We start from the raw sequence: 144,179 nt of genomic DNA, 5'->3' as shown, positions 1-144,179 counted from the left end.
GGAGATGAGTGAGAGGAAATCCAGGGTGCGGCAGCTGGCAAGGGTAGGTGTGACCAGCCAGCACACTGCTGTTTGTTCACACTGGGCCCTGAGGTAAAAAACATCAGGCAATGATACTGTCAGAGTTAGCTTGAGGTGACCAAAAATACCCAGATGCTTTTCCTGCTGAGAGATTTTCACAGGAAGAAGTGCTTTGCTGTGGAAAGTGCTGCTTCCACCTCCTACCCTTTCGTCAAGGTGCTAACGAGGCAGATGTGTTCTCCCCTCTCTGGCCATTGCTTGTCACCTCAGCTGGGGGCATGATGGTAGTTCTGTCTTCTAGTTCACAGAAGTGACAGTGGCTGAATAAATGCCTTATTTTCAGCCCAAAGTGGTCATTCTCCAGGAATTGCTTTCTACCCTGTCACTGGATTCAATCCTTGAAGCCTGGTTCTGGCATGAGAGGCTGAATTGCCCCATTTGATGGAAGCTGTGAGATGGGGAGACACTGTGGAGAGGCATTCTGACCACATTTCTATGGTACAAACTGGTGCAAGCCAGGAAGGATGGAACGAGGTCATAGGGAGAATGTTGACAGATCTAGCTGGTGAATGCTCTGTATGTGGGAAAATGTGTCTTTCCTTAAAAAATAAAAAAAATCAGGTATGAAGAGTATCACAGAGTTACTGCATCTGGAACACACAGAGAAGTTTTTCCCTTTTGAAGGAGCCGGTCACCCCGCACTCTAGTACACTGGAGAGCTGTTTACCTCCTGTGTCCCTTCTGGGCCATAGCCCCTTTTGGCCAGCCAGCCTTTCCACAGCACCTCCAGGAAACCAGTAAAATGAACAAATCCCTGGGAAGCCACAGCTCAGAGACTTCAGATCTTGACTGGCAAATTTGTATGTGGCTGGGGTCCTATCTTGGATTACAGATGAGAACATTTGGCTTAACTTCAGAACTATTGCTTCTGGAGAGGAAGAATCATGGTGAGCTGTGCATTTCCAGGGACCTAGTCAGAGAACTCAAAAAATTCCAGTTGTATCAAACACTCTCTCTTATAATCTTGGATAACCTCCTCACACTTGGTGAATGCTGCTATTCAGGGGAAAGCAGCTGGGTTTCCCAAGGGGGCAGGACAGAATCTTCATCTTTATTTCCTTATGTGGGGCAGAAGGGGGCAGGATATCTTCCTCCTCATTGCTCCTGTGGGATAGAACATACAGCTTGTCTGTCAGCATCATTGAAATTGGATGGAAGGCATCTGGAACTTGCCTGTTGTGCCCAAGGCAGGAAGCTACTTGGTTCCAGGACAGTCAGGATGCCTTGCTTCTCAGTCTGGATCACTTTTCTCACAGAACTCAGATTCATGCAGCCTCTTGAAAGAAGAAAGCTTATTTTGGCCTTTGGATCCGTGTCCTGTGACTTATGACTCTTCCTAAGTGGCTGCCACATTGAGTGGAAACAGCCATAATTGAGAGGTGGCTGGGGACATCCCTGTCTTCCTTAGCCTTGCTCACCAACTTGCAAAATGCAGAAGGGCAACGATTTCACAAATGAAGCTGGAATTGGGAAAGCTTTTTCCTTCCTTCATATAGAAGTCTTTTTATGTCGAAGGTTGGGGCAAGCAGACTGTCCCTGGGGACCAAAGTCTAGGTTCTGCTGGGGAGAGGGGAAAGGAGTCAAACCTACTTGGAATAAGTTCACTGGGATAGAACTGTATTCTACTTTGAGCCAAAACCCTGTGAAATCTCATGGGCCATGAAGTCCAATTAAAACAGAGCTGGGCGCAGTAAGAGGCTAACAGGCATGCATAATTGTGAGAAGCAGGATTTTAGTGGGGAAAGAAAGAAAAAAAAAGCCAAGGAGAAGCCAAGGCCAATTATCAGAACTGCTAATTTTTACCAACCTAATCATTAATGAATACCATGTTTCTGAAAAGAATGTTAAGAGAATAATTGTATTTCAAGGGCTTCAAAACTGCTAAACTCTGAAGTTGTACAATTTGTGCAAATTAATATGATAAAAAGAGACAATTAAGGTTTATAATTAACAGATAAATACAAATGATCTGGTGAAGACAATCTAAGTTTCTGCTCTGTCTTATGAAGCAGTGTAATTGATTTTTATAAATGCTAATTTACAGTACATGCTCTGTTAACCATTAACACAGGGAAGGGAACGTGGAATAAGTGGAAGTCAAGGAGGGGATGTGAGCCAAGGAGCTAACAGACTATATCTAGCCAAGGAGAAGAAATAGGAGCATATGCCAAATGTTGGAATGTGACTTCGAAAGGGGAAAGACACCACCCAACAATCTTCCCCCCAGTGGGGCCAAAAAAAAAAAGTCCTTCAATTGTCTATGTAAACGCAATGAGGTTTTTCCTTTCTTGTTCCTCCATCTTGCAAAACGGGCTAGCTGGATTTTCCTGAAGTTCTGAGGCACAAGTGAAGTGGTCTGACGCAATGTATAGGCTGTGTTGTGTAAATAAAATGCACCTGAGTGGGGGGAAATTTCCCAGGCAAAGGCAGCTGAGCTGTCCTGAGGGAGGCCTGCGTCACTTCTGATCAGGAGCCGACTGCCATTGGCAGTGTGCTGCTGTGGACAGAGAACACTCATAGTGGCTCTTATGGGATCTGCAAACTGGATGTCACCAAGGGGGCACGTTTCAGATGCGGGTAGTCTGGGGTCGAAGGCCTCTGACACAGGCAACTCAGCCTGAGTTTGCTCCAGCGTCATGGCTAATGTAATGTACAATGAAGAGAAAGAGAGAGAAAGGGAATGAAAAAGAGAGAAATCAGCTTAAATATATCTTCCAGGATTGTATTGATTTTTATTCTAACCATAAAACATACAAGGGTTATGGTGGAGATGAACTTGTAGCTAAGTCATTATGTATAATAGAAAGTCTAAATGGTACAAAGATGGTAAGACTGAACAAGTGTATTTCACCAGTAATTATTTCATTGGATCTACTCCTATTAAGTTAAAAAGGAACTTGCTGAGCAGATCCTAAGGAAATAGTATGTTCGTCTTAAGTCATCACCCAAAGGCTAGATTCAGAATATATAACCCTATATTCAGAATATATAGCCCTATTGGTAGAATGGTGGTCATAACTATAGTTTCCTACTTTCATAAAGTCTTTTAGGCCAATTGGCTTAGCTAGATATGGTATGATATAGCTTCAGTCCATGTATATGCCAGATACATAAGGGGCAATCCTATCCTTTCCCTTCTCTCCCCTTTTATCTCTCCTCTCCTCTCCTCTCCTCTCCTCACCTCTCCTCTCTCCTCACCTCTCCTCTCCTCTCCCCTCCTCTCCTCTCCTCTCCTCTCCTCTCCTCTCCTCTCCTCTCCTCTCTTCTCCTCTCCTTTCCTAAGTAGTCTCCATGCCCAATGTGGAGCCCAGCACAGGGCTTGAACTCACAATCCTGAGCTGAGATCAAGAGTCAGATGTGTAACACTGAGCCACCCGGGTGCCCCATGGCAATACTTCTTTTCAAGAAACCTAGGCTTCCTTGGTGGTTTACCCATGGCATATGTCTTATGGAAGCTACCAGGAAGTGACCTGAATGTCTCAGGACCTGGGCATTCCACCCATCATACTTGGAGGAATAATTTAGAGCCACAATGGAAGACTATGCATCTTAAAAAGAAAGAGAATGCTCTTATGGACAGATGTAAAACAACATTTAAGTAAATTAAGTGAAAAGAGCAAGTGCAGAACAGTGTGTATAATATGTGTAAAAAGGAAAAAAAATGAGTTGGTTGTATATGCACAGACTATCTCTAGGACAGAAAACAGGCAATGTTTATTGCCTTCAAGGAAGGGAAGAGAGAGGGGGGGAAGACAAGGGGAAGGGAAGAATTTTCCCCTCTAGTATTGGTCCTTTTAGAATTTTATGCCATGTGATCTATTCTATTTAATATATGTATATTCCTTTCCAAATTTTATACCACGGTGAATATACATAAAAATAATGTAGATATTTTAAAAATAGCAACATTTGAAACAAACCAAACCATAATAAAAGCCACGTGCCAGCGAGGGTTACTATGTCCTGCCTCAGAGTTGAAAGTGGAGTGTGTAACTAAACCATCAACCAGATCCAAGAGCAAGGAGGGAAGCTACTAATTGTGCAGAGAAGTACTCCCTGAATATTCTTCTAAAAAGTAGACCAGCAGGGGCGCCTGGGTGGTTCAGTTAAGTATCTGCCTTCAGCTCAGGTCATGATCCCAGGGTCCTGGGACTGAGCCCCGTGTTGGGCTCCCTGCTCGGCAGGGAGCTTGCATCTCCCTCTCCTTCTGCTGTTCCCCCTGCTTGTGTTCTCTCCTTCTGTCAAATAAATAGACAAATCTTAAAAAAAAAAAAAAGTAGATCAACAATTGTAATTCAGCAATCACTTCCCGAGTGCCTAGTTTGTGCGAGTCACTGTGTCCATACTGTCCCCCCTCGTGGAACTCTGTTGAGTGTGTACAGCTGTAGGGTGAGTGGTGCCACTTTTTATGACAAAGTTAGAGCCAAGCAGATGGACAGGTAGCTTTATAGTTTCTGAGATGGAAGTAGCTTTAATCTTCCAGTTTAGAGAAGACATTTTCAAGAGCACTTTTCTCTGATAGAGATGCAAAGAAGCATCTCCTTGGTCAAATATGTGACAATGAAAAGATGCAAAGTCAACACAGCTGTATCAGTTTGAGACATCAAACCTGATTACAAAATACATGTTTCTGTAGAATAAAATGGGTGTGGATGTTGCCTTGCCCCTCCCTGAGCTGTCGTCTCTTGTAAAGTATACAGTGGAGCTGAGACTCCCAATCTGAGGTCGCGGGCATAAGATCACTTCTCTGGAAATCCAGTAGAATATACTTCCTTTCAGCAAAGATGTGCCTGTAGCTTTCATGTGTTGGACACCGAGAGAAGCCCAGAGGAGACACAGAGATGAGCTTAGTAAGGGCCCTGCCCTCAAGGAGCTGATCCTGTGCTCAGGATGAGAAACATTTTCCAGAAAGCCATGGAAGTCCAGGAGAGAGAGGAAAGGGGAGGCTTCAGGAAGTAGGGAGGAACAGTGTTGAATTCGTAGAGTTTTTCCTGGGAAAGGAGCAAAGAAAAGTTACTTAGGCAGAGTGCTATGTAAAAAAGCACAGAGAAGTGAAGCGGCAGACCTGTTTGAGGAAAGGGGACTTGAGCTTGTCCTAGATGTCCAGGAGGCTGGATAGCAGAGAAAGCTGAGGCTGTGGCAGGTGAGGGGGCTTGTGAGGGGTCACATGACCCTGAAGAGTTTGGACTTCTTCCCTAAGAACTGGGGAGCTATGGAGGATATAAGAGGCAGGAGGGAGGCTGTGCCAAGGCCTGAAGTGGGGCCAGCACGCCAGACAGAGCCCCGAGGAGGGAGGAGGCTGTGCTAGCAGCCAGAGGAACAGGAGGAGGGTGAGGATCCAATGGGTTTTAGAGCAGGGGCTTTGGAGACTGATGACTGACTGAATGAAAGGGTCAATGGAAACAATGAGCTACGATCCTGCAGACTTTTAGATAAAATCCACATATCAAATCACATGTCCTTTTGCTAACCGAGAATGAAATTACACTTTTTTGTTTTTTTGCTAACATAAAATGAATGAATGGTCTTGAAAATCCATATTATAGGGATGCTTGGGTGGCTCAGTCAGTTAAGCATCTGCCTTCGGCTCAGGTCATGATCCCAGGGTCCAGGGATCGAGTTCCACATCGGGCTCCCTGCTCAGCGGGGAGTTTGCTTGTCCCCCCCTCTCTCTGCCCTTCCCTCCCCTGCTTGTGCTCTGTCTCTCTGACAAATAAATAAATAAAAATCTTAAAAAAAAGAAAAGAAAATCTGTATTATAAAAGAGTTGTACTTTACTTAATTCTGAAGTGTCGTTTAGTTTGACACTGTATTGGAAATCGCTTGGTCCATAACTTACTTTGGAAACATAAGATGCCTCGTTTAAATGTCCAACCGAATCCCAGGCTGAGGCTCTCCCAAATGTTCGTTACTTCCCAAAAGTGACCACTAACAGGTACATACAGAGAGGTGATGGGTGGGAATGGTCACAGCGCGAGGCCAGGTGGTTCTATGTTTGCTCGGTGCCAACAATGGGAGGAAGGCACATATTTATGTGAAGCATATACTGTGTTCTCTGAAGTGATTTTATCATGTGACAGACAATGCCAGGTAGCTTTGGATAAGAAAGTTCGAAGGTTGGGCAGGTCAAGCTCTGGATTGAAAGCCCAAGAAATTTTTCTTTGTGAGAAATAGGAGAGATTTAATTTTGTTCCTTGAAATCTCTGTGACTGAGACTAATGCTATGACCTAAAAACCTTATCAGTTTGACCGCTGGATTAACTCACACCTTTTTGGAATACGTGCTGGAGAGAGGGTGAGCAAAGGTTCACATGCCCTCTAACAGCCTCTCAACAACAGGTAGCTCTATAGACCATCGGAAGCCTTTACGTTTTGCAACGAACCATTTGATATTTAAAAAGTTGTTAGATTATTTTAGGCATCATGGACTGCTTTTCACTTAATTGCTGTCCCCCTGGGGATCTGTGCTAAGGTAGCACTCTCTACTAGCCACACAGAGAATGACCCAATTGTGCCTTTAGTTTCCTCTAAATACGATCTATTGATTTCCTTTCTCCCACAGTAAGCAGGGTGATCTTGGTTATTCCAAAGCAATTAGGTGGAGTATTTGGTTGGACTCTTCTTCAACCTTGAAGGATTCTATTTACTCTCCTCCATTATAGCCTTAAATCTTTAGTCCCTTATAGCCAAGAGTTGCTTTTCTGTGCCAATAAGCAAAAGCATTACAATATTAATAACCCTCGGCCACGGGTTTAGCTTCCTCACCTTCCTCCCATGCTTGGATGATTTCCTCTGCATCTGAAGCAATCAATAGTGGCCTGAAATTCATTCAGACTCTTGCACACTCCATGAGGTTTCCAAAATAAACCAGTGGCAAGCATTTAATTAGTTCATTTTGTTTCTGCCAGGGCAGAGATGCAAGCTTGAGACTCAAGCTTGTACAATACAGCTGTTACCGCAACTTTCCTGCCTCGGCAGTAGGCATGGGATTCAGAGGACTAATGATTCTGCCTCTTCCTGCCCTCTCTGTGGCTTTTGACAGGTTTCGTTGACAATCAAAACCCCTGTCTTCCTTTGGGTAAAGACAGTAGGGTGCCAGGAGTTTTCCTGGGTGGCTTCTGCCAGCAGTAGGGTTCAGTCGCCATGCTGGTGCTGAGAATAAAAGGTGCATGGATACAATGAAATGGGGAAAGAGGGAGACGGGCTTGAGACGAGTTTCCCCCTCTGTTGGGGAAAGGCTCGGCTAGCTAGGAGTGGAGGGTGCGGTGGGCGTGTCCCCGGGCCCGCACTAGGCAGAAGACAAGAGGGCTGCGGGGTATTTATTCTACACTGTTTCTTTCCATACCTTGCAAAACCTCTGAAAAATGGAAGGATGTCTTAGAATGTTTATGTCAGACTTCTTGCTGATAGTTAGCGGTGGTTTTGAAGTCATGGCACTTCCGGCAAGAGGAGCCAATCCTGAATCGCGTGCACACATCCGGCGAGGCTGCAGGAAGTTTCAGGCGGATGGGCAAGCTGAGAATAGGTGGCCGGAGAAGGCCTCCAGCTGGGGACAGGCAGGGCCGCCCAATACTCATAGGCTGACGGGTAAAGACTTCTTGGTTCTTTGTGTGGGTTCATAAGGGCTCCAGAGCCTCAATCCTGGGATGCTTCCCCCACCCCACATTTGCATGTCTCCTGCGTGGGACCCTAAGCTGTGTCTCTGCTGGGGAAAAGCCCCACACAGGCATCACGGGGCTCTGTTCCCGCGTCTAGTCTCACCTCCTCACCTTCTTATTGGTTCCTTGAGGCTTCACCTTGGTTCAGAAGAGGAAAGGATCAGAAGAAAAGAATAACGTAAAATAAGGGGTTCTGCTGAAGTGTGGATACGTGCTGACCCTCCAAGAGGGTCTCTGCCTTTTGACTTTGCAATAATATTCCTGGAAATTTATCTCAAGGACAGTAATTGAAGTCTGGCTCAAAGGTTTCTCCTTGTTTTTCGTGTACTTGTAATTTCTTCTCTCTGTCTTTTTTTTTTTTTTTTAAATCATGAAATATCTTAATTAATGGAAGAGTCTAAGAAATTATATGTACTGGGGAAAGAATAATAATAATGAAGCAAACACTTCTAAATAGTGTTTTAGAACTTTGGGCCCTCGACAGCTCCCTTTAGGCCCTCAACAGCAATTTTACCATTTACAAGTATATCCCTAAATAACATATGATTTTTGTTTTGCCTTTTTTGAGTTCTATGATTGAATTCTTATTCTAAATATTATCTCACTAAAGGTGGCTCATCAGTTAAACCTGCGACTCTTGGATACCGGTCAGGTCATGATCTCAGGGTTGTGAGATCCAGCCCAGTTTTGGGGCTCCCAGCTCAGTGAGGAGTCAGCTTCCCCTCTCTCTTACCTTCTGCCCCTCCTCCCGCTCATGGTCTCTTTCTCTCAAATAAAAAATAATTGGTGCAAATAACTGAATTTCATTTACTTTCTCTGTTCTATAGTATTCCGGCATTTGAATATACCAGAGTTCATTTATGCAGGCTACTACTAAAGATATTTGGGTTGTTTCCAGTTTCTGTTCTTATAAGCGACGCAGCTATTAATATTACTGCGCACATACAATATTATGCAGGTATAAGAAACTCCCTAGGGCATGCACTTTTAGCAGTGAGATTACTGGCCCATGGTGTACATGGTCAGCTTTACTAGTTGAGAAGAGACAAGTGCGATTGTCTGATAAATGCTCCTGGGAGTTCCCGTTGCTCAGCACCCAGTGGGCTGGCCTGAGGAGCTCCCATTTAATTCAGAAGGGCCTGTGCCCCCACCCAATTTCCCACAAGGTCATGGGATGCTAGCAGTGGTGTTGCCAGATGACTCTCTGAATGGATCAAATCCCACCCGTACCATGCATACTACCCACTAGCAAGGCCATTCTCATGGGCTCCTGCCTCTGGAGCAGAGAGCTCCCGGCTTCGCCTGGCAGTGCCCTGACCCTTCCCGCTTGGTGGAAGGTCGAACTAATGGTGAACCATCCACGTTTTGCTGACCTTGTGCTTTAATTTTCCCCACCAGTGAAACTACTTCTGTGCCTCCATGTGCTCCCCGTCCTCACCAATGCATGTTATGTGAAATTTTACATTTTTGTCAATCTTGTGGCTAGGAAATTGTAATTCGCTGTGGTTTCATTTGTATTTCCTTGATTCCTAATGAAACTGAGCATCCTTTCCTATGTTGACTGGTCATTCAGGCTTTCTCTTGTGATGGTAACTGCTCAAAGCTCTTTTCTGAGTTGTTTGCCTTTTGAAAAATGGATTCATCGGAGTTATTTAAGTATTCTGGTTATGATCCCTCTGTGGCTTATATGAATTACCCACATTTTCTCTGATCTCCTGATGTCTTTTCTCCTTTATTATGGAATCATTTGTAAATAGAAGTTCTTAATTTTGATGCAGTCAAATTTTTTGAGTTTTGCTTTATGGATTGTGCCTGGTCTTATTTACAAACTCCTTTTCTATCCATGGGTAATTAAGATGTTCTCCTAAATTTTCACCTAAAATTTTTATATTTAACTATTTGCTTTTGGGACTTGATATTGATTTGTGTGTGGTAGAATTGATATTTGTGTGTGGTAGAAGTCCAAATTTTCCATTTTTCCATTTGGATAATTGCCCTAACACCATTTACCAAAAAAGTCTGTTTTTTCTTCTCTCTCTCTCTCTCTTTTTAAAAGAGTTTATTTATTTGACAGACAGAGGTCATAAGTAGGCAGAGAGGCAGGCAAAGAGGCAGGCAGAGAGAGAGGAGGAAGCAGGTTCCCCGCGGAGCAGAGACCCCGATGTGGGGCTGGATCCCAGGACCCTGGGATCATGACCTGAGCGGAAGGCAAAGGCTTTAACTCACTGAGCCACCCAGGTGCCCCAAGTCTGTTTTTTCTTAATTTACAGGATCAACTGTGTCAGATATCAAACATCCTTATGTGTATGGGATCATTTTTGGATTCATTATTTCATTCCATCCACTTGTTTGTCCATTCCCACACAAATATTATACTGTTTCAAAGTCTATAGTTTATAAAAGGTCTTAATATCTGGTAGAACAATTTACTTCACCAGGTCTTTTATCAGTAGGATTTTGTCTCTTTTTGGCTTGAGGGTATATATATATATATATATATGCATGTATAAATTTTAGAGCCCACTTGTGAAGTTCCACAAACAAATAAGCAAAAGGTTGGGATTTTGACTGCTATGACCTCAACTGGGAAAAACTGACGTCTTTAAATTATTGTTTTTCAATCCATGAACTTGATATATTTCTACTTTTATTTAGTTTTTAAAAAATGTCTTTTGCTAGGATTTATAGTTATTTCCATAAAGATCTCTTTAAAATGCTATTGAAAATAGTATCTCTGTTTTTCTTTCTCTTCCCTCTTTTTTTTTTCTTTTTCAAGTTTTTATTTAAATTCCAGTTAGTTAACATACAGTGCAGGAGAATGGTATCTCTTTAAATTTTTATTTGTATTTGTTTTTGTTGATATGTAGAATACGTTTGAGTTTTGCATACTGGTTCTTATTAATTCTGGTAATTTACCTGTTGAGTTCTTATTTTCTGCATATGCAGTCATATCATCACTAAACAATGGTTGTTTTATTCCTTCTTTATCTCTCCTTTCTCTGTTGACTAGGCACGGTGCAGTGTTGAATACAAAGAGAGATAATGGGAACCCTTGTCATGGTCCTGATCTCACAGGGAATATTTTAAATGTTTCATGGATAATATGTTGTTTGCTGTAGGCTTATCTTATAAAATTTTTTATTAATAGACCGGAAGACACTTCTCTTTGATTCCAAGTTTGTTAAAATTTTTTATTACGTATGGAAGCTGTATTTCATTATATACTTTTTTACCTGCATGAATTCAGGTGTTTTTATTGTTTTTCTCATTTAATTTGTTAATATGATGAATTTTATTATTCATGCATTTCTAATGATAAATCATCCTTGCATTGCTGAGGTAAATCCAATCTGATTATGATTTTTTTTATACATGGTTAAGTGAGATTGTTAATGTTTTTAATATTTTTACACTCATGACTAAGACTGGCTGGCAGTGTTCCTTTCCTTACTCTTCTTGACAGGTATTGATATCAGGCACACATGATTTTCATAAGTGGATAAGGATAATGAGACAAAGAAAAAATGTGATAATAAATAAAAGATAAAAGTTATAATTTAGGTTGTGATGCAGAATTTATGCCATAAGATCTCTTGCATGGCTAGGAATTTGGCTGTGAAATTCCTAGCAATGAATTAAAATTAATTTCATGATTCACCAAAATCCATGAGACAAAACCAAACTGGCAGTTCAGGAGCAAAGCAAATTTTCCAAGGGGCGGTAAAAGGTGGTGGTTTGTAGGCTATTCCTTGGAGGTGAATCCAAGTTTCAATCCTGTCTCTCTATCTTACTAGCTATATAATTTGGGCAAGTTACTTAATTGCTTTGTGTTTCAGTTTTCTCACCTTTAAAGCAAAGATAATTATATTATGCACTCACAGAATTGTTTCACAGATTAAATGAGTTAATACACAAAGAGAACTTTGAAAATTAATCATTTCTCAGTAGCACCCACTGAACATTAGTGTTTTATTATCATTTCTGATACTGAGCCCAGAGAGAAAATTTCTCCTTGAATTCCTTTTGAGAGGATACCTTTTCATGAAAAGGACGATGACCCTAATGACCCTAATAAAAATCCTTATAGGATTATTATTACTACTGTTATTATTTAATCATTTTGAGGAGTTTGATATCCTTCAGGCAAACTCTCATAAGTACTGTTTTTCCAGTTCAGTTTCTGATACATTTTGAGAACTGTGAGTGTGAGTTGATACTCTGTGGGTAGTACCTGGAACACAGCCATATAGTTAGGTAATTTTTGAAACTAGAGGAGCATAAATTGAAGACACCTTGCCTTCCCATGGACCAAGAAGTACTTAAGGAGAACATGGCCAAGTCGTTCTCCCTTGAGTAGTTTTGGGTAAGGAGCTGTGCACAGTCAAAAGGGTGGTCAATAGCCCAGTGGCTACACTAATTTTAGTTTGGGGAAAAGTGAAATCGGCTATTGCAAACTCTTACTTTGGCAATAAATTGGTTATTAAGAAACGTCTATGTATAGGTACCTAAATGAGTTAACTTAACATACTGGATGATTGACTATACTGCATTCCAGTCAAATAGCAATAATCATTACTACTGCTTACATAGGGTTTACTCTGTGCTGTATTGTTCAAAGTACTTCACATAAACTAACATTGTTAACCTTCAGTACAATCACCTGAAGCAGATACTGTTATCATCCTCATCTTACAGAGGAGTCATGTAACTAGTAAGTGGCAGAGGTGGGATTCAAATCCAGGTTCATTGGCTCCTGAATCCAAATGTAAGCGAGATGCCTACCCAAAATGATGACTTTATTTTAGAATAACTGACTTGAAGTTAGCCCTTCTTTATAGCGGTAGTTTTACAGCAGGGCCCTATATTCCAAACGGTGAAAGGATAAGATCTCTGTGTGAGAGTGTTGTTCCTTCTCTATTCCATGACAGGGCACGTATGCAGCCCAGCCAATAATGGTATACATGTGGGGCATCCGGTGCTACTGATCACTGACAAACTCTGTATTAACTTAAGTTAATAAGGTTAATACTTTATTAATTTAATAATTAAGTTAATACTTTATTAACTTAAGTTAATACAGAGTTTGTCAGTGATCAGTAGTGGAATAACTATGCCTCAAGGCCACCTTTCCGGAATATAATATTGGCTTGCTGCACCTAAACTTGCAATTCGTCAAAAAGGAAACAGGCATTCTGCTATCTGTAGAGTGCTTTTCTGAGGTCACAACTTGTAGCCTCTTTAGCTGAGTCCATCCAGCACACAAGTTCTCAGTGATGTTGGCTTTTGGACACTGCAGAAGCATCACATTCAGCTGCAGCTAACAGGAGGAGCTAGTGGTGTGATTGGGTGTGGGGGGAAGCTGGAGAGCACCGGAAAGCCTGGGGATATTTCTCACTTCTCAGTTTCTTGGCAGTTAGGGCTAGGTTAGTCCTGCTGCAAAGTGGGCCCCTTCCGGTGGTCATTGCCCATGTGGGTTTTCAGGGTTTCGGCAGTGATGATCAAGAAAATGGTCTCCCTGATCTTGAGACATTATACCTAGGGGACACCCACCACCTTTGGTGGTGGGGGACTTTTGCTTTTGGGGACTACCTTTGCTAACACTCTGATTCTGTATCGTGGGAATAGTAGTTGAGATAGTTTTTTTTTTTTTTTAAGTTGAGATAGTTTTAAAAACTGTGATGCAGTTCATAATGGTTTTAGCTGGGTGATAGAATATTTGTAGAGTTGATAAAGATATACAAACAGGAACCTGAGCGTACTCTTCCAAGTGGTTCTTTAACAGTTCTGGGGGCAGGAAGTCTCTTTGGGTACTTTATCTGGTCAAATTTCTTTATACAAAGCAGTTGTTCAATACAAGGAGCACTACCTAGATCCAGCAAGAAAGCAGCCTGACATCTACAAAGTCACTTGAGTTTTCAGAGCAGGGAAAACAAGCTCAGCAGTTGAGCAAAACCCAGATTTCTAAGACCTCATTCATCAAATTCATTGCTCTGATAAGAATTTTCCAGAATCTGGGGCACCTGGGTGGCTCAGTGGGTTAAAGCCTCTGCCTTCGGCTCAGGTCATGATCCCAGGGTCCTGGGATCAAACCCTGCATCAGGCTCTCTGTTCAGCAGGGAGCCTGCTTCCCCTTCTCTCTGCCTACTTGTGATCTCTCTCTCTCTTTGTTAAATAAATAAATAAAATCTTAAAAAAAAAAAAAGAATGTTCCAGAATCTGCCTTCATTTCTACATCTAATGGTCAATTTCTGATCTTATCACACAGATCAATCATAAAGTATTTTATAATGTGATAAGATGTTTTAATATTTAAAATTTGAAAACTCCCCGATAGTATTTCTGATTAGCATGATGTAAGTTTTACAGTTTTGTTTGTTTCACTTTGTTTTGGTTTTCCTGTCTGGCAGTTCCTAGCTCTTTTTAATTATTTTGTAATGGGTACTGGAAGAGAAAGTTGCATGTGGTTGAGACCTACTGTGGGTAAGGCAAGTTTTAAGTTATTAGCAACCAGTCAGAAGGAAGGGAGCAAAGAAATTTCTTTCTCTAGGCATTGAGGCCAAATTTCGAAAGGTCATAGGATGGCAACAGACCACTAATAGAAGCTGAAAGACACTCAACTTATTCTTCATCCCCAGATTTTCTAACCAACCCAGAAAAGTGTGAATGTAGACTTGACTTCAGGATGGTTATACTTAGACTTAAAACTTAGGAAATTTGACTCCTTCCACCTATTCTAAACTAACTTGAAGGGTAGTAGTAAGTAAACAACACCTGGCTCTAGTATAAACTTTGGAAGATGTGTAGTAAAATTTTTCTTCAATTTTTTCCAATAAGCTATTGCTTAGTATCACTATACTCTATTCATAATGAATTTTAGTGAGTCTCTAAAGGAACATCCTGAAACCACAGGAAAGTAACCCATTCATTACTAAATGATTCCTGGCAGAATCTCATTGCATCTACTACAAATCCTGGTGTCTCAAGTCTTAGAGACAACCAGCTCTTCCATGGAAGATACAGAATAATTTGAGACTTAAACAACATAATAAAAAGATGATATGGAGAGCAAAACAATGAGAAATTTGGGGATAGGTAAGGTGAGTGTGGGCAAGATGTCAAGACAAATGACGTCCAACTTCCAAAGGAATTAATGAGAACTGGAAAGAATAGGTTCCAGCTACATGAGCAGTGGAGCTCAAAAGTAGCCTAGAGGTAAGAAGAAAAAAGATCTCACTCATTTTGGAAATTCCAGAAGTGTTATTGTATTCTTCCCATACATCCGATCAGGAGGCACATGGTTTGAGTTGGTATTTTCCAGATGTTTCTATTGTAAGGTTACTATATTTTCCATTTGTAATTAGTAAATATTAGGTGTAGAGCAATATTTTGAGGCTATGTATTTCTTGTTCCTCTTTTCTTCTCTACAGTCCTCCAACTTTAAAACACTAATGTGGAGAGATTAATGTCTTAAAATGGAGGTTTCTTACAACAAGATATTAGAACCCATTTTAAAAAGCCAACACATTCAATTCTTTACCTTTGCCACACTACTTTCTTTCTAGAGACTCTTACTCATGAAGGGGTAAACACCAGGGAACTTATGAGCCCAAAGGAAAGCAACTGAATACTTAGGGCATATCACTAGTTAAGCTATTTCCTCATGTAACCTTTCCTTTCTCACATCTTGCAAGTCAAGCTCATCCAGTCCAAGGTGGAGCACCCAACCAATTCCTGGAATTAGGGAACGCTTCAGATTTTCTGGGTCAGTTACCAGGGTGAGGCTCAGTGCTGAGTACTTTATGCATGGAGTCAAGAATTTCCCTAGAGTATGGGGTCTCTTGGCAGTGGGTTTGGGTGGCCTGAAGGTCTCATTCTTCAGTCAAAGAGGAAAGAACTGAGAGGAAAACCACTTTCTGAAACTGGTTGTGAGAGATGGTACAATAACCCTCAATGGACTCCTTTAAGAGGATCTAACAAGGGATGTGGAGCAGAAAGTTACATTGTCACTGAAGCCAAATTTCTGAAGTTTGACTGACTTGTCTTTCAGGATTCATCCATTCCATAACATCTTTTTTGCCTTGAAGAGGCCAGATGGTGGATCTGAGACAGCCTGCCTCAGCCACCATCTTCTACACTGGGAAGTTTAGTCCAAGGATTACACTGGCCTGTGATCTGGACTGAAAGAGGCCTTTCTGATTTCCTGTGAGGACCTGTGTTGCAGCTGGCCAAAGGAGGCATGATTGATGATGTTTTTTTAAACAGTTGAGATAGTCCCCATTCTGGCTAGCAATATCTCATAGAGAAAGACAATTCAGGAGCGCCTGGGTGACTCAGTTGGTTAAGTGTCCAACTCTTGATTTTGACACAGGTGATGATCTCAGGGTTGTGAGATCGAGCCCGAATCAGGCTCCATGCTCAGCTTAAGATTCTCTCTCTCTTCCCTCTGTCCCCTTCCTGCAGCTTGTTTTCTCTCTCTCACTCTCTCTCTCTTAAAAAAAAAAAAAGATAAGAAGAAAGAAAAGAAGAAAGGCAATGTACTTTACAAGAGTTTGACTTTTGCTGTGACTTTGCTGAGGAGGGATATGGAACAACCTGGAGAGAAATATATTAGATGATGACTGAGAGTGGAGCCCAGAAAAGAATTCTTCATTGTCTTCCTTCCACAAGAGTAGAGTGAAGTGAAGTGCCACCTTGCTCCTCCCCATCTTCAGCCGACCTTCTTCTCCATCTGAGTACCTGGTACTGGCCCACTGCATTCAAACTTTCCTTGCCTGAGATTCACCAGTTGTTATAATTTTCCCCATTTGCTTTGTCACTTGTGTGTGTACTTTTACTCACATATATTCTTTCTGAGCTATTTGAGGGAATTCTACTGTAAGAAAGAGCTATTCTCTTCCTTTTATGTATTTGTTTATATTTATATGGAGTCATGGATTCCTCTTTCTATTCACTGGATTGTAATTCATTACTATCATTATTTTGATGTCCCAAATATCGCAGCTTTGGTTAGTATAGACTTTTATCCTCAGATACTTCAGTGTGACTTCCTAAGAACAAAGTAATTCTTTTATATAATTATAGAGTCATCAAAATCAAAACATTTAACATTTATACATTTTTTAAAAGATTTTATTTATCTATTTGACAGAGAGAGAGAGAGAGAACAAGAAAGGGGATGGGCAGGCAGAGGGAGAGGAAGAAGTTGACTCTCCGCTGAGCAGAGAGCCTGATCTAGGGCTCGATTCCAATCCCAAGGCCCTGGAACCATGACCCAAGCCCAAGGCAGATGCCCAACTGACTGAGCCACACAGGTGCCCCAACATTCATACACTATTATTATCTCATTGATAGTCTGTGTTGAAATTTGTCAATTGTCCCAGTAGTGTCCTTTATAGCTATACGCACCCCACCTTGCCCAAATCCAAACTGGAATCACACATTGCATTGAGTTACCATGTCTTTTCAGTCTCTTTTAATCTGGAACAGTTCTTTACTCTTTATTTGTCATAAATGACCTTGACGTATTTAGAAGAGTACAGTCACTTATTTTAGAGAAAGACCTTCAATTTGAGTTTAGTTGATATTACCTATGATTAGATTCAGATTATATATTTTCAGTAGGAAAGTTAAAGAAATGATATTGTATTCTTCTTCACAGAGCATCATGGCAGAAGACATATGGTTGAAATTGCTATCTTCCAGATTTCTCCACTGTAAAATTAATATTTTTTCCCTTTGAAATTAGAAAGTGACTTGTAAAGAGATATTTTGAGGCTATATGTATATCCTATTCATCTCAAACTTTTACATATATATATGTAAAAATTATTTTTATATATTATATAAAATATGTATGCATTAATTACATATGTATGTGAATAATTATATATATATAATTGGTTCTTGCCTGAATCAGTTATTATTATGATAGCTTCAAAATGGTGATTTTCTACCTCCATCATTCTGTCTACATTCATTAGTTGGCATTCTGCTGTAAGGAAGAACTTTCCATCATGTATGTATGTATTTATTTGTTCCTATAAGGATTCATGGGTTCTTTTATTCAGTGGCTTATAATTTATTACTATCATTATTCATTTTGATAGTCAAAATATCCCAGATTTGGCCAGGGGGAAATCCTCCCAACTGGGTCCACTGTTCTTTTGATACATCTGCATCATTATTCAAGCTTTCTTTTGGACACAGCAAGATATTTCAGGTTTATCTTGTATTTTCCTTGCCTCAGCCCTAGAAGCAGTCATTTCTCCAAGGAGTCCTGGTTCTTTTTAATGGAGAATGGTGTTTAGAAACCCAGCTCTGGGCCATAGATAGGCTCATCGTTACTGGGGTTTTATTGCTTCGTCAGCAGATAGAGCTATGAAATACATACATTTGTGTGACTATGTATGTATATACATATATGCTATATTTTATATATGTGTGTGTATCTAAGTAAATACATATAGAATACACACATGTACACATTCATGCCATGAGTTTGTACTAATACCTCTGGTTCCACCCCAGGATCATGGGCTTTATTCTAGGCTTCCCTTTCCATATTTCTAACTTCCTTCACAACACCTTCATTTTAAAAGCCATCCTTAAAATTAGGTTAATTTAAGGAAAAGTCAGGAGGTGGTGTAGAAAGCCAAAGGGAAAAGGCATTTGAAATCTTTCATGGTGTGAGTTCTCGCCTCTTGCACTACTTGCTGAATAATGCTAAAGCCAATGAAAACCTTTTACATGGCAGAAGAGTGGAAACTTAGGAAGCCATTAAAATAAAAAGAAAATCGAATGAAAAAGAAAAAAAGAGTAAACAAGCAGTTAAAAATAAGCTCACAAGTCCAATAAAAGTAAGAGGTTAAGCTTTTTAAAATAACAAGACAAAATGGATAAGGTTTAAAATAGGAGATAGGTTAAAAATCAATTAGGTAAAAGGTTAAAAACATAAAAAGCAAAGAAGATAAAGTCCGAGACAAAATACAAATACTCCATGAACTGGAAAGTGAAAATACTGAAAGCGATTCAAGATTGAAAATAGAAAATGAGAAATAAAAAGATAAAAATCAAAATTATAAAAATGACAAGTACAAATATTGGAGAAAATGTATTTAAAAGAAAATAACAGTAAAGAGCTGAAAGACTGGGGCACCTGGGTGACTCAGTCAGTTAAGCATCTGCCTTCGGCTCAGGTCATGATCCCAGAGTCCTGGGATTGAGCCCCATTGGACTCCCTGCTTAGCGGGGAGCCTGCTTCTCCTTCTCCCCCACTTGTGCGCTCCCCCCCCTGTCAAACAAATAAATAAAATCTTAAAAGACAAAACAAAACAAAAACTGAAAGCTCAGAAGGCAACTGAAATGGGAGAGGAGAGGTATTGTGTAAAAGATGAGAAAAAGAGATCCCTGACCAGCTCCCTGAGGTTCTGCTTTTCTTGTGGGGAATGAACCTCCTGTTGATACTCAGTTGCCCTCTACAGAGCTATAGCTAACACTTCCTCTCCTTTGTACAGTGTCCCGCTGTGGGCCCACAGCAAGGAGACAATGGCCAAGGATGGATGGGTGGACATTCTCAGAGCAGTCGGAGCAAGCAAGGGCAGAATAACTTCTGAGGATTAGGAGCCCTGTTCATGTTTCCTTCTGGAAGTGCAGCTGGGATTGTCTCCCTTGAGTGGCATCAAGGTGGATGTGATGGTACTTTGCAAGGGTCCAGTGTAGCACATTGGGAAGAGGAATGTCTTGGAATTTGGGAGACTTGGGTTTAATCCTGGGGCTCAAGCTAATGTAAGCTTGAATAAGCCCTTTACTCTCTGAGCACCCTGTATTTATTTTTATCTATCTATCTTCTATCTATTTATACTGTAAAAGGAGAGTCAGTTAAGCAATATTTGCCTCTATTGTACACGAGACAAGTGTTTTCCGATCAGTATTAGGTCACAGTAAAATACAAGTAAAATAACACACTTTCTATTATAGATTCCTAAATCAAAACCTTCTACTATAGATGTGTATAAGAGAGAGAAGAGAGGAAAGGTGTACAAGGAACTGAGCTGTTGCTGACTGGGAAGATGGGGGAAGAGGTGTACACAATGCAGTCAATGTTTGACTCAACAATTCTCAAACCTGAGGTTGGGAAAGAATGGCTGAGCCACTAGAAAGACTCAGGTTCATCAGATTTTTTTTTCATAGTATCGGTAAAACTGAAATACAGTTGGGAAAGCCCAAGACTCTAGCCAACAAGGAAGAACTTAATGAGCCCTAGTAATTATCCAGATCGTGAATTTAAAACAGGAAGCAGAGCCAATTCTATCTGGTGCGTAATCTGAAGTTGTAGTCACAGCGTTTGTGTGAAGATGCTTCTAACTGGCACTTGTCCAAGGGTATCATCATAGTCATGGGTGTGTTGCTGATCTTCTCTTTCCCACATCACACTGGGCATTGTATCATCACACCAGAGCTCTTTCATCTGCATGCTAGAAGATGTAGGTCCCAGGAATGAGGGTAACAGGGTTGCCAGTCACTGAGACACCAAGGAGGGTCAGGGTAGCAAGCAGGGAGCATCAGAAGGGCAAGGTCACAGCTCAGTGGTGGTCTTCACCTTCTCCTCTGCCTGAGATTACCTCTAGCTGGAATTCCTTCTTTCACCCTCTTGTTTGTGTTTTGGGGTTGGGTTTTCTGTGGTTTTGGTTTTTGTTTCTTTGCTTTCCATGAAAGAATAGTGGGAGGAAAGGATAGGATAGAGAAGAAACACAGGACATTCTATCCTGTCCTTATTGGATCCAGAATTCCCATTTCACTTCTCTGTCTCCCTCACCTTTGGCTAGGTCTCCTGAGGTCACTTCTCAGTATCAGTCAGAGGCCCAGGATGAGAACTTTTCTTCTTTGTTTCCTCCATGTCCACCTTGTCATGGTTTCTCTCTAAGTCACCCCTCAGTCTAATCTCCAATAGACCCAGTCCCCTCTCTGAGATCAGAAAGGAGGAAAAAGTGAACACAGACCATCTAAGAGTCTGCAGTGTGTTTACTTAATGTTATCAGCATATTTTGGTGATGATCACAATAGTAGGTGCTAATGTGGACACTGGCAAATATTCGGGCTGATCTCTGCCTTCTGGAGCTTGCAGTCTACCTGGGGCAATAAAAATCTTTAGTGTGGGGGCGCCTGGATGGCTCAGTGGGCTAAGCCTCTGCCTTCGGCTCAGGTCATGATCTCAGGGTCCTGGGATCGAGCCCCGCATCGGGCTCTCTGCTCGTTGGGGAGCCTGCTTCCCCCTCTCTCTCTGCCTGCCTCTCTGCCTACTTGTGATCTTTCTGTCAAATAAATAAATAAAAAATCTTTAAAAAAAAAATCTTTAGTGTGAAGAGTTGAAAACAAGAGAGTCAATAGAAACACCAGATACCACAAGGTGGGTTGTGGTTAATGGTGCGGTGAATGACATATATCCTGAGTGTTAAGCAGTTCGGGAGGGTGGGGGAAAGCTTCCTGTGGGGTCACCTGAATCCTGATAGGAATGAAATTCACTCGTGGTCACTACCTTTCATTTGCATGACACTGTAAAGGCTACAAAAGACATTGCTCCAATGAATGTTGAAATCATAGATCTTCCGCAGAGGGGACCAAGACTCAGCCAGGTCATGTGACCGCAGTGAGCCAGGTGTCTGGATCAAAGGACCAGACTTCTTTGCGCTGGGGGGCCTCCCTTGGGAGAAGGTGACTTGCAATGAGCAGGGAGGAGAAGCTTCAGAAACAGACCACCTCATCAAACATGGAGGGGAGTTTGCAGGACCTCGAAAGTGGGGCTGGAGTTCTCTGTTAGAGAAATAACTGGCCCAAGCCAGGATGAACTGACTTGCATTACATCTGCCCATCCCCTGAAATTAGCAGTCCAGGGACCAGACTGATCCAAAAGACATGTTTGTTTGGTCCACACAGCCATTTAAAATGTGTGTGTTAATTGCCCACATTAAAAAACAAGGTGATTTCTTTCTCTTACACACACGCAAACACACTCTCAGAGTGCTTGATTCCCTTGAACATTAGAATCCCTGGTAACACCAAATCCCTGGCTCTTATGGCAACTTTGAGCTGGAACTGGTAGCAACTGCCTCCTTAAATGGCGCTGGTGCTCTGTAGTTCTCCAGGCTCCTCAGGATAGGGCCCCTGAAGGCTTTTGAGTTTTCCTTCCTTGATTTAGATGGAAATCCTGCAAGGGAATGGGATCATTATTGCACTTCCACTGTTCCTAGATTGGAGCATTCTGTTACAAATTCGAGAGACAAGCATGACATGATAGAAAGGGTCAGAAGGCTGGGATTCAGCCCAGCTCTGCCCTACCTTGTGTGTGACCTTAGCTAAAACAGTGAACCTCTCCCAGCTTCAGTTCCATGGTGTTTTGATTGGGTATAATGATACCCACTCACAGCTAGAGAGTGAGAATGACGGGACTTAATGAAAGTGTGGGGACCACCCATACTGTTTAAATGCTTATTTTGGGAAATATGCAATCCAAGATGCAAAGACCTAGAACATTGGTTCCACAGCATATTCCTTAGTATGATTTGGGAATCTTGGTATTGAAAGTGTCGGTTTTGGGGAAGAGCTGCAGTGACTTCCATGGAACTTTGAGGATGTTGTGGACACAGAGTAGGGGACAGAAAAGGGGCATTGAGAGAGAGACTGTACCCTTCTTGCCCCACAACTTCTAGGCCATAGTCCTGTTGGCCATCCCAGCCACACTTCCCCATTTTGCCCTTTGAGCAGGACGTTATGACTCCTTCTATATCAGAGAGGCGCTCTGAATCAAAAAGAATTATAACTGGGCCACTTGGTGCCATCCACCTTCAAGGTAGGAGAGTGTTTTAGAAAATCAAAACTTGGTCAATAGGAAAGGACAAGCAAATCACACCCTTCTCATCCCCAGGAGAGCTTCAAGTGCTTGTTGCGGATTGATTTTAGGACTGTGACAATAATGCTGATGTCCTTTGAAGATGGCAGTAGCCTGAGGAAGCTCTTAAAGAAGTAGATTCTCATGTGACCTATTTCAGGTCAAGATTCTCTCTGGACACCACTTTTTGGCTTGTCTTTTGTTCTGGCTCCCTGAGTGGTTATTATGGTGACGTGTTTGGGCGAGCGGTAAAGTGGCCGGGATGACAGTGCTTCCTGACTTGGTGTTCAGATGTGTAATTCTGTTCCTTCTTCCTTCCCACTTTCCGCTCCCACTCCATCTCCCCCAGCCCTGTCAAACAATGCACTTAAAATGCCATTTTGCCATTTCAATGTGATTCCTTTGTGGGAAGAAATTGGAGCGACTGCGTAAACGCTGCCTGGGGACATCTGTCATCTTCCGGCTTGAACAGAAACACCACAGCTACATGATTGTTGAGCGTTGGCCCACGTTTACCGATCTCCCCAGGCACCTGAGAGCTAACCTACCTCAACATTTATAAAATTGCCATGCGTGCAGGCGAGTTCTTTATCCCCCTCCTTGTTTAAAGCTTTGCTTTCTGAAAACTATTACTGAGAGTGTTGGATGCCTGGAATATGTGAACGTAATAGCTTTGGGGGCCGAGTAGGTAAATTTGCATCCTCAGGCCACCAAGCAAGAGTATATTTTCTCCTTTCCTGGGAAATTGAGAGACACTGGAAAAAAAGTAGTTCCAGTTTTCATTATTACATGCTTAAAACAGTCTGGGCTCAGGCAGTTCTTGGACTGAAGCTGAACATGTAAATTTCAGTTTAAATAAGTGCTTCATAGGAAAAGCATAGGAGTAAGTCCTCAAGGCTCCAGTGAAAGCCACTGGTGGCCTTACCTCTGGTTTGCCACCTCCCTATTTGCAGTAACTTCTCTAAAGAGAACTACCTTGACTTGTTGAGCAAGACTCAAGCAATGGCAGTGAGTCCCTTGCCATGGGAACGGGGAAGGAACTTGCCCAGCCATCCATGAGAATGCTAATGAGCTAATGGGCTTTAATTCAGACGTTCTGCAATATTCTGCTTTCCTGATGCTGTTGGAACCTATTTTTACATTACCTGATAGTAAGGAGATGGTGAAATGTGGATCCTACCAACCTGAGTTGCTTCTATTGCTTCTCTTACTACTCTCAGTAACTAGATGCCTTGCATCAGGTGTGATAGAAACAACTTGACTCTATTATGGGGACTGGCTTCAGGCACGAGGAGGAGTTGCTTCTTCGCATTTCTCAATGCAAAACAGGGCTGTGGTGGGGCAGGTCACAGTCCTGTTAGGACACCATGTTCCTTATATTTGAGCAAGTTGTCCTCTCTAATTGCACATAGCATGCTTAGGAAACAGTGCAGGAGGGTGCAAGACATTTTACTTCCAGGGTGCTGTTTCTATCCTCTGGAGTTTCCTGGTGTCTGAGAAAACACAACTTAAAACAGGAATCTAATGTCTGCCAGGAAGTCCAGGCAATGGTCGATCTAAGGTGAATAGAAGTTACCAGTTCATGGTCACTGCCCAGCAATCCTGAGAAAAAACACTCTTCTGGAAGATATTATTGGATTATTGGTTCAGTTTTTAAGATGCACAATCTCTACAGTTTAAGAAAATGAGTACTGTATTCTCAACATGACTCAGTATAGAAGGTGAAAGTGTCTTTAAATAATCGTGTTGGATAAAAGGCAAGATCTTAGGAGGATGACAGCCGGGCCTGGTGTCTTGCAGATGGGGCTCACACTGCCCCCTGAGTAATACTTTGCAGTCTTCAGTACCTTAGATTTGGCTACTTATTTTAATGCCATGAAGTTATCTGGGGGGCATTCAAAATCATGTTCCTTCTCATTATCAAACCAGCCAGAGATGTAGAGAAAGGGTTCCTGGCCTGAGGCAACAGACTTGCTTTGCCTACTCCTGCCCATTGGCTCTTCTTTTTCTTTCTCCTCCTCCTCCCCTCCCCTTCTCCCCCTCTTCCCCCTCCCCCCTCCTTCCCCTCTCCTTCCCCTTCCCCTCCCCCTCCCCACTTCCCCTCCCCCCTTCCCTCCTCCTCTCCTTCCTTCCTTCTCCTCCTCTTCCTCCCCCTCCCCCTCCTCCTCCTCTTTCTTCTTCTTCTTCTTCTTCTTCTTCTTCTTCTTCTTCTTCTTCTTCTTCTTCTTCTTTTCATAGAGAGAAAGGAAGCAAATGTGTGCCAGGGGTGGGGAGGGACTGAGGAAGTGGAAGAGATAGAATCTCAAGCAGGCTCCATGCCTGATGCGGGGCTCAATCTCAGGACCCTGAGCTCATGACCTGAGATGAAATCAAGAGTCGCTCAACTGACTGAGCCATCCAGGCATCCCAGCCCATTGGCTTTTCTTGCCCCGTACCTCCAGGATGCTGTCTGTCTAGTCATCAGAGCTGAGCTCCATGGCCTCCATCTCAGGTTAGCTTCCACATTTGGCTTTGAACTAGGTGACTGGAAGGGACAGAAGAGGAATAATGAAGAATTGGGAGACAAGGGAAGTGCCCACCATGTGGATGATCATGCAGGGAATGCAAATGCTGGTAGGTATATGTGGGAATCAAGGAAGAAAAGGCTGGTGTTTTTATGAAAGCTTTGTGTATCTCCTAGACAAAGGTGATAAAAGACCAATTGAGAATGCCAGCTGAGAAAAGTTTCTAAAAAAGTTACCTCATTCATTTATTCCTTTATTCAGCAGAAATATCCTGGGTGTCATTACAAACAAGGTGCTGTAGGTAAACAAGATATAAAACACCAAGTGCTTGGCTCTCAAAAAGCATCTGGTCATCATAGGTACATAATCTATTATATTACTGCTTGCCATCTCCCATATGAGTCCCCCCTTGAGAAATTGCTTTTTGAATTTAGTACCAAGAAAACCTTGTGTCTTGTGAGAAAATGGTCTATATCCTCTTTTTTGATGTGAGAATTTTGTAACTTATCATGTTTCTATTTCTACCCTGTGAATAAGCTGGGGTTCTAGGTTGCAAATCACAGTAATCAATTCTAGCTGTCTGAGGCAGAAAAGAGGAATTCGTTGAAAGGATATTTAAATCAAAAGATATACATTCAGGACCCTGCTATATCACTGACTTGCTCAGGGGCATTGGACACGTCATTTATCCTTTTCAGACTTCCCTTTGCTTGTCACTTTAGGAATGTCACACAATCAGAGGGGAGTTCCCCAAATAGATGGAATGTTCAGAGACCACGTTTGGAAAATACGTATGAAAGACACTCTGGGAAGTGAGGCCACAGAAACTGGGTCTCATGCTGTTGGACCAAGGTGAGTAAGATGTCCAACTGTCTCTTTGATATTGGGTCACTCACTTAAGATTCAAGTCCTGATAAATCATAAGAGACTCTTCATCTCACAAAACAAACTGAGGGTTGCCGGGGAGAGGGGGATAGGGAAAGGGTGGTTGGTTATGGACACTGGGGAGGGTATGTGCTATGGTGAGTGCTGTGAAGTGTGTAAACCTGGCGATTCACAGACCTGTACCCCTGGGGCTAATATTACATTATATGTTAATTAAAAGAAAAGAATATGATTTAAAACAAAAAAGATTCAAGTCCTGAGAGAACCTTCTGATCGTCCAGGCTTTAGTTTGGGAAGCTAGTTCCTTTAATGGCCATACCGGGAGGGATAGCCGCTCTTAGGATTAATGGCACAGTCTCCAAAGGGGAGAGCAGTGGGCTAATAGAAAGGTTGCTTGGAGGCTGGATAGCAACAAAAATGGATTGCAGGATACAGAATTAAATTGATGTTCTAAAACAGAAGCACTATCAGCTCTTAAAAGGAGCTTTTTGTTCTACTTGCCTTTTCTTGGTTCCAATTTTTTCCTTATTTTCCCTTTTATTATTCATATTGTACAACGTTCTTTGAATGGCAAGTAAAGTGAGATTTGAAAAGGACTTATGACTTGCTCAATGTCCCTGAACTAGTAAGTAGTACAGCCAGGTCCTGAATTTATATCTTTCGATGTCACTTTCAGTCCTCCTGTCTTTCCATGAGTTGATGCCAAGTGGCAACGCCAAGTGGAAACATTAATGTCAAGAAAGAAACTTAATGCTATAGTTGTTTTGGAGAGGAATATTTCTTCAGGTTTCGGGAGGTTTGTATTTCTGTGTGATTAACCACCAACCTGTTCTCCTTTCTGAAGGAAGAGTACTTCTGTCCTTTCTTGTAAACCAACTTACTCACCAGCACAGAATGTTCTACCATCACTAGGAAGGTGGCTACAGTGAACATGAAGGATGGTTTCTTCAATTTTTTTCCAGCCTGAGACCTTTTCAGACTCTCAGGTCTATGTTTAGACTATCACCCACTCCTGAAAAGACCTATCCTATCATCCGAATGCATCAGACCTTAATATTCTCGTCTTTTAAAAAAGCGTTTTATTCTGGGGAGCTTGTCCTGCTCAGTTGGTAGAATATGTGACTCTTGATCTCAGGCTTGTGAGTTTGAACCCTGCATGTGGTGTAGAGTTTACTTAAAATTAAAAATAATGTTTTTTTAAAGATTTTATTTATTTATTTGGTAGAGAAATCACAAGTAGGCAGAGAGGCAGGCAGATAGAGAGGGGGAAGCAAACTCCCTGCTGAGCAGAGAGCCTGATGCAGGGCTTGATCCCAGGATCCTTAGGTCATGACCTGAGCCAAAAGCAGAGGCTTAACTCACTGAGCCATCCAGGTGCCCCCAAAATAAATTTTTTTAAAGTGTTTTCTTCAGGGGTAGCTGGGTGGCTCAGTCAGTTAAGCTCTGACTCTTGATTTTGGCTCAAGTCATGACCTCATGGTCATGAGATCCAGCCCAGCATTAGGTTACCGGCCCAGGGGGGGTCAGCTTGACATTCTTTCCCTCTGCCCCTCCCCTCACTTGTGCTCCTTCTCTCGCTCTCAAGATAAATAATCTTTGAGGAAATAAAGAATTTTTCTCCAAAGAATAAAATGTGGTATCTGAAACCATAAAATTCCTAGAAGAAAACAAAGGCAGTAATATCTTTGATGTTGGCTGTAGACATTTAAAAATTTTTTTTATTTTATTTAATTTTATCTTTTCAGTGTTCCAAGATTCATTGTTTATGCACCACACGCAGGGCTCCATGCAATAAGTGCCCTCCTTAATACCCAGGACTCACCCACCCCTTCACCCCCCTCCTCTCCAAAACCCTCAGTCTGTTTCTCAGAGTCCACAGTCTCTCATGGTTTGTCTCCCTCTCCGATTTCCCCCAACTCCCTTCTCCTCTCCTTCTACCACTGTCCTCCATGTTATTCCTTAGGCTCTACAATTAAGTGAAACTGTATGATAATTGAGTCTCTCTGCTTGTGTAGAGACATTTTTTAGATATGTCTCCTAAAAGGAAAAAAATTAAAAAATTAAAGAGTGTTCTTTTGGGGGGAAACTGTATCTTTATAATAGAGAATTTGGATAATACATAGACCAAAAAACCAAAACAATAACACTAACAAAAACCCCCCATAAAACAAAACTACTCAACTCCATACAACTTGGTTATTTCATTTTTTATATATGTGTGTGTGAATATATAAATCTTTTGTTTCTTTAGAAATTGAGGTTAGATGATACAGTTTGATGTCCTTTTATTATATGACATAATTTTGTGCACATCTTCTCGTGACATGAATTTTTTTGGCACTTAAATTCTTAATTCAATTCAATAGCCATTTGTTGTGCACCTGTTTTGGGCTCACCACTGTGGACCATAAATCTTCCCTGTCCTTAAGGAGCCCCATTATCCCCCACTTTTAGTCCATATCAGGAGGAGGAAAGGGAAGAAGCCAGGAGTCAAAGAATGGAAAGAGCAACCCTGAGCACATGACTTTGAACTGATTATTGTCTTTTATTTGATTATTTATTTGATTATTATTTATAACAGATTATTGTCTGTTATTTATGTGTTAAAGATGTCAGATAGTTCAAAATGCTTCCTTTTATATTTTTTGAGAGCAGAGACATATCACTTAGTTTTTGCAGGAAACCACATCTAAAGCAACACAGTTTTGCAGATAGGTACTAATTTTTTTTTCTTTTCTTTTTTTTTTTTTAAAGAATAATTAGTGGGGTGCATGGGTGGCTCAGTCAGTTATGCATCTGACCTTTGATTTCAGCTCAGGTCATGACCTCAGGGTTGGGCTCTGTGCTGACTGTGGAGCCTGCTTGGGATTCTCTCTCTCTCTCTCTCCCCGTCCCCTCCCCCCCTTAAAAAAAAAGAATCATCATTTACCAGAGTCTCTCTAAGAATACTAAACAGGATCCAATTCATAAACCACATGGATGGAACTGCCAGTCTCCTTCTCTTGCCAGTCCTCAAGCTTCTGGAAACTGCTCTGGAACATCTCACACACCAATCCCACAGTTCCCTCTCCTCTCCTCTCCTCTCCTCTTCTCTCCTCTCCTCTCTTCCCTTCCCTTCCCTTCCCTTCTCTTTTCTTCTTCCTGTTCCCCCTACCCCCCCACCCCCTTCCTCTTATTTTGTGGACCACTTTCTCTCTTTTCTAGGAAGAATTCTTCCTCTTTAAGAAGAGGGAGGGTGGGAAAAGCTGTAGGAATTCAAGATTCTCTTTAAACAGCAGGGGAGGGATACTGTGAACCTGATCTCTTAATCTTGAAAGCCCTTTCCAGTGTCTTACCTCTCTGTCCCTGAAGTGACCAACACTGGCAGGAGCCCCTGGGAGGAGCTGGGGATGCTCTTAGATAGAATTGAACCAGGCAACAAGGAGGAGGCATGGTCAGCAGGCACATTTCACATATAGGCTATAGCTTGGGATTGGGGGGGAGCACACAGAAGGATAAGGGCAGTGGTTGTCCCTGAGCACCCCCCAACCCCAGTGGTGACCGCCAAAGAAGGACTGAGGTAATCTTCCTCTGTCAAAGCATGAAAACTGTCATCTTGGTAACAGTTCCCAAGACTATGGACTGGAGATGAGTATGGGTTAAGATTAGGATTTAAGCTCTTGTTTCTCCTCTTGGGTTGGTAGCTAGATCATAACAAGCTGCTCTCTTTTGGTTCCTTTAGTTCATGGAAGTCAGATTTATGGAAGAATTTCAGAGAAACTTAGATTTCTGCAGTCAGTATGGCAGAAAATTGGCTCATTATTTTGTAAATGGGAGGAGCACTGACTGTCAGGACCTTATTTGTTTCTGTCTTTGGTGATTTTCTTGGCCTCTCTTATTTTTCTGGGGTTATCATGGTCTTGCCTCAATTTATCCCTGTAAGCTATGGCTGGTGTTGGATGTGCTCTACTGAACAAGGAGCCTGGCTGCCTTGGCAGTGTGTCCTGCTGGAGATCATGAAGAGGGTAATGATGCCAGTCCTAAGGCCTAACGGTGAGTTGGTGAGTGAGTCCATGAAGACGCAGTCCTCGCTCTGACATGCTGTGTAAGGAAGGACACCTCATGTCCCCAGCAGCTGTTGGGAGAAAATGGGGTTGATTTCTGGGTTTAGATGTAGAACTCTCTTCAGTGTTCTACTTTCCTTGAAAGTCGGAGATAGGGGGGAAGCAAATGTGAGAAGCAAAATGACCAGAAAGCTGGGGATCTTGAATATTCTTTTGTTCATCCCTAAATTCTGTCAAGAACCGATAGGCACTCAGACTCCAGAGTTCAACAGCTCAACCTTTGAAGCCTGTTTTCCACCATGAGTGGGCTGTATGTTCTTGGGCAAATAACTTTACCTCTCAAAGCTCCAGTTTCCTTATGTGTAAACTTGGGGAAATGACAGCAATTTCCTCCTCAGAAAACTATTGTGAGGATTAAGTGAAAAAAAAAAAAACAACAAAAAAACCAAAAAACCCCAAATCACATAGAACATTAGTCTGCCCCCTACCATGGAGTCTCAACTGTGGGCTGGTGCTATTTTTCTTGAAAACGTCATCCCAGAACACCGTGAGGGTGGTAATAAAGGTAAGGTGACATGGGTCCTGCCCTGAGGTAGCTTATGATGGGCGATCACGGCACAGGACATGACAGGAGCCAAGAGAGAAGAACAGGGCACATAGCAAATGGCATCAAAGGTTCAAAAGAAGGATCGATGGAGCCCGTCGCTCACACATGGTGGGGCTGGAAAGTGAAAGCTGAATGTAACAGAGAAAGTGCTTTCTGACAGAGCCTGAGCACAGTGGGTGAAGGCAGAAAAGAGGAGCAAAGGCATAAATTAAAAACAAAATAGGTGATCTTGCTTGTCACCGGGCTGACAGGAGGTAAGCAAAGAAGAAGAAAGCAGACTGGGGCGGCTAAACAAACAGCCCACGTGTGGACGACCCCCCGGCAGAGACAGGGAGAAGCCGCTCATCCCTGCGGCTGGAACTGGGCTGGAGATTTAAGATCACGCACCAAAAGAAAAAGGTATGCAGACATTCACGGACTTTCGTGATACTTGGAGTGTTTGCCCCCCCAACACTCAGAAATCCACGCTGAATCTGCTCTCAGGAAGGATGCCCCAGCGCTCTCCTCACCCCCAGTCGCTCGCCTCAGAGACTGGGATGGAGTCTCCGGGTGGGGCGAGTGGTTCAGAGAAGGATTGGCCCACGTTGCTGAATCCCAGGGACCCTGGAGCAGATGTCGGCTGGACGAGCTGTGTCTAGACATGGAAATTGTGCTTCTAATCTCTCAGTCTTGCTTTCTTTACATTCTCTGACAATGCGCATCTCTGTAAACATTCTCACCACAGGAACAGAGCTGGGAACACGTGTGCAATCAGCAGCCGCGGCGGCTATAACGGGGGTTATGAAATCTGCTCAAAAATAACCTGCTTGCCCCATAGGCATGCAAAGCAGCCAGCCAGCCGAACGTGTCAGGCAGCAGATTTCTCTCCGGTGACCTGCCACCCTTGGGTACAAAGGAGCTGGCGGCTGGTCAGAACGGGCTGGAGGAGATCTGGGCCTAGAGACGGAGTCCCCCGGGAGCAGCTGTGAGCCACGAGTCCCTGGCATCCGTTCCTGCTCCAGGGGAGGCAGTGCCGAGCCACCCAGGAGATTCCGTGGCTGAGTCCTCCTGTGCCCTACCTGCCCTGAAATTTCTCTGCCCTGGGAACATCTGGGGGCGGGGTGGGGGAGGCAGTTAAAACTCAGAGTTTGCATCATGTTACCTGAGGCGAGAAGACAGAAGGTCTGGCTCCCACCCTTACAGTCTACTTAATGCCTTAGCTGGCTAGTCCTCTGGTGGAGTCTGGAGGGTAGATTTTTATGCAGTGGGGACACGGTTGCACGCTCGGTGGCAGGGGAGACGGGGGACGCGTGGCTGCAGGGCTGCCATGTGCAGAGCGCTGCGGTCAGAGCTGAGACTTGCTGTGTCCTGGCTGGTGCCCACTCGTCCCCTTTCAGCTCCAGCACCAACTGCCCATGTGACCTTTGGCCCAGTTACTGCAGCCCTCTCTTCAGCCTTCTCTGCCAAGTGGGGAGGTTCTCTTTCCTGTGTATTTCACCCGTAAGGGGGGGAGGAGTCCAGTGGCTGTCCTTTACCCTGTGTCCTTGGACTTGGAACTTGGTTAACTCAAAGAAGGATTATAGTCTTTGATTACAACTGCGGAGGTCCCCCAGGGAGCGTTTTGTCACTGTTGTCCTAGTGACTGAAGAGACAGGGTGAGTCATCCATGAGCCATCTATGGGAAGGACAACTGGGCTAGGAGTCATGGGGGGGCTGTGCCCCAGCTGATTGTCAGGTCACTTTGTGTGAGTTACTGAACCTCAGCTGAACGTCTCTCAGTTGAGCAAGACCACGCCTCATAGCCTAGGAATTGGCAAGGCAGGGGCTGGGGTAACAGAAGGTGGGGAGTGGGGACAGGGTGGAGGGTGTGGCCATGGCACAAAAAGGCCCACTTTCTCCTTCATGGGAGCCCCAGATTAACCGTCCTTCCCCTCTCCTGCCTTCTGTCCACATCCACTGCTTCCCTTCCCTCCTAAAGGCAGGGTGGCCCTGGCCCAGACCAAGCTGGTTTTCTCAAACCATTTCCCAGTTTCTGCTGGGAGGAGACACCATGGCGAGAAGCATGAACTTATCTTTGGTTTTGGGGTGGAACTTGAGTTGCTTCTCCAGGTACGTCATGGCTTGGCTTAGACCATTCCCTCGCGGAAGTGCTGTACTCCACACCCTTTTATGGGAAACATCAACCTTCCATTCCATCCCAGTTGTGGACTGGGTCAGCATAGCCCAAGCAAAACATTTGAGGCAGTTGACCCTATTCATAGAGTCAGCTGGGGGCCCCATTGGTCTGTGCCTTATGGTTGAATCCCTACATGTTTCTGAGGAGTCCCTTCGAACTTGATGACTTCTGTTACAATTTTCGGACAAAGGGAACCTAAGGACCTGCAGTGACTTGTGGCTTATCTTAAAATGAGAGCTGTCTCCTCTCATGAGTCCTACTCTGGGAATCACAGGTGTCAGCGAGGCTGGGACCCTGAGCTAGTGCCTGCCAAACACTGCATGTTGATCTCTCCCCTTAGCATCCTGGACGTGCTTTGGGAGCCTGGTCTGGGGACCCGCTAATCCCTGCCCCTCTATCATGTTCGTACTTCAGGAAACCTGGGCAAGACGCAACCCACCATTATGGTTCCTTCCAGTGGGCTTTGACAATAGGGAAAAGTGGCTATTTTTGTGGTGATGTCACTGAAGTGGAGTGTCTGAAACTTATGTTTCCTGAAAGCTTGAGGGACTGACCTCAGATGCATTCCTCATGTTTCACCAGTCCCCTTGGGCACGGAGAGCTGCCTCCACCCACCTGGCGGGGAAGACCTGGCAGCTGCTTAGGCTGAAAATAGTAGTTGCGTTAGTTTTAATCACAGCACGGGAAAGGACTCACGTACACACACAGCGACCTACAAATGTGGGCTCAGAGGCTGTTCTGGGCGTCAGGGCTGGGTTCACAAGTGGCTGTGAGGTGAAGCTGGAAATGAACTCTGGTTGCCGGGAAGACAGATGAGCTGAGGGTTTCCATTATGTGGGGCTGTCACTTCCTTCCTGCAAACGGCAGGTGAAAGGAACCACCTGAGCTTCCGTGGCTAAGTGTCTTTGCACTCACAGCCCGGGCCAAGCCTTAGCAGGAAGAAGAAAAAGCAAATTTATTGTTTCTGTTTTAAGCAAAACCTCTAGTGGGGCACCTGGGTGGCTTAGTCGATTAAGCGGCTGGCTTCGGCTCAGGTAATGATCTCAGGGTCCTGGGATCCAGCCCTTCATCCCTGGGCTCCCTGCTTGGTGGGAAGCCTGCTTCTCCCTCTTCCTCTGCCTGCCTCTCCCCCCTGCTTGTGTGCTCTCTCTCTCTTTTTCTCTGTCAAACAAATAAATAAAATCTTTTTAAAAATTTTTTATAAAAAAGCTCCCAAACCTCTAGAGTTGTCCTGTTAGCTCCAAATGCTCATCTTTGAAGTGTTTAAATCCTTTCACATTTAAAGGCCGGGAGGCCCCCTGTAAGATAGCCTGGTGATGTTGGCATAGAGAGCACACGCTCTTCTCTGTGCCCATGGGGCTTGTGCTACTTCTCTTCCCATTTTCCTCCTGCGTCTCAGTAGCGGTTCCCCAGGGCCCTGTCCCACGCTCAGCCTGGGCACTGACCAGGAGCTCTGAAAACATAGGATGATGTAGTTTCTGTACTTAAACCGTGCATAGAGGTGTTCCAAACAATATCTACAGTGTCTGTCTGTCTCTGTCCTTCCCTCCCTTCCTATTCTCTTTCCTTAAGAAAATAGACTCTATTGGAAAAGTCATTGTATCGTGCTCTAAGAGGATTATTGTGGATCTATTTTCATTTTTCTTATTCTGTCCTTTAGCCAGGATACTTGGTGGACCCATAGAGAGTGCTCAGGCCTTGGAGAGAAATGGGCTTACCTTTGAAGCTCAGCCATGCTGTTTGCAGCTATAGAATCTTTATAATTTGCTTAAATTCTCAGGCCTTCTATATACTAAGAATAATACCTGCTTTGCCGAGCTTCTATGAGGTTTCAATGAGGCTGTGCACATTGGGCTCCAGGAACGTAGCAGCACCCAGCAAATGGTGATTGTATTTACTTCGGGGTCACATAGCAATTTTTTTTTTTTTTTTGAGACTCCTAATGAAAAGCAAACCCCATGGAGATACAGAGAAAGGACTGACCCAGGCCTAACACATACCATTCACTCATCAAGCTCAGCCACTTTGACCTTGGGTCACTAGCAAAAATGTCCCTATAGCAGGATGCATGTGGGAGGGAGCCGGACTGAGGTGCCGTTCATTTCTTATGCCAGTTTAAAGCTGCTCCCAGACAGCATCAGGACTGAAAGTACAAACTTTGTTAGCATCCAAAGTTAGAGTGGAAGTTGCTGAAAGAACTTCTTTAATGTTTATACGAAGTGTTAGAAATGAAAGAAATTTAACACGCTATTCAAAGGACATGGCTAGCTCATTGCCTACTCTGTAAGGAGTATCAGCCATTTTAAATCTTCTGTTAAAGGTATAGAAAGAAGCAGATGCCATCTTGTGGCATTGGGGATGGAGCCTGACAGGCCTGGAGACCCAAATTTAAGTCTTAGCAGATGACCTTGGGCAAGTCATTTGCTTTCTTTGCTCCTTCATTTCCCACTCTACTCCCCTTCCTGACTTCCTGAATGAGGTGCTGTGCAGTCAGTCAGTGCTCACTCAGTATCCGACCTTAAGTTGAGGTCAACACACCGTGAGGAGAAGTGACATGTGTGGCTTCTGCACTGAGGTAAAAATAGGGCCCGTGTCTGTTGTTGGGAATGTGAGTTGGTGCAGCTATAATGGGAAACAGTATAGAGGTTCTTCAAAAAATTTAAGCTAGAACTACCACAAGATAGTTCTAGCTTCTTCCTTCTGGAGACATATCTGAAGGACCCAAAAATGTACTTCTGTGTTCGTTGTAGCCTTATTCACAGTAGTCAAGATATGGAAAGAACCTAAGTGTCCATCGACAAAAAAATGAATAAAGAAGATGTGGTACACACACACACACACACACACACACCCCCCACAGGAATATTATTCAGTCAGGATAAAGAAAGAAATCCTGCCATTTGCAACAGAGTGGGTGTAACTAGAAGACATGATGCTAAATGAAATAAGCCAGACAGAGAAACACAAAGACGATATGGTCTCCCCTTATGGGGAATTTTTTTTTTTTAAATTCAAAGTCGTAGAGAGTAGATTGGTGGTTACCAAGGGTTGGGGGCTGGGGGAGATGGGAAGATGCTGGTCTAAGGGCACAAGGTTTGGTTATAAGACGAGTAAGTTCCAGGGATCTGGGGTACAGCAAGGTGACTGTGGTTAATCTGTACCATATACTTGAAAGTTGCTGAAAGAGTAGATCTTAAGCATTCTCTCCACACCACAAAAAAGGTAACTGGGTGAGGAGGTGATCGATGTGTTAATTAACCTGATTATGGTAATCATGTCACAAAATACATGTATATCAAATCATCACATTTTATGCTTTAAATATATACAATTTTATTTGTCAATTACACCTCAGTAAAACTGGAGGGAAAAAAAGCCAGTGTCTTGTTTCCTTTGCTGTCGATGTCCTCTGTCTTGTGTCCAGGAAGGCTCAGCTCTAAGACAGGTGTTTGACTTGCATCAGTCTTCGTGTGAATAAGAACTAAACCTTTATTATGTCAGACCAGTGAGACCTTTTTTATGTCAGACCAGTGAGATGCTGGAGAGAGGTGGTTTATTCTGGGAACGAGGCAGTTTAGCCTGTCCTGATTAATGGTGGATCTACTCATGGTTTCACTCCGCCCCCACACACATGCTCCTCCTCCTCATTCCTGTCCCCTCTCCCTGCTCAGGGAAATGGCCATTCTCAGCATTGACCAGTAACTTCATCCTTAAGACACTTATGTGTTGCTGAGTTGACTCATGTTCTTTCCCACCTCAGTTTTCACTTCATTATTTTAAGCTTAAAAAAAGGTAATACATTTGTATTTTAAGGAAATCTGCCTTTATCTTCCTACTTACCTATTTGCTTTCTGCTCTGGTTGCTTTTTCTCTTAATGGTTCTAGAGGCAGCTGTTCCTCCCACAGATCAGCCTCTGGCCCTTCTCTCCTCCCCTCCACACTCCGCCCCCCACGTCCCCCCATTCTCCTCGCTCCCTGTTTGCAGGAGACCTCACCCTCACCCTCAACGCCAAACCTCTCAGACCTCTGCCTGGGGCTTCAGCCAACTCCTGGAGATGAAACTGCCCAGAACTGAACTTGTTTTTATCCTTTCTCCTCTTCATCCTGCTGTGCGCCCTCCTTCCACCCAGGCCTGACCCCCCGGGGTTTCCAACCTGACTCATCTCCCTTGGCAACTCCACTGTTCCCTTATCTTATCAGTTATTGCTGCCCTGGGTTCTCTCTCACTTGGTCCCTCCTCTGCATTCTCACGACTATGACACTACTGGTAAGAGTGTAATTGCCTTGAGATTGGACGAGAAAGACACAACTTGACTATGGTTAGTTCTGAGGAAGGAAATCCTTGGAAGTGGGTGGGAATGATGGGGGCTTTCATACTTTGAAATGTATTATTTTCTTTACTTTTCACATGTTTTCTATCACAATGGATTCATGTATGAGCTGTATAATACAAAGAACTTTTTGAAATAGAAATGGGCTCCTTGTAAGGTAGGTAAGCTTTCATAACTCCAAGAGTTTGAATAAATGTTGGGTGACTTAGCATTAGGGATGTTGTGGGAAGGACTCCTGGATAAGAACACAGATTGAGCTCTGAGTGATGGCAACCAAAAATACCACAGGCTTAAGCAACTGGAAGTTCATTTCTCTCTGTAGTAAAGGAGACCTGAAGGTAATCAGTTCAGGGGTCGTGAAAACATTCCGTAATTCTCAGATATTTATTTTGTCACTACACCCTACTCAGCGCTTAGCTTCCACCTCATGATCTAATAAAGCTGTTCAAATGCCAGTCATCGTATTTGCATTCCAGTTAACAGGAAGAAACAAATAGAGCATGCCCTCTCTCTTTAAGGACACTTCATGGAAGTTGATTGTTTCGCTTATACTCTATCGGCCAGAATCAAATCACACAGGAACCCTGGGCTTCAGGGGAGTCTGAGATAGGCCCTATTCCATGTGGCCATGTAAAACTGGGACTTGTATTACCAAAGGAAAAGAGGAGAATGAATACTGGGGGATAGTTGGTATTCTCTGCTGACATTTTAAGTTTATTTATTTATTTGAGAGAGAGCGAGCAAGAGAGAGTACGAGAGGGGTGGAGTGGCAGAGGGAGAGGGAGAAGCAGGCTCCCCACTGAGCAGGGAACCCAAGATAGGGCTTGAACTCAGGATCTTGGGATCATGACCTGAGCCAAAGGCAGACGCTTAACTGACTGAGCCACCCAGGCGCCCCACTCTGCTGACATTTTTAACTCAAAGATTTTAAAATTAATAATAGCTGCTATTAACTGAGCTACTGCCATGAACTAAGCACTGGACTAAATCCTTCATTTGTGTTGTCCTGCTCAGTGCCCATGTGCCTATGTGTTAGGGTCTGTGCTATTGCAATTACATTAAAACTTAGGAAGGTTAGGTCACCTGGCCAAGGTTACTCTGCTAGAAAGTGGCAGATCTAGGACTTACACCAGCTCTGGTTGACTCCAGAGCTCTTAAGCTATATACTCTGTTTGCAGCCACACAGGGTCTGCACTGGTCTTCATTGCAAGCAACAGAAGCTGGCTGTGATGGAGGTAAGCAGGAAAGGAGTTTATAAAAATACCAGGTAGTTTGCGGGATGATGGCGAGTATGGGACACCAAGCTCAATGCAAAGCAGCAGGAAAAATGCCCTAGTTCTCTTGGATCTAGTGGTTTTGATGACAAAAATATGTGTACCTTTGTCCTCGCCCTTAAAGAGAGAAGATTGCCTGTCCCTTGTTTCTGGTGCTACCAGTTCTCAGTTCCCAGCCCATGGGGCGCATTCTGATTGGAGCAGCCAGATGCCATGCCTGTGTCCCAGCTGCAAGGGATGATGGGAAAGCCAGTATCTAACAGATCCATAACTCTGTGATGGGAGCTGTCCTGATTCCCCCCAAAACTGCCAGGGTGGGAGTTCTCCAGACTTGGAAAGGGCTTTAAATGTTGACATAATACCACTTCGCCATGCTGGTTCCTTATTCCCTGCTTTGGTTCAAAAGTTTGAGCAAGTTGAATTTTAACTGAGTTATTTTAAAAAGTTTTGAAATGTTTGGTTTTCCTTTTGGCCCTTTCTTATCTCTTTAGAAATTCTGTAGAAAGCAGTGGCATAATACTTCCTGGCATCTGTAACAGGTATCTGATAGGCAGAATAATGGGCTCCCCAAAGATGTCCACCTCCTTATCCCCCTGGAACCTGGGACTGTGTTATATTACATGGCCAAAGGAAATTGTAGATGTGATTACATTAAATATCTTGGAGAGGGAGAGTGTCCTGCATTATCTGGGTGGGCCCAATGTAATTACAAGGGTCCATACAGGGACAACAGGGAAGCAGGGCCATGAGATAGAGATGTGATGACTAAAAGCAGAGGTTGAAGTAAAAGCAGAAAGGATTGCTGGCTGGGGGTCAGGAGCAGGGACATGGGCAGCAAGGTTGCCCAAAGCTGGAAAAGGCCAGGAACCGAATTCTCCTCTAGAGGCTTCAGAAGCAACATAGACCCTGCAGAACCCTTGCTTTTTGCCCAGTGAATCCCATTTGGACCTCTGACCTTCAAAATGATAAGAACATATTTGTGTTATTCTTAAGCCACTAAGTTGTAGGAATTGGCTATGGTAACGATACAAAACGAATATAAGGTATAAATTAAAATGCCTGCGAGGTCCAAATGTGCAATGAGTGAGTAAAGTGGCTTCAGGTAAAACATTTTATGAAGCATGTGGCCCTTTCAGTCTATCTTTTGTTTTCCCAGTTTTGATAGAGACATGAATGCTAAAACATTTACTTTTCCTCCCGATTTTTAAAAAAATCATCTTTACACCCAGTGTGGGGCTCAAACTCATGCCCTGGGGATCAAGAGTCATGTGCTCTACCAGCTGAGCCAGCCAGCTGCCCAAGTTTTCCTCCTGATTTTATCTGTAAGAAAAACAATAGTAGAAGCAAGGTGATAGATGGCAACTTACATGCAACTTTATGGCCGGAAGAGAGTCTAGGGTGGTAAGACTTGTGGTGAATGGGAAAGAGTCTGACCTGCTGAATATAGATAAGCTGGAGCCAACTGTTACCTCGTAGAATTTGGATCTGATGTTTCCAGTGTTTCTCATTTTATTCCAATACGTTTTTTGTTGTTGTCTTACAAATGAACAATTGAAACAAAATACATCTTCAGACATCCTCCGCTGTAGAACAATCTCATTTCTCACCTGTTCTTGTCATCACCTTCCCTACATTTTCTAGTCTCCAGGTGGGTGTTTTTGTTTTTGTTTTTTTTTTCATTTTTCCCTCTTTGGTTTTGCAATCTTTTGTGCATGGAGTGGCAGCTGCTCGGCTCTTGCTCCACTCCCACCTAGCTACACACGACTGCATCGTGACGATCATTTGAATTTATCTGCTCTCTCTGTCTTTTTAAAGCACTTTACAAAGCTTAGGCAGGAAGCCTTTGAAAAGTCAGGTTTTCAAAAGAGATGCCCTGCCTAAATCATTCTCCACACTTCTAATACATTCTTTCTCTGCCAGAGTGATATTTCAGATCTATAAGCAATCAATCAGTAGACAAATATTTATCGAGCGTCTAGGAGGACTAAGACTCTGCTGGATGCTGGGAGGACTACAAAAGACAGAAGACAGAGAGGCTCCTGGTGAACAAGCTGCTCGGAGTGACGGGGTGGTGCATGTTAGGGAGTGGTTGCCTGATCCGGTACTTCTTGAGGAGCTGAGACGCAACGGGAATCTCCATGCCAGCAAGATATTTACGCAGCTCTTTGAGCAAATCTGGTATTTACATCCCTTCTGCAGTCTCTGGTTTGCGTTTTCCCTGCAGGATTGGTAAACACTGAGTGCAGGACTCTGGGGACCCAGGACATTCTCCAACTGTGGCAAAATCACCTCGTGCACCTGTGCACTGGTCACAAATCGACAGGTTTAAGTCTGATCTCTCTGTGGTTACAGGGAGTGACCAGGTTCGTACAATGTGTTTCTGGTGCCGTAGCTCCTGTGACAGTGACAGGACTCCAAGCTGATCAAAATGTGCTGAGTGGAAGAGCATTGAATGGTGTCTATGTTTTGAGTTGCAATATTCTGCCCAATTCCCATGGTGCCTGGATCTGTGCTATACACACAGTGGAACTGAGGTTAATGTTAGATGACAAGAATTGTTATTAGAGTGAAAATGTATGGAGCGCTTACTTTGTGTCAGGCACTATGCCAAGTTCTTTATATCGATCATCTCATTTTATCCTCACAACTACTGACAATAGTTATTATGATTCCCCTGTTTTATGAACAAGCAAAATGAGGGTCAAGGTCACACTTCTGTTTAGTGACAGAGCCAAAATTTGAACCCAGGAGTTCATTCATCTTCTATCTGCCACTTGATGACATGAGATTTCAAGGACCCCTAGTGTGGCTTTTGAAAACATGCATGCCTTAATTTGTTCACTCAATATGCTCCTGAAAAATTAAATAGAAAAATGAATAAAAACATCCCAAGGACACAGGACATGTCTTTGTAACATCTATAGTACTTAGCATGTGCCTTGCACATGGAAGACCTGAAACAAACACTTGTCAAATGAATGGATGAATGAATGAAACAATTGCAGAAGGTGATTTGAATTTTAAATGTACTAAGACAAGTGTTTGAAGGGGCCCGCAGGTTTCCCAAACAGAGTATCTAGTTTGATCCAGTTTATTTAAAGTTACTTATAAAAAGAGTTGCTAGGTGGCTCAGTCAGTTAAACATTGGACTCTTGATTTTGGTAATGATCTCAGGGTCCTGGGATGGAGCCCTGTAGGGCTCTGCACTCAATGGGGAGTTTGCTGGAGATTGTCTCCCTCTGCCCCCTCCACCTGCTTGCACACAGGCAGGCTCTCTCTCTTTCTCATATAAATAAATCTTTTTTAAAAAGTTACTTAGAGGGGCACCTGGGTGGCTCAGTGGGTTAAAGCCCCTGCTTTCGGCTCAGGTCATGATCTCAGGGTCCTGGGATCGAGCCCCGCATCAGGCTCTCTGCTCAGCAGGGAGCCTGCTTCCCTCTTTCTCTCTCTACCTGCCTCTCCGCCTACCTGTGTTCTCTGTCTGTCAAATAAATAAATAAAATCTTTAAAAAAAATTAAAAAAATAAAAAGGTACTTATAAATCGGCATTAATACATAGAAATATAATTGGAGGGATGTCTCAAAAAATGGACTTTTACTTTCTTTTTATACTTTTGTGTATTGTTGAGTATTTAAAAATCAAGGATGCCTCTCTCTTGGTCTGGGTGCCACTTAAGGTAGAACCTCATGGAGAAGGACTTAGTATAGTTGACTTGGGACATGATCCCAGGAAGAGGAGTGAAGGAGAGAGGAAATAGGGTGGGAGAAGCCCATGTGAGGGTGTATGCAGGCTGCGGGGTAGGGAAGGGGAGCTGCTTGCCATGGAGCTTGACCAAAAGGCAGAGACTAGACGCAGCAGTAATCTTTCGACTCCCAGTCCTTATTGGAACAAATGTCCCCACCTTTGCAGGCTCGACCTCGGAGGGTCCATTAGAAAATCCCCAAGTCTATTGGCAGAAAGAGGAGCCAGGCCCTGTCAACAGCAGGTGCATCTGAACTTCTGGAACAGTCTGCCACAGCTGTGGTTGATCTCAAAGCTTGGGGCAGGAAATGGGAGGCATCTAGCATAGTAAGATTTTTCAAACACCAATAAAACAATTTTAGAAATAGACAACAGAAGCAATTTTCACAAAGCCAAGAATGGTTCTCTGGTTTGACTTCGCAAATCCAGACCACCCTAGATGAGGTTATTTTTAGGGAGATCCTGATGTGCTTGGCGTTGCTGGGCAGATTGCTGGGAAGCCATGTACTCTGGGATCCACGCCTGTAGGGGAAGCAGGACTGAGCCTAGGGAGAGGCCTAGATGTGATATGGCCACAAGAAGGCATTATCTTGTCCCCTGGGGAGCTTTGAAGCTGGGGTGGCTCTGCAGGGTTGTCCTGAGTCCAGGTGAGAGTGCTGGGTTTTGATACGTGCCAGTCATTGGATGCCCGATTCCAGGGGAGAGCTTTGAGCTGAGGCCTGCCAACTAGTGAGAATCTGGGCAGCCCAGCGTAGTGCCTACTTCATGTGGCTTTTAGCAAACTTGCCTTTGAACATTGGAACCAATCAATAAAATTGACAAAAATCAAACCCAGGGAGAAAAAGCAGAATGTAATTCAACAACTCTCTCTCCTTACTGGGGCAGGCCAAACTGAAGATATATGAGGGAGAGGGTAAGGTTGTTTTCTCACATGTCAAGCACAGACTTTGGGCTACATCAGGAATTACAAACTGGTGGCTCATGGGTCAAATCTGTCAGCAAAGTCTGTTTTATTTGCATGAAGAGTTTTTCAAATCCAGATTTCTGGCTTTGCTTGAAAATTTGGAAGAACTGGCGCATTGGGCCTATATTGTTTGGTGGCAAGAACCAGCCAGCCAGAGTAGCACGGGCACCCTTTAACCCCTGTCCTTTCCAGCCTGTGTCACTCATTCTTGCTACTGCCTGAGCCCTCTAATTATCTGTAAGCTTCCACCTAGATCTGTTGAGCTGTGAGTCTGTGTGAATAGTCTTACATACTGCTGAAAAACATATTTGAATTCCTTTTTAAAAAAGATTTTATTTATGGGGCACCTGGGTGGCTCAGTGGGTTAAAGCCTCTGCCTTCGGCTTGTGTCATGATCTCAGGGTCCTGGGATTGAGCCCCGCATGGGGCTATCTGCTCAGCGGGGAGCCTACTGCCCCCTCTCTCTCTGCCTGCCTGTCTGCCTACTTATGATCTCTGTCTGTCAAATAAATAAATAAAATCTTTAAGAAAATATTTTATTTATTTGATAGAGAGGGAGAGAGCATAAGCAAGGGGAGCAGCAGGCAGAGGGAGGAGGCGAAGCAGTCTCTCCACTGAGCAGGGAGCCTGATGTGGGACTCAATCCCAGGACCCCAGGACCATGACCGGAGCTCAAGGCAGGCACTTAACTGACTGAGCCACCCAGGCACTCCTGTATTTGACTTCCTAATAACATAGTGACAACTAGAAACCTTTGGGTTCCTAGTTGAAGTTGCATATCCTCCTGGCTATTCTCTTTGGACAAGTCAGACCACTTCTTTCTAAGCTAGATTTTTGGCTTTGCAGATGAGGATGTCAGTGACCCTGATCTTGACTATGAGCTAAAAGTGAAATGCCTTTGGTGGTTGTGGTAGGGGCTATGTGAGATTTTCTAGCCACTAGAATATTATTTAAGCCTTAGGAATTCCCATTCCTGCTTAAATCTCAGAATTACTTGGACTATTTATAAAAATAGAAATACTCAGTTTCTTCTAGGCCCTTCTGATTCAGTATGTCTCAGCCTAGTAGGTGGGGGTCCAAGAATCTTTATTATTATTATTTTTAATTAAAAATGTTTAAATTTGAGGGGTGCCTGGGTGGCTCAGTGGGTTAAAGTCTCTGCCTTTAGCTCAGGTCATGATCTCAGGGTCTTGGGATCGAGCCCCATGTCGGGCTCTCTGCTCAGGAGAGTGCCTGCTCCCCCTCTCTCTCTGCCTGCCTCTCTGCCTACTTGTGATCTCTGTCTGTCAAATAAATAAATAAAATCTTTTAAAAAATTTAAATTTGAGTATAGTTGACACACAATGTTACATTGGTTTCAGGTGTACAACATAGCAACTTGACTTGTTGCATAGCAACTCTCTATGTTGTGCTATGCTGTGTAGCCCCCATCTCTCCCCGCACAATGTTAACAATGTTGTTGACTCTATTCCCTACATCGTGACTTCTACTCCTGTGACTTCGTCCTTCTATAACTGGAAGCCTATATCTCCCACTCTCCTTCCCCCATTTTGCCCACCCCCACCACCCTTCCCTCTGAACAAACTTTTTGTTTTCTGTATTTGTAGATTCTGATTCTGCTTTCATTTGTCTATTCATCCATTTTGTTTTGAGATTTCCCATATAAAAGAAATCGTACGGTGTTTGTCTTTCTCAGTCTGACTTATTTCACTTAGTGTAATACCTTCTAGGTCCATCCATGCTGTTGGAAATGGCAAGATCTCACCTTTTTTATGGCTGCCTAGCATTCCATTGTGTTTTCATACTACATTTCCATTTCCTACTTGATTTCCAAACTACATTTTCGTATCCACTTGTCTATTGATAGACACTTCAGTCACTTCCATATCTTTGCTATTGTAAATAATGCTGTAAGAAACTTAAGGGTGAATCTATCTTTTCAAATTAGTGTTTTCTTTTTCTTTGGGTAAATATCCAGTAGTAGAATTACTGAATCATGTGGTGTTTCTATTTTTAACTTTCTGAGGAACCTCCATGCTGTTTTCCATTGTGACTGCCCTAATCTACATTCCTACCAAAAGTTCCCGAAAGTTCCTTTTTCTCCACATTGTGGCCAACCTTTGTTTCTTGTCTTTTTTTTTTTTTTAAAGATTTTATTTATTTATTTGACGGAGAGAGATACAGTGAGAGAAGGAACACAAGCAGGGGGAATGGGAGAGGGAGAAGCAGGCTCCCTGCTGAGCAGAGAGCCAGACACGGGGCTCGATCCCAGGACTCTGGGATCATGACCTGGGCCAAAGGCAGATGCTTAACGATTGAGCTACCCAGGTGCCCCTGTTTCTTGTCTTTTTGATTCTAGTCATTCTAACAGGTGTAAGATGATGCCTCATTTTGGTTTTAATTTTCATTTCTGTGGTGATTAGTGATGTTGGGTCTCTTTCCATGTGTCTGTTGCCATCGATATGTCTTCTCTGCTCATTTCAATAGGATTATTTAGGAGGTTTTGATGTTGAGAGGTATAGGTTCTTTTTATATTTTGGATATTAACTCCTTATCAAATATATCACTCAGCAATATCACCAATATCTTTTGTCATTCAGTATGTTGCCTTTTCATTTTATTGATGGTTTTCTTTGCTGTACAAAAGATTTTTATTTTGATATGGTTCTAATAGTTTATTTTTGCTGTTATTTCCCTTTTCTAAGGAGACCCACCTTGAAAAATATTGCTATGGCTGATGTCAGAGAAATTGCTGCCTGTGTTCTATAATTTTAAGACTCTATTTTTAATTGGTTTCTCAAGTGATCTTGGTGTGCAATCAGATGTAGGAACCATACTGTCTCGTATTTGGTCTTTGTACTTAGTGCTTGGTTCATGTATTAAAAATTTCTGAGCTCCCAGTGTGGAGGGATCCTTTCTTACTTATCTCTTTGTATGTTCCCATTCTTTAGTACTACTACCCAGCACAGTGTCCTGCAAGTCCTGTGCACTCAGTGAGTGTCTAGTGAATGAATGATTGAATGAATGAATGCACATTCCCCAATAGCTCTCTTCTTTAGGAGTTGAACAGCACAGACTGCCAAAACCACATGTTCAAGATCATTTGACTCAGAGAATTTATTTTATAAATATGGTGTCAAACAAGCCAGAGAGGGGAAGAGTCCTAGCTTTATCTTGGGAGTTTGTTGCCTTGGGGATGTTAAGAAATAAATGATTCCTTCTAAAAAGAACTTATGCTTTTCATCAAAAGATGGATTATTCACCCACTCAACATGGTGCATGTGAGTTATTTGTACAATATTTCAAAAAGAGCAAATTGACTCAACAGAAAAGGAAACTTTCTAAATTATGCTGAAATTTTGCCTTGAAATATAAACCTTGAAAGAATAAGACCAGGAGCTTCTTTCATACCAGGAGATAGATGCAGTGATACAAATTTAATTTATCGTGTTATGGTTTATTTATCAGGTGCTCTGCTTCCAAAAAGTTCAAAAAAACCTGTGTCTACAGAGAGAAGCCATGGCAAGTCCCCCACTTAGTTTGGATCTTGAAGAGGGAACAATCTAGAAAATTTAGGCTCCAGGAAAATCTTAGAGCTTGTTTGGCTGTTTACATAGTCTGTGCTTCCCAGGGGCCCTTTGCCTTTTTTCTAATTTTTAATTTCTGGGGTTGAATTCCTTCCAGAGGTGGTCTCAGAATTCAGAAAACCTGCAGATGGGTGAGGTGGAGAATCTGATTGGCCTGGACTTAACTGACTGGTCTACAAGCCTCAAGCCAGCAGTCTTGAGCAAGTCTGGCACTCTTATCTAAAAGGTTGGGGATGAGGAACAGTTTGTTTCTCAAGTTCTCAAGAGTCTCTGTTAGGTGAATGTTATTTGAGTTTTTGGGTACCACTAATGATTTCTAGTTTGAACTCAATTTAAATAAGTTTAAGAAATCTGTGCTTTGTATCACTGGCACCTGCACTTTATTTTTCATTCTTTTTCTTCTTAAAAAAAAAAAAAAAACAAACCAAACACGTGATAAGGCTATAGTGTAATAAACTATTCAAATTACCATTTTGTAGACCAAGAAGGCAATGGTGCTGAAAGTCAAACATTGGCGGGCCATGCAATAACTTGAAATGTTTGCTGTCTGCTGAAAGTCCAAAGGCCATGGTATGATAGGTTTGTGGGCATGTCAGTGTTAAACATACACACTTCACAAAAGATACATTCCCTGACAGGAACTCTGGACTGGTTAGAATAGAAATATCGGCATTGGCCTCATTCTTGTCTGGGAGGTTGGGAATTATGGCTACCATGACCTAGCCATCTTCTGCCCTGATTCCTGTGTATATTAAGTAATAACATTATGACTAGTATTGTTACTGCTACGTTTAACATTACTATAATCGCATGCTTGGTCATTGTACCTCTGGCCCAGGCCATTCTATCAAGAGGACTTGAGCAAGCCTGAGATTTTTCTTGGACGTAGACTCCAGAACTATCATGACATTTGGACAAAGCCTTGAGAGATTTAATCAGATATTCATTTAATACCTTTGATGTTGATGGCCCTATTGGACAAAGATATTCAAAGAGGGCAAGATTCCATCCAGTTCAAATGTCTTACAAATAGCAAAGACTTAAAATTTGAAGACAGAGAGGAGCATAAGGTGGTAATACCAGAATAGTACTTGCAGACTTCCTGAGCACTGGGCAATGGGTTACTTTAGTCTCTGGCTCTCAAAAGGGTGGGAACACTCCGTTTTGAGAACAGTGATATCGGAAATCTTAACAGGGTTCAGAGTGTCCCCTGAGGGTTATGGACAAGAATCCAGTTGGTGTCTTGGCCAGGTTGCTCTCTAGTCTTTAAGAAATCTTGCCCTGCTAAGGAGGTATCTTCAAAATTGTTAGGGAAGAGACCCCAAAACAGTCTTGGATGACCAATGGCTGCTCTAGTGGGTATGCATCTTCTGAACATTGAAAAGACTCAGAATTAACGATACAACTGTTTAAGAGAATCAGACTCCTATTTTATAAAGAATCTGTGACATTTTTATATTTTAAGCATTATTAAGGTGATCAAGTAGTGACTTTGCAGCCTGAAAGTAGCAGTATAGGAAAGCTGACACCTTGATGTTCAAGGTTTTCAGCTCCCACTGAAAGCTTATCATTGTCACCACTGTCTTGGTTATCACTGAGAGATACTTATTAGAGATTCACTTGCAGAAGATGCTAATCACCTCTTACCTCTCTCCTCGAAATCTAGCTGTCCACTGAGTTGGTGAATTTTTTTTTTTAATAGGAAGGTTGATGTAATTTATACTAGCTCACTTGAAGCAAGTTAACTGTCCAGGTAACATTTTGAAGAACTCAAGTAGAGATGTTCTATAACATACACTGAAAGTCTTTCCAATTGGTTTTTATTCATCAAAGACATTCTCTGACTGTAGAAGTCAGCCTAGAACTCATACTCTCCTCTCTTCAAATTGACAAATCACATTAAAATGTGTAAATGATGTTTTGATGTGTGTCAAGCAGAAGCTTGCAAAGGAACTCCAAAAAGTACAATAATCTCTTGGGCTTCAGGGGATGTCCACAAGTCTCTATCATTCTACTCTGGAAAGTTCCTGAAAATGGTATAAAATTGAGATGTGATAACAAAATGAGTAAAATGCTTTTTGTTTGGATTTTTGGACATTTTAAAATTCAGAGCAAGAGTTATCAATCTTTTCAGTTTTTGATGGACTAAGCATTGTACATATGTCAGCCAGAGAGAAAATGCTAATCAAGCTGACTGTCATCTTTCATTTAGTTAGCCAACCACATCTACTGATCATAGAAAAGTGCTAATAAGTACCTTGGGAAATTAGGAAAGGAAAATGGTGGTCTTATCCTCAAGTGTAAGTGTGTCTCTGGGCTTTTGTTAAAGACTTTGGCCCACCCTGGGCTCCCAGATTGTAAATTATTGGGAAGGAGGACCTTTACTTTCATCTCCACCAGCATTTATCCTGTGCTCCATAGAATACTGCTTCCCCCCAGGGAAGCCCAGCTATTCATTTTTCCTTCATTGTGGGGTAGGAGTAGATGATTCTCCCCATTTTGCTTATAGCAAAATGTAAAGCTAAGTAAATTGTAGAGGTCTCTTCAGATAAATTTATCTGACTCAGAAATCCTAAGATTTTGCTGCAAGTAACAGAAGGAAAAGGGTTATAAGCGACAACTGCAAGGTTTGTTCAATATCAAGTTCTCTATTGTCATAAGCTGTGCTTCCCAAAAGAGTGTTGACAGTGTGCAGAGTGATGTCTCTGTGCAGTTATGAAAAAGAGAAATGTTACAGAAATCAGTGAGCCTGCACCATCTCTCCTGAGACAAAAGAGAATCCCCTCAATTTTCAAAGTGAGCTTTTGAAAGTCATGTATATACTATCTTGAAAGCTGTAGTAAATGAACAAAACAAAACAAAACAAAACAGTCCCCTCAGACAATAGACATAGTTGGTGGAATTCTTGAGAGGGATGTGGCAATTTTATAACCGAGAAAACAAACATAAATATTTAAGGAATGATAAGCTCTCCCTGTGGAAATCTCCTTCCCTTCCCAACGCGGTATGCAATTGCCTGCAGGCGTTTCTAGTCAAAGATGCCACCTGCATCTCTCACCCTGTGAATATTCAGGAAGACTCTCAGTACTTCTGCTAATTTGTGTCAGTGTGATTAAGATTTATTGGAAAATTGTGCAATATCAGGATCAATAACTGGGGACTTTGGAGCAGTAACAGACACGCAGCAGTTCCTCTGGCGGGATGGATGTGCACCTTGAAGAGAAGACACATCCCTCTGTCAATTAGGTTTTAGGTTCATGGCCTGAGAAAACAATGAAATCAGTCAGGTATTTAGCAAGGGGGAGTATGATACAATAAAATCTCTTCTAATGAATTTAGCTCAATTCGGTTGGAAAGCAAAGGATAGAGGCCAAGAGAGAATGGTTGTAGAGCTCAGATTGCTCTAAGATATTATAATAAATGGGCTTATTGACTGTGTCTCACAACAGCTATCTAGAATGTTTCCTTCTAATTATACCATAACCAGGGTCTTAAATAATAATTGGGAGCAGGATTTGGATGACAAATTTTTTAAAAGCCCGCATATATATTTATATTAATATTTCAGGACATATTTTTGGTTCTTTATTTCTTTTTCTGGCTTGTCTTGTTTTCTGAGAAAACCTGCACATATCTCTAACTGGAAAAAAGGTAAGGGATAACTTGGAAGATGTTTGTTTTCATTCCTTTGCACTTGAATCTTCTCTGCCTTTGAGACACTTATGGGATGGAAGAAAAATCCTTTGTACAGGACTCATAGACTAGACACTGATCTCCCTCTTCCCCAGAGGCTCTCTTTTACCCCCATTCAACCACTTCCCATTACCCTACTTGCCTTGGCAGTTGATGTTGGTCCTGAAGTATATGACCCGACCCACAGAGTCACATCCTTTTCCTAGAGTGCTATTAAAGAAGAATTGGGGTAATGTTGGAAAGGCCCCATGGAGTCCAGCTTCCTATCCAAGCTCTGCCTGGTAGTCCTTTTTTTTTTAAATGCTTCTAGTTGCTCTGTGAAGCACAAAAGAAGCCTTAAGTTCAGAGAGTCTTGACGTATGTTTACCTCTAGAAGTTCTAGAGGCACAGTTTCCAGGCCAGAGCTCAAGATCACCATTTTAGCACAATGAATGGACACAGTAAATAACCCCCTGTGCTTCTGGGTAGATCCAAAGATAATTTGGAGAGGTGCTGTCAGGGGGATCAGCAATGGTGGTAACCATGTAGATTGGGCTAGTGTACATTCCCTTAGCACAAAAGGCTGAACAGAGCCTGGTAAGACTCCCTTTCCTTTTTAAAAGGAATATTAAGACTAGAGGTGGGCCAGAGAGTTGCAAATAGCATTCAGGGAATTACAACACTGAAAACAGGCCAAGTTCCCCATATTCTATATACGGAGGTGGCAGCATATAATGTATTGACGTAGCTGAGTCATTCTCTGTATCAGCCTATCTCAGTCTTGAAGAGTTGTGTCTGGGGGCTAATGAAACTGGGCTAAACTTAAGTAATAGGTCTCCAAGGTCTTGCCCCAGTGGTGTTCTTGAGCCAACTTGCACTTACCTGGGGAGAGCCAATTTTGTACCTATCTTTCCAACTCTGTGTTCAGTGATATCATGTTGGTAGTTGGAAATGGGCCATGAAGGGAGTATTTATACCGTAAAAGCTGTCAAAATCTACAAATCCAAGTTTTCTCTGTATATCATTGTCTTGAGCTCTTCCATTTTGAATGAGTGGTCTAGTTTGGACTGAAGAATTCTTTCTCTCTTGAGCAGATCTGCCCTTTACCTCACAATCCTTGCCATTCTCCTCTACTCTAGCGGCACTCCTGGCCTGCTTGCCTCTGCTTAAAGCGCTCTCTCCCCTGATTCTTCCAGCACTTTCCATCTGCAACACTCTGGACAGTTGGACTCCTTACCTTGCTTGGATTTGTTGTTGTTGCTGTTTTATTTCCTGTACCTCCAACTAGAATGTGAGAGTGTGGAGAGTGGGTACTGTTTAGGAACATCAGCAGTGACAGTAACAATGATAGACACGGGTGGTTCAACAGGGGACTTGCACAGGGAGGAAAGTGACTTGAAAGGCATATTAAGATAATTTAAAGTCCCAGAGTAATACTCATTCAATATAAATGACATGAGGGAGAAGACTCTGGGTCTCATTCTGAAGATATTCATATGTTCTCATAATGCGCCTTCATTATGAGTCTTGCTTAGTGGTTTTCTTTAAATCATCACTGTTGGTTCCCAGTCAGAACTGTTCAAGAAGCATCCTTCTTTCTGGCTAGGAGAGGAAATTATGCAAGGAGTAAATGTGGGCAAGAAGCTATCACTACTCACTTGCTGCACATCCCAGGAGATCTTTCAGGAGAGTTCTGGAATGGAATGGAGGAGGGAATAACAGTGAACTCAAACAACTGCTGCTTTTTACCTGCCATGGGTCTGTTCACAGGAGGCTTTCCCTTAGCTTTCTCCTACATTGTTCTCCTCTCCACTCTCACTTTGACAGGCATTTGGGGGGCTCGTCTCCCCTGTCCAAAGAGTCCCAGCTGGACTCTAACTCTCTGTCTTCTGTTTTCAGCATCCATGGTCTTGTATGAGTGGAAGGCCCTTCTCCTGAAGGGGTCCCAGATAAAGGTTACCTGTCAGAGAGGATCCCCCAGTTGGTTCAACAGAGGCAACTTCAAGGTGGCCCCAGGGACTTGAACCCCCAGTGAAGGAGGTTCGGGCAACTACCAGGTGGGCACCATTCCCTTCGACTTACAACAAGATGCTATATCAGTGTCTGGCTCTTCTGGCAAATGTGGGTTTGGTTTTCTTTGAGAAGATGAGTCGTCTTGATCTGGTGTATGTGTGTCTGTGTAGTGGGGATGGGCGTGGGGGAGATGTGCCAGAGGCGGGCTGCCAGTCTCTGTCACAAAGGCACTGGGAGAGTTTGCTGGGTCATACCGGCTGGGTTCACCAAAGCACCACTGATTCTACTACTATGTGGAAGACTCCTTGAAGACAGAAAGATGATGGGGGCATGGTTGGGAATAGGGATGAAGAAAAGGTGAAGATGAAGGAGCAGCTTGCTTTTCTCTCCCTAGAGGAGCCTTTCTGTCTTTCTGGAACATATATTGGTGTCCCACACATAAGGTATTGGAACTTTTGAAGCAAATACTGTCTGCTGGTGTAAAAGGCGTTCCACCTCACCATTTCAGATATGTCGGTAAATGATGGTGTTCACAAGTGCTCCTCTGCAAGGCGGAGTTTTGCTTTTGAAAATACTCCGAGAAGAGGACAATAGGAGAGTTGACATGAGCTTCTAAACAGAAACATTTTCATTTTTAAATTAATATGGAATTAGCTTTCCCAACTGCCACTGAATAGACACTGAACCAGCTTTAAAAGAATACTGAAGGAAGGGAGGCTAAATGATTAGCCTGTTCAGGGTACCCACATGTTTTGACCTGGGCTTGTGAATGAATGAATGAATGATAACTTGGACTAAGCATCACTGTTGTCAGCTATTCTAGCACCAAAACTAGAAGGGGAAAAAATCTTTAGTCTTTGAATCAAGGTGGTAAAATTGTATGTGAGTGTGTGGAGGGAGGGGGAAATAGATCTCTATGTCAAAATTGTTGCTCCTCTCTTAAAAAAAAAAAAACTTGGGGGCACCTGGGTGGCTCAGTGGGTTAAAGCCTCTGCCTTTGGCTCAGGTCATGATCCCAGGGTCCTGGGATCAAGCCCCGCATCAGGCTCTCTGCTCGGCAGGGAACCTGCTTCCTCCTCTCTCTTTGCCTGCCTCTCTGCCTACGTGCGATCTCTCTCTGTCAAATAAATAAATAAATAAAATCTTTAAAAAAAACCCCAAAACTTGGAAACTCTGCTTGCTCTTCATTTAGTTTGGTCCTTTACATCTACCTGGGCTCATATTATCTACCTACTTTTCTTTCTTTCTTCCTTTCTTCCTTTCTTTCATTTTAGAGAGAGAGAGGGCAGGAGAGTGAATGGGGGAGGGGCAGAGGGAAAGAATCTTCAAGCAGAGCTCCCTGCTGAGCATGGACGGCCCCCCCCCCATGTGGGGCTTGACCCCATAACCCATGAGATCATGACCTGAGCTGAAACCAAGAGTTAGATGTCCTGCCAGCTCAGCCACCCAGGTACCCCCCTACCTACTTTTAAGTGCCATGAAATCAACATCTGTAGGAACCTAATTCTTCACAAACACAGATTCTCTACCAGAACTGTCACTTGTGTTTGTAGGTGAAGGCAAATGCTACTTCAGGTGATCACAGTCCTAGGAAAATGATTAAGGCCTGCTGTGTCTTTATTGAAGGATCTGGCTCTTTAACACCATAAATTAAAGCATGCCTTGAAGCACAGGTTATGATAAACTCAAGGATTTTTGACATCAGGACAGACAATCCTGTTCCTACATGTTCCACATAATTGGACAGCAGACAATGCTCCTTTTCTTTCTCCTGATCCTGTATTGCTGCGGAAATCTGAGCAAAATTGTGATAATTGCTATGATTGTGCACTTAGCATTCCGAGCTTAAGCAAGGATGAGGAAAGAGTAGCAAGCCTTTGTGGTTTTCAGCAAGTCTGGTAAAACCTGGGCTTGATGGTGGCCAGTTTTAGCCGTTGGTACCAGGTACCGTGAAGTTCAGTTTTTGAAAAAACATGTTTACCAATGAACTCCTTCCACACTGCCAAATTTCAAGGAACTCTTTCATCTGCGTTTGTTGCAAGGGGAGCTTATCCATGTTTTCTGGGCTCCATTATGTGTGGTGTTCTCACCAGAGAGCCCACTGCTCATGAGAAGAGACTACAAGGCAAAAGACACGAACTGTGGTTTGACGGGCTGCTTCTCCCTGCCCGATGCCTAAAGCTCTTCCAGGACCAGCTATGTAATTTGTGGGGCTCATTGCAAAATGAAAAGGCAGATCCCTTGTTGAGAATTTGTTAAGAATGTTAAAGTAATAACAAAGCAGTAAATCAAGCATGGGACCTTTTAAGTAAGGGGCTCTGCGTGACTTACGGGTCACAGACCCGTGAAGCTGGCCCTGGCTCTGAGCTTCCTAAATAAGCCGATGGGATAAGAAGGGAAGGACTGTCATCCTCTCCGACACAGTTGACAGCTTGTGCCGAATGCTTGCGGGGAAGAGGTGATGGTTCATTGAGGGCCCAGGGATCCACTCTTCCTGCCCTTGGTGGAGAGGAGACAGAAGCCCAAGCGAATGACAGGGACACCTTCGAGATCCTTCTCATCCTCTGCGTGTATAAACTTGGAAGCCCTTATCCGGAAGAGACTAATTCTCAGATGCCACACTTTTCTTCTTAGAATCGTGGCTTTACTACTTAATAACACTTCTGACGTGGGGCTGGCGATGGGTCATCTCTGAGACTCAGTTTCCTTGTTTGTGAAACGGAGAGAACACCTCATGGGGCGTTGTAGGCTTAAACATCAGATGTAAAGTGGCGCTCAGAAGAGTTCTAGGCACACGGTCAACTCTCAATAAATGGGGTTATTATAGCTATTACGACGGTAACCCCTTGCTTTTTGAAAAGTGTGTGTAGGAGAGAAAACCCTCTTTGTGTACTCCTCACTCAGGCCCCGGGTAACAACTCTGTTGAAGGCTTGTGCTCCCCCAGTAGGCCTTATCTGACTCTTTTTTCCCCAGCTTCCTCCAGCTTTACTCTTTTTAAATGTAGAATCTTTTGAATATGATGAAAGTCCGCACACTAACAAAGCCACTGCTGCCAGCAAGGTCACCCAAGGAGAGGCAGTCTGGTCCTCTGGGCATGCAGAAGCACATGCACTTATTCTGACTCTCTACAGGCTTGCTGGCTGAGCTGAGCCCCAGCAGAGATTCCCTCCTCCGACCTTTTTCCAAGCCAGGCTGGGTGGGGCGGGGGTGGCTCTTAAACCCCTGATTCATCCTGGAGGGGCTGTCCAGATCCACTCAAGGCTTGGCTTCGTTGATGACATCAGACCCTTTCTCACAGATCCTCTTCCGATCCGAGCAGCTGGGGCACTCGCTGGTGCTCTCTGAGGGAGGATGGAGTCCGTGTAGTCATTCTTTCTCTTACCTCAGAGAATGGGGGTGGGCAGGGAGTCACTGGCCTGAGTCGGGTCAATGTGGCATTTTAGAGACGTGCGCTGACTCATTTGAAACCTTTCTGATGTCCTCACTTGCTCCCTCAGGACTGAGAGAATCTTCTAGACCCCACACACCTCCTCTCCCCCAGCCCTCATTAAGTCTCCTACCCTGAGGCTGCTTGGTGGTGTCTGACTTCTCTGCCTCCAAAGACTTCAGGATGCAATTCTTCTCAATGGAAAAGTGCTTTATTTTGGGAACTGGAGTGTGGTTTTAAAGTATTTGCCTCTTTGTTTGAATCTTTTGGAGCAGATACACTGAGTACAGACTAAGTTGCAAGGTCCTTGGCCCATGCGGCTTTTTCAGAACAGAGAGGAAACTAGCATTGATCGAGCACCTTCTGGGTTCCTGGCACTGGACTAGGGTTGCTGTTATTTCTTCTTAGGAGGTGGAAAGTATTATCTCAATTTTCTGTCAGTGGAGGAACTGAGGCTGTTTTAGGATGTTACCTAAACACACATAGCTGGTAAGAGGTAGAAGTAGCTTTGAAATCCAGTTCTGACTGAGGTTTTTCTCAGCTACAGTTTGTTGCCTCCACAGACTGGCATCCTCAATAGGAACACTCATCCTGCATGTGTGGGCACACGGCCGCCATGTGCCTGCTTCCTTGCACACAGGGAGGAGCCGGGAAGGGCACTGCTTGGTGGGGTTATCTGCTTTCGTGACATGGGTGATGTCAGGAGGGCACAGAAGTCCCCAGAGGACTGTCTGCTGGCAATTGGCTCTCATTAGAAGACAGAGTGAACATGGGGCCCAGAGAACCTTGGGTACTGCCTAGATTATAGTTTCTGCCATGATTGGCTATAAGAAGAGAAGCAACCAGAGGTTAATATCAGGATAATATACCACAGTTTATAAGTGGTAGAAAGAGGTCCATCAAACCCTGTTGCACATGGACTCAGGAAGGTTATAAAACCAGCTCTCTCAAAAGGTGGACAGAGGTGCTGAGCCAGATACCCCATTGACGTCTCCGGCAACATTGCCTTTGAGGCATCCTTGTTAATGGGGCTGGGATTGTTGGTAGAGATACCTTGAGCAGCTTGGCATGGCAGCAGGTAGGTGTCATAGAGGACCTGGCCATGCCACCATGGAGCAAGGTTCGCTCTGCTTCAGAAGAAGGATCCTATGAAGACCCACTCTGTACCCCTCCATTAATGGGAGTGGCATCCCGTGGCTCCTGATACCTCCCAGGGTGGGAAGCTTGGACTGGGCAACTGACTAGGTTGTTATAGGAGGAAGTCCCTAGCACTTAGCAGCTGGGAGCTCTAAGCAACACAGACTAATATTTGTATTTTAGCTGTTCCATGGTCATCCTAGGGCAGAGATGAGATAGGAGCATCAATGGGACTTAAGGGTAACATGTTTATCCCTGACCTCCCTGATGATGACAGTCTCCCTATTACATGCACTCATAATACAAGGAAAATGGTATCACAATTTGTTATTTCACATATATTTGTGTGATTCTTTGAGTGATGGATCTTCCAGTCAGTGTGTTCTTGCTTATCACTGATTCCCAATGCTTGGGACGTTGTCAGCCACACACAGCAAGTGTTCAGATAAATATTTCTTCAGTGAATGAATTAATAAATTAAAGAAGTTTGAGAAGCACTAGAAGGAAAGAAAATGCTTCATAAAGAGTTTAGTGCTGCATTTTTCAGTTCTGCTGATTAAATATATGGTAGATACCATAATTATCGAAATTCCAGATAAGGATCCAGAAAACGCTATTTTTTTACAGTGTCCTAGGAAGACAACCTTTGTTCCTCTTCACTGGTTGGTGATACACATGTCTTTGAATGAAATGAGGCATGGGGGCAGTCAATATGCCCTTTTGCCCTAGTCCTGGACTTACTAGTTATAGGTCCCCCCATTAGAGGTAAGGAGAGTTATCAGGGAGAACCAAAAGAAGTAAAATAGATCTCAGGGTCTGCATGGGGATTCAAGATCAAGGCAAACTTTGAGAGACTGAAACTGGGAAGATTTGGAGGTTGCCTATGTGGTTTGAGGGGATCTGAAAGGCTAGCTTGATCATAATACCCCTTTTTATTAGCCTAATTGGAGGTTCACAAGTTTCTGTGTTAATGAACATAAAATTTAAGAATTTGGGTTAAGATCTGACTCTTGAGGAAGTATAATAGTATAAACATTTTCCTAGGTGTGGTGGACACGAAGCATGAACATCCTTGAAACATGGAAGCATGAGTTATTTTGACAAGTTAGCCAGTTCTTACCGACTGAGCTGAGGTCTTCCAAGGGCCAGAAGGAAAGTGATAGGCAAAGCTGAAAGGAGATTGAAGTGTGGGGAGTTTAGGGTCTGGTGGGAGGTTGGGGGAGAAGTTTTGAGGAGGATGGTCTCATGGAACATTCCTGTGGGGTCAAGTAGGCACTCGGCAGAGAAATATTTTCAGGGTTCAGGCAAATACCTGTGTACACTCAAGCTGGATATTTCAAGAGGGAGTTTAATAAAGAGGCTATTACAGATGTGTGATCAGGATCTAGGTAAATCTAACCAGGGACAATACAGCACCTTGGGATAAGCACTAATAAGGAGCCAGTTGCTCCACTCCTGGGCTGATGGAGCAGGGAAGAGAGCAGTTATTGGACCCTGGAAAGGTAGCTGTAGGAGAAACCATTTGTAAACAGTAGTGGATAAAATGGAATGAAAGCAGAAAATTCTTTGATACTCCTTTCATCAGGAGTGGGGTCTGTATTCTCTCTCCTTGTATGAGAGGGGCCTCTGTGACCGCTTTGACCAAGAACACAGCAGAAGCAATATTGTGCCAGTTTCTAGGTCCATGCCTTAACAGATTGGCAGCTTCCATTTCTGTGCTCTTGGACACTCACTTTGCTGGGAGGAAGTTTAGCAGCCCCAAAGAGAGACCTACCTGGAGAGCTGAAGGTCATCTCTGTTAGCAGCCCTGACTAGGCTCGCCCAGCTTGGTGCTGATGACCAGCACCAACTTGTCATCTTGGAATGAGAACCAGCCATCTTGGAAGTGGATTCTCTAGCCCCAGTCAAGCTGCCCCAGGTTATGCCACAGGGAACAGAGTTGATTCATATCTCTGAGCCCTGTCCATATTATAGGTTCATCATTAAAATAAGTGATTGTTAATTATTTTAGGTTGCTAAGTGTTTGAGATAGGTTGTTACCTACCAATGGATACAGGAATATATATGTTATGGCCTCAGTAGAGAGACTCAGGTAACTCAAGGAAACCTGGCAAGACAAACAATCTGGCCTCTTTCTCCTCCTGCCTACTTATTTATTATCACTGACTGCCATTGGACCATCCCAGTGAAAGTGAGAGGACAAGGAATTTGTTGATATTGGCCTTCTAGATCAGTACCTGGGAGAAGTGTGAATGGAGGGAGGGACAAATGGAAGTCATCCAGCACTGTCACCAGGCATAGTATTGATCCCATTTGATAAAACTCAACAGCCCAACATAGCACGATGCAATCCTTGAAAAAACAAAGGCCAGTGTCAATTTTGGAAGGTAGCCAGGTATATGATCAATAAGCCAGAAAGGAGAAAAATTTGCCTAAGACTTTAGGCTCTAAATTGTGGCAACACTCTATGAATGTTGGCCCTTTTGGATCAAGGCTGGGGCTGAGCAACTCATTCCCTAATTTCCTAAATGGCCACCTGAGGGGAGCCCTGGGGTGACAGTGGAGGAACTGGATTTGCCTCTATGTCCCATAAAATGCCAGAGAAATTGGGATTATCTGGAAGAAAGAGGCTAAGAAAGAAAGGAAGAAAGAAGAAGAGCTACCTTCCTAGACTTGGAAGCCACAGATAGGCAGGGGTGACCTGGGCATAATCAAGACTGCTATGACCTTGCTAGTCAGAGGGAGGTGGCCATGAACCCATTTCCGGAGCAGTGTGCTGAGAGGGTGGGGCCTTCTCCGCTGTACCCTTAGGAGTGAGGACAGCTGCTCTCTGGGCTTTAGGGCCAGCTCACAAACCAGCATGGCGCTAGCCAATATCTAGGAGGAAATTTGCAGAACCAAGTGAGTGGAAGCTTTGGAGAATTGCTCTGGCTGAAAGACAGGTGGTAGAACGTGACAATTAGGTAGCCGGGGCTCAGGAGTCTAGCCACCTCGATTCAAATTCTGACTCTGCCTCTTGCTAGCCATAGAACCTGGTTTAACTCCTTTGTGACTCAGTTTTTTGTCAGGACAATGGAGATGCTAGTGCGTGTGATGAGCAGCTGTTTCTGTGAAGGATAAGTGAACTCAGGCCCCACACTCAGGGCAATGCTAGGATGAGGTGGTTTAAGAGCACAGGCCCTGGAGACAGGCACCCAGTTGTGACTCCTGACTCCACCACTGACAATATGCATGAAGTGGGTCAAGTTATTGTATTTCTCTGTCGTGGTGTCCTGTTTTATGGGGGTAATAACAGCACCCCCTTCATTCAGCTGTCATGAAGACTAATGAACTAATCTAGGGGGTGAGTGGTGGCTGCACTTAGCCAGCGGTCCCTTAGCTGTGGGGACCATGATGGCCTCTCTGTCTCCACGTGAGTATATATTTGGGTTTGATGGTAAGCCAGCCCGCGTATTTGTGTCCTGCTGGGAGCACAAGCTAGAGGGAGAAACCCATGAGCTTGGTTCAGATTTATCAGAACTTACAGCCCTACCTCTGGTTGGGCGTCTCCGTGGGTAGTCGAGCTGTCTGTTCCCTCTGGTTGTGGTCACACTGGCATCTTGGCTCTGTTTCAGTCTTAGCTTTTAGGCCGTCCACCAAAGACATTCTCCCCCTACAGCTGCCCCCAGTGGCATTCTGAGACCCGACTGGGCCAGACAGGGCTGCCATGGCCAGTGTGGGGTGACTGATGGCTCAAGGGGAGCTGGGCTTCCCTTCTGCCCTGGGGCCTGCTTGTGGAAAAAAAGCCAATGAAAAATGGTTGCAATAAAGAAGACTGCTCCTGTAAACAATGCTTCTTTGTTTCTGGGTAAATGATATGGCTTAGGCCTCCGACCAAGGCATGTGGGATGGGAGCAAGCTGGTTCTCTTCCCAGCTTCTGGAACCCACTTGTGATATTGCTACCCTCCTGTGCCTCAAGTATAGCCTTCCTGAAGACCCTGCCTTTTAAAGGTCTTATCATTATTCATCTGTTCCCATGTGGCTTGCTTTGACAGACAGACACAGGGGTGGGATGTGGCTGAGACTCACAGCAGCTACTGGTAAATATTCCAGAGTGCCAGGAGGCAGGAGAGAAAACTCGGTCACGGCCCACACTGGCAGGCTGGGGGAAAGTCACATTAGTAGTGAACCTCTTGGGGCCTCTTTCACAAAATGAAGGCAACATTAACTGACTTTAGGAAGTATCCTGAGGCTAATGAAATCCCTGGAGAAAGAGCTAAGGAATATCAGGTGTTGGTATTTATTGTGTTGACAGAACAGTAATGCGCATTAGATCCTCTGATTTTAAGGCCTGGGGGCCCTCATCCTCATGTGGATGGTTCTCCGGCACCACCCCCCACCCCCGGGGACTCCTCCCTTCCACTCCAGTCCGTCCAAGGCTGCCCCTTGGACTGGCAGAGGGGCAGGTATTCTGGGAGGAAAGTCATTCCAGGATCCTGGCCTGCCTCTGAGCTCCAGTGAGAAGAGTCCTCCGAGAGCCCCAAGATCGACTGCCCTTATCCCCCTCACCCCGGCTGACCTGGGAAACCATAACCAACAAGTCATGCCGTGTTTCTTGGCTCAGCCATTTCCTTGCCTCCTGAGGACAGAGCCACCGTCCCAGCCTCCATCTCCCGTATCGTGGGATGAAAGAGGTGGTACAAAGTATAGCAGGTACATTGACAATTTCCGAACCCACCAGAGGAGCGCGGCTGTAAACTAAAGCCATCCTGTTCGACTGCGATTTCTGCAGGTCAAGTTTTCAGTCAGTCAGCCACCAGAGGGTGCCCACAGAGCTCTCTGAAAATGACCCAAACCTGAAGAATGAGAGGAGAAAGCCGATTTCCAGTGCCTGTGAGACTGAGACAAAATACATCTCGCCCACAGCTGATGCCACCAGACGCAAAGGCCAGCTAAGGAGACAGGAGTTTGCCAGCGAAGGAGAGCGAGGGTGGAAGCGATAGAAATCACCTGAATTGTAGCTAAACAAGTCGCTTCTTGATTTTTCAATTGACAACTGCCATTGCACTTTGAGGATCGGCCCAGGGCACATTTTCATTCCTTGGCAAAACTCCCTTCCCCACCCTTTCCCCAGCCTTGTGTACAAAGGAAATGCAAATACATGTAAATATTAGCCTAAGCCACAGGCTTCTTGGAAGGTAAGGCTGCTGCCCCCGCTGCTGCTGCTGCTGCTGCTGCTGCTGCTTTAAAAAAAAAAAAAAAAAATCCTATAATGCAAGTGAAAGGACAGATTTTCTGAGCCACTGCTCCTGCACCAGGGTGAGGCCTCTGAGAAGCCTTGGTTCTCTGAAGAGAGGGCCTTGTGTGGAGCGTGCCTGGAATGAGAGGGGCAGAGGGACAGCTCCTCCGCTCTCCCCAGAGAGGCCTGGCCAGCAGCCTGGGTCTGGCATCCCTGGATCTCCAGGGCCTTGCACGATGACTGACACACAGTAGGTGCCTGTGTGTCTGTTGAATGAGCGAGCAAATGAATGCGGAGTAAGCTGGAGTGGGTGGTTCAAGGCCTGGGCTGACTGGGACCTTCCACCAGGGTGAAGGGAGAATTGGGAAAGCCATGTAGGTTGGAGGGATGTGAGGAAGGGTAACTTTCCAGGGTGGAGAGGTCCCGTGTTCTGGTTTGCCTCTACCTCAGGCCTTTGCTGCGGACGTTCAAGACTCTAGAACAAAATGTTTTAACTTTGTCCCAGTGCTGGTCAAACTACCCAGTGGCCCCCTTCGATGGTAAGGTCTACTCACTTACCATGACGGAGCAGTGGTGGGGATCTTGGCAGTTACCCTGTGTCCCCACTCATGGGACCCTAGTCTCCTTTAGCCATTCCTTGGTGAAATGGGTATGTAAATTTTGGAGAAAGTGAGCATAATACCAATACTGGGCAAGGAGGGCTTTGGCTCTCTGGAAACCAAGCTTTTGTGGAAATGGGCTTAGGCACTGGCTGCTGGGTAACGAAGCCATGGATCCCTCTGGACAAGTGTGGGCAATACGTGTATACACATGTGTGTGTGTGAGAGAGAGAGAGAGAGAGATTGTGAGCATGAGAATGGTTGCAATAATGCGTTGCCCTTCGTGCAACAAATTACCACAAACTATGTGGCTTGAAAGAACAGAAATGTACTCTTTCATAGTTCTGGAGGCCAGAAGTCTGAAATCAAGGTGTCAGCAATGACGGTTTCCACTGGAGGGTCTGGGGGAGAATCTGTTCCGTGTTTCTCTCCTACCTTCTGGGGGCTCTCAATAATTCTTGGCATTCTTTTGCTTGTAGATAAGTTGCTTCAATCTCTGCCTTTGCCCTCACATGGTATTCCATAGTCTCTACAATTCTGTTTCTGTCTCTTATAAGAATACTTGTCATGGGGTTTAGGGCTCACCCTAATCCAGGATGATCTCGTCTAAAGACCTTTACCTTAATTACATCTGCCAAGGCCAAATAAGTTCACATTCTGAGGTTCTGGATGGATATATCTTTTGGGGGAACACTGTTTAGCCCAGTACAAACAAGATAGAAATGTGTTTATTGCTGGCTTACTCCCCTGGCAGACCACCCGTGTGCTTAAACAAACAGGGGGTACTGAGAGCCAGAGAGATCAATTTCGTTTTTGAAAGAACTTGATATTAAAAAAAGAAGAAGAAATGAAGTTCTATTGGAAAAAATATGATTGAGGATTGTTTTATATTCTAATTTCGTACTGAAACGGGAGAAAGAAATCATATTTTCTCTGGCTGAGGTCTCTAAAGGTGTTAATCGAGGTAATTAGTGAATTATCCATAGGTCAGTATGGTGAGAAGATAGAATGTGAAAGAGTGTTGTTGTTGTTGGTTTTATTCTGTTTGGTGTTTTGCAGTTACTGATGTCACTGGTGACCTTAGCAGGAACAACCACCATATTGTTACTGTCGTGGGCTGGGGTTGAGGATTGAATGGTGGTGAGGAGACTATTAGTGTGGATATCTTTTTGCCAGAAGCTTGATTGTGAAGAGAGAGAAAAGATTTAGTGGTCTCTGAGATGCAGTCTTAGACCTTAGAAGGTTACTTAATAATCTGCTCTTTGTGCTTGCTGTAATTAGCTTGAATTGCTGCTGGAACTTCTTAGCGATGGTATCACTGGTGATGTCTCTTAAACAGTGCAAATGGAAGTTGCTAGCCAGGCCCAAAGTATCCCCCCAGATGACTTCATGCCCTGGGTAGAGCAGTACGTTAGTCCCGAATTCAAAAGCTTGACAGAACTTCAGCCCCACGCTGGTGTCCTCTCTGTCCTTCATATGGCTATTTCCCCTGCCTGCATGATCTTCTTCCTCCTTAACTGCTCATCTTTTATTTTTTTATTTTTTTTAAGTTTTATTTATTTGTTTGAGAGAGAGAGAGAGAGAGAGACAGAGTGAGAGAGCATGAGAGGGGAGGTCAGAGGGAAAAGCAGACTCCCCATGGAGCTGGGAGCCCGATGCGGGACTCTATCCGAGGACTCCAGGATCATGACCTGAGCTGAAGGCAGTCACTTAACCAACTGAGCCACCCAGGTGCACAACTGCTCATCTTTTAAAGCTCAGATGGAATAGTCCCTGTTTGTTCTACCCTTCCCCCATGAGGTTGTTCAGTCTTTAGAACCCCCATAGCACCCTTAGATTTTGGACATAGCATTTATCATGGTACTATGGAATTACTAAATTTTCTGCCTCTTCCATGACATCACGGAGATCAGGATCCCTGTCTTTCCTTTTCCTAGTCCTTAGCTCCTCACACAGTATTGGGTGTTTAGTATGAGTTCAATAAATGTTTATTGAATAAATGAGTTTGCCATTAATACTACCATTCAAACAGTAAGTGTGTGTGAGGGAGAACACTCTTGAATGTCTGGCAAAGGAATCCAGCCAGGAGAGAGAAAGCGAGGGAAATGGTGCACTTGTTAACTGCAGTCATTGCCTACTTATATTACCAGGTGAATCCAGGTTTTGCGCACGTCTATGCAGTCTTCCAAGCAGCCATGGGCCTTAGAGGAAACTCACCCCTCCCCAACTTCATAGTGTGGATCTGACTGGACTTCAGGTAATCATATTCTTATTGCCAGATGTTGATTCAGGAATGGGCATTACACCCAATTATGACCAACGAGACACGGGAGACTTCTGAGGAATGTTTTCTTGCTCCTAAGAGAACAAAAGAGGTGTCCTGTCTTCTTTCTCAGGGTGTTGTCATGTCTGGAGGGGAGACCTGGAATTACTGAAGCCATCTTGCCATCAGCCTAAGAGGGGGCAGATGCCTGAAGATGGTAGAGCCAAAAGATGGTAAGACCCTCGGTCTGTAATCATGTGGCTGGGCCACTGAAACAGCCTACCCAACCCTTTGTCCCTTAAGAAGTACAGTTATCATAATGAATGCATTTCCTTATTGTTTAAAGATGCTTGAATCTGTTTTTATGACTCAAAGCCAAAAACATCCTAACTGAAACAACTTGCCATATAATAAATATTCATTAAATAGAACTCGATTTTCAAGTGATGGCTGTAGAAACAAAAGAGCATGTTCCCCGAGACCCTGTTATGCACTAGGATTTGGAAAAGTAAAATATGATTCTTGGTCTTCTCCTTATAGGCCCAAGGTTATTTATTTGCCTATGCCACTCAGCTGGTAGAAGCAAAATTTCTTTCTCTGGAAGATTAAGAAAAAAATTGGTCATGCGCTATCTGAGGGAAAGTAAACAAAGTTAGAAGATGTAGAGAAGAAATGTCGTTGCTTTGGGAAGATAGAGAAGTAAAGCTTTAAAAATTGTAGTACAATTAATTTTAGTTAAGTTCCAAAACATTGAAATAGGGTGCCACTGGTTCGTGAATAGAGAAATGATACCGAATCAATGTCAAGAAGTAGACCCTAAACACATACAGGGATTTAGCGTATAATAAAGGTCTCATTACAAACCAGTGGGGGAAAACTAGATGTTTTATCAATGGTGTTTGGACAACATGGTAGCCAGCTATTGAAATGAATACATAAAAAAAATTGGAGCCATTCCTCACACTTTACCAAAGAAAATTCCAAATGGGTCAAAGATTTTAAATATAAAAATTTGAAACCATAAAAATATGAAGAGATAAGGACTCTTTTCTTGTTGTAATTTATGACCAAAGAAAACCTCTTAAAATATGACACAAATTATAGCAGTTATAAAATAAAAGATTGAAAAATTCAACCATGTTTTTAATAATGTACATACAAAAATAACCTTAAGGGGGCTCAAAAGTCATTGAACATATTGGGAAACATATTTGCAATTCATTGCTACAAAATCGATAAGAGAAAGATTAACAATGCAATATAAAAGTGGGTAAAGGATATTGGGTTAATTGACATAGATTGCAAATTTGGCAGTATCTATCAAAATTAAAAATATACATAATCTTTGATTCAGCAATTTTACTTGTAGGAATTATTTATAATTCTATTAGTAGTAATTCTATTAAATTACAACATACTCCTAGATGTGGAAATCACTTGTTGAACAAGGTTATTCATTGCAGCATTTTTTGAAGTATCAAAAAATTGGAAATGGCAGTGATCACTAGTGGGAGAGTGGTTAGACAAATAATACTATGTTAATAATGGATTACTACTCATCATGAGAAAGATTGAGGAGCTCTTTGTGTACTGGTGTGGAGTGACCTCTGGTATAAAGTAAAAAAAGGAATGGAACAAAATATTGGGTTGCCATTTGTGTAAATAAAAGATGGTGAGAGGTGGGGTGTCTGGGTGGCACAATCAGTTGGTGGAGGCTTGATTTCCACTGGGGTCCTGATGGGGTCATTGGGTTTTGATCTTAGAATCATGGATTGAGCCCCATGTTGAGCTCCATGCTCAGCATGGAGTCTGCTTGAGATTCTTGCTCTCTCTGTCCCCCTTCCCCAATCAATCAATCTTCAAAAAAAAAAAGATGATGAGAGATGCCGTGCACAAATTTACTTATATACTTCTGCAAGGAAATGTAGAAAATCAGAGACACAGATGCCTTTAGGGGGAACTGGAGGGCTGGAGCATGTGTGGGGGAGGGAGACTTAACTGCATAAAATTGTATGCCTTTGACTTAATGAGCTATGTGAATGGATTACCTATCCCAATTCCAAAACAAATGAATTACATTTAAAAAGGTATTGGAAAAGCAAGGAGGAGAAACAGAAAAACCCTCAATGCTTTCAAAATGAAAACTGGAAACGAGGAACTGTAAATCTAATTTAATAAATGCAGGACACCCATATCCATTTCCGCCTTCTTCAACTCTACCAACCTCACATAGGCTGGCGTTTGATTTGTCAGCCCTAAGTCCCCTCCCTACTGCTTCCCATTCTTCCGGCCCCAAGGGCAAGTTCTCTGCTGGGGATTACCTCTATGCTTCTGTCTCCTGTGTATCCAGGGCAGAGCACTAAGCTGAGGGCATCCAACTTTCCCTGCTGGGTACAAGTGATGGGTACAGTTGTCTCTCTGAAGGGTCTGTCTTAAGTTGAGACACTTAATTTTGGAAAATGAAACTAAGGCAGAAGACAATGAAAGGAAGTCAAGGTAGGAGGATTTCACCTCTATACTATTACCAGAGTATGGTAATAGGGTGGGTGAGAGGAAATGATAATAAGCCATAGAAAGGGGACCCACCTACTTGCCACACTTTGGCTGAATTTTTCTCTTCCCAGAGTTCTATAGTTGATGCCTTATTAACATCAGAGGGGATTTGACGACTTGTCATATTCAGTCCTGACTATTGAAATGAAAAGGATAGAAAATGAAAAGTATGGAAAATGAAAATCAATTGCATTCTTTAATTTTAGTCATCCCATTCCTGGAGCATATTGAATACTACTTTGGGTTCTTTCATTGTTCAGGTTATTAATAACAAAGAACCAAAGTATTTCACATTCCTAAAGAGTCTTTCATCTCAAAGGAGCCAATGTAATTCACTAATTCAGTTACCTGAACTACATTTAGTAATTATTTGAGGATCACTTCACCCAGGGGTGAATTTCAACGAGTTGTGTGACACAGCCAACAGTCACTTCATTCTCCAGTCAGTGCGAAAGAAAAATGAATAGCTAATGGGGATGTCCTCCTGAAGGATTTGCCCAGTGAAAACTTCAGGGAGATGGATGCTGAAAGAATGTAATTAACTGCCCGAAATTAGTACCTCCACTCTTACTCAAGGTTTCCTGACCTCTTTACTAGAGTCAGGGTGGAGAGGTGTCTTATCTCAGAATGGGGCTCTCTAGCAGCCAAGAGACCTGTGAACACAGTCACTCCACTGCTGTATTTTTTTGAGTAACCACTCAAATACAATAAATGGTATTGTATTTTTAACTTGTGTCCACATATTCACTGTAAGAATATAGAAATGCAATTAATTTTTCTATTGTTACAATTGATTTTTGTATGTTGATCTTGTATCTGTGATCTAGCTGAATTTACTGGTTTGAGGAATGTTTTTTTCAGATTCCTTGGGATTTCTGTGTAGACTGTGATGACATCTGCAAATAGGGGCATTTTTAGTTCTTTCTTATCTGTATGCCTCTATTTTCTTTTCTTGCCTTATTGAGCTGGCTAAGTCACAGGAATAGCTGTGGCGAGCGCAGAGAGCTTTGCAGACCTTTTTGCCATGTACCCGATCTTTTTTTTTTTTTTTTTTTTGATTTTGTGGATTTCTTTGACAGAGAGAATCAGAGACACAAGAGGGGAAATGGCAGAAGGTGGGGCTTGATCCCGAGGTCCTGGGAACATGACCCAAGCCGAAGGCAGAAGTTTAACAGACTGAGCCACCCAGGCGCCCCACCTTGTGCATGATCTTAGGGGAAAAACATTCAGTCTTTACAATGTGTTAGCTATAGGTTTTTTTGTTGTTATTCTTTATCAAATTGAGGAAGTTTCCTGCTATTCCTAGTTTTCTGAGAGTTTTTAAAATCATGAATAGGCATTGAGTTTTTATCAAATGTTTATTCTGCATTGATTGATACAGTCACAAGGGATTTTTCCTCTTTATTAATGTAGGTGACTTGATTTTTGAACATTGAACCAGACTTGTATCTGGGACTAGCAATTATTCCAATACTACCTATTTTAAAGTTCATTTATAAAGAATAGTGTTTGTCTCAGTTATTTAACCCTGTAATGGGGATGAGGGGTGAAGAGAGGTTAAGGAGCTGGAGGTTTTCCCACCAAGGGAATGTGGCTTGATCCACTTTACTGAATCCAGTGAGACTTCTTTCTCTCGGGGCACCTGGGTGGCTCTGTGGGTTAAGCCTCTGCCTTGGGCTCAGGTCATGATCTCAGGGTCCTGGAATCGAGCCCCACATAGGGCTCTCTGCTCAGTAGGGAGCCTGTTTCTCCCCCGCCCCCCGCCTGCTGCTCTGCCTACTTGTGATCTCTGTCTCTCTCCCTGTCAAATAAATAAATAAATAAACCTTTAAAACAAACAAAAAGACTTCTTTCTCTCTTCTGTCTACTCTCTACTATTATCCAGAGGTTGGGAAATGGCTGCCAGTGTGACACCTGCTCATTACCCTTGTGGCTGGTCATTAGAGAGCATAACATGGAGTCTGGGTACTGTGAAAGCTTGTGTTTGTGGGAATGTGCTTATCAGCCACTGCTGTCCCAGAAAGAATGATCTCTGCTTTCCTTCTGTATGCCAGATAGCACGTGAGTACATTTTAATGGCAGAAGATAATTCACATCTAAAATCCTAGCAGAAAAGGAGTCAGGAAGATATGGTTTTAAGTCTTCCAACCCCTGTGATCCAGAGAAGAGTATAGAAAAGAGGCAGAAATCATTGCAGAGGGCCAAGAGATGAACTTTAGCACTCCCATCTGCCTCACCGTATCTGACAGGAAACAGACCTTCCATCTACTCTTCTTAATTACCCTGCAAATTCCTTCTCTTAAATTTTAATGTCATCTTTCCTCTTTTATTTCCCTCATCATCATTCAAAAGCCTACCCAGAAGGATGTATTTGCAAAGGTGGAGTTTGGGTGGAAAAGAAAGAGGTAAGACACAATGCAATAGGAGATCTGCTATTTTAATGACCTATTTGAATGAGGTGTGCTTGTGTAGAGATGTTTGAGAAGATGAGAAAGAAAGAAAGCAGACAGAGTTTAACTATTTCCAAGAGATGCTAGATTTTGGCAGCTGGAAGAGGTCGGAATGGCCCATATGTAGCCTGGAGATAGTGTGCAGAGTGAGCAAGAGTTGATGAAGGACAGGGCTCATGAGGCTGAGGGTGCAGCAATGGGACATGACCCCAACAAAGTGAGAGAAACTGATGGACAATGATCATGTTCAGAGAAGCAGGGCCAAGGGCTTGAGTAGGACAAGCTGTGGCTTGATTGATAAGTCAAGGTTGAAGTCAAGTCTGTTGGGAAGCAGAATTTGGAGTCAGGGACTCTGGTGGAGCAGGTACCGGTCCTCAGCCCTCCACTGCTGCTTATGATTTGAGGTGACCTAGTGTGGAGAGGGTCTTCTGTAAGCAATGAGCCTTGTGTGTATCACTTTCAGGGATTTGAATCGATCTCTGTGGATGGGTGAGAGGTTCAGGCAGACAGAGGCTGGTTTCCAAGAGCCCAAGATCTTTGTCATTTAGGTCTTTCCCAAGGGCCCGGTGAGGTGTTCTGCTAAGAGATAGCATGATTAGAAGTCAGAGTTGTGTGAAAAGCCCAGGACTGCCTCCCTTCCATTCCTTACCCTACCTTGTCCTTCCTCTTCCCAGTCCTGTTCCCATTCCCATTCCCGTTCCCGTTCCCTTTCCCCTTCCCAAAATCTCAGTTGGGAACTTTTTGCCATACGGAAGACTACTGAACCCTTGAATAAAGAAGGACACTAAGTCTGATGGGTTAGAGACGTCAGGGCTATGGGAGGTAACAAGAGCCAGTGAGTGACAAAATGCCTTCCTTCCGGACACAGCTCCCTAGATTCCTCTGGTTCTGTATGTAACACCCCGGAGCACAGCTGTGCATGGCTCTCTGGCTTGTTAGTTATTCTTCAGAAGGTTACAGCACAGCTCGAAGGTATCGGGGGGTGACTGATTTTATTCCTGCTCAGGTCAGGGCATTTTGCACTGCTCTGTGGCCCCAGACTGCTCCCTTAGGCTGGTCTGCAAGCAGGAGACATTTGTCTCCAGAAGTACTGAACTGGCATCATCAGATCCATTGGCGATGTTAGAAAAGTATAGTCTCAGAATTAGAGGTGTGCCCCAAGTGTCCTTCTCATATGCAAAGGACAAACATTTTTCCATGCCAGTGATTTTCAAATTCTTTTGGACTTTAAATTCTCCACCACCACCCCCCCCCCCCAATGAAATCTTACTTGGAAACTCAGTATAAAAATCAAATAGAAGAGGAACTGTTCTGACTGAATATTGGGCATTTGGATGCCCATGTACTTACCCCTTTGTCCTTTGGACTACCTCCAAAAATTTGCTAGGGCTTTAGTAAACAGAATATTAAAATCACTGTGTTACATGTTCTTTAAAGCTGGCTAGTGGGGCGCCTGGGTGGCTCAGTGGGTTAAACCTCTGCCTTCAGCTCAGGTCATGATCTCAGGGTCCTGAGATCAAGCCCCACATCGAGCTCTCTGCTCATCAGGGAGCCTGCTTCCCCCTCTCTCTCTGCCTGCCTCTCTATCTACTTGTTATCTATCTCTATATATCAAATAAATAAAATCTTAAAAAAAAAAAAAGCTGGCTAGCACTCTGACTCAACTTCAAAGCAGAAGAAACTGAGGCATGAGGGGCCAAAGAACTTACTTTGCCAAGGGCACGCTGTGTGTTTCAGTCAGGAAATGGCTGATCTGAAAATTGATTTAAGTAGCACAGAACTTTCTTTTCTTCTCTTCTAGTAAGATGTCCAGAAGTGGGCAGTGTAGGGCTGATGTGGCGGGCCATGAGCTTTTTGGAGATCCAAGGTCTTTGCAGCTCGCCATTCCACAATCCCTAGGATGAATCTTCATCCCATGCTTATAATATGATTTCTAGAGCTCCAGCCACTTGATCCCAGCATCTGAAAGATACAGAAAGAGGAACAGAAGGGGCCTGCCTTCTGAGTCCTTCCCTTTAAAGGGACTTTCTAGAAAGCCTTGATGTCCTTTACTTATATCTCACTGAAGTCATAAACTGAAACTGGGCATTCTGTCAGTCCTAGCAATATGGGAGCTCTGTCAGTGAAGAAGGACAGAATAGCTCTTGCGGGGGGTGACTAATGGTCCGCGACAAATATGACACCCTTACCTCTAAGTGAGCACATGTCTTGGATTTTGGATTAGTTCCAATTGCAAATAACCTGCCTGCTTTCCTCCTAAACCCACAAGGTCAGTATTTTGGCACCTAAATGTATGTTTTTCCTATTCAGAAAAGGCTCAAATACCTTTTGTCTGGTTCATTTTTCTTGAATTTTATTTTATAAAATGAACTGTTCATAAAAATAACTGAATTTGTTATTTTCTCAAATTGCTAGACATTTTTTTTTTTAAATTGTTCATGTTTTGGATTCTCTTCATGTGGCAGGTGGAAAGGTATAGGTTAGTAATTCATGGGGGATTGGTGACCGAAAGTGGGAGCCAGATTCTTCTTCAGGGTACAATAGTTCCCATCTTTGACCCTTTACCACATGAAGGTCTTCACTGATTTCTCACTGAAGTATTACCATTCTCTACCTGCTTTCCTGTCCACCCAGTCATGGCGGAGGGGGGACTGTTGGCACACGCTGAGCCATCATTGCCTGTGGTGTGGTGTGGAGGACGAATACTAGACGTGAACTTAAGAGAATTTGGAGTCAGTTCTGCCCCTTCCCAGGGACCTCCCTGTGTCCCTCAGGCAAGCCCCTTCTTTCTTCCAGGCCTCAGTTCCTTCTTCAGTAAAATCTGGGATTAGACTAGATGAGCTCTGTGGACACCTGCCAAGTCAGACATTCTGACTGTATCGCCCGCTCCCATCCCCCTTCCCTTACCTTCCCTTGTATTGGAATGTGACCTACAAATGCCACCAGTTGCTGGGCAAGGGCTCTTCAAAGTCACCTGTCCCTTTCTGGCCATCAGAAAGAACTGTGATGAAAACCAGCCTGTTTTCTTAACGTTCCACTGAAGATGATTTGTTTTCCAGACTCTAGGAGGTTTTCTTAATGTAGGTCTTCAACTAAAATGCCTCCATTTGTAATTCAAAGCCTGTTTGCTTTTGCCCTGTTGTGTGTGTGATTCTTGTCTGGTTATTTAGAGGAAAACTTCAGACAAAATCAAAATTGCAATAGGATGGAGAACATTTTCCACAAGAAGATATAGGATCCAGATTTCTCATTATCTATACATGAGTTTACTTATTAGCTTATTCAGTCGACTGAGAAACCTGGGTGCTTACGTGTAGGTCACACACGGAAAATGTGGGCTTCTACCCTGATCTGGTCTATACTGTAGATAAAAGTGCCATTACACATTAAGGCCTGTCCCATGTGTGTCACATTCTTAGTTGATCTTTACAACAGCCATACGATGTAGGCATTTATTATGGAATTTTGTTGCTCTTTCTGCCCCCTCTTTAGACCAGAGGGGCTACATAATACCACTTCCCTAATTATTTATTTATCTAATTTGGGGGCCACCTATTAGGTGCTAGGCATTAGGGTTATGACCAAATAGGAAAGAGTTTAGCTGACAGGCCTGCCAATCTGTTAATCATAGGACTCTGACTATTTCCAAGTACATGACCCAACTTTGGCCCATCATGAAACTTTGTGTCTTGTTTGATACTGATTGGGCCGAGGGTTGGGAGAATGACTTAGTAGGAACAGTTAGAGTTTCTTTATGCCATATGATCTGATTCTGGTTGCTGGAAAAGACAAAGTTTTTCTTTATCCATTTGAGCTCTAGATTCAGATGTATATGGTACCTACTCCACCATTATGCTTTCCAGTTTCATAAACCAGTAACATCTCTTTTTGCGTTAACATCTCTTTTTGCGTAAGCCATTGGTTTGAACCATATAAAACTGCCATTTCCCCCCCAGATTGGATATCATTAATTTCATCTGGTTTAACCTGATGATTTGAATTTCTGCTGCCTGCAATTGAAGGGTTCCTGACAAATATGGTAGTACTGTTATCTCCAATGTGGATTAGGAAAATGAGGCTAAGAGTATTTATTTTCCCCAGGTCATTTGGCTATTAGGCATAGCAAGAACTAAAACCCAGGTAATTTCAAAACCTATGTTCTGGATTGCTCTGGAACCATCCCATAAAGTCAGATAACGACTGAAGTGAAGAGACTTCTACTCAAGAAGTGGTCCACAGGCAGTTGCCAACCAGCAAACTCTTTGCTACTGGTTCAAGAGGAGGTAAGAAGTAATGAACCAGGACACAAACAAACTGTATCTCTGAGCACACTTTTTAAGTTCCACTGACATTTTTTTTTTATAGTAGAAAGACTTTCCTGATAAAGTAAGCAGCATATCGATTTAGATTCTGATGCATGCTCTTTATCCCCTCTTGGGTTGGCATCGAACTGTGAACCAGGACTTGGAGGAGCACTGGTAGAGGACTGTTGGGTGTGGTGTCCAGCTGACCGCCATCTTTCTGGAGACTTCCACAGAAGCTATGTCTGTATCATGGAACCCTGTCCCCCTCTTCTTTCAGTCATAACTGATTTGTTCAGGTCATTTGTTGGAATCAAGCTGGACCAACCAGATTTTCTTGTCTAAGAATATGGAATCTTAAAAAAAAGAAACAAAGGAACCAGGAGATGTTAACTCCATCTAGCTCCAAAAATAGAAGAATGAGCCTAGAAGCTCTTGTCTTCATGTCTCTGGAGCTGATGGGATTCTTGACTTCTGAGGAGTAGCTGTTCAATCTCACATCTTGTAAGGTTATAGATATCCTTTTGAGTAAATTCCCTTTTGTCTTAAGCTGGCCAGAGTTGGTTTTAAGAGAACTTTAATACTATTGAAAAATACAGGGAAGACCACCTGTTCATGACTCAGAATTCTATTTATGATTTCAATTATTAGTTAACTTGTATGACACTGTTCCCCATAATCCTAGGTCTCAGGAATAGCTGGAAATGTTGCCACCTGAGCTGGGGGCCTCGTTATAAAATGGAAACAGAGGTGTACACAATCAATTACCCCTGGTGACTAAAGTAACTCTGATAAAGACTTAAACATCTTAATTTAAGCGAATAAATAATCAACTTTTGTCTGTTCAACTGTAGACAAATAGGACCCAAATGAATGAATGAACTCATTGCTGACTTTAGGAACATGACTACTCTGGGCTAGAGGACTTACATCTGCTCATCTGGCTGGCTTTCAAAGAATGACCATGTGCTCAGGGAAAACCACCATTATCTCTCCACCAGCTAAATGCCAACAGCAGTTTCTTGAATTCATATTTGGTTTTTGGAAAAAGAAAAAAAAATGGTGGAGACACCATCTGAAGGTTCTTGTTACTTAGCCATATCTTCTTCTTAGATGCAATATTTGATTTAAAAAAATATTTGGCTGCCTCCTGAGATCATTCCACTATTTGAAGCTGTGAGTCCAGACAGAAGCTGGTCCCCTCCAGCTTGGCAAATGGAGGTTTGAAGATGCATCCTTAGCAGCTGGAAGGGGCCACGTGGAGTGATGGCAGGAAGGAAGCACACATGAGGTGCCTGCTGCTCTTCCTTCAGGGGAGGAAAAACAGTGCTGGAAGGTGTTGGGGGAGGCTTCAAAGCTTGAAGCTTTCATCGTTTATTTCTGAATCCAGACAATTGTCTCCTCTGAGGTTACCAAGAATCTCTGTGATCTTGGTTCTGAATAGGTTAATCTGTTTTTAAAGGGTATCCAAATGCTATTAGGATAATTCTTGCATTCCTTTGCTCTTTCTATTTAAAAATTAAAGTGCTGATACTAATAGATATCTCTACCAGTGTAGCCAAGAGGATCACCTACAAATGCTCTCTGAATAGAAAAAAGCTCGAACCTGAGATTCAAATATCTATGCGTCTAACTCTCTACATATAAAACCTCTTCTTGTTCTCTGTTTAAATTCTAATGATTTAGGTACAGAGTTCTTTTTTTCTTAATTGTATTGCTGGACATATATTAGGCATAATCTATAAGATTTTCAACGTGATAGCATACATCCAACATTTTTTATTATACTAAATTTCAGGGCTAATTTAAGTTTAAACTCTTTATTTTAGAAAATCAGTAACAGCAACTAATTAGCACATCTCATTCTGGATGTATTTGCCAACCAATTTCAGAGACTCATTTGCCTGTTAAGAGATTTTATTGAACACCAGCACCACAGACTCTCCTTTTTTTTCTAGTAAACAGCTCATGCTTATTATCTTATTACAGGAATGCCACTGGTTAAATCAGGCTCTGAATATAAATAGCCATATTACTGCCATCAGGCATCAATGTTTATTTAGTGGCTGTGAGTCATGCATACCTCTTTGATCGGGTTTGGAATGAGCCGTTGCAGTTTTTGTTCAAAAAGGTTATTTGCAAAAGCTACAGAAGTATCAGTTAGATTAAACATGAAATTAATCAGTGTGGAATTTTATCAGCCATTTCTGCCACCAAACACCAGGTGTCAAGAGCATGTGCAAATGAGGGCTGAGCATAATAAAGCTGGGGGACAGCTTAGTAAGGAGGTCAGAAGAGAGTCCAAGATGTCTACCATGCTCAGGGAGGAAAGATGGAGGTCGGGGGGCAGGAAGGAGGAGGGGGAGGAAGGAAAGGAGGAAGGAAGGGAGGAAGGAAGGAAAGAAATATTGAAGGCCTACTGAATCATCTGGAACTCACTGGCAGTTTCACACCACGTATCTCATAGCACAGTATATGGAAAGAGAGTCAGGTGACCTGAGTTTGCCTGAAGTCTGCTCTGTCCTCTGTCCAATACCCTGAAGTCTGATCTTTGGGAAAGTGTTTAATGCCTACATGCGTTACTGAGCATACACATAGAACACATGATAAACTTGGACAAAGGCATATTTTCCACCTCAACATGTCTTGAGACTTAAGATATCAGAGAGTGAGAGACCCAAGATAGCTGTCGTATGGTTTTAGTTGATGATACTATGTTGGTGGAGGAGATGAGGCCCTTTGACTGGAGGGCCCATTTAAACTGGGTCCATTCATTCCTTCATTGTTTAGTGGGCGCTCCAGCCTGTCAGGCATATGTGCGGAGAGACGCCTGTGAATAATTATAACATACCATGTTGAGTGCTGTGATGATTGCCACTATAAATTCCTGGTGACCTCACTCTCAAGCAGCCCTCATCACTGCTCAGCCATTATGCAGTGTTCCCACCCCACGACTCTCCCTGCCACTCCCTCAGTGCCTGTTTCTGATGTTCTCTATCCTCTTTAAGCTTCTGACTTTCCCTGAGTTCGTCTTCCTCTCAGCAGATGATCTAACCTTCCCTACAGTGAAAATGAATTCACCTACATCCACACCCATCCTCTCCTTTTCCCTCATTCTCCTCATAGGGAATGTCTTTCTCCTTCTACAAGGCAATCCTTCTACCTGTTGTTTGGATCCTATTTCTTCTCAGGGTCCTTTTTCTATTCAGAATTTTCCCTTCTTCCCTCTCAGTTGGTTCTTTGCCATCAGCAGATAAAAATGCTTAGTGTGTCCCAATTTAAAAAAATCCTCCTTTGCAAGTACCTCTTTGCAGGAATTTTTCTTCTTTGTCAGATAAGCTTCTTGCAAGAATTGTCCAGAATTCCTCAGATTCCACTTTATCTTGGGTCAGGTTGTCTGGGAGACTCTGCCCCAGAGATTTGCGTGCAGGTGGTATATGGAAGCGGGTGTCCTAGAAACCACCTTGGGAATGGGATGAAGGAAGTGGGATTGGCAATGTAGATACAACGGGGCACCATCTGACTCCAGGGAATTCTAGAGGTGGTGTGGCCTTTCAGAGATGACCTGAATTGAGGCAAAGGGGACAGACCTTTGTAACCCCACATCAACGAGTCATTGGGATTCACACGGCTGGCGTATACCCTTAGGCTGGGCAGCTTCCTTTGATAAAGGGTAATTTTTGGAGAAGGATCTGGCCATGGGCCACCAGCAGGCAACAGTGCTGGCAGCTAGGGAAATGATTGCTCCATTCCCAGACGGGGCTTCTGGGGGGCACAGCTGAGCACACACCGCGTACCCAGCCTTCTATAACCTGACTTTCTCTTGAGTTCTAGACTCCATCTACATTCACCTGCCTGTTGGACATCTATCCGGACATCTCCTCAAAGCCAATGAAACCTATTCAAAGTTAACTCCTCACTTTCTATCACTCGGCTCACTCCTTCCTTAGGGTTCTTTGTCTTGGTAGGTGGAAGGTAGAAGATACCCTGTGAGAGTTATCCTTTCTCTCCTTTGTGGATCACTTCAGGCTCTGTTCTTCGCAGCCCTTCTGAGGAGGCCTGTATGCTGACTACGCATGCGCACTAAGCAAGCTGCGGTCTCTTTTCTCATCTGGTTGCCAACCAGGAGCCGGGGTGGCCGCGCAGCTCAGAGCGTTCTGGCGCTGCTGTCCTTGCTTGCTTCACTTGTCTTCATTCTCACTTTCTTGGGCTTGCATCCAGCAAATACATTGTTACGACCTTCACTCTGGTCTCAGGTTTTACTTTTTGAGGACCCGAGGAGAGATTTTCCTTTTCCCCCAACGTCCCGCTTTCCAGTGAGTCATACCAGTTCAAGCTTCTAAAGAACTCTTCAGTGTAGTCGTTCGTCAGCGTCTCCAGTGCCACCAACCAGCCTTAGGAAGCCCCTTCAGTTCCTCCTGGATCATCACCTCAGCCTCCTAACTGGTCTCCAGGCCTGCCTCCCTTCCAGCTCTTCCCCACTCTCTAGCCTGACACGGTAAGAACTTGAGTTGCGAGAGTGAGTGAACACACAAACAGGTGTATCACAGGGTGCTGTCTATTGGAACTGAGCTACTTTAGAATGTTGACATAAGAGTTTTTCCTAGAATTTTTTTAGAGCGTGTGTGAGTTGGGGTGGGGAAGGGTTGAAGGAAAGGGAGAAAGAGGATCTTAAGCAGGTTCCACGCCCAGCATGGAGCCAGATGTGGGGCTGGATTCCACAACTTTGAGACCATGATCTAGGCGGAAATTGAGAGAAGGATGCTTAACCGACTAAGCCATCCAGACACCCCTTTCCTAGAATTTTTTAACATCTGGCACTTGAGCTTTCCCACTGGGAGAGCTCACACATTAGTGGGCCATCTGGTAACCTCACAGGAGCCCAGGGGTTTCGAGACAGGAAACTAGAATTTTTTTTTTAAATTGAATTTTAGTTGAAGTTTCCTCCCTCCCTCCCTCCTCCCTCTTTCCTTCCTTCTACCTTTCTTCCTCCCTCCCTCCCTTCCTTAATTTGTTTTTTTTTTTTTTTCTTTCCTAGATTGGGGTAACCCACACAGCACTTTAATTCTTTGCTGCTCTTCTACTTTTTTTTTTTTTTAACATATTATTTTTTTATTTGACAGAGATAGTGAGCACAGAAGCAGGGAGAGCAGCAGAGGGAGAGAGAGAAGCAGGCTCCCTGCTGAGCAGGTAACCCCATATAGGGCTTGATCCCAGGACCCTGGGATCATGACCTGAGCGGAAGGCAGATGTTTAACCAACTGAACCACCCAGGCACCTCTGTTCTACTTCAAAGAGTTCATGGGGTTTTAGGTTAAGTGAATAGTGGTAGATGTGGAGTGCTCAGAGCTGTGCTGGGTACATATTAGGGACAAAATAAGTTTTAGTTATTAGCATTATCATCCTATTATGGATTTTTTTTTCCTATTTCCTTCCCCCCCCCATTTCCTGAAGGCTAAAATAGTTTAAAAATATTTAATTCAAAATTGAGTTAATTACATTTTCTATATGTAGCTCTCCTAGGAAACAACACAGTAGAGATCTAAGTGGTCATCAACCTGAAAGTGGCACTGTTCATGTGAGTTATTTAGTTTCTGTGCAATCTGTTTTTGTGGATATAAAATGCAATTTAAACCTCAAGATTCTAGAATTAATATTCAACTTAGAAAAGTTAAAAAGTAAAACTAAAACTAGTTTTCCTTAAGCCTTCAAGTTCAAATTACAATTCTTATTTTAAAAATAAATATAATTAATCCAGGGCAGTATTTGATTATAATTTGATTGAGTAGCTGAACAGACCAAATTCCCTAAAACCATCTCTGCTATTAACATCTCAATTTTTATAATTCCCTAGAACATTTTAAACTGCATTTATAAAATGAGTGTATCTGATTATTTAAAATACTTCTACTGCCCAACCTGCCCACCAAAGACTTCCCAGCTCTAAAAAAGCTAATTAAGTTAATGAATGTGGTCCATCTCAAGCTACTCATATACATTCCAGTTTTGCTTACAAACTTTGCATAATTCTCTTTATCTTTCAACTGAAAATCCGAGTCTAAAATAAATTACTGAAATTTATACATTTCAAATTAGAATCAAAAGCAAAATCTATCAAATTCCCTAAAATCTCTTAAACACTTCAAATATTTCAAATATAAAATGTACCCAGATTGGGGCACCTGGGTGGCTCAGTGGGTTAAAGCCTCTGCTTTCGGCTCAGGTCATGATCCCAGGGTCCTGGGATCGAGCCCCACGTCGGGCTCTCTGCTCCGTGGAGAGCCTGCTTCTTCCTCTCTCTCTGCCTGCCTCTCTGCCTAGTTGTGATTTCTCTCTGTCGAATAAATAAAATATTAAAAAAAAAATGTACCCAGATCATTCCTAAATGTACAAAGAAACTATTAGTAGTATAATTTGGTTTATTTCATCATCTCTATATTTGATTCTAAACATTCCAGAGTAGACGGATAGCTTTTACCGTCTCAAGCAAGTTGGTGTTGCTTTTGGCCAAGAGTTTTAACTGAGATACGATTGTAAGGTCTGAATGTCTGTCTGGGCACCAGAGGAGATGCTGGGTACCTTTTTAATAGCCATAGTGATGACAAGGGACTCCTTGTCTGTGTCCTACCCATGGGGCTGTTTTCACAGCTGACCTTCTGGCTTCCAATTAGATCATTATCTGGTTCTTTCTTCTGATTTGAGCCTGCAGCTCCTGCTATTTTACCTGTTGATAGATATTAATTCATCTATTTACTGCTGATTAACTTGAAAATTAAAAACTATTTACCTTTCATGTTTGAATATTGGTCATAATCCTAAAGATACACTATCAGGTACACTTTTGTCATTTTTGGGAGAGGAAAAGGGAAAAAAAGATACATTGGACATAACTTAGCATAACTTAGGTGCTATACACGTGTCATTATATCTGTATTAATTATTTTATTTAATCTTTTTCACAGTTGTGTGATGTAGGCAGGTATAGTTATGTCTTTTGACAGAAGGGGAAACTGAGACTCAGAAAAATAAGTAGCTATTAAGTCGCAAAGCAGGGATATGAGCCTAGTTCTGATTCTGTAACCTGAATTCTGTGCTCTGTGGGGAACTTCTTGTAAGCCTTCTGAGATTTCTAGCTAGAAAATAAGTTTGGCCACACATGCAGAAGGTTATTGGGGTTGGTTGTATTTCTTAAAAATTATTTTTCCTGCTATCTTTTTTATAACAGAACAGTCATGAATAGTTTGGGGTCATGGCTATGAGTTAACATTTGACACTTGCTATTCGATTCTGGGAGGGATCACACATTAGCGGGCCAACTGGTGACCTCACTGGCAGAGGCCAGAGGGCTTTGAGATAGGAGACTAGAGTTCTTTCTTTTTTTTTTAAATTGAAGTTCAGTTGAAGCTTGCTTGCTTGCTTTCTTCCCTTCTCTTTCCCCCACTTCCCTTCCCTCCTCTTTTATCCCCTACCGCCCAGCCATTCCCTTCCTTTCCCTTCCTTCTTTCCATTTGGAAATTATTTCAAGCTTAGAGAATAGTTATAAGAATAGATTTAAAAAAAAAACCCTCCTTATTCCTTCACCCAGATCCACTAGTTGTTAACATTTTATCTGTATCGTAGATAATGAACTATTTAAGAGTGGGTTGCATACATCATACTCCTGAGCACTACAGGGGCGCCTGGGTGGCTCAGTGTGTTAAGCCTTTGCCTTTGGCTGAGGTCATGATCCTAGGATCCTGGGATCGAGCCCCGCATCTGGCTTTCTGCTTCCCCTCCCCCCGTCTCTGCCTGCCTCTCTGCCTACTTGTGATCTCTGTCTGTCAAATAAATAAAATCTTAAAAAAAAAAAAAAAAAGATTGCTGAGTACTACAGTGTATAGTCCCTAAGAATAAGAATATTCGTTTACACAGCCACAGTTCAAATATCAGATCAGGGAATTTTGAAATGATATAATGCTGTTGTTTAACCTGCAAAATTTCACCAATTGTGTCCCTTTTAGCAATTTTGCTTTTCTGGCCCACAATCCAATATGGGATTAAGTATTACATTTACTTATATGGCTTTTTAGTTTACATAGTCTGGAATTTAGTGTGTATAGTCTGGATTCCTTGGCTTTCTCTGCCTTTCATGTCATTGACTTTTTTTTTTTTTTAAGAGTACAGGTCATATATTTTCCAAAATAGTTCTCAATATGGGTTTGTCTAATGTTCCCTCATGATGAGACTTAGGTTATGCCTTTTTGGCAGGAATCTTACCTAAGTGCTACTGTGTCCTTCTCAGTGTGTTCTATGAAGAGACGTTCTGTGTCAGTTTGACTCATTACTGATGGTGCTAATTTTGATCACTTGGTTAAGGTGGTGGCTGCCAGATTTCTCTCCTGCAAATTTACTACTTTCCCCTTTGTAATTAATAACTGGTAGTGAGATGTTTTGAGATTTTTGTAAATAAACTGTTTCTCATCAAACTTTTATCTACTAGTTTTATCATTCATTAATGATCTATCTGAATCAATTATTACATATAGCTGCAAAATGTTGATTTTCTAACTCCATCATTTTTTCTACATTTATGAGTTGGCATGCTGTGGGGAGGGAGCACTTTCTGGTGCCAATTATAAGTATGGACTAACAGATTCTTATTTTTGTTCAATGGGTTATTGTTTATTACTATAATTATTAATTTTTGTGCTCAAACTGTCTCAGATTTGACCAATAGATGCACTTTTTAAGCTGGTTCTTGTGTTCCTTTGAAATGTCTCATCATTTTTTTGAGCATTTATTTACTTTCTGACACAAGATAATGGAAACTCTCATTTTGTACTTTTTCCACATGAGCCCTGCAATCACTTGTTTCTCTAGGGATCCCTGGTTCCTTTTAGTGGGGAATGATATCTAGAAACTCAGATTTGGATGCTAATAGAGTGTCCAAGTTTTTCGGCCCCTTCAGCAGACAAACCTAGGAAACAGATATACACATCTATTTCTATGTCCGTATATATATATTAAAAAACTATAAATTCATACTGTATCTAAACATTCATATATACACAAACAAGAATGTCTATTTCTATACTTATATATGCACTAAAAACTATATATTCATATTGTATCCAATTTCAATCCAACAACACAGGATTCCTTAAAGCCTGCTCTCTCCATATTTGTATGTTTTCTCCAAAAGCAAGAAAACTGGTTTCCCGCATTCTCAAAATATTTATTCATTTACTCCATCCTATGACACACTGAAAATAATTTCAAAATTATGCACCCATACCACTGAGAAAAATGTATATATTAAAGTGGAGTTCAGTGTTTGCAGCTGTTTTAGTCTTTAGATCAAGGTTCTATAAGCAGGGCATTGTGTTCAAAAGTTATTTGGCTTAATTTATTTTTCTTTAGGTGTGCTTAGGTTATTTTCTAAGGTGTGCTTAGGTTATATTATTTGAAATATAGTAAGACTTTTGTTTCTGTTTGTATCCCATTTTAGATTTTTCATCCACCTCCATTCTTGTTGCTTTAATTTTATGTTTTTGAGTAAATAAAGCAGTAATTCCAGAAGCCAAAATGATACCTAAAAAGGATATTCCAAAATGTGTAGTGTTCCTTTATCCCTTTATACCCTGTTTTTACCCTGTGGAAAACCAGACTCATTAATTTCTCATTTATTCTTGCTATGTTTCTTTTTGCAAAAATATGTAGCAAATATACATATTCTTATTTCACCTTTATTTTCTTACACAAAAGGGAGTGTACCATCTATACTCTTTACATTTCACTTTTTTTTAAACCTAAATCTATATTCTGTAAATCACTCCATATCATTTCATAGAGATCTTCCTTATTCTTTTTTATAGCTATACGGTACTCCATTGAATGGATGTGTTATACCTTATTCAACTGCTTATTTTTTGTTGTTATGTCTGTTCATTATGGTAGAAGTATAGTTTCAGGGTAAAGTCACAAATGGGGGATTGCTGGGCCGAAAGGTAAACATACATGTAGTTTAGTTAGATATTGACCAATTCCCTTCTATAAGTGTGGGCCATTTCACATTTCCACTAGTAATCTATGAGAGCGACTATTTCCCCAATGTCTTGCCAGCAGAATATTTTGTCAAAGCTTTTAAGTTTTGACTACCTGGTAAGAACAAAAACTATTTCAGCATTGTTTTAATTTGTATTTCTCTTATTATTTTGAAGGTGAACAATTTCTAAATGTTTATGGCTTGTTTTTATGTCTTTTCGGGTCAATGGTTGATATCTTCAGCTATGTGATTTTTAGTTATTTGTTCTTCAGTTTCTCAGAGTTCTGTGTATATTGGGACATTAGGTTGATACCCCTAATGGAAAGATCTCTCTATCTCTATCACAGTTCCTATCTCTATCCTTATTTCTATCTCCTTATTTATTTCCCTATTTGTTTATTTAAGTAGGCTCCACACCCAGCATGGAGCCCGTTGTAGGACTTGAACTCAACCCTGAGATCAAGACCCCAGAGGAGATCAAGAGTTGGGTGCTTGACTAACTGAGCCACTCAGGTGCCCCAATTTCTGTCTATTTTTTTAATGGGTATAGTTCTTAAGGCACTTGGCTGGCTCAGTTGGTAGAGCAGGTGACTCTTGATCTTGGGGTTGTAGGTTCGAGTCCCATGTTGGGTATAGGGATTACTTAAGCATAAAATCCTTACAAAATAAAAGATATAATTCTCTTTCATACCTTTGTGACATACTTGTTTAGTAGCATTGTTTTAGAGACTCTTAATGACAAACAAATGTCTTTGCTTAGATAACTCTCAAAGAGCAGAGGCCCTGGAAAGATCATGGGAAATCACCTTCACTTTCAACCAGCAGTTAAGGGACAATGCCTAATAGAAAGGAAAGAATGATGTGAGACCAAGGCTGAGTCCTGGAACACAGACCAGAAACCCCTTCAGAGATCAGACAATGATCTGTAGAGGAGCCTGAGTGCTCAGCAGCAGTCTGTCTCTCCGTCTGACTCCCCAGTTGTCACAGGTCTTGTCTTAGAGAAGGACTAGAAGAAGTGAGGCCGCAAGATTTTGGGCCCATGTCAGTAGCAGGGATCCTTGTGTGTGCATCCATTAAGAGATGGTTATGTCCTGGAACCAAAGAATTTGAGGCCTATAGGAGAACTTACAGATTATCTGGACTCAGAAACAATCTAACGCTAGTTCAGAGGTAGGAAACAGACCCCCAGAGGTAAGCAGCTTGCCCAAAATTATGCACTTAGCTATCGTCAGGGCTACATACTGTGACTTCGAACTAATGGGCCTTTTCAAAGGTAATCCATGTTGAAACATCTGCATTCAGAAGATTTTCATATTTTAAAGGTTGGTTGCATACTTTATTCTAGCAACTGCCATGGCCAGAACTTTTCTGAGATTCTGTTATTGAAGGAGAACTGAAAATTTGCTTTGGCTGGTCTGTGTGTTCATTCATTCTTTCATTTTCATAGTACTGACACATTTTTCTGATTTCTCTTTTAGGCTTGAGTCTGACCCACGGTCTTCTATCAGCACCAGTCCTTTGTTTTGTTTTGTTTTGTTTTTAAATAGATCTCAGTGTAAATAATGAGGTTGGTTTTCTTTAGTTACATTCTTGTTTTAAGACTATACCCTAATTAACTTAATTGGACTCCCGTGTTTCCTCAGTCTCTTATACAACCCATTTCTATCTAGATTAATCTAATCCATTATGTTAGTGGTTCCCAAACTGATAATCACTGAGGGCGCCTTTTAGGCATCCATATTCAAACCCACCACGACCTCCCGAACCAGACTCTCCATGTGACTGGAGATCTGAAATTTTTACCATTTAAGAAAGATGCAAATTTTGGAAAATGATGGTTCTGTGTTAGTTTTGGGAGTTTAACTCTCAGCTGGCAGCTTTACCCCAAATCCTCTTACATGTGGCTTATCCCTAGGCTCTGAGGGCAGTGCCAATAAAACTTTGTGGGCTATGGCAGAATCACTGGAATAAATATACAGCTTCCTAACACGGGCAATTCGTCAACGCGCAGGGGGCTACTTTGAGAGGGAGAGAGCTCCTCAGGATGATGAGGTTCACATATGCCAAATCACAGTGCTTTACAGGGACAGCCATTCTTCAGTAAATGCAGGAGGCAACAGGTAGTCAGTTCTGCATCCATTACAGACTCGGGTGACAAAGGCAGTCATTCCCTCAGTCATCGAGATCTGTTGACCATAGCGCTTGATCAAGCACCAGATCAGGTTCACTGACACCAGCAGCACTGGTGCTTTTGTGAGCAGACGGACACCCTGGTTGGGCTGCTTGTCATCCCCCTTGTCTTACATCACTACCGTTGGGGCTGTCTGCTTGCGCTGTCACGAATTCGTGCTTTTGATTTCTGTCTCTCAGCTTGGGACATCTTGCTCTTCCTACTTTAACACTTAAAATTTATTTTATTTTATGTTATTTTTTAAAAGATTTGATTTATTTATTTGAGAGAGAGAGCATGTGCGCATACGTGCCTGAACATGAATGGGGGGAGGGATGGTGAGAAAGGGAGGGGGAGGAGCAGACTCCCTGCTGAGCAGGGAGCCCCATGTGGGACTCCATCCCAGGACCCTGGGGTCATGACCTGAGCTGAAGGCAAAGGCTTAACCCAATGAACCAGCCAGGTGCCCCTTACCAGTTAAAATTTAATAAGTGTTTACTGAGTGATTACTTCGTGCAAGGCACTGTGGGGTGGAGGGGCAAGATGGAAAACTACTAAGAAAAATAAATAGTCAAGTTGTCAAGGCTATAAAAATGCTTAAGCAACAGTTCCTGCTCTAAAGGAACTTAACTTCACTAGGGGGAGTAAAACAAATAAATAACTATTAAAACTTGGCAAAGAGAATAGCCGAGGAAAGGCAGGTATAAGGCAAGCATTTTTGTTGCAGTAATGAAAACAGATTAGTACTGATGTAGGAATAGATACATTGATGAAATTGAATAGTGAGCATAGAAATATACCTGAACATAAAAATAATATTTGATAATAACCTCTTTTCAAATTGGTAGGGAAAATACAGATTACTCAATAAAGTATAGTGAGACAAGTGGCAAGCCTTCTGGAAAATAAATTAAACTGCATCCTTACCTCACTCCTCACTTGAAATTAATTCCAAATGGATTTAAATGTAAAGAGTTAAACCATAAATATATTCGAGAAAACACAGGTAAGAGGCTTTCTAATTTTAGTTACAGGCAACCTTGTTTTATTGTACTTTGCTGTATTGTGTTTTATAAATACTGTGTTTTTTTTTTTTTAAAAATTGAAGTTTTGTGGCAACCTTGCTTTGAGCAACTGTACCAGCATCATTTTTCCAATAGCATTTGCTCACTTCAGAGCTCTGTGTCAATTTTAGTCTTCCTCATAGTATTTTAACTTTTTCATTATTATTATATTTGTGATAGTAATCTGTGATCAGTATCTTTGATGTTACTATTGTAATTGTTTCAGATTGCCATGAGTCACACCATGTGTGATGGCAAACTTAACTGATGAATGTGAGTGTGTTCAGACTGCTCCACCGACCAACCATTCCCTCATCTCTCTTCCTCTCCTCAGGCCTCCCCATTCCCTGAGACACAATGATATTGAAATTAGGCCAATTAATAACCCACAATGGCCTCTAAGCGTTTCAGTGAAAGGGAGAGTCAAATGTGTCTCACTTTAAATTGAAAGCTAGAAATGACTAAGCTTGGTGAGAAAGGTGTGTTAAAAGCCAACATGGGCTGAAAGCTAGGTCTCTTGTGCCAGTTAGCCAAGTCGTGAAGACAAAGGAAAATTCCTAAAGGAAATTTAAAATGCTGTGGTAGGGAACACATGAATGATAAGAAAACAAAACATCTTATTGCTGATTTATAGAAAGTTGGAGTGGTCTGCATGGAAGACTAAACCAGTCACATTACCTTAAGCCGAATTTTCAACCTGTGGAAACTGAGAGAGGTGAATACACTGTAAAAGAAAATTAGAAGCGGGCGCCTGGGTGGCTCAGTGGTTTAGGCCGCTGCCTTCGGCTCAGGTCATGATCTCAGGGTCCTGGGATCAAGTCCCGCATCGGGCTCTCTGCTCGGCAGGGAGCCTGCTTCCCTCTCACTCTCTCTGCCTGCCTCTCTGCCTACTTGTGATCTCTCTCTGTCAAATAAATAAATAAAATCTTTAAAAAAAAAAAAAAAAGAAAATTAGAAGCTAGCAGAGGTTGGTGTGTGAGGTTTAAGAAAAGAAGCCATGTCTATGACATGAAAGTTTAAGGTAAAGCAGCAAGTTATCCGGAAGATGTAGCTGATTCACAAAGGTGGCTACACTAAACAGATTTTCAGTGTAGATGAAAGAAACTTTTGCTGCAAGAAGATGCCATCTAGGACTTTCATAGCTAAAGAGGAGAAGTCAAAGGCTGGATCTAAAGCTTTGAAGGACAGGCTGACTCTCTTAGTATAGGCTGATGCGTTTGGTGACCTTAAATTGAAGCCAGTGCTCATTTACCATTCTGAAATCCTAGGACGCTTAAGAATTATGTTAAGTCTGGTTTGCCCATGCACATAAATAATAATAAAGCCTGGTTGATGGCACATCTGTTTACAATATGGTTTATTGAATATTTTAAGCCTACTGTTGAGACCTACTGCTAGAAAAAAAGATGCTCCTTGACAAGGCCCTTGGTCACCCAAGAGCTCTGATGGAGATGCACAGTGAGATTAATGTTGTTTTTGTGCCTGCTAACACCAAATCCATTATGCAGCTTGTGGATCAAGCAATCGTTTGGATTTTCAAGTCTTGTTATTTAAGAAATACATTTCATTAGGCTACAGCTGCCGTAGATAGTGAATCATCTGAAGGATCTGGGCAAAGTAAATTGAAAACCTTCTGGAAGGGATTTACCATTCTAGATGCCATTTGTGATTCCGGAGAAAAGGTCAAAATAGCAACATTCACAGGAATTTGGAAGAGTTGATTCTAACCCTTGTAGATAACTTGGAAGGGTTCAAGACTTGAATGGAGGAAGTAACTGCAGATGTGGTGGAAATAGCAAGAGGACTAGAATTAGGAGTGAAGGCTGAAGATGTGATGAATTGCTGTACTCTTGCGATACTTTAACAAATGAGGAGTTGTTTCTTATGGCTGAGCAAAGAAAGTAGTTTCATGAGGTGGAATCTACTCTGGGTGAAGATGCTGTGAAGACTGTGGAAATGACAGCAAAGGATTTAGAATATGCTGTAAATTTAGTTGATGAAACAGTGTCAGGGTTTGAGAGGACTCTAATTTTGAAAGAAGTTCTACTGTGAGTAAAATGCAAGCATACAGCATCGCATGTTATAGAGAAATTCTTGGTGAAAGGAAGGTTCAATTAATGTGGCAAGTTTCCTCGTTGTGTTATTTTAAGAAATTGTCACAGACACCCCAGCCTTCAGCAACCATCAACATCGAGGCAAGACCTGCTAGCAGCAAAAAGATTACAACTCACTGAAAGCTCAGAATGATGGTTAGTATTTTTTAGCAAGAAAGTGTTTTTTATTTATGTATTTTTAGAAGAACTTAGCTTTAAATTAAGGTCTGAACTTTTTTAAAAATATATAATGTTATGCACACTTAAGAGACTACAGTATAGTATAAACATAACTTTTGCTGGAAAGCCAAAAAATTCTTTTGTCTCATTTAGTTGTGATATTTGCTTTGTTGCACTAATTGGAACTGAACCTGCATTATCTCCAAGGCGTGCCTGCATATAGTCTTTTCCAAGCATGAAAAAATAACCTAGAGGCATTTTTAAGAGAGTGATTTTCACTACATAAAAATCTAAAACACACCATAAATGAAGTCAAACACTGAAGTTTGACTGAAGTCAAACAATGACAATGGGAAAAATATTTAAATCACATATGACAAATGAAGGATTCATATTCATAATATCCAAAGAACTTATATAAGTCTACAGAAAGATAAAGAACTCTTCAGAAATTTAAAGAGACATGAATTGGGCATTTATAATAGAACTACAAATGGCCAACAGACATTGTGTAATATATAACAATGGCAACAGTATATAAAAGTACACTTCAATAATTAAAGAAATGTTAGGGGCGCCTGGGTGAGTCAGTTGTTAAGCATCTGCCTTTGACTCAGGTCATGATCCCAGGGTCCTGGGATTGAGCCCTGCATCACATCCAGCTCCCTGCTCAATGGGAAGCCTGCTTCTCCCTCTCCCACTCCCCTTGCTTATGTTCCCTCTCTTGCTGTGTCTCTCTCTGTCAAATAAATAAATCTTAAAAAAAAAAAAAGAAATGTAAATGAAAGACTTTTTTGGGCCTATTTGGTTGGAAAATATTTTTCAGATTTTTATCTATTTACTTAGAAGGAGAGAGCAGGAGCAGGGGGAGAGGCAGGGAAAAAGCAGACTCCTCATTGAGCAGAGAGCCCAATGCTGCTACTGGATCCCAGGACTCCCGGGTCATGACCTGAGCCAAAGGCAGATGCTTAACCGACTGAGCCACCAAGGTGCCCTGGAAAAAAATATATATATTTTTTTATTTTCTATTTTAAAATACTTTATTACAATAAAATTTGCCTACAGTGACATGCATAGATTTTAAGTAGATAATTCAATGAGTTTTCACAAATGTGTACACACATACAGAAAGTATCTTAATCTGAATATAGAACAGAAAATATATTTTTTAATTGATAAAATGTCCAGTAAGTTTTGCTGTAAATGGAATGGAGTATAAATTGGTACTTTTGGGAAAAACTTGGCAACATTTATTTAAAAAGGGAATGTGACCTTTCTGTGATTGAGAAATTCTGTTTATAAAATTACAGGTTTACTCCAATAACCATACAAAGGTATACATACAAGGTCATTCACTGCAAAACTATTAAGTGCAACACTGGCAATGATCAATAAGGCTAATAGATTATAGTCCATGTGAAAAGATAGGGTAACAATGCTCCAATCTGATGAGATCTGCAATTGGTAGTTGCTTAATTGAAAATTTTAAAATGGGGAATCATAAAAAATTATACATATGTATTTTATAAACATAAAATTTTCACCTAAACTCTCTAAATGTAGAATTATTCATTAATCTTTTGATGTTAAGACAAGATCTTTTCTTTGAGTATGGGTTTGCCGACTAGAATTCCACTCACCTTTCTTGCATAAGCCACATGTATGATGTCTCTTCTCTTCTTCCCAATCTTGTGCCCTACCTCTTTCCACCTTGCTCACATTGGCCTCTATGTTGCTCCAGTTGTTAAATTCCCACTGAACGGCCTTTGCATTGGTTATTTTCTCCTTTCCTTTTCCTGCCTCTTTGCATGGTTGGCTCTTTCTCATGCTTTAAATCTCAGTCTAGTTGTCATTTCAGGGTCGCCTTCTTTGATAACCCCAGTATATCAGTCAGGATAATTTTTCTTGCAAGTAAAAAAGTCCAGCTTAATTGGCTTATATTAAAAAAGGAATTTATTGTCTCACATAACTAAATAACCAGTCATAGATCTGGCCCAAGAATACGTCCTAGCCATGGTTTAAACTAAATGACCAAGATCTGTCTTATTTTTCACCCTACTTCCTTAGTGTTGACTTGATTCTTCTCTTCTTTCCAATGGCTGCCAACAACTCACCTGACATTTGGGTATTGAGATGAATATAATTGGCTCTGACAGTCCTGATACAGATCTTGTGCTCATTTGTCTTAGGCCATTTTTTCCAAAAGCAGAGTTTGAGGTAGGTATTCAGATGCATGTGTAAGTGTTCTTCAAGAAATACCTGAAAAATGTCAAGTATATTTTCTGACCACATCAGAAACTGGAAATCAATAACAAGAGAAAACTCAGAAAATTTATAGATTTGTGGACATTAAAGAGCATACTCCTGAACAACCAATGGGTCAAAGATACAATCAAAAGGGAAATTAAAAATACCTTGAAACAAAGGAAAATGGAAACACAACATACCAAAACTGGAACAATGCAGAAAAAGCAGTTTAAGAGTTAAATTTATAGTGATAAACACCAAATTAAGAAAAAAATGAAGACCTTAAATAACCTCAGGGAATTAGGAAAAAAAAGAACAAACTAAGCCTAAAGTTAGCCGCAGAAATAACAAAGATTGAAGTGGAAACAAAATGAAATAGAGACAGAAAAACAATAGAAGAGAACAAAACTAAGAGTGGTTTTTCTAGAAAAGAGAAACAAAGTTGACAAATCTTTAGCTAGATTAACCAAGAAGAGAGAAGACTCAAATAAATAAATCAGAAAAGAAAGAGGAGATATTACAACTTTTGCCCAGAAATGCAAAGAATTGTTAGAGATTACTGCAAACATTATACACCAACAAACCCAGAAGATAAAGTAGAGGCAATGGCTACACTCCTAGAAATATAGTTTACCAGACTGAATCATGAAGAAACAGAAAATCTGAACAGACCAATAACAAATAAGGAAATTGAATCAGTCATACAAAACCTCCCAACAAAGAAAAACTCAAGACCACACGGCTTTACTGTTGAATTCTACCAAACATTTAAAGAAAAATTAATAACATCTTTCTCAAACATTTCCCAAAAATTGGAGAGAAGGGAATATTTCCAAACATTTCACAAGGCCAGCCTTATTCTGATACTAAAGACAAATATAGACACTATAAGAAAACTACAGGCCAATATCCCTGCTGAGGATAGATATCAAAATCCTCAGAATACTAGGAAACCAAATCAATAACACATTAAAAAGATCACACACCATAATATAAAGTAGGAGTTATCTCTGGGGTTCAAGGTTGGTTCAACATATGCAATGAGTAAATGTGATATTAACATAAAGAAGGATAAAAATCATATGATCTTAATAGATGGAGGAAAAGCATTTGACAAAATTCAACATCCTCTCATGATAAAAACTTACAAATTAGGTATAAAGTAATATACCTACACATAATAAAGGCCATATATGACAAGCCACAGCTACCATTATATTCAGTAGTCAAAAGCTGAAGCTTTTCCTCTAAAATCAGAAACAAGACAATGATGCCCACTCTTGCCACTCCTATTTAAAAATAGTACTGAAAGTCCTAGTCAGAGCTGGTAAGGGGGAAAAAAAGGGAAAATAAAAAGCATCCAATCAGAAAGGAGGAAATAAAATTATCGCTGCAGATGACATGACCTTATATATAGAAAACCCTAAAGACTCCATCAAAAACTGTTAACACTAATAAATTCAGTAAAGTTGCAGGATATAAAAACATACAAAAATCAGTTGCATTTCTATACAGCAACAATGAGCTATCTGAAAGAGATAAGACAATCCTGTTTATAATAGCATTGAAAGGAATAACATACTTAGGGATAAATTTAACCAAGAAGGTAAAAGATCTGTACACTGAAAACTATAAAACATTGATGAAAGAAATCAAAAAAGACACAAGCAATGGGAAGTTATCCCATTTTCATGGTTTGGAAGTATCAATATTGTTAAAATGTCCATACTACCCAAAATGGTCTACAGATTCAGTGTAATTCCTACTAAAATTCTAATGGCATTTTTCACAGAAATAGGAAAAACAATCATAAAATGTATATGAAACCTCAGAGAAATCCAAATAGCTAAAGTAATCTTGGGCAAGAAAAACAAAGCTGAAGACCTCACACTTCCTGCTTTCAAATTACATTAGAAGTTACACTAGTCGGAGTGCCTGGGTGGCTCAGTTCTTAAGCATCTGCCTTTGGCTCAGGTTATGATCCCAGAGTCCTGGGATCAAGCCCCACATCGGGCTCCCCACTCCACGGGAGACTTGCTTCTCCCTCTACCCCTGCTCATGTTCCTGCTCTTGCCATCTCTCTCTTTGTCAAATAAAGAAATAAAATCTTAAAAAAAAAAAAAAAGAAGTTACACTAGTCAAAACAGCATGGTACTGGCATAAAAACAGACACATAGATTAATGGAACAGGATCAAGTCCCCAGAAATAAACCCATTCATATACAAACAGTCTTCGGGAAAGGTGTGAAGAATAAACAATAGGAATAGGATAGTCTCTTCAATTAATTGTGTTGGGAAAACTGAATACATACCTGCAAAAGAGTGAAATTGGACCCTCCGCCATCAGAAAAATTAACTCAGAGTGGATTAAAAACTTCAATGTGAGACCTGAAAGTATAAAATTCCTAGAAGAAAATGTGGGGGGAAACTCCGTGGCATTGATCTTGGCAATGATTTTTTTTTTTTTTTTGGATTTGACACCAGAAGCACAGGCAGCAAAAGCAAGAATAAACAATGGGACTACATCAAACTGAAAATTTTCTGCACAGCCAAGGGAACAATCAATGAAAAGGCAACTTTACAGAATGGAAGAAAATATTTGCAAATCATAGATCGCATAAAGGGTTAATATTCAAAATATGTAAAGAATTCAAACAACTCAGCAGCAAAAAACCAAATAACCTGATTTCAAAAATGGTCAAAGGACCTGAATGGACATTTTCCAAAGGACATACAAATAGTCAACAGGTACATGAAAAGATCCTCAACATCACTAATTATTATGGAAATGCCAATCAAAACCACAATGAGAGACATTGCACCTATTAGGATGCCTGCTATAAAAGAGTCAAGGATAACAAGTGTTGGTGAGCAGGTGGAGAAAAGGAACATGCTCCATATGTTGTTGGTGGGAATGTAAATATGTACAGCTATTATGGAACACTGTACGGAGGCTCCTCAAAAAATTAAAAATAGAACTACCATGTATGGTCCAGCAATCTTACTTCTGGGTGTATATCCAGAGGGAATGAAATCACTATCTTGAAAATGTATCTGCACTCCCATGTTCATTGTAGTATTATTCAAGTAAACATATGGAGACAATCTACATATCTGTCAATGGATGAATGGATAAAGAAGACGTAGAGTATTCAGTCTTAAAAAAGAAGGACATGCAGGGGCACCTGGCTGGCTCAGTTGGTGGAGCGTGCAACCCTTGATCTTGGGGTTCTGGGTTTGAGCTCCATGTTGAGTGTAGAGATTACTTAAAATAAATAAAATCTTTAAAAATTACATTAAAAAATTTTTTAAAGGACATTTGTGAAAACACAGATGATTGTGGAAGAAATTATACTAAATGAAATAAACCAGATGGAGGAAAACAAATACTGCATGATCTTACTTACATGTGGAATCCAAGTAAGTCGAACTCAGAGAAACAGGGAGACTAATGATTACCTGGGGTTGGGGGATGGGAGACGTGGGGAGACGTTGGTCAGAGTATACAAACTTTTATTTGTAAGGTGAATAAGTTCTGGAGACCTAATGTGCAACATGATGACTATAAAAGGAAAAGAAAGTACCAAAGAAAGGAAGCAAGGAAGAAAGAACAAAGGGAAAGAAAAGAAAGAAGAAGGAAGACACATTTATGAGGGAGAGAGTAGAACAGGATAAGGAAGGCAAACATACTGAAGAATTAAGAAACATCAGGTCAATTCTAGTCTTGGCCTGATGCCCAGAGGGAGCATAAACCCACAACACAGGGGCAAAGTAGCTTTTTGTGCCTATAGATTAGTCATCTGTTGGCTGAGTGCTGCCCCCAGGTTGGGCAGCTCCCATCAGCCAGGACAGTTCTCTGGAGAAAAGGGCAGTTGTGTGCCTTAGCAGTCAATACACACAGCATTTGGGGGACATGTGTGCTGCCTGGAAAAGAATATCTGAACTGGGCACCATAACATCCATCACACCACTGGGATCAGGAAGATTGCCATGCTAATTGGTTTAAGCCAGGTAGGGTTCACTTTTGGACCTATGGCTGGGGTCCATCCCACCCACCCAACATTGCTAAAGAACTCATGATAGCGTAAGCCTGGGAAATGGGGAGAATGGATGGTAATCAGGTACCCAAGAAATGTTCATATACTTCCTAGTCTTAATTAGTTGTTGTCACAGAACACTGTTTATTTCCCTTCAGAGCACTTTCCATAGACTATAATTCTCTTATTGATTGATAAATTGATTGATTGTTTGCCTGTCTGACTCCTAGAATGTAAGTCTAATGAGGTTAGGAACCACTGTTATAGCCTAAGACTCTGTTGTCATGTCTGGGACTAAATATGTTGCTTGCCTTCCAGATAGGACTCTAACTGTACAAAGGCACAGAGATAAGAAGGAAAAAAAAGTCTGTAGATAAGGAGGGTAATTCCAGACCGGTCGTTCTCCAACTATTAGTCCCCAGACTAGCAGCATCAACATCACCCAGAAACTAGTGAGAAATGAAAATTCTCAGGCCTGACTCCAGACCTAATGTACAAAAAACTCTAGGGCTGGAACTCAGAAATTTGTTTTTAATAAGTCTGCCAGGTGACTTTGATGCACAACAAAGTTTGGGAACTACCATTCTAGAACAGTCTGACTAAAACATGGGATGTATGCAGGATAGGTTGTGGTAAATAAAGTAAGAAAAATTGAAGACTGTATTATTGTGAATTTTGATGTAGCGAGTACCCTGTGTGTTGTTTGTTTTTGCTTTACTGAAATATAATCTTTTGTTGGAAGAGTCATGAATAGTTTGAATTCTAGACACCCTTGCTGGTGTTTGGGAGGAAGGAATAGGTTGAGTTAATGGTGTTTTGATTTTTTCAGGCCAGGAGGGAATATAATACTTCTGGTGACTCTTCTGACCCTCACCCTCATCCACAGCCAGCTCCTTGCCCTATGCACACAATTTCCTTTTCTTTTTTCTTTTTTTAATAAATTAATATTTTAGCATGGGTTTAGGCTTACAGAAAAATTACAAAGATAGTACAGAGAATTCCCATATACTGCCACAACTGGTTTCCCCTATTGTTAACATCTTATATTCATTCATGTGGCACATTTATTATGATTAACAAGCCAATATTGATCCATTATTATTAACTAAAGACCATATTTGATCCAGATTTAGTATCTATATAATGTCCATTTTTGTCTGTTCCAGGATCTATTCAGGATATCCCGTTATATTTAATCATTATGACTACTTAGAATCCTTTTGGCTCTTAGAGTTTAACAAGCTTTCCTTGTTTTTGATGACCTTGATGGGTGTTTTTTTTTTTTTTTTAGATTTGTTTTATTTTAGCGAGAGTGAGTGTAGGGGGAGGGGCAGAGGGAGAGGGAGAGAGAGTCTTTTTTTTATCTTTAAGATTTTATTTATTTATTTAACAGAGAGAGAGATCACTGGTAGGCAGAGAGGCAGGCAGAGAGAGAGGGGAAACAGGCTCTCTGCTAAGCAGAGAGCCTGATGCGGGACTCGATCCCAGGACCCTGAGACCATGACCTGAGCCAAAGGCAGAGGCCCAACCCACTGAGCCACCCAGGTGCCCCGAGAGAGTGAGTCTTAATAAGGCTCTGTGCTGAGTGTGGAGTCCACCTCAGGGGTCTGTCTCACCACTCAGAGATCACAACCTGAGCTGAATCCCAAGTGTCAGTCGCTTAACTGACTGAGCCATCCAGGCGTACCGACCTTGACAGTCTTGAGGAGTACTATTCACGTGCTGTGTAGAATGTCTCTCAACTTGGGTATGTCTGATGCCTTTCCTAACAATTAGATGGGGTTTGGTTTTGGGGAGGAAGATCATAGAGGTAAATTGTGCCGTTTTCATCACCTCATATCAAGAGTACATACTATCAATATAATGTATCGCTGTCGATGTTGACCTTGATCTGGAGCCTCCGGGTAGCTGTAGAAAGAGGACAGACTTATGAAATGTTACACAGGGAAGGTTTTCAGGACTTGACATTTACTTAGATTTTGGGAAGATGGTTGGAGTAAGGAAAAAGAGGGGAGGAGCCAAGGTGCCTTTCTAATGTGGGTGCCTGGGCTTATGGCTAGTAAATGACAACTACAGTGGTGGTGCTGGTGATCTGTCCACATAAAGAAATTTAATCTGTAGGCAGTTTTCTCTCTTGGGAACTGGGGAAGGGTCAGGGCAAAGAGAGTTCCATGGTGGAGGCTCTCACTGCCCCAGGACACAGGGATAGAGAGTGTGACTGGTGCCTAGATACTGCTGGCTGTGTCTGCCAGGCAGATCAGCTAGGACCTTCCTTCCCAGAATGACTTATAGAGCACCTGCAGGTGAATCGGGACTTTTTAGGGCCTTGGGCTCTGAGTTTGGGGTATGGTAGGAGGAGTCTGGGGATATTCCTCAGTATTCTCTCAGTTGCTTAGTTATTTGAAAAAACAGTGGAGGCCTAGCGTCAATGAGCAGAGGCATCGCCAATATTTTTGCAGAGAAAGTCTGGCCATCTATTTCATAACATATATTTGACTATAGAAAGAACCAAAGAGGGGCGCCTGGGTGGCTCAGTCCTCAAACGGCTGCCTTCTGCTCAGGTCATGATCCCAGGGACCTGGGATCGACCTGGGATCCAGCCCCGCATTGGGCTCCCTGCTCGGCAGGAAGCCTGCTTCTCCCTCTCCCATTTCCCCTGCTTGTGTTCCCTCTCTCGCTGTGTCTTTCTCTGTCAAATAAATAAATAAAATCTTAAAAAAAAAAAAGAAAAGAAAGAACAAAAGGACATACATTGAAAATATTAATATCGTTTATCTCTGGGTGTGGTAGGTTTTGGGGTTGTGTCAGTTTCCAAGGGCTGCCATAACAGAGTATCACAAACTGGGTGGCTTAGAACAACAGAAATTTATTGTCTCATAGTTCCAAAGGCCAGAAGTTCAAAATCAAGGTCAGCAGAACTGTGTTCTCTTTAACGGCTCTTGATCTTTCCTTGTCTCTTCGTAGCTTCTGCTGGTGGCCAACCATTCTTGGTGTTCCTTGGTTTGCATGTAGCCCTTCAGTCTCTATCTGTCATCATATGGCGTTCTCCCTGCGTGTTGTGTCCAAATCCCCTATTCTTATAAGAACCCCAGTTCTTATACCAGTCATATGGTCCCAGTCATCTTGGGACCATAGTCCAGTTTGACTTCTTCTTCTTTTTTTTTTTTTTAACGATTTACTTATTTATATTTTGAGGGGATGATGTGGAGGGACACTGGGAGAGGAAGAGACTGAATCCCAAACAGACCTCACGCTAAGCATGGAGCCCAACACAGGGCTCCATCTCATGACCCTGACATCATGACCTGAGCCGAAACCAAGAGTCTGACGGTTAACTGACTGCGCCACTCAGGTGCCCCTAGTATGACTTCTTCTTAATTACATAGGCAATGACCCTATTTCCATTCACAGGTCACTTTCACTGGTTCTAGAGAAGCATGATTTGAGCAGGGGAATACTCTTCCACCAAGTATAGGGGTGGTTGATATTCCTTTATTTCATTTAGGTTTCTTTCTACAACCGACGCATGTTACTTCCGTAGCAGCTATAAAACCCCCAAACCAAAAAATAAGCAAGCAAACAAACAAACAAAAAATGCTATGCCCACCACCAGTACACTGAGAAATAACACAACCTGCATTTGGTGAAGGGACCCCAGTGCTGTCCTGAAATGTAGAGGAAAGGTTACTCATGCCAGTGATGATGCCCTGTGCCGGGAGGCTTCCTACGTACCCAGACTAACCCTGGTAACAAGACAGGGAGGGGTGTTGGGCTGGGATGCCTGGGGAAATGCCTGGGCACCTTGGCTCAGGCCAGGGCCGAGGGCGGAGGCTTTTCTGTCTTGCTGTGGGCTGGGCTGCTGGCTTCCTAGATACAGGGCCTACCCAAAAGAGATCATTTAGATTTCCTGCGGCAGCACCCCATCCTGAACAAACACAGGAGGGGAGCTTGGAAAAGCATGAATGTGATAACTTAAGCCACATTCACCCTGGCTGGGTAAATACTGCCTGGGAATCAATCGTTGTTTTCCCCAACTTTCTTAGGTACTGGGGCCCTGTGGGGAGGTGACTTCTCTCATGACAGCCACACCCCGGGTCTCCTTTATTAGTCACAGCACATGCTTAACTCTGCTGGGTTCTGCTCCCCTGACGTTCTGCACGTCCCACCATCCCACGGTACGTGTTTACCCCTCCCCAGGGCTGGTTGGACTGAACAACATTTTGTGCAACCCGTTCTAAAGGAGCAGCTGGGAATCCGGTTTAAATCATGGAGTTTCAGCACAACAGAATTAAAAATCTCTTAGACGCTTTTGTTTATGGGTGCCAGGGAGAGAACGCAAGTAAGGGAGAAAGAAGGAATTCTTCGTGTGTTTTGTGTAATCACAAGTTCCGTCTGCTTCCTTCAGAAGGCACTGGTGTCCAAGTGATTTTTTAAAAGTGAGAGCATCCTGTTTAGAGATGGCGGCTTTGAGTGGATAATTCTAGCTATTAAGAAACAAAAACAAAGGGTTCTTTAAGGGGGGGTAATCGGCTTTCTTCTCAAACAACTGTTCCTAGGCCTAAAACTCTCTTAGAATGTCAATATCAAGTTCAGTCCCACGTGACTGAGGCAAAAGGCTTTCATCCTTTTTCTACACCCATTTAACCCTTTACTAGGGTAAAGGACAGCCATAGGATAAGAAATAATCTCTAAACCGTCTGTTATCAAAAGACTTCTCTTCCTGATCCACAGCTAGCCACAATGGACTGAGGGGGTCCCCCGCAGCACAGGTGTTATCCCTATTTCACAAAAGAGGCTCAGAGAAGTTGAGTAACTTGCCCCAAATCATAATCTAGATCTGAGTGTCTGCAAAGCCTGAAACCTTGACCACTACACCGAGCTGGGGGAGCTAAACCATGAGAGACTGTGGACTCTGAGAAACAAACTGAGGGTTTTGGATGGGGTGGGGAGGGGTGCTGTGGGGGGATGGGTGAGCCCAGTGATGGGTATTAAGGAGGGCACGTATTGCATGAGGTACTGGGTGTGGTGCATAAACAATGAATTTTGGAACACTAAAAAGTTAAATTTTTTTAAAGAAGTGTCCTCAGCAGAGGCTGAGAAGAGCGAGCAGGCATTCACAGCTGGGAGTTGGATACGCTTTCCATTTCCACCTTTACTATTTACCTGCTGTGTGACATTCAGTAGCTCCCTACATTTTCAGTATTGTCGGTGGCATGGCGCCCTATCTCAGGGGTTCTGCTGTCACGAGCTGTCTCCCCTGCAGGCACTAGAATGCGGTATTTTAGGGAGCCTAAGGACTGAAGGAGGAACCTACAAAGGATAGGCACCCGCAACACCAACACCGTGCTCAGGGAAGCCCTGGCCCAGTCTACCAGCCAGCCCCGGCATGCCAGAGGCACCCACTCCTGCCCTGGGGTGCACTCAGAACAGAGGGGTCTTGGAAATCCAGCTCTTTCCTCTTTTGTGACCAGAAGTTCTGGGCATGCAAGCCTATCTTCACCCAAGACAGACTCTCCAGGCCTACCACTTTCATAACCGATAGCACTTGTACTGCAAGGTTGTAATTATTTTTAATTTGAATATACAGGAAAGTACAAATGAAAAAGGAACGATCACTCATATTCTTGGAACCCAGAATTAGCCAGTGTCGATACATTTGCTTTTCATCTTATTTTGTATATCTCTACCTTAAAAGAAACCCACAAAACTTCATGATATATATGTACATCAATCTTTGAAACATTAGTATAATCATAGAATAAGCTAAATCCCTAATGACCCCCATGTCAAATCCTAATTCCTCCTCCAGAGAGACCTTCAAGTTTGGTGTGTGTTTTTCTGGCGTTAAAAAAAAGACATATAAAATATATGGATTTTTGGGTGTGCATTCTTTCTATAAACGGCATCATGCTGTTTGCAACTTAACTGTTTTTCAGTCAATATCTTTTTGAGATTTATCCATTTTGATACACATAGATGTAATTTATTCCTTTTAATGGCTCTAATATCACTCCGTTTTATGAATGTACATTTTATTTACAAATAAATGCATTTCAGTTTTCCATTTTTTGCTATTATGAACAATATTAAAATAGATATGTTCAGGGTTACCCCATAGTCCAGCTCTGGAAAGTTCATTCACATCTGTGTGTATGTGCCTTCTGGAGTTAAGCAGTACAAAGTCTGCCTTGCTGTACTGGGCCCTGCCTGTGTCTCCTTCATTCATTTTTCTAACAATATTTATTGAATGCCTCGGGAACACCGGGCATTGTTCAAGTGCTTTGCTTGTATTAATGTATTTAGTTCTTTGTAAAGTCCTAAAATTTATTGTTTTCCATTCTCATTTTTCAAACAAGGAAAATGAAGGGGGTTGAGGGCAATGAGTTGGCTCCGCGTGCTGGAGAGCAGGCATGGGAACTTGGACAGCCTGGCTTCTGGGTCCCGGTGTTGAACCATTGCACTAATTCTCCCTTGTGTTTCACTTCACGTGGTTGATGTCCCCTCTCAATTGTAAACCTTGAGGAGTAGAGACCCTGGGGAGCCACTGATTTTGCATTCTGGTGCCCAGGCATGCCTCACCTCTACAAGGGGCTCACTAATATTCCGTGAATCACTTTACTCCTTGTTCAAACAGTGCTCTTTTCCTAATTCATGTTTCTCCTTCCCCATCTGTCTCTTTCCCTTCGTAAGCATTCTTCTCCTGCCCCCTCCCCCATAACATGGCTACCCCTGTCTCGGGCTTTCAGAGTGACAAAGGCACATCACAGATACATAAAAAGGAAAGCTTTATAACGTGCCCTAATTTGGAAAAGAATATTTTACTAAAGAGCAAAGGAGGACTTGAATTTTTTTCTGCCCTCAGGAGGCCCCGTCTTGCAACCCTGTAGGTCTAGGGCTGAACGGGAGGCACTGCTGTGTTCACACGATTAGTCAAGAGTACTTCTAATTCTGTCCTTCAGCCGTCAGGCACGTAGGCAATTTCCTCTTATGAAGTTGGTGGTTGTAACTAAACAGGTGCAGATTTGAGGAAATGCAGGCCGCCTGCGCTAAGCCCCTGCCGCCTGTGAGATAGGGTGATAAGGGACTCCCCCCCGCCTAATTTATTCACCCCACCCCCCTCCCGTCTGCCCCGGGCACGACCCCCCGCAGCTGGGCCCCACAGCCCCGGCGGGGGAACTGTCGAGTCGCGCCCAACGTGAGCAGCGAGCCTGCGGCTCAAAGGAAAGTACACAGGGACACGAAGGTCGAACTCCCGCTGGCGCAGAACCACCGTCCAAGGCTCCGTCCTACCCTTCCCCCCTGTCGCCCCTTCTTCCGGGCCGGGGGAGATTTGTGGGGGGTGGGGTGGAGGGAAGCTCGGCGGAGGGAAGGCGAGCCCCACAACCGCGTGGCTCTCCCGGCTGCTACCGCCCGGCCCTTCGCGCCGCCCACGCGGCCAGTAGCTCTGCAGATCGGCCTGCAGAGCGGGGCGGCGGGACGTGCTGGCAGCCGGCGCGGTCCCAGGGAACCCCGCCTGGGCTCTGGGGCGCGGCCGAGCGCGCTGACTCACGCTCTCGCTACGTGCGCGGCGAGCCGGGCCGGGCAGGGCGTGGGGGCCAAGCCCGCGCCGCCGCCGCCGCCCGCGCGCTGGTTGGGTGGTTCGCGCACAGCTGCGCGCGCCCGCGCCGCGCGCCCGCCGAGAACTTCACCCCAGGCTGGCCGCTGGGCTTGATTTTGATCTTCTTTATGGCTTTATGGCTGCTGCGGGGCTGTGATCTTTGATTCGCAGCAGCGGCACCCGGGGATTTCTGCCAGGCAGGGGCGGCCACGATCACGTCGGGTCCGCGTGGGCGCCGGGCTTTACTTCTCCCCGCTTCTTGGGGGCGGGGGTCCACGGAGACCCGAGGCCCGGCGTCTGGGTTTGCACTTTGCAGCCTCTTACCTCAGTGAAGAGCCATCTGTAGTCTCGCACCCTCTTTGTTTCGGTCGATCCCTAAACGACCCTGTGATGCGGGCAGGATAGGAAAGACAGGCGCTGTTCAATCCTCGGGACAGCCGAGGGAATCAAAGCGTATGTTTTAGGTATTTTATCCGTTGGCAAGAAAAGAGTTTGCTGTAACTTATATGTAGAGATACTTAGCTCTCGAATAAATACATTTGAGTGCCGGCAGAGCCTGTTTTACCAACATCTTCCATTCTCCTGTATTCACTGGGAAGACAAGTTAAAGAGGAAAAAAAAGGGTCCTGAGGGTGTGTAGGGGGGCGCTGAGGGAGGGGGAGTTTATATTAATAAGTGTGAAATCGGCCCACTGTCTACACAGCTGTTACCTTTTGGTAGGCTTTAAAGGGACACAGCTGAGCTTACAGTAAGACCAGTGTTCACTGAATAACTGGCCAGTCCTCAAATACACCAAGGGGGTCCTAGGATGCCGGCCATAGATGAGGGTCGTGCTGCTGCGGCGTGGGGGGGTGTGTGTGGGGGGGTGACCGCACCTGGAACTCGAGGCCTGCGTCTGAATCCTGAGGCTTTTTGTAATTGCCGGTGACCCTGGGCAGTGTGACTGACATCACTCAGCTTCTTCCCACTTCGGGTTGCCATGAGGTTCAAGATGAGAATGTGTTTGGAGTTTCCTTCTCTACCGTGACCCGTAGAAGGGAGAGGCGGGGGCGGGGGGGGGGGTCTTTTCCTTGGTCCTACAATATCAGGGGTGGGAAGTGGGAGACATTGTCCACTTCAAAAAAATCTGTGTCACTTTTGTTTGCTCATCTCGGGTAAACCACGGAGAACACAGTTTCTATAGAGTCAGTAGGAACAAAGATGAGCTAATTCTCATGGAAATTCTGCCTTTAGACACAGCCCAAGGTTATGGGATCTTGACTGCAAACACAAGAGCTAAGCCACTTGGAGAGCACTCTTCAGTTTGCCTACTTTGTTTTTGTTTAAAAAAAATTTTTTTTTTGGAGGGGGTAGAGGGTTTGCCAAACTCTTTCCAGATTTTAAAATTAATACATGATTTTGTAAAAAAACAAATAAACTAAGATATAAAAACACAAAACTCTTTATAATCCAACATATATATACCAATAATGTTAGCTTTTCAGGTATATTTCTTCCTAGTGACTTTAAAAATTCTTTTTAATATAACTGAGGCCACAGTCTATATTATTTTATTTACCTTGCTTAATGTTATAGCATACACATCCTCCCATGTCATTAAACCTTTATAGTCACTTTCATGAATATATTATATTTTTCAACATTGTTGGAAGTTTAGGTTGTTTCTATTTTTTGACTAAGCAATATTCCAATGAATATCTTTGTGTATAATTATTTGACCATTTTATTTATTATCTCCTTAGCATGGGTTTCCTGAAGTGGAATTTTTAGGTCAAATAATATAAACATTTTCATGATGAGAGCACATTGCCTATTGGCCCTTCCCATGTGTGCAGAGACTAACTCTGCCTTCTTGACTACAGTATTGCCAGTGCCCAACGTGCAGTTGGTTACTGCGCAGTGGGGTTGGTTACTGTATAGCATTGAAGGAATGGCTACAAGGACAAATTTTCATTTACAACAAAACTTGCTTGGAAGATATTAAAACCAAAAATTTTGTTTCATCCCAACTGGTTCTAACCACGTGAAGCTAATAAAGAAGCTTGAACCTTAAGGGACAACCCTCCCACCCCCCAACCCCCCACCTCAGGAACTGACTGAAGACTTTTCTGTCCAATTAGTAACAGGACTAGTTTAAACTTACTACCCACCCAGAGGGCTAGTTTTCAGTGCTTGATTAGAGTGCCATCAGGCACTCCTCCTTCCTAGCACTTCAGACCAAACCAAACCAAATCTGGACTTTTCCCCCTTTGGGGTACCGCTCTGTGAATGTCTCCAGTGGTGTGTGCTCCCTTGGCTGGTAAATTAGTAGACTCAGGTGTGATTTAGAAAAAGAAAAAAACACCTCGGTTGCTCTTGGTCTTTATTCTTTGACAAATGAGTATTGTCAAATTGTAAGTCATGAAATACATAGCAGTCAACAATTTTTTTTTATCAGTTTCTAAGTGTGTTTCATTGTTCCTTTGCTAATATTGCATATTATAATTTTCAGCACATGTTAGTGAAAAATTTTTTTGCCTGTCAAATGAGCTAGACTGAACTTTTTTTTTATTTTTTAAAAAGGTTTATTTATTTAATTTAGAGAGAGAGAAAGAGACAGGGAGGGAGAGAGAGAGGCGGGGATGGGCTGGGATGGAGGGAGGGCAGAAGAAAACGGAGAGAAAGTCTCAAGCAGACTCTGCACTGGGCATAGAGCCCAGCATGGGGCTTGATTCCAGGACCTGAGATCATGAGCTGAACTGAAACCAAGAGTTACATGCTTAACTGACTGAGCCACCCAGGAGCCCCTAGACTGACCCTTTTAATACAAGTGCTGTGATTCTCTATTTATATTTTTATTTATTGTGATCTTAGTGATTTATCAGTCTGTATGACCCTTTAATATACTAAGGATATTACAGAGTAATCATAATATTTTCAAAGTGAAGCAACACCAGGAGGATCCTGATGCAACACATTATTTTGATGTTTTAAACTTTTGAAGTAATTGTATGTTTACATTACTTATTGCTGGAGGTGTTCTTAGGAATGGGTAGTTTCTAGCCACTGGAATGATCTAAGTAGAGGCTGTTTGATCCCTTAGGGAGGAGCTGAAACATCTGAATGAGAGGTTGGACTAGTGATCTTTAAGTTCTCCTAAAACCTAGAGATTTTGTGATCCTATCATTTGTCCAAGGATATAAGACTAATAAGTTTTGGAAGCTAGTTTTCTTTCTATACTCTGTAAAATCAACCGGATCCTATTAGAATTAAAGGATGATTTTCTGAGTCTGTTGCCTCTATGTACATTTTTTCAGAAAAGCCCAGTTGAAGAGTGTGAATGTGCTTTGTGTTGAGCTGTATCCTGGCCCTTTAGGACTTTATTTACCAGAAATAAACATGCATTTATGGGGTGCCTGGCTGACTCAATTGGTAGAGCATGTGACTCTTGACCCTGGGGTTGTAAATTCAAGACCCAGGTTGGGTGTAGAGATTACTTAAAAATACCCCGCCCCCCCCCTTTTTAAAAAGATTTTGTTTATTCATTTGAGAGGGAGGATGGGGGAGAGAGAAAGAAGAGAGAGAGAGAGAGACAGAGCACGCAAGACCGGGGAAGAGAGAAGCGACTCTCCACTGAGCAGGGAGCTTGACTCAGGGCTCTATCCCAGGACCCTGGGATCATGACCTCAGCTGAAGGAAGACACTTAACTGACTGAGCCACCCAGGCACCCCCCAAAATAAAAATCTTTAAAAAAAGAAAAAATAAGCATGTATTTTTCCCAAAAGCTTTTACATGAACATTGATTTTGTAATCTAATTCAATTTTTGGTTTCTTCTATGTAATAAAATTTTATAAACTTATATTTTACATACGTATTCCTTATTAAATAATCTTTATTATTGTAGAATTTTACAAATTTACATGTATATAACTCTGCATGGTTGTATGTAAAAATCACGTCTACTGCATTTTATTAATAATATGGATTTTTTTTTTAAAGGTGATTGCTTATGTAGTTTTCAGTTAGTGCCAATTTTGGGACTATTTCCAGCGTAAAAGTTAGCTCCACTGTGATGTCTATGCAGATTTCTATTGCAGATGTCCGTGATAGGGGAGTCTTGAAACAACATAAATGCCATAGATTTTATATATGCATTTATTACACAATATGAGAGCTGTCTGTGTTCCGACAGCCCTTGTGTTTCTCTTACTGGTGTGCTCGTTACTGTGCGAACTACGTACTCACCTGTCTCCCCTCTAGCCTACATGTTTTTGGTGGGGAGGGAGCAAGTGGGACTTGATCCTTTTGTATCCCTAGCACTCAGTGTAGTGCTTGGCATTCTACAAGATTTTTGTTGAATTGAATTAAATGCAATAAATCACATGCAAAGACCAGGCATGAAACTGTACAAGAGGATTGAGCGTGTGCTGAGAAAGCTGACCGAGTGTGCTCAGGGCTGGAGCTGGGGTAATAGAGGAAGCTGAATGATTTGGGTGCTTCCCAGGAGCTAGCCCAACCCTGGCATCTCTCAGGCTTTCCCTTATTTAATCCTCACAACTTTACTGTTTAAGAGATTTTTGTGGGGGCGGGGGGGCAGTTTGTGTTGTTTTTACAGAAAAGGTTTAGAAAGGTTCAGTTAACTTTTGTCAGTCTCTAAATGGTAGAATTGGCATTTTTCTTTAAGCTTAGACTGGCTTGGAAATACAGGCTCTTTTCTCGTGACCAGGATGCCTGCAGTAAACAGCTCAGTCTCGACTAGGGCAGAGCTGGGGAAGAAAGATGTGTTGGTTTAGAAAAACACATGGTTCCAACAACCTAGATGAATTTTGTCTCTGTATCTCTCTCTCTCCACCCTTTACATTTCTGCATGCCCTCTGCTTCAGCTTTTCTCACCCTCTCAAGACCCAGGGTCCTCCCTCCTACTCCTGCCCCGGACCCTCTCTCCACACAAGCCACAGACTCCCTCCTTCCCATCCAGCTATAGGCCTATTCTTCTTCCATTTAATCTGATAAACTCTTCTAGAAAAATAATAGAATAATTGTTATAATGTTTCCTCTCCTCCCCATGTGTTATTTAAAATGCAGATACTAGTGGTAGGAGTTCTAAAGTTGAGAGGGAGGCATTTGGGCAGAAGGGTACTTTGTCTCTTCAAACAAAAACAGAGACTGCAGCCACTTACTCTCCAGCACAGCAAAAAGGGCCCTTAGTTCTCTAGGACAGTACTAAGAGCCAACATTTCATTTGTGCAATACATTCACGTGAAGGCCTACTGTGCACTACTGTTCTAGGTGCTTAATGTGAATTAACTCTCCTATCCTCTTTACATCCCAGTGAGGTAGGTAATAATGCTGCCCATACAGTTGGTGGGAGGAGAGTTGGGATCAGAGCCCTGTAGGTTTGGCTCTGGAGCACTAGGACACTCAGCTCAGTTGGAGGCAGTGGGGAGGCAAGGGGAGAAGGCCAGGGTGAGGGAAAGTGGGAAAGGGGGTAACAGAAAAAGAGAAGCTCTTAACAATGGCTTGGGAATTTGATTGGACATGAAACAAAAAATAAGGTTAGCCAGTGAACTGTTTTTGGAATCCATTAAAGAGGTAGTTTAGAGCAATTAGAATGGGGGAAGAATTAGCACCTGTTCCAAGGGGGCAGCCACAAATTGTTGAGGCCCAGAGGAGTGGGAACACCCCTGGGGAGAGATCTGCCACTCTGTAGTTTATGACAGATAATTTACTATTGGGTGGAACTCGCTGGAAGCACAGCCAGCCAGGAGGGAGTGAAGAAGGAGTCTGCCAAGGGATATTGTAGGGGAAGGTTCCAGCTGTAAGTGTGAGCCAGAGGGAGGGAGGAAATGAGCTTTTCCTGGTGGGTGGATTTCACCCAGATGGAAGTCCAAATATGGGCCTCCAAGAGTTGGCGGATGACAGGAGGGGGCCTGGTGTGTCTGGGAATCTGAAAGCCAAGATCATTCTTAGCTGAGTGGGGGGTGGATTCCTGGGAAGCCTTCTCATCATTACAAAGTATTTATTAAGCCTTAAACTCTAATAGTTTCTCAAAAAGTTAATATTTCTGGAAAAGACACTTAGGAGGTATGAAAGAGACATACTCTTGGGTAAGAGGCCAAAGGCAGGCGGTCAGGCTCTCAGCAGCGTTCTGTGCTAGGGTGATTAGTTGATTGTTCTCGTTGGCCTGGGACTATTCCAATTTTTGCACAGAAACTCCAGCCCCTCCTTCAAAATACTCAAGACTCTGCTCATATGTTACCTCTCGATAGAGACCTTCCCTGATCATTGTCTGACGTAGTATCCCACCCCATCCCCAGTGGTCACATCCTACCCCCTTATCTTGATAACGCTTATGCCCGTGAAAACATCTTGTTTATTTGCTTACTGTCTCTTCTCCAAAACCAGAGTATAAGTTCCAGAAAGACAGGGATTTGGGTTTGTTCACTGTTGTATTCCCAGCACATAGAACAAGACTGTGCTCATTATATATCTGTATATTATATATCTGTATATAGAATGTGCTCATTATATATCTGTTGAATGAATGATCACTGTAAAGGTTTCCAGGGCTGTGCTCAGCTTTGGATGTACAGTGCTGAGCAAAACCAGAAATGGTTCTTGAGCTCACGAAGCATAGAGTTTAGTGGAGGAGAGAGAAACATCAATGACATATTTTCACATATACAAGTAAAATTACGACTGGGTTGAATGAACAGATGCCTAAGCCTAAAGGAAGGGTATGGATGCTTTGAGAAAGTTATGACGCCAGGCGGAGTCTGGGGCCCTGAGCTAGTGAAGCTTGCCCAAGGAAGTAATGATTGAGTTGAATCTGAAGGATGGAGAAAAAAATGCTTTCTTAGGAAGAGGAAACTGCATGTGCAAAAGCCCTGGGGCAGAATGGTGCGGGTTTGTTTGAAGAACCACAGCCAGGCCCTGTGGCAGGTATGCAGAAAGCAAGAGCACTTATGGTACTCTGTGAGGCTAGGCTGGAGAGGCAGGCACAGCCAGGCCACTTAGGGCCTTGTGCATTTGAGGCCTTGCTGAGGATGTGCCTATTTTTTCCTCAATAATGATGGGAAATCATTGAAGGGTTTTAAGCAGGGTGTGTGTGCATGTGTGCATGCGTTGTGTGTGTGTGTGTGTGTGTGTGATGATTAATCTTTTGTATTTTGAAGTGAAATTCTAGTTGATTGTCAGGGTTCCTCCATCCCAGTGGCTAAATGGTTAAAAGGTTAAAAGTCAGGGAGAGAATAATTAAGATATAATCATTAAAGGTGGCTCAAAGTCTTAATTCTTTTCTTCTTCTCTCTGTTGATGTGGCCTAAATAAAGGCAGAACAATGGGGGAATCAAATTTGTGGCCAAATAGTTTGGGGACTCTTTCTAGAACTTGGGACTCCGTAGATCTGTGAAGCCATTGTTTACAAAGCACTCTCCTAGGCTCTGTGGGAAGAGAAAAAAGAAACCACATGAATGTTTTTCCACCTTGGGGAGCTTAGATGTTTAATGACAGGTGTGCAAATGAGAAAAGGCGCAGGATAGACCCAGAAACAAGTTCTACAAGAACTGCTTCCTAGAGATACTCAGGCATGTGTTAATATACAACCTCCTGAGAGCAAGGTCCATGTCTGAATCATTTTCATTCCTCCCACAGAAGTTAGCTGACCACCTTGCCCAAGAGATATGTCAAATGAATGAAGCTGAGTCTGGTCGCCTTAGTAGAGAAGAACAATTAGTCAATAAGCGAATCAGGCCTCTGGTGACACTTCCATTGTAAAAAGTACTTCTAAATAATGTAAGCTGCGTGACAACAGTTTTACATCCATTTTTTGGTTGTTCAGTGCTGTGTCCCCGGTGCCTAGTATTTTGTCATTCTATAATATTTGTCAAATACATGAATTTCCTACCTTAAGTGAGAAGCTTAAGGATGATCAGGTCAGATGACTTAGTGAGGAATTGGTTAAGTCAATTAATGGTCACCTCTATATGATGGGATACTATTCAGCATCTAAAGAATATGCCACTGGGGCACCTGGCTGGCTCAGTTGGTGGAGGTGGAGTGTGTGATGAGGTTGTGAGTTCAAGTCCCATGTTGGGTATAGAGAGTACTTAAATCTTAAAAATAAAATAAAATAAAGAGTATGTCACAGAAGAAGCCTTCCTGACTAGGCAGATTGGTGAAAACACAGGCCTTGGGGCCCACTGTCTGGAGTGGAAACGCAGTTCTGCCACTCACTAGCTGTGTGACCTTGGGAGAGGTATTTAACCTCTCTGTAATATGACTTCCTCAGCTGTACAATGGGTATAATAACAGTACATACCCCAGAATTCGCATGAGGATTAATGAGCTGATATATAATGAGCTTATATATAAAGAATGTAGGGCAGGGCTTGTTATGCAGTAAACACTCAGTGAATATCAGTTCTAAATGCTTCACATATAGTGACTCCCAATCCTCGTAACAACCCTATGAAGCAGATACTGGTTTGCAAATTAAAAATATATTTTATTTTATTTAAAGATTTATTTATTTATTAGAGCATGTGCACAGGGGTTGGGGGGGAGGAGCAGAGGGAGAGGGAGAGAGAATCCCAAGCAGACTCCCCGATGAATGTGGAGCCCTATACAGGGCTCTGTCCCATGACCCTGAGATCACCACCTGAGCAGAAACCAAGAGTCAGATGCTTAATTGACTGAGCCACTCGGGCAATCTGATCCCCATATTTTAGTAAACGTGATTCTCTGAATGTGGTGGGTAGAAAATGGACAGTATTGTAAAGAGGAATAACATGATCTAATTTATATTTTAACAGGATCACTTCATCTGCTGTATGAAAAACAGAATGGGGAGGCTGGAAGGGGCAAGGCCAGAACCAAGGAGACTACTTAGGAAACTGTAGCAAGAGTCCAGGTAAGATACGTTGTTGGCCTGTGTCAGGATGGCGGCAGTTGAGGCGGTGAAAAACAGTGTGTTTCAGGATATGTTTTGAAGGTAGAACTCCATTCCAGAAGTTGCTGATGGAATGGATAGGAGGTGTGAAAAAGACGAGCCATGGATGACTACACAATTTTGGAGCCAATCAGCTGGAAGGATGGAATTGCCATTTACTGAATAAGGAAAGACTGTAGGAGAGTGGGGTTGGAATGTGTAGTTGGAGATGCCTGTGTGTCACCTACTGAGATGATAAGTAGGCGAGTGGACGTATGAGTCTGGAGTTCAGAGAGGAGTTCTGGGATGGAGACAGGATGCTCAACTCATTGGCCTACAGACAATGTAAAAAACCATGTGACTGGTTAAAATCACCGAAGCAGTAAGTAGAGATGGAAAGCAGAAGTGTAAGGCTTGAACCCAATATTCAGAAGCTGGGGAGATGAGGAGGAACCAGTAAAGACTGAGGTGGACCTCAGTGAGGCGGGTGGAAAACCAGGAGCATGTTAGAATCCTGGTAACCACCCAAAGAAGAGATTCAAGTGTTTTACATGTTTTAAAACGTAATCTTGAGGGCTCCTGGGTGGCTCAGTGGGTTAAAACGTAATCTTGGAAATATCCTTGTCAGTTGCCCCTGTAGCCATGTAGGTGATGTCACAAGTGGAGGAACCAGGGCTCACACAGTTTGGGCCCAAGATGCACAGTTTGTAGCAGAAATTGGATTAGAGAATGATTTGGCTAACTTTATGTCCAGTGTATTTTCCTTGTACTACATTTCTGCACCATGGACCCCTCTTGGTCAGAAGAGGGAGACTAGCCCCATCAATTTTATTGAGTTATTCCCCTTACCTTGAAAATGGTCTGTTCTAAACTAATCATTCCACTTGTGTGCCTTGGTGGAAAAACCTATTTGGTATTCAAGTAAGAGTGCCTGCAACAAAAGAAGACTGAGAAGGAAATAGGTTAGGCAGCCGCATTGTCAACAGCTGAAGGATATGACAGAATTAGCCTGCTTAGGGATTTCAGGTTGGAATTCCCCAGCCTCGTGGGAGTTGATGGGCATGATCACAGAGCCTGTACTCTGGGCCACAGAGGGTCAGTTGTACAGAGCTGTGTGTGCATGCACACTTATACCTATGGTTGTATGGATGCATGTGCATATGAGAGAGAGAGAAGGAGTTAAAAAAAAAAAAAAAAAAAGCAAAATACCTTGCCAACCTCATCAGCCTATTTGTTGAACTGACCCTGGGGTACCTAGATCCAGTGGGCCTGCAGGACTCTACCGGAAGAAGCCTGAGGTCAGGTGGATGAGAAGTGACAGAGATGGCCCCCACTATGGAAAGAGAGGTCAGGGACAGTGATACATTCTCTGCTTGTTCCCCGTCCTTACAGAGAGGAAGGTGAAAGCCATCCAGAAATTTAAATATGCTCTACCTACCCCACCTTCTTGCAGGCATCAGTGACATGATCTTGAAACTGGGAAAACAGAGTTGGACAAAACCGTGAGGATTCTATGGGTGGGGGTGGGCAGGAGGACATTGAAATATCTGTAAAGGTGTGGTGCTAAAAAAATGAGTAAGAAAAAAGTTCAGGATAGAATGGACCAGCAAATAGCCTGGCTGAAGCTAAACACATGGAGAGAAGAGACTCGGGTGAGGAGTTACCTGAATTTGGGGGAGGTAGGTTGTGAGACGAGGCAACTCAGAAATAGGTTTTGACACAAAGCCACATCTGTGGGGCCACCACAGTGGCCTTTGGTTGTTGGCAAACCTATTCCAGTTGCAAGGGGGCTCAGACTGTTTAATCTGACATTGTTTCTTAGAGGGTAAGCAGTTGTTTTTTTTTTTTAATTTATTTTTTATTTATTTTTTTTTAATGAAGACTTAATTTGTTAGAGCAGTTTTGTGTTCAGTTTTAGAGCAGCAAAATTGAGGGGTAGGTATGGAGATGGCTCACAGCTGCCCTGTCCACATGCATAAATAGCCTCCATCATCATCAACCTCCCCCACCAGAATGGTATGTTTATTCTAACTGATGAACCCACACTCACCTGCCATATTGCTGCCAAGTCCATCATTTATGGTACAGTGTCGTCATACATTTGTGCTAACCCGCAGACTGTACGACCCTAATGTAAATACTGGACCTTGGCTTAGCAGTTTTCCTCTTGCAAAGATACATAAGTAAATGTAGAAATGTTTAAGAGAACCATCAAACTCATAATAGTTCTATTAATTTGTGTACCCTTGGTATTCCAAGTATTTGCAGTATTTAAGGGAAATTGGCCCAAGAGAGTAATGGTCATTTTTTGGACTATTTTAAATAATGGGATTAAGAAATAGATTTAGTTTTGTGATTTTAAATTGAAAGACATTCTAAAATTACCATCAGTATTGGAATATTTGAGAGTCTGGAACATTTGTCATACTTTAAAGTTTATTTTATTAGAGCTCTAAGAGATTTTTAGACATTTGATGTCTTTATCAAAGATTAAATATATCATGTTACATATTAATATTGAATATATTTATAGTATATTATGCAACTGTAGCAAATGTATTTATAATATATTATAATTTAAATATTAAATATATATCACTTATATATTAAATTTTAAAATATAAATGTGGCTTAAAATATTTGAGTTAGTTTTGTAAACTGAATTTGTAAATGGAATCAAACATTAATTAAAAACCTCTTAAAAGTGATTAACACTTGCTGTATTTATGAAGACTAATAATACCTCCAAATTGAACTTCAAAGTTTAAGGGAGACCTAGATTTTTCAAGTTTGTAACTTCAACAGTTTGAGGATTAAATTTTAAAAATCAAAGTAGCTCTCTGTAATCATTTCTATGTAAAGAGAAGTTCCTTGATATACCAAAAAAAAAAAAAAAATCTCATTATTTCTCTCAGGGCCTGGTGGCAGCTGGATGCCTGGTCCTTCCATGTGTTAATGACTCGTACTTCCAGCTAGCTTGCCCTTGGAGGATGGCGGGCTAAGGCAGGACCCCGTGGAGGAAGTGGAGAGGCTTGGTGTCTGGGAGTCCAGGAGGCAGAGGCAGCTCAACTCCGTTTTTCCTCAGGCGCCTGTTGATTTTGCCTCTATAGGAGAGGGGGCAATAAGCCTGAGAGCTACAAAGACAGCAGGGAAAGCAAAATGCAAGAGTAGATGACAGAGTAAGAGGCAACTCTAGAAGCAATAAAGGAACCAAATCATGTTATGGATAAGGAAACTGAGCCTGGGAGAGGTTAATGATTCGTCAAGATTTGGTGGCTGGCCAGTCAGAGGTAGAGATGAGCCTGGACATTGGATCCTCTAACAACTCCTAATTCAGGATTCCTTTCAGAGCACTTCTTGGTATCAATGCAGGGTAAATGGTTTTGATGGTCAACATCAGGTCAGAGCACAGGGTGGGGGTACAGATTTTACAATTTGTCTGAAGGGCTACTGCCTGACTTCCAAGGCTTTAGATAGAAATCATTAAATACACTCATCTCCTTCCTATAGACTTTTAAGTCTCTTCTGGATCCTGGGCCTGAATCCTGGACCTTTCAAAGCAACCTAGTTCTGAGAGGAATGTCCTCAGGACTAAGATGTCTTATCTTGGTAGAGGTCTTAGGAGGAGCCCCCCTTTGAGGCCCCCTCTGAGGCCCTGTAAAAAACACCAGTGTGGCAGCGTCCAGCTGGGGTAGGTCCTGGTGGGAGGAGGAATGGGAATGTTTGAGGGAATGGGCCTGGTGAGGAATGAGGGCAAATCCGTGTATCCTGGAAAATGGAAGGTTTCTGAAAAGGGCAGGGATAGAGGATGTGATTTAGCAAGGCTGCCCCTGAAGGTAAAGAAAGGAGGAGAAGCCCAAAGGAGGTGTCCTTGAATTTCATCCTCCAGCCAGTTGTCCCAGGAAGGAGCTTCCGAGCTTCTGAGGGATGTCCCTGAGGTGGGCTGAGGAAGCTCTGAGTGAACATCTCTAGGGAGCAAGGGCAATGGCACCATCGAGGATTGTGTGAAGTACAGGGAGTCCCTCATTTTGCATGTTCTTCCATATCTACCACATTTAATAACACGCTTCACAACTGAGCAGGTTTGGATACTTTTTGCAATAACCTCTCTAGGGAGACAGAGCAGGTAGAAATATCCTTGTTTTAAAACTGGGAAATCTCGGGGCACCTGGGTGGCTCAGTGGGTTAAGCTGCTGCCTTCGGCTCAGGTCATGATCTCAGGGTGCTGGGATCGAGTCCCGCATCCGGCTCTCTCCTTGGCAGGGAGCCCGCTTCCCTCTCTTTCTCTCTCTGCCTGCCTCTCTGACTATTTGTGGTCTCTCTCTGTCAAATAAATACATAAAATCTAAAAAAAAAAATTCTCTAAAACTGGGAAATCTTTAAGCCCCAAAAGGATAAAAAAATGCCTAATAGAGGAAAAACCTAGGAAGTGGTAGGGCACGATTTCTGAACTCGAATCTAGTGACCCTGCCCCCTTCTTCTATTCTTCTTCTTTTCCTTCTCTTTTTAATTTTAATGGTTTTATTCGTTTTTCTTCCTTATGGAGGCAATATATGATCCTTGCTAAATGTTATTAAATATATTAAGATAAAATAAAATATAGCTAAGATTAGAAAAGAATAAAAAATTATAATTCTACCACTTAGAGATGATCACTGTTAACCCCTTGATGTATGTCATCTTGCATTCTTTTCTGTGCATACAATAGATGTTATTATCAATATGGCTTCATACTACTTGTCATTTCTATAACATGCTTTTTTCTTTTTTCTTCCCTTTTCTTGCCTTGACCCAAAGAGGGGGAATAAAAGAGCCTTTAGACTAAACTCTTTTTTTAAAAAAAAACTTTATTTTAGAGATAGATAGAGGGGGAGAGGGAGAAGGGCAAGCTGTCTCTGCACTGAGCACAGAGTCCTACTGGGGCTCCATCCCAGGAACCTGAGATCATGACCTGAACTGAAATCAAGATTTGATACTTAACTGACTGAGCCATCTAGGTGGCACCCCTAGACTAGACCCTTAAATTTTTTTTTTTTTGCAGAGGGTGGGAGGCACCTGGGTGGCTCAGTCAGTTAAGTGTCTGCCTTCAGCTTAGGTCATGATCCTGGAGTCCTATGTTGGGTTCTCTGCTCAGCAGGGAGTCTGCTTCTCCCTCTCCCTCATGCACTCTCTCTTTTTCAAATAAAAATTAAAATCTGAAAAAAATTTTTTTAAACCAAAGTAATATACGTACGTGATTGAGAAAGTCAAACTAGTACTATGACTCTTATGTTGAGAAATATTTACCATGTTCCTCCTACCCCACATTTGATTCTACTCCAGAGGTGAGTACTTCTAAATCTTAGAGCTTTCTAAATAACAAGCTTATAATGCTATTTTTTAGGTTTCAGGTTTAGATATTATGCATTGACTTCCTCTGTGTAAGATGATGGTTTGGTTTCTTACATTTGTGTCCCCCACATCCCTCACTCTTCCCTTCCTCCCTTTCTCCAAATATGGTCATAACACTGTTTGGTAATGTGGATTAAATGAATATTCAGTAATCACATTTCTACAAGTATGTAAATATCACTAAGGCTGAGCCATATAGGGTACTAGGAGTGTGCTTTCTATTTTATTGAACTCTTTGAGCCTGGAGTTAATACTTAACTTATTTTTGCTTTAATTTGCTTAGTTGCTAGGTTTTCTATACCAAGCTCTTCCACATAACTCCTAATCACATCTCAATCTATGTGCAAACTTTATTTATTTATTTATTTATTCCCCGATAGAGCCCTCCTAAGAGGCTCCTGTCTCCCATCCCCTATCAGGACTGGTGGTTCTCCAGGACTGCTACGTGTTCTTCTCACCATCACCCTGGAACTTTCCTCCACGTCTCTCCTGAGTAGGATCCCCTAATTCTGGCTTTTATGTCTTCTTGTGTCTTAGTTTACTCTCTTAGTTTTATTATATATGCTATCCAGGAGCGACTTGAGACTGCCTATGTCTTTTTTACCCTGCTACATATAAACTTCATCCTTTTAATGCGTGAGGAAATAAATGTTGGTTTTTGTTTTCAGTTCAGCATAAACCAAGAAAAGGAATTCATCCCATGTGGAGTCCAACAATTTCCATTCCAGAATTAGTCAAATTTGTTTTCTTTCTAGATCCAGCAAGCTTGTTACAGTTAGAAACTTTGATTTTTTAAACTTTTATTTTTTTAAGGATCTTATTTATTTATTTATTTGTCAGAGAGAGAGAGAGAGAGAGAGAGCGTGCACATGCACAAACAGGCAGAGTGGCAGGCAGAGGCAGAGAGAGAAGCATGCTCCCCACTGAGCAAGGAGCCTGACATGGGACTCAAGCCACAGGACACTGCCACTGAGCTGAAGGCAGTGGCTTAATCAACTGTGCCACCCAGGTGTCCCCTTTGATTTTTTAAAATTTAATTTTATTTTTTCAGTGTTCCAAGATTCATTGTTTATGTACCAAACCCACTGCTCCATCATTGCCCTTAATCACAAAGCAATAGGAAAAAAAAAAAAAAAGAAGAAGAAAACCCTTTATCTGAAAATCCAATCTGTGACTATCAGAGGAAAGAACAGTATAAAGTTTGCTCCATTTAAGGAAAAAGGTAACTTGAATTGAACATCTTCAGCTCACCCACAGTCTCCCTGCTTGGAGACTCTGGCAGGCGATGTGCAAATTGTCACATGTGCCTGGCCTGGCCTGGCTCTCTCCCAGATTTCAGCCATGTACGTGGCCTGTGGGCTCTCAGATGTGGTTCGATGCTTCGTTTGCCACATTTTTTTTCAGCACAAAATACAAGCCTTGGACAGGTGCTGGGGATGTAGTGGCTTCTGAAATTGTTTCTCAGAAGGCAGTGACTCATCACAGGAAACCCCTTTGTTTTCTCTCTGACCTTCCCTCGGCTTCCTGCTCCACCCATCTGTGCGTGAGTTTTCACATTCCTCACCAACAGACAACAACTTACCTCTAACTTGAGTCAAGAGTGGTAAGTGGAGATAGTTCTGGGACTAAGTTGGGGCCACCTCTTCCAACAGCAGTGCCCATGAAGGCAGCAGGCTTGTTCTTAGTGCCTTGGCCTCTCCCCGTTGAGCTATGGGTCAATTTCCATTCCGTGACACCTGGAAAATCCCTTTTCCTGTGTTCCTAACCACACGGATTGTCACATTATCAAAGAAGTGGATTTGCTCTCTCAGCCCTTGCTCTAATCAGGGACTGCTTTTGCAGAACTCCTTTTCTGGAAAACACATGTCACTATACATTTAGTAACAAGTGTTCAATGGTTTTTTACTGATGTGTGCTAAATCAAAGAGGATGTTGGTGGTGGTTGACCCACAGGGCTTCTTCAGGCACAGCCAAGGTTACCATGGATAAATGTTGACGCGAACCATACAACTTGGAATCCTACATGTTTAGAGTTTAAAAGGAGCTTAGAGGTTATCCAGACTTACTTTTTCCTTTTATAAGCAAGGATCTTGAAGGCCCATCAAGTTACTTTCTCATGGTCACCCAGTCAGGTCCTGGCCTTGTTGGTCCTGGCCTTCTGAGGCTGTCTGTATGCTCACGCCCGCCTCTGCACTGCTCTCCAGATGCACTGCAGTCCCACTTCGGCTGCACCCCTTCTTGGCTCTTTGCACCTGAGGGTGAAGACTCAGGCTGGCAAAAACCCTCCCACAAGGTCTCACCCCTCCTCTGTCACTGCTTTCCCCAGAGTCCTTCCATGGCCAGGCTTCTCTCCAGACTACAGGCAAATTCAGAATGTTGACTTTGGTTTCTTTTGGCTGAGAACCCATGACTTTCCATGAAGAGTGTGTTTCAAAGTAGTTCTTCAAAAACGTAACAGCAAAATACTCACTAAAGAAAATTTGAAGAAGACACAAACAAGTGGTTTTTTCCACTTTTTGGATGTTTTCTTTGGACATTTCCCCACTACACCCCTCGCTTCCAAGGAATAGGTTGGTCGTTTAACTGTAAACATCACCTTACTCATTCAGCTTTGTATCCTGCTGTATTCCATTTGTGTTTTTTTAGGATAACTCTATGACAGAAGGATTGGGAGCAAATACCCTGTCTGCTTTTTTGTGAAAGCTTCTGTTTGAGCACTGTCACCTATTTAGAAAAATAGGTTCTCTGCATTTTGGTAGGACAAGCAATAATGTGCTTGTTTAAGACACATTTGGGGGTAGGGCCAGGAGACATGTTCCATATTCCCACTAAATCTTCCCATCTTCCTCACTACCTCATATGAGGCAGCGGGGGTTGCATCCTCTGTCACTGTCAATGGGACACTGTGCTTCCTGATAATCTAGGAAGCAGGACTCTTCCTTTGCTGCCATGTCCACATTCAGTCATGTCTCCATGGTGGTAACAGCTCGGCCCCAATCACCATGTTGACCTATTTGTCATCTCTGATCTCTTGTTTATTGTGAAGGAATTGTCATAAAATAACCAGCTGTGAAGCCTGCACACCCTGCAACTCTGTGAAAGCAGAAACCAAGTCTTCTTATAAGTCTTTGGCCTGTTTCTCTATCCCCAGTCTGATGTCCAGCAGAAGAAGACACCTAAGAAATGTTCAGCAAGTGAATGAATGGCTAATGCTAATTGTGACTGTAGAATAGTCTTCATTTTTGGTGACTCCAAAAGCAAAACCACAACTATTGGGAACATCCTTGCCAGACTATTTCCTACCACAAGGGAAGAAATAAACTGAATCAGGAATTGAAAATCAGGAAGGCTGAGAAGTATCTTGGGTAGCAGTGATGATTCCTGGTTTTCCGGTTCTTTCTTCTTAACTCCTCACAGCCCATAGACCCTGGATATTACAAAATATTTTTTATCATTTAAGAATCACAAATGCCTAATTTTTCTTTGTTATCCTCCCTAATTTTGAAGCAAAAAAGGTTTATTTCCCAAGATTGGTGCAGCAAACTCAACTCTAGGGGAAACCCCACATATTCATAAATTTCCCTTAACACCTCAAAATCTTAGTCATGGGTTAACCTAGTTTGTGATATAAAATTGCTTCTCAGTGGAAGATTACTCAGCAGTAGGAAAGAATGAACAATGTGATAGATACAACAACCTGAATAAATCTCAAAATAATTTTGCTGAGTGAAAGAAATCAGAGCAAACCGTATATATCCTGTGATTCCACTTACAAAAAATTCTAGAAAATGCAAACTATAGTGACAGAAAGTGATTGCCTCGTAGGTGGGAAGGGAAGAAGTAGGAGAGAAGGGTTAGAAAAGGGTACCAGAAGACTTTGGGTTGTGATGGGTATGCTCATTATTATTATGATTGTGGTAATGGTTTCACAAGTGTGAATGTATGTCAAAGCTGGTCAAGTTATGCATTGTAAATATGCAAATTATATTGGGTGTCAGTTACACACCAATAAAGCTGTTTTTAAAATTTTTGCAAGGAAATGGAGTCCTATTCCCCACCCTGTATTTCCTACCTCACTTTCCAGCTTCCTCCTGCTAAAAGGTGATCACACCCAATTTTGTTCCTAATGTGCAATCAGTCCTTTTTTATGGTAGGCACTGAGAGTTCTTTGCTTCTTCTGGAAGTAAAGAAAGTATTTAAACTGGGTCACCATTTCCTCCCACTTAATTCCCAGGCCCTCCTGAATGCTACAGAGAAGCTTGCCCTCTTCTGTCTGTAGTCATTTAGGGACTGCTCCTGGCCTGCTCCAGCAACAGGTTTTTGAATAAACAGCAGCTGATCTCCTGTGGCTGGCACTTGCATGACTGTGAGCCTCGGTGGGCCATGACTTACCAGCCCCAATGATATTAATTCTCAGACCTTTCACACGTTCTGGGGGTGCTTTTCAAAATTCCCATCGGTTCTATACAGGATGGCCTGAGACAGTGACCTGCCCATTTGCCCGTTCCTTCTCATACTGTTTCCTCATTGCTCTCCAGGGTTCTTTGGGGTTAGGTACCTCCAGATCGTAGTAAGAAGTGCAGACAGAGCCCCTCCTGAGGAGGGGGTAATGGTAATCTCTAATGGTAGAGATAGTGCTGGAACCTAAGGAAGAATTGGGAATAAGTCCCTGGAATATACAGATGGGAGGCATGATTTGCTGAGATGCTGCCTATTCTCCCATCTTGCATAGACCAGAGGTTCAAGGGTTTAGGTGATTAAGTAAGTAGCAAAGGCTTCCCATTAGAGCAGGGCTACTCACACCTATGCTGGTCCGGGAATAAGTAAGAAGTTGAGACTAAGTGTTTAGAAACCTTTATAGCAACATGCCAACCCAATTTTATAACTGTTGGATCTAAGAACAAAAGAGTTGTTCTTATATTTCACATGTCTTTTACTTCAAATTCTTTTCTAGTAATTTATTTTTATGTTAAAAAGTTGGAGTTCATAATAGATTGGAAATTACAAAAAAAAAAAAAAGAACTTGCTCTTCACTACCGATCTTTCGAGACACACTGAGCTAATTCCATGGCCTCTGAAGGACAGTTCTAGGTACCTGCCTTCCAAAGACATGGTAGATGAGCTATGGAGAGAGGTCGACAGTGCCAGGGAGGAAGAGGACAAGGAGTCACCCTTTGTCTCTAGTTCCTTCTCCTTGACCAGACTGTGCACGCTTCCCTGGGGTAGCTTTGCACCAAGAATAACCACACTTGAGACAAAATTCGAGGGGACTGCCATCAGAGGAGGAGCAGGAAAAACTGTCGTTATCACCTGGAACTCTTGCCTTATGCCAGCGTCCTTCACAGTGCACCTTAGGGGCAGGTGGAGGAAGTAGCTGAGAAATAAGGATTTGAGCGGAACCATAGCTCAAGCCTCATTAGTGTGGAATGAGCTGAAATTGGGAGTCTGACTTAAGAGAATTTCGTACATTTAAGACCTGTACTTGAAGACTTCACCATCATATTTTAGGTCTGTCTCTGCTGGTCCCAGGTCTGTTTCTGTAGTAAATCATGGTGTGAGGTGATATTCAGGTTCCCAGTGGATGGGGAGCAGACCACTGCCCTGCTTGTCCTTGAAGCAGTCAGCTGACCACCCCCTCCCGCTCCCATATCTTGGAGAGGTGGTGGGCAGAGACGACAGCTTTTTCTTGTTGCCTCTTCCGTGACTCAGTCTACCCTCATCCCTGTTGCTGACGATGATGTACTCCTTGACTGAGAGGAGACAATCAGGTTGGGTGGGTTCTGGCTCTTTAATATGAGAAAAGCTTTTGTCCTAGCTTTGGAGGAGAAAGGAAACACCCAGCCCGCTTGCTTTTTTGTTAAATTAGAGGGTGCTTTCTGCCTTGTAAATTCTCCTGAAATATATGTTCGCTTTGACTTGGTGGTGACGCAGGCATGTCTGAGTGTGCCTGCTGTGTGGCAATGCATTCTTTCTAGCCCCAAGTGTTGGGGTGCAGAGAAAGCTGCGAGTTGACCTTGGGTGTCATGTTGGTTGGCGCCACACCGGGAGGAGGCTACTGGAAAACAGAAGCAGGGTTGGAAACTTGGCGATCTTTCCTCTTGTGCCAAACCCAAGTTAGTGACAATGCAGTCATAGTTACTTACTTTGGGGATATTTTGCCTTGTCTGGAACCATCTGCAAGGAGTTTTAAAGGGAATGACAAAGGAGGACAGGAGTAACAGGAAGGCGGTTACCAGATAATGCAATAGTAACTTGTAAAGCCAAGCTGGCACCTGTTGGCGATGGAGTGACTGACTCCCTTGGTCAGGGAGACCAGCCTGTGGCCCTAGGTCTTTACTCTCCTGGTTTCCTGCCCTGAAACAGGGACAACCTGAAAAAAATTCAACTCATAGCCACTGGCCCCCCAAATTTAGCAAGACTTGTCCAGTATGAAACAATGTTAGTAAGCATTGGACTGTGGCAAAGATTACAACTAATACAGGTGTTTCAAGAAAGAGGAATGGATGGGTCTGAGGACGCAGGAAAGGCTCCTGGAAAAGTGGGACTTGGACTGGCACTGAGTCCTTCCCTCCTTTGGAATGGGGTGTGAGTTCTAGACTTAACGTTGGACGAATATATAAGCTCTCTGGGCCACAAGATGGGGAAGATAGCAACTATATCCTACGCTTTCTGTGGGCATTAAATCCTAGCTGAGTACATGCTTAGTAATGTTCCCTCCCTTCTTTCATTTCTGTGGCTGCATGGTGTTTCTTCTGGGATGAATTCCTGGGAATGGCTCACCAATTTGGATACAGAGCTTAGATTTGCAAGGTTGTGATTTCTCCTTGTTGGGGAGGCAATACTATGAACAAAAAGCAGGGATCACAGAAGCTTTTCCTCACTATGTACCCAGGTCCCTCACTGGGCTAAGTATGTCTCTCTTAAGCTGGGAACTCCAAGGTAGAGCTTATACCAAGAGAGACACTTTGCCCAAGTACTCACTTGGCTAAAAATACCAGAGGTCTCAATATTCATATTATGATTCATATTAATCAAGTTCTTGAGCAGTAGCTTCCTTCCTAGCCTCTCCTAGTTTAGAAACATTTCCCCATTCTACTATACACAAAATAGAAAGTTCTAAAATCCTAGCTCGCCCTAGAGTGCAGTTCATCCTGGAAAAAGGGCCTTTAAAGTGCCTTTAAAATTTTTCCATCAGTAGGAAATTGATCATACATAGAGAGGAAGTAGAGATGATGGAGAAGAGCCCAGACGCAGGATCCAAAGTATCAGCACTTGCTTCCTGGCTCTACCACTTGATGAGCTACATGAATTTGGGTAAATTATTTAACCTCTTGGTGCCTGAGTTTACCCATCTGTTAAATGGGAAAGTAACTGTGCACTTCTCATAGAGTTGCCACCATAAGTAAAGGAGTTGAGATTTATATAAAACACTTAGAGCACTAAGTAGTCAGTGTAAGTAATAAACATGGGTTGGCCATAATTAATATTATTATGTCCTAGTGACATGGGGAGAAGAAAGGTTTCAGGCCTTGAGGGATGCTGTGCCCTAAAGAAGAGGGCACCAAGAGAGCCAACACTCACGGGGCCTGGTGACAGTGGGAGGGGGAGAAAAGACTAGGAGATAAGAACCCAAGAGCCAAATTCTAATGCAATGACTCAGGTTCAGTGGTGGGCATTGAAATTGCCATCAGAGAGCCCATTAGAATTTGACAATCTCTATTCTAGATTATGGAGTTCCTGGAGACCGCCTCTCTGCCAAGCTGGCCCAAGACTTGTTTTGGTGAGGATGACGTGCTAACATGGGACTGAGTCAATAATAGGTCCTTTGTTCTGCCTTCTGGACCTCTGGGTGCCACTGTGTGGACATGTGCAGCTTGGCTGGCAGCTGGCATCTTAAGGGTTTGGGTTGTTATCAGATGGACACTGACTAAACAGAGTCCCTCCCGACCCGGTGGTGTGTGCAGTAGAGCACGTAGGCCCACATACCTCGTATCTGTGCCTGGGCAATTACATCCCAGTCACCCTGCCCCATTCCAAGGCAGCCGGAGCCAGCTGGGACACAGTGCCTGGGGAGGGAGCCAGGTGTTTTTCCCCTTTCATCCTTTTTAATTCCATAGGCATTTTCGTCTAAGCTTGGGCTCTAACTGCAATGTCCAACATGGAAAAACAAATCCAAAAGGTAGGAACTGAGCTGGGTCTGCTCATGGTGCTTCATTTTGCTGTTTGGAAATAAAGCCAAGAGGCACAGCCTCTGTCCTCCAGGACAGAAAACCTAGAGGCAGCTTGTCCTTTCTCCAGCTGCTGCCTGCCCAGGGAGGGTACTGCATATATCAACATGTGCGTGGTTCACTTCCTGGTCTGATCTGCAGGTCTCTCTTTAAGTACTAGTGCGGGTTTCAGAATCCAAGTGTATGAAGTGCATGTCTGGGCATGGTCTCTTGGCCACGGCCCAGGCTTTGCAACCCACCCAGCTGGTCCCCAGAGCTGGCCTCTTACATCGTAAGTGATCCCACGCAGTTCCGATGACTTATGGTTCATGACAATTCACACTGGTTTGGGAAATCTCCCTGCTGATGTTCTCTTATTTTGGCAGAGAGAACCATGTTTGAATACTAACAATTGGTGTCATTTATTGAACACATGCTATGCCCCAGGCAGCTTGCTAAGGGTGCTTTACGTAGTGATTTCCTGCAGTCTTCCTGCCAACACTCCAACAGAGAGAGTGTGATCAGCTCTGCCTTACACATGAGGACCCTGGGATATGGTGTTTTAGGTAACTTGCTCAAGGCCACCCAGGTAGGAGGTGGTAACACCAGTATTTGAACCAGGCAGTCTGGTCCAGAGGGCATTCTTACCCACCATAGTGCCCACTGCCATTGTGTCTCTCTGCTTATACATCTCCATGGATGAAATCAATGCCTGAGAGTGATCATCCTCATTGTTATCATTAGTTTGATCAACCAGTGGGGCCCAGAAGCCTCTACCTGGTTGATACTTTGGGTTAATTTGCTACATCTTTGATATTAGGGATAATAACAGAAAAATTAAGTTATTTCCTTATTGATTGCTACTACTTTGATTCAACAAATATTTAGTGAACATTCACTTTGTGCCAGGCATTATACTAGACCTAGCAAAGGGGGTTATTACAGGGTATTTGCTCTTAAAGAACCACACTCTAGAAAGGTAAATAATCTTAAATTTCCAAGATGGGCCCTGTCTTCCTCTTTAGTCTCATTGCTTTGCATCCCCTGCCTTTGTGTCCTTTGGTTTGTTGAGCTTCCTACCACCTCAGAGCCTTCGCACCTTCTGCTCCATCAGCCTGAGCCACTCCACACCTTTGCCGCATTAACTCCTCCTCATCCTTCAGGTCTCGTCAAAAACCGCTCTTCTTTAGGGGAGTCTCTTACAGTCCTATAGATTACGTCGGGCTCCCCCTGTTACATCTTATCATAGCTCCCTCGACAGTAAATTTTTGTAATTCTTTGCTTTATTCACCTTAAGGGCTTTAATAACGTTTTTGTTGTTGACCATCATACTCCCAGCACACAATAGGTGCTCACTAAATATTACGAAGGGAACAAAGATTATAAACAATTTATTAGAGCAAAAACTGGAATGTGTTAGTCTCCAGTCCTCCAAAAATTAGACATCAACACAGGATTAAACGTGCCAGGATTTTATTCAAGGGGAAAAAAAAAGTGGGGGGAGCTTGGAAAGCCAGGAGGGTCATCAAACTATGATGCAAGTCTGATCCTAGAGTGAAGAAGGGAAGACAGGAAGGTGGGGAGGACCATCATATACATTCTGGTGCAGCCTGGGCAGGTTCCCAGAGGCCAGCCAAAGTTGGAACAGCAGGAACAGCAGGCTCCCGAAACCCAGCCCCCTTCTCTGATTGGCTGGGAGTGCCATGGAGGTGTGGTCTGGCAGCAGGGCGTGGCATTCAGAGGCAGCTGGGGGCACTGCTCAAGTAGCTTCCTGCTCCCTAAGGGGCAAGCCTGGGGGGCTTGTTCTCCTGGTGGCCAGGTAGCAGTTCAGAGGCAAGAGGGGACGACATCTAGTTAATAGGTAGGACAGAGATAACCGAAAGTATGGCTTCCACAAAAGGGGGGGATCTTGATTCTAAGGCTTAGCAAGTATTTATTGAACACACACTATTCTTTGACACTGAGGAAGATACAGTAGGATTGGCTGTACATGGGCTTTCTTCAAAAAGATTTAAGTTAGTTAAGAGACAAAGTAAACTTGCACGTATGCTTCTGAATCTCAGCTTTCTTGCATCTAAAATGAGGATAACTCCATCTACCTGGAGTGACATGGGACAGGTAGATACAGCGGCTTCCTAGATAGGGGAAGTGTTCAACAACTAAGATTTGAATGAATTTAAATAATAATGATTCATTGCCTCACTTTTTCAGCTTTTCTAGTCACTTCAACAGGGCTGAGAGTTTTCTAAGTTTTCGAAGAAACTTTTGGCTTGAGATGTCTGCTTTCCATGTAATTACTCTCATCAACAGTCCCCTGAGGCTTTTTTAAAAAAGAATATTTGAAGTAGAATAACCACAGTTTAAATACATGATCAAAACCAAGGAAAGATTTAGTATCGAGTTACTACACTGAAGGAAGTCTCTGGGAAAAGGCTCCTTGGTGTGTGGTTGGCCCAGTGAGCTCACTGTGGGGGTTGGTTCCTTAATTCTGAACCCCAAGGCAGTGTTCAGTTTGTTCTCGGTTACAGTGCAGTCACTGGGACATTGCTTAATCAGGTTCTTTCCATAGGCGAAGACTGTTGATCCCTGTGGGAACTGGAGATGTGGGGTGGGGTGGACCTCCTCCCTTTCCCTCACTGCCAAAGTAAAGGGGTGGTCCGTCTTTGCCTTTCCCCACTCCCAACACCCTTCTGCTTCTTTTTTTTTTTTTTTAAGATTTTTTTTTATGTACTTGAGAGAGAGAGAGAGTCAGAGGGAGAAGCAGACTCCCTGCTGAGTAGGGAGCCCCATGCGGGACTGGATCCTGGGACTCCAGGATCATGACCTGAAAGAAAGGCAGTCACTTAACCAACTGAGTCACCCAGGCACCCCTTTTTAAGATTTTATTTATTAATTTGAGAGAGAGAGAGAGAGAGAATACAAGCTGGGGGAAGCGCATAGGGTGAGGGAGAAGCAGGCTGCCCGCTGAGCAGAGAGCCTGATGTAGTACTCGATCCCAGGACCCTGGGATCATGACCTGAGCCGAGAGCAGATGCTTAACCAACTGAGCCACCCAGATGCCCCAACACCCTTCTTATATAATCCTCTTTCAGTACATTTCCCTCCTTTAACCCTGCCCCCAAATTAATCTTATCTTGCTTTCATTTGTTGTACTGGCCTGTTCTTTCTAGGACTTGGGTTTTTTTTTTTTTTTTAAAGATTTTATTTATTTATTTATTTGACAGAGAGATCACAAGTAGGCAGGGAGGCAGGCAGAGAGAGAGGGGGGAAAGCAGGCTCCCTGCTGAGCAGAGAGCCCGATGTGGGGCTTGATCCCAGGACCCTGGGATCATGACCTGAGCCGAAGGCAGAGGCTTAACCACTGAGCCACCCAGGTGCCCCTAGAACTTGGTTTTAATTGCCAAGGATTTTCAGAACAACTAAGTAGTAGATGCAGATACTGTGCCTCAGTATTCTCATACATAGAATGAGGGGAATAGACCAGCTATAGCATCAGATGTATATATGAAATGTGAAATAATCTAAAAAAAAGTATCACGGGAATGAAGAAGTTAGAGGTTTTCTGGGTGAGGAGGCCACATGTGATTCAGGACTCACTGTTAATCATTGAGAAAGAGGTGAAGGAGACTCCATTCTGAGGAAGTAGCATGAGCAACAGCCAGGTGTGTTTGCCATGCTCCAGGGAGACAGGTAATTTTTAATGGCTGGAAGACATGGAGGGATCCAAGGAAAAGGTGGCATGGTGGGTAAGCTATGGTGGTCCTTAAAAAGCTTGTTCAGAAACATCCTTGGTCAAGGAGAGCCACTGATGTTTTAGAAGCAAGGGACAAAGTCTGAGTTATTTGGGAAAAAATCTCTAAGGGAAGGACAAAACCAAGGCAGAGTAATACAATTAATTTTGGTGAGAGAGAATCGTTTCCACAAAAATGGAAATAAGAGGGCAGATCTGAGAGATAGAATGATGTGGCGGTAGAGAAGAAGAGGGCTTTGAAAGTTTCAAGTCCAAGATTTTAAGCCCATGTATACTGGGGTCAGGGATGGGGCAGGATGCCGCCGAGAATGGGAACTGAGGAGGAGGTATCTGCTAGGTTGGGAATGGGGGTCTTCACAATAGATCATGTTGAATTGGAGAGGCTGGTGGATGTGTGTCTGGATATGACACTGGAATTCAGATCTGGAGCTCAAGAATGTAGTCAAGGCCGAAGATGAAGACTTGGGAGTTGTCATCACAGGGGTAGTGGTTGGAATTGCGAATTGTTTCACTTCCTCAATCACCTAAAGAAAGGCATGGGTTTCCAGTTGCATGGGCAAGGGCAGGTGGAGGGATGTTTTCTGGTGCCTGGCTGGCTAGTCCTGATCCCTCCAACACAGCCCTTGGATCTTTGAGATTCCAGGAAAGGAGTACATTAGTCTTACCCTCCTTCACTTAGCACAGCTTTGCCTCTTTTCCCTCAGTTGTCCACTTCTAATTCTGCAAACAACAGCTGGAGAGGGTGAGTGAGGGCCAATTTAGCAGCTGTGTGTTGGGAATCAAGAAGGCATCCAGGATGAAGATACTGTCTGGCTACAGCTGCTGCCAAGATGAGTGTGTGTGTGTGTGTGTGTGTGTGTGTGTGTGTGTGTGAGAGAGAGAGAGAGAGAGAGAGAGGGAGAGAGACGTAGGAGAGAGAGACAGAGATGGGGGGATTCATAGCAGGGAGTGGGTAAACATTGCTGGCCAACTTTCTTTTAAGGGTGGTAAATTAAATATTCTTAAAAAGTTTTGATTCTGTATCAAGGATGAATTCATTTCATGTTTTATTCCAAATCCTGATGATGAGAACATTAGAAATCGACCTTTCTGGATCCTCCTGTTGCTGGTGACCAGGCTTTGCTCACATACCCCGGCCACCTTGGCAACAGAGTAAGCTCAACACTCTGAAAGCTGCTTCCAGGCTGGCCTCAAGGAGAAGCACAGGGATCTAGAAATATATGAGAAGATGAAAAGTTCAAGAAAAGGCTGTTGTTCCCAATCCCAGCTGAAGAGAGGCCTCTTCCTGGAGAGTGATGAGGGATTTGGGTGTGTGGTTTTGTTCCTGGCCAACATAAGTCTTGAGCTGTGTAATCTGTTTCTAATCATAATTTGGATTATCCCACACACTAACCAAATGTTTGTTTGTCTGAAGAGGCCCATCTTCAGGTCCCAGAGAGGCCCGATAAACCTCCACTCAACAGTCCGTGTACTTCCGGCTGGTAGGCTCTTTCTGAGACTGGAAGGCAGACTGCTGCCTCTTTGTGCTGAGAAAGGGCTGGAAGTTCCTGCTCACAGTGTCCACGCTTCTTCAGCCTGAAGCTGTCCCCTTTGGTCACTGTCGATATAATCCTTTCAGGGACCAGTTGGAAATGACCGGGCATTGTCCCTGAGGCCAGGCCCACCACCGGGGCCATGTCAGGTGTGGAGGTGGGGCTCCTAATAGGAAGCCACAGTGACTACTGAGACATCAGAAGTTTTTGGCTTTCTCCCAGGTCTTATTTTGACAGGCAGGGGAGAAACCAAAGAGGCAGCCCAAGCTAAGTAAAAGTTAGCTTAAAACTTAGCCTCTTAGGGGAAAAAATGAAGCCAGTTGAAACTAGAGAAGGAGACAAACCATAAGAGATTCTTAATCTCAGGAAACAAACTGAGGGTCGCTGGATTGGAGAGGGTGGGAGGGATGGGATGGCTGGGGGATGGACATTAGGGAGGGTATGTGTTGTGGTGAGGGCTATGAATTGTGCAAGACTGATAAATCATAGACATGTAGTCCTGAAACAAATAATACATTATATGTTAATAAATATAAATTAATTTTAAAAAAGAATCCCCTAGTAAGGGTCAGGGAAAAATTAAAGAAACAACAACAACAACAAAAACTACTTAGCATCTCAATTGTCCATATTCCTTAAGATAGTATGAGTTGGCAGTTTACTCTTGAGGACCAAGTAAATTTCATTGATTTTGAAAGTAGCCAACTTTTAAGAACTGTTTCACCCAATTTGGAAACACAGTTCTTTATGAAGGAAGGGCTGTGCTTCAAGACTACAGCAATGGCCTAGGAGATGAGACAAGGGTGGTTTTGCTAAGTCAGGGTATGGGTGGCTTAGAGAAGATTAATGAATAAAAGGAGGCAGGCAATTTCACAGATGAAAATGGATTCCATTTCATTCATGATATACAGGAAAACTTTACGTCATTACAACACTTATGGTGTACAGATGACATGGGTCCCACCCCTGCTGTGAGCACAGGACAGGATATGAAGAATTCCACCACTTTGTCACCATTAAAAAATCTCTCTCCCCATCTCTCCTCCTCTTTCCCTGCACATGCTTGTGTGTGTGCATGTGTGTGTGTGTGTGTGTGTGTGTGTGTGTGTGTGTTTTCAAAAGAAATGTTGGTAGTAGTTTAGAGGGCAAGACATATAATTGATGTATTTCTCTTTTCAGGTCTTAGGAGGAAATACCTAAGAAGAGGTGATTAATTACTGTCTGAAAAGTGCTTTGAGATCCTCCAAAGGAAGGTAATTAGAAGTATGAGACGTGGTTCCTAGATGTTGATTACATGTAATTATATGTAAAGAGTGGTGCTAGACTACTTCCAATGCATTCCTCTCCTGCATCTCCAAACAGGCAAGTGTGTGCTGGTAAGGGAGGAGAGAAGGGCTGGGAGGAAGAAGAGCTATTGGAACAAAGACTTGTATTTCCTGTGAAGTGGGAGGAAGATATCCCTGGGGTCTCAGGGTCTTTGCAGAAGACTCACATCTGAGAGTGGGACCTGGGCCTCCTGTGTTCCCCAGGAGAGTCTGCCTCCTCACCCCCTGAAACTCTGCTGACTTTTAGGGTGGTCTCTTTGTTCAAGTTTTACCGGAGGACTCCATGACTGCTATATCATCACAGGGGAAACCACCTTCCATTTTCCAAGAAAACTGGAGGCTTGTTTTCTGGGTCATTGTTATGTGGGTAATAATCACAGAGAATTAAAATCTTTATTATTTTCTTCTCTTATGGAGCTGCTTTTCTTAGAAAGCCCCATATTTTTCTTTCCAGCCAAGTCTTATTTTGAGAGGAAGGTACTCTAATATGATACCTGGTCTGTAGCTAGATTGATGACACCTCTCCAATGATCCGTGGTGTCTGACCTCAGGGGCCCAGAAACAGTCGTGTATGTTGGTTAGACCTCAGATCTGGAGCCTGCTTGAATTCTGGATCTGTTGCTCCTACTCACAGGACTTGAGGCGAGTTATCCAACCCTGCAGAATCACGGTTTCTTCATTTCTGAAATTAGATAGGAACGGCATCTACCCCTTTGAGTTATTGCGAGCATTCAAAGAGGAATTGTGTCTCACACTTGCAATAGGATCTTGTATGTTGGAAGTGCCAAATACGTGTTTGCTGCCGCTACTACCTATGAAAACTACAGACTCATTGAGAGCAGAGGATTATGACTAGGATTGGCATCACTATCAAAGTACTCCTAAAGAAACCAAGGTTTATTTAAAGCTAAATACTCAAGTAACTAAAATTATGCTTGGCATTCTTCCACTCCTCTTCTTCGTCTCTCCCTTTCTGCTCTGGCTTTTCCAGATTTCTGACCTCATGGCCATGGCTTGAGGTTTTCATGATGTGTTAAACATATCTGCCATGAGTGCAAGTGATTAAAGGTACAGATACCTGCAAAGAGGGATTCACACGTTCAAGGACACTGAAATCTTGATGTTTTTCTGAAAAACAAAGTAATAAGTCCTATAGACCTCTAGCATTTTGAAGCTGGACTTCAGGGATCATCCAGTTCAAGTCCAGAATAGGCAAATGATTCACCCTTAGAGAGCGGGCATAGCTAATTAATGGGAGAATGGGATTCGAGTCTTGTGTTGAGCTAGACAATTAAGAACTATGAACATGTGAAACATGGTATGACTCCTTGTAAAGCTGCTTCTACTGAGCTACACCACAGCAATATGCTATTAGTCTCCAAAAAAGGCTGCTATAAGATTGCCTACAAAATGGCATTTTGTGTCCTAAAGGAGATGAAGTTGAGGATGTCATCCTGATCCTGTTTACGCAAACACTCGAGTGGCCATATCTTTCTGTTCTAAGCATTGAGAATGGCCGGTACTTCTGAGACAACTGTTTTCATCTGATGAACGTCATGAACTTTTTATGTGATCATTGATTATAGGATTAATGCCTTTTGAATTGGCTACTAGAAAGCTCAAGGCCAACTTTACATGCTACCTCTGTGACTAAAAGCCAATAGCTACTACAAATTATAGATGTTCGCTGTGGCTGAAAACTTCATAGCCACTTTTCTTGAGCTGTGTTCCACTGAACACTAGCCATGGCTATTTCTTGGTATGGGAGAGGGGTTTTGGGGTCCTGGACACTGTATCTTTTACTTCCTTCTTTGATAGTCTTGATGTTTTTATTGGTGTCTTAAGTGTTCTGAGGAGTCTGATCATTTAAAAATCAAAACAAACAAAACCCCATTTGAACTTTCTTTTTTTAATTTATTTTTAATTTTTTATAATTTTTTATATTTTTAATAAACATATAATGTATTATTAGCTCCAGGGCACAGGTCTGTGAATCGCCAGGTTTACACACTTCACAGCACTCACCATAGCACATACCTCCCCAATGTCCATACTATTTGAACCTTCTTGAGCATTGTCCTTATAAAACTTGTTTGACCACAGAATCTTATTAAAATGTTATCTCAAAAGTCTAGTTTTATATGAAATATGTTTTGGGAAATACTACCTTTCAATAACATGTAATCAAATCCTGTTCATTGGATTTATGTCAGTACACAGGTTGTTCTTGACAATATGACTCTTCCTGATTCTGCACAGCAGGGAGAGAGTCCAGGTGGGGATATTAGACCAGTCAACTGAGGAGGTCCTTTGAGTTTGAAAATTTGGTGATCCCTGATTTAGTAAGTGAAGAAAAGTTTTTCAAGAGTGTCTGCTCATACAAATTTAAGTTTACTAACATAAAGACTAAAGCTAGAAATTAAAACATTATATAACAGTTCTGGCATTTTTTAATATCTAATCTAAAAGATGGCTTTAAAAATTATGTTTTTAAAAACAATCCCCCTCCCCCACAAGGAGTATAAAACAAAGATGAAAATTTCCTTTGGAAAGCATCAAAGTTAAAAGTTATAAAATTTTCATCTGAACTCCTATTGGGTTATAGATTTTAACCCCTCCCCCTTCCTGCTTTGATGAAGGCTTACATAATGGGGGTGATACAAATTCATGGTGTATCTTGAGGGGTTGTGCAGCTGAGTTTCTTCCTTAAGCCCATGGTGTATGCAGAGCCTGAAATGTTCATTTCCCAAGCACCTTTGCCTTTAAGATCCTTTCCCCTTCACTCTCCATTAAAACTCAACAAACAAAAAGCAACAGCAAGGACTTCAAACCCCAGCCACAGGTGTATTACTTAGGTGGGAGCCTGAGACTTGCCTCAGACAACACACTCAGCCTCTGGAGTTGCTCCATCCCTTTGACCAGTGAGCTAGACCCAAGGAGAAATTTCCAAGGGCAAAGTCACCTTTGAAGAGAAGGGATAGGCTCTCCTGCTCGGGTCCTTGGTTGACATCCAGCTCCCTCAGTGGCCTACCTGACATGATACCATACCTTCAACGTCTTTCATTGCCTTTCCTCTTGTGTATGACTGTGGGAGGTGTGCAGTTTTATTTCTTCTCTGGCCCCCTTATCTCTCTGATTGTATTTCTGTGTTTTTGTCCATGTTCAGCAATGCCTGCTACATGTGTTATGTCACAAAAATGCATATGCTCTGGTCCTTGCCCTTGAGGAGAGCACAGTGTAGACGAGCAGATGAGCACTGGAAACAATTTTCGTTCAGTGTGACAAAGACTCCACAAGAGCCATGCGTGATGACCAGGGAGGCAGTAATGGAGGCGGCATTTGGGTCTAGTCTTAGAGAATGTGTTGTACACGGATTTTTCTATTAATAGAATTACTTTTTTCTGCTTCATGGCAACAAGCCTGCTAGATGGGGAGGTATTGTTTTGGATTAAATCAGGAGACTAACTGACAGAATCTATTAGCTAAAGCCTAGACTCTTATTTCAAGCAATTCAGAGAATGTTCAGGCCTTAATCATTTCAGTTATCAGAGGACAAGACCATCTAGAAAGTAGACTCTCTAGAACTTAGTCTCGAGTTTCCCTGATAGGAATATTCTAGTGATAGTGATAGTCTTCGGTTTCGGAAATTCCTAGAATTAGCTTTGCTTTATGTTCAATAATGCGTAGTTTCCCAACCTCATGGCAGACTGAAAATAAACGACATGTTTAAATTGCTGTTTGGATGAAAATAAAGCTCATTACTGAAGAACAGCTTTTAATTTAAATTTCAGAAGAAATTTTACAAAGTGCAAGAACGTGTGGGGTAAGCTGGCTCCTTGAGTTTGCTGTTTCTCAGCTGACACCGGAAGGTGGTTAGCAGACCGAGTACTGGGCAGAATTCTGTGGATTTTTTTCAAATAACTTTTATGAGTCACATCCATGGCTGTCAACCATGTGACATAATGCCCATCACTTCTCTGGCTGTGCTAATAGTTCTCTTATTTGATGTTAGTAGACAATTTCTTTAGCAAATACTCTTTTTCTTTAGACTTAGCATGTCAGGTCTTCCATTTTCACCTTCCCCAAATTCAATTTAATAATGATTTTTAGCTGCTTGTGCTTATTATATCCAGACCTGATAGTATCTTCATCTTCTGTTCTCTTTGGGTTGAGAGGGTGTCCATCCCAGTGGTTTTCCAGCCCCCAAATCTGAATAGGACCCTTCACCACCCAAACCACGGGGCTGGGGCATAGCATTTGAAAGCAGCATGTATGTTCCACTTTCTGGTTTGAAACTTAGGGTCTTCTATTTCTAGATCTGAGAGTTTTGTTCCCCGTGATCTGTCATCCTACACACTCTCATGGTATTTTAATACGTATGTGTCTGACCAGCCCACAAACTCATTAAGAATAAGGAATGTGTCTTATTTGTCTTTGTATTCCATAGTTCATTACCTAAAGGAGGTACTTAAGAAATATTTGTTAAATATATTGTATGTTTATCCTAAAAGCTCATAAATTAGACATTTGGATGTAGGTTGTTTCCCTGTGCAAGATGTGAAAAAGAAAATATCACATATGCAGTTCTCAGAACTTGACTTCTCATAGCAATTTTTTCTAAAGGGCAGATCGAGGAATGTCCACATACATGAAGTGTGAATTCCTCCCCAGTGTGATCCAAGAGTCCTGATTTACTTTGTGCTCAAATGGGACATTCTACTTTAGGATTTTGCATTTGTGGATTAGATACTCAAGAAAGGTGATATCAGGAAGCACCTGGGTGGCTAAGTTGATTAAGTGTCTACCTTTGGTTCAGGTCATGATCCCAGGGTCCTGGATTTGAGCCACACATTGGGCTCCCTGCTCAGTGGGGAGCCTGCTTCTCCTTCTTCTACTCTCCCTGCTTATATGCTCTCTCTGTCAAATGAATAAATAAAATCTTAAAAAAAAAAAAAGATATCTGGACTGAAAGTGAAGGATATTGCTGTCTGTGGAAGACTAAGACAAACTTGCTTCTGTATCTCTTGCCTAAAATCCCAGTAACACAGTTATCGTCTACTGGGCGTCTACTCTGTGTCAGGCATTCAGAGGCACATGATTTCATTTAATCCTCATAAGCAATTGACTTCCTCTAGGTTAAATAAGTAAAATGTGCCTCAAACTAAACCCAGGGACAAGCCTCCCCCAACCTTGGCATTCTCCCAGGACTCTCTGTCCCAGCGGATGAAAGCTTCAGCATCCACTTCCTCCAGTGAGAAACCTTCCCTCTCTGTCCAGCTTCTGAGTCTTGCTGAGGTAACGTCCATCCATCCATAGACGCCCTGCACGACTTCCATTCCGGCTCCAGCCACCATCTGCCCTCCATGGATGGCTCAGTAGCCACCTCGGTCGTCTTCCTTGCCCTCCTCAAATCTATCCCCTGCACCAAAGCTTGAGTGGTCTTCTCAGAACTCATGTATGCCCACGTAATTTTCTTGATTAAAAATCCTCCACTGATTTTCCTATTCTCTCTTAGGGCACAGACCAAAGTCCTTAACCAGGTACACCATGCCCTGCTTGGTTTGGCTTCAGATGACCTCTCCAGTCTCTTCTCATCTTCTGCGCGTCCACTATTCCAGTTTCCTGAGCCTACGTGGCTCTTCCCTTCCCTTTCAGAGTCTGGGCTGTTGCCTGCTCTGCTGACAGAACTCAGCTCAGTAGCGTCTTCCTCAAGGGACTTCCATGTACTTTATGCGTGTGTGCCTTTTTCATAGTTTTAAATTTATTCATACTTGCTTACTTTTTTTATTACTCTCTGACTCTCCTATGAGCCTGTAGGACAGGATAGCATGACGACAGGATAGGCCTGTTTTCATTCATTAGACCCTAGCCCAGAACCTGAAGGTAATGAATAATCGGGAAGTATTCGTTGTACAAATTAGCAAACAACAGCTGCCAAGTAGCAGAACAGATCTGAACTCAGAAATTAACACCCCATATCTTTGGTGTGTGGCCAGGCCCCCAAATGGCCATTCTCATCAAAAGACCACAGGTGTGGAGACAGAGGAAGGTACAGGTGGGGAGTCTGGGAAGGGCTGTCCCCATAGCTTGTGGTCCTTGAACACCACCCTGCCCTAGCATCACTCCAGGCGCTTTGTGTAGATTCCAGCAATTAATCTCTCTCCACAAGCCTTTCAGGAGGTTAAGTGACTTGCTTACAGTCACCCAGAAATTAGGTGTGGAGCCTGCGTTCAAGCCTGAACTATTTGGCTCTCAATCCACATTTGCAATCTTTTTGCTGTCTGTCCTTGGCTTAGTTTGTTCCGTGTTTCCCCTGCCCCCTGCCCCCGACCACGAGACACTCTCTGATCTTTTTCTTTAAAATCTGCACCCATTTCTTCTCTAATTTATCCTTTCCCTTCTCTCCTCCCCCCCTTCTTCCCTCTGTCTTCTCTCCCTTTCTCCCTCATAATTCCATTAGTGAGAAGAACCATGACGTTATTTACCTGGAATTTATATTTCAGGAAGCTTTTTTTCTCAGCAGCCCGGAGCTTCCTGCCCATTTTGCAACTTTGTAGGACAAAATGCAGATAAGCATTATAAATCTCGAAGCGCGTGCGCTCTTACTTTTATGATTCCTTGAGATACAGTTTTAAAATCACCTCTGATTTTGGGCTTTGAATTTGGACTAGTAAAAGGATTAAAGGCAATATAAAGAAAGGGAAATAAACTTCAAAACTGCCTTTTTTTTTTCTCCCTATGAGAAGTCCACTATAAATTTTGGAGAGGCTTCTCAAGTAAAATTAGATTCTGCGGCTGCCTGCCACTTCCCTCCATATTTCACCTCTTTTCTCGAAATCGCCGGAGCCTCTCTCGGGACACGAGGTCATCTGAAGCAAGAAGACAGTGTTCAGGCGCCACAGGTCCTACAGAGGGCTCAGGCACACTGATTTACATTTCTGGGTCAGTGTGATTTCACTTTCATTTAAATGTTGTACTGACCCTTGTTTTTCCATACTTTGAACTCTTCCCACCCTCTGAGAGCAATCAGTGTGCTCCCCTTGCAGACAGTACTTGGCCCCCAACACCCCAAGTGTGCAGACTACCCCACACAGCCCTTTTCAAGGTGCCCAGCATCACTAAGGTGCTTTCAGTGAGACACTGGCCAACATTTGAGGTGTCTCTGAATGCAGGTTTTATTCACATCTAAAAAGGTAGTTTTGTGTGTTAATAACAAAAATGAAATGAACACTATAGGATACGTTTTCAGGTATGTCCACGGCGGCCATGGTTTTGTACTTCCCTGTGTGCGTGTTAATCCTTGATGTCTTGAGAACAGCAATGGAGAAAGACAGATGTCCTGTTCTTTCTTTCTTTTGTATGAGTCAGGCTGAGAATTTGGTGAAGACCCGCAGTGTGTCAGGGGGACATGACACATATCTAAGTCTTTAGAATAAGGCTCTTTCCAGGCATCTAGGTGGGTCCGTGGGTTAAGTGTCTGCCTTGGGTTCAGGTCATGATCCAAAGGTCCTGGGATTGAGCCTGTTTCTCCTTCTCCCTCTGCTGCTCTGTTTGTGCTCTCTCTCTCTCTCTGTCAAATAAATAAATTATCTTAAAAAAAAAAGGAATAAGGCTCTTTCTGCTCTCTTATTCACAGTGTAATTTCTGTTAAGAGGGAGCAAAGACCCCCAACAAGATATAGTTACTATTGGTTTGACAGGTATAGGTCATTAGTTCGTCTGTGATAAGGTCCACCTGGCTAGAAGACCCTTGTGCAAAGGTAAATGTACATCATAAAATGCAAAATGCTGCACAGATGTTGGATATGAACCCAATGTTAGAATAATTGAGATCAAATATGAATGAAATGTCTGTCTCCCAAAGCATTGCCTCAATCACTAAGAATAACTTTATTGCTTTTTTCTTAGGAGTAATAACATAATTGTGTGATATGTGAATTATATCTTGACACAGTTGTTTAGACAAATGTAGTAGCAACATTATTAAGAAGATAGGTAAGCAATGAGAATCAAATAAAAATCACCAAGATTCCCAGTTCCCAGAGAGAACCGCTGGTAGCATGATTTATTTTCTCTTGGTTTTGGTCTGTGAATACCGACCTGAAATCGTGCAGTAAGTCGTTGAAATCTTTTTCACAGTGTGTTATGAACATTAAATATTCTTCTGCTTCTGCACAGTGTTCTGTAATATAAATGTTTTATAAAGAATTTAAACAATTCTCTGTTGTTGGACATCTAGACCGTCTCCAAGTTTTTGACAATATGTGTAGCTCTCTAATGAGTATCCTTATGGCTATATTTTAAGCACATCTGTGATGCTTTCTTAGATGAACTTCTAGATATCTAGTTGCTAAATCAAAGAGTGCTCATTCTTTTAAGGCCTTAAAGCACACACATGCACATGCACTCCTTCAGAAAGGCTGAATCAATTTATACTAGCAGTGTATATCATCGTACTTATTTTTATATATATTCCCAGAACTCCATATGATTTTCAATATTTTTCCAATTTGACAAGTGAAAAATGGTGTCTCATGCTTGCAATTTCCACTCCTTAGATTCTTAATGTCCTGAAGCATCCTTTCACATGATTATCGGCCATTTACAAAGTATTTATGTCCTTTGAACATTCTTCTTAGGCACTGTATATCTTTCTGTCAATTTCTAATGTTTTTAAAAGCTAATAAGGCTATTAATTCTTTGTCATCCTTTTGATTTGAGTTTAAAAAAAAAAAACCAACTTCTTAAATGAAAGTGATGCGGATTTTTCCTTAGAAAGAAAAGCCACTGAAATTGGTGACACAAACAAAGTCTGCTCCTGACTGCTTTCACCTGGTGTGCGCATGGGTTTGTGAACTTGGTGTATGCCTCAGTTGCTTTCTGGCAGAAACTCCCAAATAAGAGTCAGAAAACATCATCTCTACGAATAGTTGTGGTTTCATTTTGAGATAAATAGTTACTTGAAGTTAAATAAGGGAAAATTACAAATACTTTTGAGCATTCGCCGATTTTGTATTTATATCATCCATTTCCAAAGACTTTCAATTCCAAATATTTTTAAAGGAAAATTTATGTTTTCTTCTGCTTCACCGACTTCATGTGTGGGGTTGTTGTTTTCTCTATTTTAGCAGTAATCTAAATCAGGACAAACACAGGCCAGAACTCCAAGGCAGATGACAGGGACCCCTAAGACTGGATGGTCTGCTGGGCTGGGTACTTAAACAGAAGTTGATGTTGGATGAGACCACATCCTTCCTCCCTGTCCCTTCCCTTGCCTTGCTGCCCTCTTCCTGTCTCTCTTTCTCTCCCTCTTCCTCTCCTCCACCCTCCTTTCTCTATCCCCCTCCTTCTCTTTAATTGGCTACAGGACCTTGGGTAACACTCCCCTTCGCTTCTAGGCAGAAGGAAATAATAGTCCTCTTCCTGCCTGGGGCAAGAGGTTGGGGGAGGTGGTTGAGTGGCCAGTGAGATCTCTTAAACAGGCAAAGGATGATTTTTTTCCTGCTAATTACAAATGTAACTGTGCTCAGGTGTGCACACACTCAGATGCATGTGCGTATTAGCTGGCGCACTTGTGTTGCTCAATCACTCAGCTGTAGATTTTCTTTTTCCGTTTGTCTTTCAGGCTGATAAAATGTACATGTAGTATTTAAATCTCTAAGAAGACTGCTATTTTTTAAATGACTGACTGTAACTCCTTTTATTAACTAATGGAGATAGTGTTGACTAACCAAGGAGGTGTGGTGTGAGGGTAATTAAATGGGTCCGTTAAGTTGCCCCTTGTCTGGAAAAGGACTGCCATCTATAAACAGAGTGAGAGCATGGCTTGTCTCCATTGCGGGGTAAGTGAGGATAATACTTTTAGTGATGAAGTTGGCATTTCCCATCTGTGGTACTTCAAACATAGTCCTCCTTCTCTGTACTAATCACAAATACAAAAACTCTGCTGATACTTTGACCATCTGGCTTTCTCATCATACCCTGTTTCCATACCTGGAGATTCAGAGCAGAACTTTGATTGATGTTTTTCAAAAATTCTCTCATAAGATTCAAGGACAGATGGAAAACATTCTTCCAAAATTGCAAATGGTAGAATGAGCATTCATGACTTTTGTTACTGCTTTAGCATTGTTAATGATCTTAGCTTCTGGATTTTTCAAAAATGCATTTTTTTTTAAAGCAAAACATTGCATTCTCACTCGCTGCTTATGTTTGACAGTGTCAGAGCTAATATTTAAGCAGTGGATAATAATAGTCCCAAGTTCAATGTGAAGTTCAGTGAGTTCTATATTCTACTTTAATTAAAATATTTACATGTTCATGGTTTACTTTCTCTTCGGGAGCCAGATACCACTTCCATTTGGTCAGCTAGCTGGTTCTGCTAATTGAATAGTCATGTAAAATACCACTTTGAATCTGTTCTGGGTATGGCATTATTCTGAATTATTACTAAATTTAACCATTTCCACAGACCTATCCGCCTCTATCTGCCTTGATACCAAGCCTAGCTCGGATTCCAAGGGCTGCTTTAGAAAAATGTGTAGGCTCCAAATTTCCTTTTCTCTCCTTAGTCACTCCTCAAGCAGCAATTTGCCTTATTTTTGCTGTTTCCTAAGTTTTAAGAAGAGTGACAGACAAGGTACTGAGCTTTGGTTTCTCTAGATTGTCCAGTTTCCTCCACAGTCATCTCCTCTGTTAGTCCCTGGTGTGCTGCTGGGGATTACTGGGCCTCAATGGCCAGCTGCTGCCTCATCCCTGCAGAACTATTTGCTTTTAGGGAGCTAGGAGCTAATTCCCCTAAGTGTTACTTACTTGGAGACTCTTTAACATGAACAAGGGTGTAGAAACAGGAACTCTCATCCCTTTCCTGGCATCAGAAAAAAGGACCCGGGTGTTTTAATATCCCATTTTTTTCCTTCCCTTTTTAGTTCAGATAAGGGAACAGGTGTGGTCTTGTGGCAGAAGGAAGATGACCCTGGCTAGGATTGTTTTGTCTGTTAGCTCTGCCTCGGTGAGGGAAAGCCTTTTAAATAATTATTCGCAGTTCGAAAGGTCCAGGGCATGGGGAGACAATTAAATACAAGATTTGGACCATCCACTGTGAACTATGTCGCATTATTGATACATGTGATAAAAGAAACTTTCATCACGTTCAGAATGGGGCGTTTGAAACACACTGCTGCCTCATGGGTGGGTGTACTTCCTTCTTTCTTTGTAAAGCTTCACTCTAAGTAGCCCCGTGTGAAACTGGAACTCCGTGTGGGGAAAGAGGACGGGTGGAGGAACCGTCATGTTATTAAGT

The 144,179-nt window shown here is 42.7% G+C and overlaps 1 long non-coding RNA gene across 1 annotated transcript; it reads left to right on the top strand.

Moving 5' to 3' along the window:
* The first annotated feature begins 64,933 nt into the window (after positions 1 to 64,933).
* Positions 64,934 to 132,791, top strand: LOC123943291. Its single transcript, XR_006818609.1, has 4 exons — positions 64,934 to 65,040; positions 65,180 to 65,279; positions 112,557 to 112,654; positions 132,733 to 132,791. It is a non-coding gene; the product is annotated as an uncharacterized LOC123943291 (long non-coding RNA).
* Positions 132,792 to 144,179: the final 11,388 nt, after the last annotated feature.

The sequence above is a fragment of the Meles meles genome, chromosome 6 (genome assembly GCF_922984935.1).
Source record: "Meles meles chromosome 6, mMelMel3.1 paternal haplotype, whole genome shotgun sequence".
NCBI lineage: Eukaryota > Metazoa > Chordata > Mammalia > Carnivora > Mustelidae > Meles > Meles meles.
This window is presented reverse-complemented; position numbering and strand designations above follow the sequence as displayed.